Below are 144,179 nucleotides of genomic sequence, written 5' to 3' on the forward strand. Positions count from 1 at the left end.
CATAGAGTTAGGGATAGTGCACCAGGAATGTGGGGTACCGGCTGGGTCAGAAAGACTCGTGTCATTTGTCAGGGTTTAGATGACCTCTCTGCTCCCTGACCTGGCAGCCCCCAGCCTCACACTTCTAGAATTTGAGCCGCTGGCCTTTAATGGGGAAGTGGATGTGCTGAAAGCAGCCATTTTTACTGGCTGCTGGTTGACTGACGAGTCACTCCATATAGTATGAATACATTCCTATCATTTGGGTTTTCAGACATGAATTACGGGATAAGAAACAAAGCCTCCTATGACAGTTCTCTCAGTTGTTGGCAGGTCGGTAGGGAGAAGGCGGAGGGAATGGGATCCCTGATGTGTCCATTTTTAAGGGAGGCTTCAAAAGTCAACTTGAAGGGCGCCTGGCTGGCTAAGTTGGGGAAGCATCTGCCTTCGGCTCAGGTCATGATCCTGGGGTCCTGGGATCGAGTCCCCCATTGGTCTCCCTGCTCAGTGGGGAGCCTGCTCTCTCTCCCTCTGGCCCAGCTCATGCTCTCTTTCGCTCACTCTCCAATAAATAAAATCTTAAAAAAAAAAAGTCAACTTGATGGAGTCCTTTTTTGATAAAGCAGCTGAGGGGAGGGACATCTAGAGAGTCAGCCCTCTTCGGAGAACCTTCTGCTGCTTTGGGGGCAGGTGGGTGGCAGCTCCAGGACCTTACGGGAAAGCGGATTGTGGTGGGTGGGCGGTGGGTGGGCAGTGGGAGGTCCTGGCTTTTCTCCCGCCCGAGTCCAGGCTCACGCACCGGCTGGACCCATTCTGCTGTTCCCCTTCAAGACTACTGGTTTCCCCTCTGGGACAATTCTTTCTCTTGTTGCTGGAGGCTAAATCTGACATAGTCGCCGTCGTTTTGGTTGGGTATTTAAATATTCCTCAGATTGAAAAGTCCGTTTTCAGATATGCTGAGCAAATTCCTCTGTTATTTTTACCCCTTGTAACGATGTTTCCAAGAAGTTACTTTTGGACCGGTCAAGGGATTACTGTATTCAGCTGGGCCCCAGTGACTGGGGCAGAAGTAGAAAGGGTGAAGTCTACGTTGGACCAGTTTGAGAGCTACCATGTTTAGATTTTTTGTGTGTGTGTGTGTCTTGGTCTGCTCCTAAGATGCCAAATGATTTATCTGGGTCAGAAATTATCCTTGTAAAAAATTAAAAAAAAAAATTATCTTTGTAGATACAATAAGGATCTGGAGGTCAGCTAGGTGTCCATGGTGTCCTTTAATTTTATTTGTTCTACTCTTTCCTGGGAAAAGGCTTCCAAACCTTCCAAGCCCAACTCTTATCCAGATTTCCCATGGACTCAGGACATGGTCTGTAGCCTTGATGAAACAGTACTTTCTGGGAAAGAGGGAGCCAAGGAGGTCCACTAGAGAAGCCATGCACCAAGGAAGATAGTTCAGTGGCTCCCTCTTGCTCTTGTGGAATCATCCCAGTGCCCTACCTCTTCCAGAGCTCATGACCCAGCCCCTCCAGCCCTGACGGGGCTGCGAGGAAGCAGTGGTCCGCACCCGAGTACGTGGTTGGCTCCGGGGTAGTTCCTGAGGTCTGGCTTCATCCCGCCCTTAGCTTGTCAAGTTAGCCTGGCTAGAGTCTGGGGCGGACTGTTGTGCTGGGTCAGTGGCTATGACATTCTGCTCTCCGTGGGCCTCCACGCACCCCTCCACTGTCTGCAGGATGATTTGGAGTCTCCGGTCCAGGGCCAGGAGGTGGGGCTCTGTGAGGACGGGGCTGAGCTGGTCTTCTAGCAAAGACTCCCGCATCACGTCACTGAGTCTGTATTCGGCCTGGGCCAGCAGCTGCAGGTGCAAAAGCGTTTTCTTTTTTATCCTGGAAGGACAGAGCCATAGGAGGCAGATGAGTAAATGTGAACAGAAAAGCTCGCCTGAACTTCTTTCCCCACAAACAGCTGTCGTAGCTGATGTTCTGGGAGCCTTCTCCCCCCGTGTCTTCTCAAGCACATGTTATTGAAAACCAGGGTAAGGAAATAAGTGACAGTTAACGACATTGGAAGGAGATTTAAAGCCACCGAGAGAAGTTTCTCGTAGGCGAAATGATGAAAAGGTTTGCCATCTCAAAAGCCATAGGTACCCTCAGCCTAAGTTGTTTCTTGCCAGTTTTATATTCCCTGCATCAGACTCTTAGAGGGATGGGGATGGGGTGGAGCCAGTCTCGACTTTAGGATTTTGATTTCTTTTTTGAGAATCTGACTTGCACTCAGATCTGTAAGCAGCTTAAGTGTCCGACTTGTCATCAACAACCACTGCCTAGCCTACTTGTAGCGGGGGGCGCTGGAGGAAGGCACGTTTAAATGAACCAAAGAAGCGGATAAAGAACATGCTTGGCTCAGACTTTTCCAGCTGGAAATGAATGAGGCGGTTTTGCTAGGCGTGCATCCCATATTTCCAGTTAGCTCTGGAAACCGCAGCTGAGCAGGTGGACCCATTCACCAGCCTGACTCCCCACCAGAGAGGTGTGGAAGTGGGTTACACATTCTCAAGAGCATGGAGGCCATGTCCTTTCAATCTGACATGAGTTTATAGGGCTTTTTAAAGATTTTATTTTTATTTTATTAAAGATTTGCTTAATTTAGAGGGGGGAGGGGCAGAGGGAGAGAGTCTTAAGCAGACTGTGCACTGAGCCCAACGTGGGACTCGATCCCACAACCCTGAGATCACGATCTGAGCTAAAACCGAGAGTCAGACATTCAGCTGGCTCTGCCCCCCGGGGCGCCCCTAAGGATTTTATTTTTCAGGGATCTCTGTACCCAGCATGGGGCTTGAACCCATGACCCGTGGTCAAGAGTCGCCTGCTGTACTGACTGAGCCTGCCAGACGCCCCCAGTTTATGGGACTTTAATCAGGAGTTTACTTGGATGGTGAACAAGTGGCATTTACTTGGATGGTAAACAAGTGGTATTTACGAGTGCTGAGCGAGGCAGAGCTCTGATGAGTCGTGTCGGAGACAATCAGCCTCTGCAAGGGTGAGCCCTTCTCTGGGTGGGTTCGAGATAAAAGTTAGCGACTGAAGGGTTTAAAAGATGAGGTCCTCATTCATCCTGTGTGGCCAGATGGAAGAGGGAGGTGTTGCTGGGGGAAATTCTGTAGGTGGACAAGGAATGAAGTCATGCCTGACCCCCTACCCCCTGGGGTCCTAGACCAATGAACGCGAGGACCTCCGGAGCCTAGTTGCAAGTGGGATGAAGGGCACAGTTGCCACCTCCCCTGGCACTGGGAGCTCACCTGCAGCACTGGGACAGCGGCGACAGGATGGAGAGCTCGTCCTGGGAGTGTCGTCCAAACCTGGAAGGGGAGACGGGCTTTCAGGGTAATCAGCTCGCCCCTACACACCTTCCTCTGAATGGTTTCCTCTCTCCTCTACCTCAGCCTTGTTCTGACTCACAGCCGGGGGTAAAATGCCAGGAGTCAGACCCCTTGTCCTCAGTCAGCTCCCCAAAGCCGCTGTGCAAAGAGGCTACTGCCAAGCATCATTCGTTCAGGACTGAGCCACAGAGTGAAAATGTGGAAAACTGTCTGACTAGCAGTCTCAGGAGAATCCACCGTTACTTGGCAGAGATCCGGAAAAAAGGGAATGGGACTCGGAGGGCAGGGTGACTGGGAACGTGACCGTGGAAGGGCCTCATCCTCGCGGGCTTCCGGTTGGCCCTGAGTAGCCGCACCCGGGCCATGGCGGGGGACAGCGGTGTTGGGACACTTACCCTCTGGCATTGTCAAGGTGAATGAGGAACCCATCATCCCCGAATTTGGTGAACATCTCGTAATGGTGCCGGTCCATATTTCCTGCAAAGGAGGGCAGGTGCGTCTGACCTCTCCATCCTCCCCGGGCCCAGAGGCCTGTTCGCAGTTGAGTTGGGAGTCTGAACCCAGGGCCCCACGCCGTTTCCCACGGTTGTTATTAGTGATGGTGCAGCAGGAGAGGGGAGCTAAGCGAGCAGACAATCCCTTCTGTGGACGGGTTTCCCACCGCGTGCCCACCTTCTGAGGGAGGTCCTCTCTAGAGAGGGGAGCGTGTTAACCTCTGTCCCCTGGGACCCTCACCGCTTCCGAGGCTGTGGGCCGTGCAAGGTTGCACGGGCCTCACGGTCCAGGCTTGAGCTCATGGCCCAAGGTCAGGGCGAATCCCAGCCCCACAGCCGAGGCTGCTGCCGCCAAGCGCCCGAGCGTGGGGACCTACCTATGAGGAAGTCGAAGATGGCCATGTCGATGATGTTGAGGAGGCGGTTGCTGCTGTTGTACGGGTAGATCTGCTTCACAGTGTCGCAGTAGAGTGGATTGACCTCCCACCTGAGGGGGAGAAGAAGTCCTGGGGCTGGAAGAGCCAAGATGGCAAGGTGTTGGGGGCCCTCCTCACGCCTCCCTGCACCGCCCCGAAACCCTGCCTCCCTGATCCCGACTCGGGGGCCTGGGCTTCCCAGGGTTTACTCAGGAGGGGCCGGTGTCCCTCCTGCGGGCCCCCCACTGCTTCCCTGCATGACAGCAAGCGTGACGCCGTGTTTTCATGATTGGCCTGCTCGTCTGACCGTCCCCCTGGGCTGGGGAGAGCCTCTGTCGCTCGTCTCCGTAGCCCCAGCACGTAGGAGGCTCTGTGTAACTGAATGCGTGAACCAAAGGGGGAGAACAGACACCGCTGGCCCTAGGATCGGTGTGAGATCAGGAAATTGATTGGGGCTTGGGGGTCCACGAGCCAGGCTGGCAGCAAGGCCTCGGTGCAGGGCTGCGGCTCCTCTCCGGGACCATCGTGGCCAGGGGGGCCAACTCACTCCTCTTTCCCTGCCAGCGAGTAGGATCGGATCCAGGGGTTGGGCACAGACAGCCTGGGGGCCAGGTTGAGGGACGGCAGGAACGCGGAGAGGGAGCCCTCCAGCAGGTGTGGGTTGCCGCACACGGCATATTCGGTCTTGCACATGTACGGGCACTTGGCAAAGAAACACACGTTGCTGGCTGGAGAGCACGGGAGGAGAGAAAGAGCAGGAATAAGAGAAGGAGGCAATGCCACGTTCCTGTCCCCACCCCACACCCCGGGAAGGTCCTCCAGGAGGGAAGGGAAGGCCTCAACTCACAGCTCGGGCACAAGCAGCAAGGAGAAGACAATATTGCCCTCCCAGATGTCGGGGCTTGCTAGGGCTCTTAAACTGAGCATCCTGGGTACCGATTTTTCTAATGTCTCAGAGCAGAGAAAGTATGGGCCCCAGCCTCCCATCCAGATGATGAGAATGCTGTGCTCGCGTGGGTGACATCTGAGTCTGGGGGGGCCGGCCTTGTCCACGCCCACACAGGCTACGTGGCATCTCACCCGAGACCCTTTCCCATCCCCGGTTCATCGGGTGTGACGTCAGGTGGGCCGGGGTGGGAGAGTCTGACGGCAGCATAGACCCATCCCAACGAGGGCCGGCAGGGGCTCAGACCCCTGGGAAGGCATCGGTGGCCACCGGGGCCGACCCTCCTACACCCAGAACATCGCTCGGGCCGGTACTCTACCTGGAGACACGAAGAAAACACTCTGCAGGATTTCATTCTTGGTGACCTCTAGGATCTCCTTGGTGACATTGACTAGCCTCCCCACTGTGGGTGGCACCCGCCGGAAGTCCAGAATCCTGAAGGAGAGAGAGCCCTGTTCACGTCGGGGGATCTTTGGGGGGGGTGGATGGTGGATGGTCGCCCCTTAGAAATGGATGGGCGGTCCTGACCACCCCCAGCCTAGGGCACCCTGCAGTTCTGAGCTGACGGTGCCCGGGGCAAACCTGTGTCTAAGGGGCTGGGAGAAGGGGTGGCAGAGGAATCCCGATTCCAGCAAGCCTCCTGGACAAGCCTTCCTACAGTCCACGCTATGTTCTAGGTCAGAGCTCTTCATACGTCACTGGGCGTACGAGTGAGCTGGGCTCTCCTTCACATGCAGGCTCTGATTCAGACCGTCCAGGGTGAGCCCGAGCTTCTGGATTTCTGAAGAGTTCCTGGTGTGGGGCCCCGGCTGCCGGTCCTTAGAACACACCGCGAGGAGCCACGACGGGCAAATGGGAGGGGAGGAAGTTGAGGAATGTGCTTTCACCTTTGGGGGAAAGGGGATCTATGGGAGTGGAAGCATTCTCCCTGCTTCCAATCAGGAAACCAGAGCAAAGGGCAAGGTCAGGTCCGAGGTGGCAACCTGAGCAGCCTGGCAGGGTGGTTAGCTTTCTTCTGGGTCATTCTTTTCACTCCATTAGAGGCCTTGTGGTTTTCAAACATGGGGTTGAATGGGGGATTTGTTGAGTTCAAAGGCATCACTGAGGTTCGTGAGGAAGACAGGATGCGGGAAGGAAGAAATGCCAGGGAGGTCCCACCTGAGGTTCTGCCCGGCACCCGTCGGGCCTTCGGCCCTCGCCGTCAACGCCATGTCCCTGGGGCCCAACCCTACCTGTCCAGGTGGAAAGCTGCGATCTCGGCATTGTGTCTCTGAAAGTCGATGAAGTAGAAGAAGTCGGCGGGTGTCTCTTCATCTCGCTGCTGTCTGGAAGGAAGGGAGGACTCATGCCCTGGACCCAGACTTGGTCGGGAGCCTGAGCAGAGAGCTGAGAAGTATGACCGGAGGGAGAGGAAAACAGCCTTTCATGCTTTCAGCGTCCATGTGTGCCTGATGGAACGACCCGCCAGGGACAGCCCGTGGCTCCCACGGCTGGGAGAAGGTTCTCGGGGTTCCTGCGAGACCCGGTCCTGCAGACGCTCCCCGGACCACGTCTCCTATTTGAGCCACATTCGGGGACAGCGGCTGATCCTTTTAAAAGGTAGGTTAGTTGGGAAAATACACAGACATTCCTGGGCAGGTGTCAACAGAAGAGAGGCACCTTCTGACCAACCAAAGGGGCAGAGACCCAGACGTCCAGAGTTAGAGGTGGGGGAGGAGGCGGGCCTTTTCTAGAAGGAAAAGCTTCCCAGGGACGCAGTTTAATACAGCTGACATTTGAAGGCCAGAAATGGTCCAGGTCTTAGGGTGACGGGGTAAAAAAATGAGCCTGTCCCTTCGGAGAAGCCTCAGCCGGGTCGCGAGAATGAGCCCAGCCGGAGGCTCGAGGGAGGCTGGTTGAGAGGATATTGATTTATACACATTTTAAACTCGCTAAAGGATTCCTGAAAAGCACCAGGCCTGCCCGAGTGCGACGGGCCTGCTGGGTACGAATGTTCAGAAAGGTGCCTCCCAATTCTTCAGGGCAGCGTGGCCTCCGGTCCCGAGCTTGACTTGCTGTGAACACCCGTGCAAGAGAGATCGGCCTTGGGGGACAGCGTGAGGGCTGCAGAAGCAACTCAAGTGTAAATACACGTAATGTTGCCCAAAGCTGTAAACAGCTCCAGCGGTTGAAACAGTGACACGCACTTTGCCCAAAAACACGCGTCCTGGAAACCACGGCGAGGCGCTGCCAAAGCAGGTGTCCTGTTTTTAAAAGGTGCGGCCACATTGGAAAGGACAGGCCTCCGTGTGCCGGCGTGCCCCTCTTCTCCTCACCAGCGTCGCCGCCCGGCGCCGGGGCAGCAAGGAGCCTGTCCGCGGGGCCCCATCCGCACGTTTGAACTCCTGAATCCCATCCATGAATCCACCGTCTCTCCGGCACCTTTTAGAATTTTTCTAAAACATCGTTTCCCCGTTTCTGTATGGCCCACCTAGACAGGACTTCAAATTTGAAAATCATTTTGACATCAGGGCTTCTCAGCCTTTGACAAGGGCTGATGCATTTCTCAGTGTCTCCAGTCCATAGATTACATGAAAAATACGATCTTTAATTATGGCCATAGTTTATATTATCCAAAGATAAACTTGTACTTTCCCTTTTTAATAAGGGACACTTGTTTGTTTTTTGTTTTTGTTTTTACTTTAAATGATGTATAGAAAAAAATGCGTGCTTTTGCAAGAAAATACGTTTTAAAATGAGGCTGTTCGGCTTTGGATGAAATTTTATACAAATGCAGATCAAAGTTTGTGTTATGGCCCCAGGATAGACAAAAGGGCTTCTGTGACCCAATGCTGGAAATTTTTGCATTCTATCCAGGAAGAAAACCAGTTGGTTTGGACAGTCTCTGCAGGTTGTTTGTAAGTGACGAGGTAGAGGAGGAGGAGGGGCCGGGACTTCCGGTCGTCTCCCCCACATAAAACATGGCCAGTGTGAGTGGTTTTCCTGCCCACATATGAAAAATGACAGTATAGGTCCCCGCCGTATCATTAGCTCTAAGTTTTAATAAAAATCACTGCCATCCTAAGGAGCCAGATAAGAATGCTTCCCAGAGAATACAGCCCCCAGATCTAGCGAGGGGTGGTGAATGGGTGAATGTGCAGATTTATTATTGTTTTTATGCCCGAATATAACAGGAGATCCCCTCCCCAGCCCACCCGCATTCACTGATTTTTGGTCCGATTCCCTCACGGCTGCTGCCGCTGGACGCGGAGGTGAGGAAGGCGGTCACTTACCTCATGGGTTTGAACATGGCCTTCCCGAAGTCTGAGAACCTGAGAACCAGCTTGAGGTGGACCCCGCTGGGTTTCACAACTGTGAGGGGGAGAAGGGAGAGTGAACACTGTCTCTGAGTCTGATCTCAGGGCTGTGACCTTTTGGTCCTTCAAAAAAAAAAAAAAAAACAACACAAAATCCCATCGATTTCTTCTTTTTGTTCTTACGTGGTAAGATCCTGAAGACCAGCATTTGCTTTCGAAACCTGCAGGGTAAATTCTAGTGTGTCAGGACATGGAGAGCGTGTCTGGGGTGGGGTTCAAGACAATCCTGACGTCTGTTCTTACGGAAGAGGGTAAACGCTGCATGTTTCCCGAGATAGACCCTCACAGAAAACCCTAAACGATGTTTTCCTAAGAACTGGTATCGTCCCCTCTGTGCTTCCCAAGGACCCCTATGGATTCTGATTCTGCCACGTGTTACATGGCGTTGGACTCATTTATCTGCATCTCTCTCTAGTTCCTACCGCACGCCTGGGCCGGGACAGGGTTTGGGGACTGACACACCTGTGGTGCCCCTTCCTCACCCCGCACTCGGCCCTGCCTCCTGGCACCTTGCGTTCTGGCTGCTTCACTCGCTTTGCCCCGTCCTGGCCTTGCTGTGAGCCCCTCGAGGGTTGGGACAACACCTTACTCACCTTTGTGTTCTGTAAAATGGCAAATGGTGGGCAGGTGCTAAGCCAAAGCAAAGGGACGCCCTGGGCCCTACAAACGCTCTTTTGAAGCCTTACTATCATGGCACATACGGGAATTTCTATGTGTGATCCGTGTGTTGAAGTAAATGGATGAGGTTACTCATCACGGGCGGTGACTTGCCAGTGTGTGGCTTGGCCACTCTGGGGGCTGGGGAGCTCCGTGTCCAGGCACAACTGTACCCGACTCGTGGCACCCTGGGAGCTGCTCTATCTCCTGCCTGTCTTTCTGATTCTATTCTAGTCCTCGTTTACCCCAGTGGGTCTCAACTTCGGCTGCATCGGACTCACCTGGAGGGCTTCAAAATTCTGAAGCCTGGACCCATTGAGCCAAGACCTCCTGAGGTGGAGGACAGTCCTCACTACTTTCTAAAGATCTCCAGGTAATTCTAGAATGTGGCCAGCTTGGGAACTGCTGCCCAGGGCAACTGCTTCTGAAACCTACAAATGTCCTCCAACCCCTTGAGGATTTGGTTAAAATCCAGGTTCTGATTTGGAACATCGGAGTGGGGACCGAGATTTTTTCATTCCTAATAAGCTCCCTGATGATGCTGATGACGAAGGGGGGCACATGCTTTCCAGCAGGGCCCTAGGAATAGCCCCTCCTGAATGCCTTTTCTTCTGTGTGGGTGGCTATGTGGGCGGATGGGTGGAGAGAACTGTCCAGTTCTTAGAGACTGGGCACAGAGACGCATGCTCCTTCCGCTCCTGACCGGACCACCACAGAGTGAAGGGCGGCTTCCTCGTGTTGCTGCCAGGTCCCGGGGTTCGCGGGACTGTGGTGGTGAAGGGGCCCCACAGAGGCAGGGTTGGGCCACTTACTCTGGGTGCAGTCACATGCCCCAAGCAAGGCCTTCTCGTCCTGACTGTAATCTGTAAAGAAAGAGAAGGGAGTGAGAACATCTAGCGTTGCTCCTAGGAGAGCTCACCACACAGCACCCTTGACTCTGGTTTGGACCGCAGAAGGGGAGATGGTGAGGCAGCCTGGGGCCCTTCTCCCTTCAACAGGGGATGGCTGGGGGCCCCAGCTGGCTGCAGCCTCCACCCTGCTCCATACCAGGCCCCATGCCCTCTAGTCCTTCAGTAGAAGCTCCAGCAGCTCCTGGTGTGTGATCCAGGCTAGTCTGGTCCTTGCTAGTGACTAGGCTGTTGGAGTGCTTGAGAGCACAGACGTGGGACAGTAGGACTGTGTTTGAATCCCAGTACCACCACTGGGTCTCTGGCCAGGTTGCTTAACCTCTCTGAGCCTCAGTTTCCCCACCTATAAAATGGCCATGATAATATCTATGTCATATTGTCACTGTATAAAAGAGAGTTGCCAGGTTCCTGAGAAGCTCACAATAAATGGTAGCAACCACCATTCTTAATGTGTACAGAAACGTTTTCTTCTGGCTCTCTGATCCGGTGGTGATGAGATTAGAGTGACAAGATCTCATTCAAAGGGAAAAAGATCAGGGTCTGTTTTTCTTCTTATGGTCCTATCAGATGTCAGAGCCAACCCTTTAATATTTCACCCTAGAGCCCAGTCTGAGATGGTTTATGCAGCGTCTCCGGGAGAAAGTTAGTGCATCCCGCCTGACCCAGTGCATCTCACCAGCACTGATGGTGGGAAATCGCGTCATGTCCTGGAGAAGTTGGCTGACGACAGGACTGGACCGGGAGTACAGCCCATGGCGGCTGATCCCCAGGTGGAACTGGACCCAGCTGGCCTGGAGTCGGAGCTGCAGGGGAGCGTCATTGGAGGTGAGGTTGAGCTGCTCTTTGTACATCTTGTGTCGTCTGAAAGGGCAGGGAGAGTTTTGTTTTGTTTCCATTGGGGCTATAAGCAATGCAAAGGCTTGCCAAAGCCCCTTGTCTGGACTCTCTATTCATTCTTTCGTTCATTCAACAACAGCAGTCAGCACCTACTTTGCACCTGGCTTTATGCTGAGTTTAGGATACCGTGGGGGGCAAAACAGGCACATGTCTTCCTTGCCCTCAAAGGGCTTATAATCTAGGGAGTACAACAGACACCCAGTTTCACAATGCCATCCACAAATACATAAATACCTAACTACAAACCATGACCAATTCATCAGAAGAAAAGGGCAGATGGTTAAGAGTAAAATTAGGGACCTCATATAATCTGGCATCTGGGTCTCTTTGTGCACTTTTCCATGAAAATGTCTGTATGCTTACACTTCCCACTATTTTCTGACCTATGGAGTGAGGAGATGGGGGACAGAAAGGTACCGGGTGAGAAGGAAGTGGTTGGAGGGTGAGGATCCCTTCAGTAGTGCTGGAAGCCAAGTAGATTAAACAGTAAGTCATATAGGAAAAGAAAAATCCATTAGCCATTTACTGTGTGTCCTGCTCAAGAGCCTTTTCTGCCGGGGTACAAAGAAAAAAGTAAGAAAACAACACCAGGGCTGTATAGAGGCTAAGAGTCTAGTTTGGGAGACAAGTTGTAGGTCTCTGAAATCATCAGAGCAAAATATAAGGCGGTTGTAGCTGACTGCTAGATAGGTCATTCAGACTAAAACACCCCAACATTTTGGAGAAGGCAACGATGCCTACACGATGAAGTGGTCGCATGAAGACAACCGTAGAGGAAGTTGGGCTTCACCTGGGTCCTAAAGAATGGGTGGTGTTTCGACGGAATGGGGTGTTACGAGGGTACTCCTGGGTGGTGGATGGTACGAGCGCCAGGAGAGGCTGGCAGGGGACCGATGTACGTGAGGATCAGAGAGGCAGGTGGGGTAAGTAGGCGATTGAATAGAAACGTGGAGGCCTCCAGCTGGAAGGCAGAGCAAGCGAGCGTGATGTCATCTGGCGACGTAAAGCTGACTGTAGGGCAGGTGGGCTTGTGGGGGGAGGGAATGGGTGGGTGTTCCTATCCATCTGTGTTTCTCAAACTGGTACCGTACCTCTGAGGTCTGTGATGGGATTGAGGTGGTTTTTATTTGGCTATAATTTTTGAATTCTGAATCTATCATTTTGAATTCTGCTAAGCATAAAGTATCTCATAATACCATCGAGTCATTGTTGACTCATTGTTTTGTAAATGTTTAATTAGATATGAATTCGTTTGGCTTTTGGAGTTTTCGTTTTCGAGCCAATATGTTTTCTTTGTTCGGGTCTCGGAGCACTTTAAAAGCTCTTGTGTCTTTTCGGCACTGTGTCCACATTGCTAACGGATAAAGACTGTCTCCGTCGGCTCAGGACGCCCAAACCAAACACCACTTCCCCAGGGAGCTTCAACACCAGCCACTGATCTTCTCACCCTCCTGGAGGCTGATGGTCCAAGATCAAGGTGTGGCCGGGTTTGGTTTCTTCTGTGACCTCCCTCTCGGGCTCGCAGACAGCTGTCTTCTTTCTTGTCTCCTCACGTGGCCTTTTCTGGGGTGTCTCTTCCTCTTCTTGTAAAGATGCTAGTCCTGTTGGTTTCAGGCCCACTCTACGTAGGAATCTTGGGGGAACACTTGCTCACCCACAAGCTTTGCTGGTAATCACCAGGAAGGTCCACTCCAGAAGACTTTCCTCAACCCAGTCCAGGGAGTCAGGGGGGAGAAGAGCTGGGATGGCAAGGCCACTGTCCATCGCTGAGGTTTCCGACCTGAACACATTTCCACCCATATATGGAATTTGATGAGATTCATTGCTGTCAGGCAGGGCTGCATACTTCCATTCTCTCTCTCTCTCTCTCTCTTTTTTTTATTTGACAGACAGAGATCACAAGTAGGCAGAGAGGCAGGCAGAGAGAGAAGGAGAAGCAGGCTCCCCGCTGAGCAGAGAGCCCGATGTGGGGCTCGATCCCAGAACCCTGGGATCACGACCTGAGCCGAAGGCAGAGGCTGGAACTCACTGAGCCACCCAGGCGCTGCCCATTCTCTCTTTAATCAGCTTTTCTGGGGGTTCAGAGAAGTACTTGGTATTGGTCTGCTTGGGCTGCCTTAATAAAATACTACAGATCCGGTGGCTTAAACAACAGACATTGATTTCTTGCAGTGGTGCGGACTAGGGGTCCAAGATCAAGGTGTGAGCAGATTTGGTTCTAGGTAAGGGTTTGCTTCCTGGCCTGTGGATGGCCACCTTCTCACAGGGTCCTCACGTGGAGACAGAAGCAGCTCTCTCTCTTTTCTGATAAGGATACTAATCCCATCACGGATCCCTACCCTCCTGACCTCATCTAAACCTAATTATTTTCCAAAGACCCCACCTCTAAATACTATCACATTCTGAGATTAGGGTTTTGACATACGAATTTGGTGGTGGGAGCAGGGAGGAAAGGAACTCATAAGTATTCGGGCCATAAAAAGATGAGCCCGTTTTTCCACCCTTAACTCGTCTGTAGAGAACACTTACTTAACATGCGAGGGAGAACAGACTCCGCATCTAAAGCGGACAGCGGCTATTAAGTTTCAGCTAACAGTAGTCATGCCTTGTCAGTGCTCATTCATTTATTCATTCATCAAATATTTGTTGACTGCTAGACACTGATCTCCGTCCTGGAGCTAGGGCTGTGTACAAAACAAACTCTGTGTTGTCATGAAACTTACGTTTCCTGGGAAATCATTTATTCTGAGCGTTCAAGAGAAGCTGGAAATCCAGATCTTGGTCAGAATGTAGACTCTTCCTTTTTAAAGCACGTTGACTTAAATCTAAAAACATCCTGTATCAGCTGTGTATACACACAAAGGAAACGAAACCAGTATCTTGACGAGATTCCTACACTCCCACGTTCATTGCGGTATTATTCCCAACAGACGCGGAAGGGACTTACTTAGGTGTCTCCCAATGGATGAGTGGATAAAGGAAATGTGGTATATATACAAAGGAATATTATTCAGCCTTAACAAAGAAGAGAATCCTGCCATTTGCAACATTATGAATGAACCTGGAGGACATTATGCTAAGCGAAATAAGCCAGACACAGAAAGACAGACACAGCATGATCTCACTCACATATGGAATCTAAAACAGTCCAGGTCACAGCAGCAGAGAGTAGGATGGCGGTTGCCGGCGTGGGGGCTGAGAGGAAGGGGAGATGGGGAACCATTCATTGATCAAAGGGTACAAAGTTTCCATTACACAGCATGAATGCCTTCTGGAGATCTAACATACAGTAGTGTCACTACAATTAACAATACGGTATTATATGCTTGAAATATGTAAGAGAGTAGATTTTTAGTGTTCTCGGTACACGCACGGTAACTACGTAAAGTGATGGATAGGTTAATTAGCTCGATGGTAGTAAATTATTTCGCAATCAAAATGTTAAGTGTATCAAGATATTGAGTTGTACACCTTGCAAACAGACAGCTGTTGTCAATTGTACCCCCGTAAATCTGGAACAACCACAAAATAGCCACCCATTCGTGTTCCGGTCCCTGTGCTGTTAAGGCAGACTCAGATGTGATCTGACTCAATGCAGGGAAATAATTAAGACACACGTGGCTCTGAGGAAGTCCACGCGCAGAGGAGACAAGGCAAGGCAAGGGAACTCTCTCTTAAGTCTTTGGTCTCCAAGAGCAGAAGAGAGACAGATGGCGGAGACTTCCCTCTCCCAAGCCAGCAATTCCGCGGCAGCCATCCAGCTAGGGGTGGGGGAAGATTTGAGCTCTCGGTATCGTTCTTTAAAACAGCACACTGTTGAACTGCTTTTATGAAAATCAGGGGAAAGGACAACTTGTTGACCAGGTCTGTAGGGCCCCTGCCAACTTTTCCTTACGTTATTAACATTTATTTTTATTTTAACAGCGAGTCAGGCCAGGCTCTCGTTCCCAGGCCTACTTTGAGGTTAAAGCTAAGTGACGGCGAACCTCTCTTGGGAGTCTGGTGGAAAGATTGCACAGTCCCGAACTAAGCCAGTCACCCTGAACTAGAGCAGCGCCCAAAGCAAGTTAGGAGGAAAAAGAGACATTGGGGCGGAGCTGGCTTTTGGCAGAAGGGGTTGGGGGGGCGGGGGAGGTTTTCTTAAGTGGCGCTCTGAGCTGATGAATTCGAGCCACAGCGGCAGTCTGGGATACAGCATCCAAAGGAAAAAGACACGCGTGGCAAATTGAGTGTCGCTTCTGGATGAGGGCAACTTGCTCTTCAAGGCATTCGCGTTTACTGTGAGGCGGGGGACACATGGCTCTCTGGCTCGCTGTTCTGCTCTTGCAGAACAAGACAACCTTGGGGAGAGGGTGGGGAGAGGAGAGACAGGTATCAGGTACCCTTCCTACTGGCTTTTTTTTTTTTTTTTTTAATGGTTATGGTAGAGCTGTCAAGACTAATTTATTTCTGGTTAGAAACTTGGTGTGCCCTTGGTTCCTTGGGGACAACCAGCAGGGCGTGCTGCAGCTGGCTTGGACGAGGAGCTCAGAATTGGCAGTGGTGGGAGCTTTGACACCATGGCAATTGGCAGATGCGACCTACCAGGGTTTAAAAGTATAAAAGTGCTGAACACAGAATTTACCCACTTTCTTTCCTGTTTGCTATACTTAAAAAAAAAAAAAGTAGTTTTCTAAAAGAGCAGTTCAATAGGACAAAGGTAAATACCACTATGTTGGGGGCGCCTGGGTGGCTCATTTGCTGAAGTGTCTACCTTCAGCTCAGGTCGTGATCCCGGGGTCCTGGGATGGAGCCCCACATGGGGCTCCTTGCTCAACGGGGAGCCTGCTTCCCCCTCTCCTTCTGCCCCTCCTTCCTGCCTGTGTTCTCTCTCTCTCTTAAATAAATAAATACAATCTTAAGAAAAATACCACAATGTTGTTAAAAAGCTATGTGCATGTGTGTGTGTATACATACATATATACATGTATGTATATATGTATGTATATATATACTTGTCCCGATGAGATGATCCAAACATGGTGGCTGTACCCAGGCCTTCAAACTAGATACATATATACATGTATGTATACACACACACATATACATATATCTAGTTTGAGGGCCTGGGTACAGCTGCCATGTTTGGATCATCTCATTGGGACAAGTCCCCTTCCTCTCGAGGGTGTGGCTTGGGTTTCCACCACTTGCCCTTTGAAAGCCGCAGATCCCGCTCCCATGTGTTGCATGCTTGCTCTGGCTTTGGGAGATCGGGTCAGGTCCCCTGTATGTCACCCGCACGCACTACAAAGGGGTCGAGCCTGGTCACCAGGTTCCAGTCAGGACTCTGGAATTCATTCCCCATGCCCACAGTGATTAGGGACATTTTTTTTTTAAAACTGTAAACAAAACTGCTTCCCCAATTCCATCTTATATGTGGATGATCTGATAAGTGCCTTTTTCAGAACCTTTATTACTCAATGCCTAGTTAAACCCTTGCTTCATTTCCAGACTCCGTTCTTGGCTTGCTTGGTTGGTTGTTTTCTCGATAACCTTAAACCTCTTCCTAACAATGCTTCCCAGACTTTCAGCCCGCTGGGACAGAAACTTTCAGCCACAGAACTCCTTCAAGCACCATCTCCAATGCCCTCATCTCCAGAGTGAACATTTCCTTGACTTTCCCAAATAAACAATAAACACAAGAGCAAAACACGAGGCCCGTTCTGCTGGGTAATACTGACAATGGGAAAGTTCTCTCCCTGCTGGAGTGAGATGAGTGGGTCACTCAGACATCAGCACGGTGAAGTAGACCAGCAGCTAATCTGCAGTGCGGCAATAGAAAAGGACACAGACTTTTGTGTCACAAGGACCTGATCCTGCCTCTTACCTGCAGAGTGAGTGACCTTGAGCACAGGGCTATACCCACAGGACCCCCTATGAGCCTATGACCAGTGCATGAGAGACGTATTCTCATCCCCAATTCACAAATGAGAAGACTGAGAACAGGGCATGGCCTTAAAAAAAAAAAAAAAAGTAGTTTAAGCCCTCTGAGCCTCAGTTTACCTATTGTGGAAAATGGGCATGCTGACATCGAGCCTCACTGTGTTGTAAGAATGAAGTGTAGTACCATCCAGCCACAGAGAAGGCATCAAAGAATGGCTGCTTTTCTAAATTATTATTATTACTGTTTATAAAGACTGGAGATCAGGAGAGTAGGTTTTCAAAAATACAGCTGTAGTGGGTAAGCAGAAACAGCAGCTTTGCAAGCCAGAGCGAAGTCCTTGGAATGTCCTACGGGCAATGGAAGGACCTCCAAAGGAAGGTCACCTGTTGTATTAGATACCATCAGGGGCACGCTCTCGCCCATCTTTGAGGTCAGGGACCACCCACGGGACCTCAGAATTCCTCTGTAGTTTGCAGTCTCGGGGTACAAACGGAGCCCCAGCCGATGCACCTTGGAGGCATTAAGGCGATACGCTGTGTTCTGCCTTCTGAGTGTTCAGGCAGGTCTGGCCTTGGAACCTCGAGCTCAGTGGGAGCCTGGATCCGCCTTTGCTTGCTGGCTGGTGGGAGACGACAGCATGTGGAGGGTGCCAGCCTCCCCTGTTCGTTCTGAGATCCTGAGGGCACAGCCACCCGGGGCGGGGTGTGTGTGTGTTGGGGGGGGCGTGGCATTCATTAGCCAGGTGCTGAGGGTGCGTCAGGCAAGGGAGGGAGACAGCTGTGACTTAGAGGGCTCCGGGAAGGTCTGGAAGGTTCTCGGCGGCTTGGGTGAACTCCCCACGCTCCCAGTCACTGACCCCATGGCATCAGATCTGAAAAACCTTCCTGGTGCCTAAAGTTTCTTGTCCGGAGGAAATAGAAGAAATAGAATTCACCACCTCGGACCCGCCGAAAGGCATAGATGCCTCGATTATATTTACAGACACCCGGGGGGTTGGGGTCAAGTGCTTCTGGGATAATGTTGGCACCAGGCCATGCAAATGCAAATAATACTTTCTTTTGGCCGCTGCAGTGGAGAAGCCAGGGTGACACCAGAAGGGAAATTTGAGGCCCTTGTTTATTCTCCAAAAGCAAAGAGCAAGCTATTTGTCCTTAAATTTACCAGTGGCAAAGCCCAGGCTTCTGACTCCTTTCCCCTCCAACTCATTTCCAAAACCTATAATGTTCCCTCCACAACCTCTTAAAATTTCCCTTTTCTTCCTGCTGCCCGTGCCAGCGCAGCCCTCGCACCTCTTACCTAGACCCTGGGATGTCCTCTCCCCTGATACTCGTCACTCTGTCTCCCCCTCTGCCCTGCGTGGCGCCCTCACAGTCAGACGGACAGTAAAACACAGCTCCAAGTGGGCGTCTCTCTACAAAATCCTCCCCTCGGTCTTTACTGAATCCTTCCCAGCCTTCTGGGCCAACCCCCCCTGGAACTTCCTCTTTGAAGCTTTTCCAGTCCAGCCACCGGATATGATCTCTCTTTCTCGTGCCCACAAATTTCCACTCAACTCCCATTTCTTCTGCTTGCTCTTGCCATTTTCTGGGTAATGGTGATTTAGACACATTTCTCATGCCTTCTAGCACATCGCGGACAGGGGCAGTGTCTTGTTCGCCTTTGTGTCCCTCCCAAAACCCAACGTAGCCCCTTGCCCGTGGAGGACACTTCACGTTTATTATTGAAAGAAGTCAGAAGCTCTCCGCTACCACCAACACGGGCTATGACTTGAGTGTATTTCTGGTATTAACAGGCTGCGAAATATTTCAGCGATTCGATGGTCTCTAATTCGAAAGGAATCTGGTCTTCCCTAGATTATTTTACCCCAACTGTCCACAAAGGAAACTTTCTAACTAAGGCAACCGCATAGGAGTGGGGCAGTGACATCCAGGAGTTGGGGGGGGGTAACTAGCAGAAGGGTGAGTGAGGAGAAAAAAAAAGGAAAGAAAAGTAAAGAAAGTTGAGTGAGGAAGGGGCATCGCTTCCTGAGTTTAAACATCACAGCATCATTCGTAACTAAGACTCGGCATACGGAGATCTCTCTCTGTTTTTAGCTGCATTGGGCCGAACTAACTTCCAAACGATTTTTTAAAAATTATTTATTTATTTGAGAGAGAGAGAGAGAGAGAGAGAGAGTGCAAAGGGCAGAAGGAGACAGAGAAAATCTCAAGCCAACATCATGCTGAGCGCAGAGCTCAATCCCAGGACCCCGAGATCATAATCTGAGCTGAAATCAAGAGTCGGACGCTTAACCGACTGAGCCACTCAGGCACCCCTTCCAAAGAATTTAATGCAAAATCATTTTGAAAGTCCTGGAGAGAGCACATACATGTCTTTTGATGGAAGCTTCAAAAGGCTGATTCTCCAGAAGAAGTTCGATATCCCAAGACATAAAAATGAGTGGGTGGCACAAATGATGTTTTTCTGGTGTTTAGAATTTTAGGGAGCTCTCTGGGTTTTCTCCGACCTTTCTGGTCTCTTGGTCGGGTTCCCACTCAGCCTTCCTTGATCCATCATGAAGTGCTGGAATTCCAGAAGGCTCTGTTCTGGTTCTCTCCCTCTAGCCCCACCTTTGATATTCCTGTACCCACACCCATAGGTTTACTTGCCACTCATATGCCGAGGGCTTCCAAATTCCTACCTCCAGCCCTTTGAGCTGTTGGCCTCTACATCCAGCTGCGTATTTCTATAAAGGACCAGACAGCAGATATCTTGGGCTTGGCAGGCCATGCCGTCTCTGTCTCGATGATACAGCTCTGCCACTGTAGTGTGAAAGGAGCCTTGGACAAGGCAGAGATGAATGGGGGTAGCTGCATTCCAGCACTTACTCTATTGATGAAAACAGGTGGCCACGGGCCAGTTCGGGTCTGCGGGGTGGCGCTTGCCAAGGCTGGTTTTAAAAGCATCTACAGTCAACAAGTTCAAACCTAACTCGTGCTCTTCCCTCCAGCCCGGGGCCTCAGCTGTGGTTTCTACCCCAAAGGGCTGCCTTTCAGGGAGAAGCTGACTTCGGGCTTTGGGTTTCTGAGAGGACAATGGGCTAAGGAGACGCTCCCTGGAGAAGCAGGGGAAGGTGTGTGGGAAGCAGGACGGGGGAGGAAGAAGCCAGACAAAGCGGTGATGTTAGGGGAAGTCCCCTCCATCCGTCTGATCCTTTGGGAGGCTGGCATGGGCTCTGCAGCTTGTTATATTCTGGAAGTTTGTCCCACAGTGAAAGGCGAGGGAGCCAGGCTTTTGTGCTCTTACCCGGGTCAGTCACTGGCTCCGCTATTCCCAGGGCAAGAGCTTGTGGGGTAGTGAGGCAGCCAGAACAAAGCAACACAAACTGGGTTGCTGAAAACAACAGAAATGTATTCTTCCATATTCTGGAGGCCAGAAATCCAAAATCAAAATATCGGCACAGCAGGTGCCTGGGAGCGGCCAACTCTTGATTTAGGCTCAGGTCATGATCTCAGGGTCCTGAGAATGAGCCCCGCATTGGGCTCCAATCTCCGTGGGTGGGTGGGGGGGAGTTTGCTCGAGGTTCTCTTTCTCCTTCTCCCTCGACCATCCCCTGCCCTCTCTCTCTTTCTCTCTAAAGTAAATATTAAAAAAAAAAAATATTGGCAGGATTGCACTTCTTCTGAAGGCTCAAGGGATGAAGCCTTCCTGTCGGTTCCAGCTGTTGGTGGCTCCAGGCGCTCGCACCAGTCTCTGTGGTCACGTGGCCTCCTCCTCTTCTCTCTTCCAAGGACACTTGTGACAGCATGTTGGGCTCAATTCAGATAATCCAGGATTAGCTCCTCATCTCAGAATTCTTAACTTAATCACATCTTTGCAAAGATCTGTCTTCCAAATAAGGTAGCATTCAAAGATTCTAGGGATTTGGTGTGGATATCTTTTGGGAGCTATTTTTTTTTCTACTTAATGCAAAGAGTAAAACTCTCAGGGACTTCTGGCCCCTCCTAAGGGTGAGGCTGGTAGCAAAGCGTGCAGAAGCTGGAGGCTGGATGCAAAGCTGGAAGGGGCCCAGCCCTGTGGATTACAGCGCTGTCCGTCTGGATGAGCCAGAATCCTTGGAAACATTCTAGAAATTTCCCTCCCCCTCTCCACAATGTCTACTCCATCACTAAGTCGTACAGACTTGGGGTAAAATGCTGACATGTGTTTTTTAAATGTGGAAGGTAAGCATTTCTTATGGACTCACTATAATAAATGTGCTCATAAAACCCATTACCTAGAATGGGGCATTTCTGTCGTTCCTGAGTATCATGGCTTATTTTTTCTTTTTATAGATTTTATTTATTTGTTGAGAGAGAAAGAGAGAACAGGCGATGGGCAGGGGGGAGAGAGAGAGAGAGAGAGAATCCCAAGCAGACTCTGCGGCCGGCATGGAGTCCAATGCGGGGCTCGATCTCACGACCCTGAGATCATGCATGATCTGAGCTAAAATCAAGAGTCGGACACTTAACCAACTGTGCCACTCAGGGGCCTCATGGCTTCCTTTTTCATTGTTGTAGTTAGCAAAGCATCCTGAATTCTTAATAATTAAAAAGAAAAAAAAAGTCAATAGCTCTTGAAATCAAAATGATTGTTTTTCAGAATGCAAGCTCATGCCGTCAGCCTCCCGCCCAGAAGCATTCCGTGTTTCCCTACTGCTGTTTGATAAGCTTCTTTACCGTTGCTACAAACCTGTGTTGGCGCATGGGATAGCTACGAGCCACAGGAGGCTATTTTAATTTAAGTTAACTAAAATGAAGTAAAATTAAACGTGGTTCCTTGGCCACATTTCAACTGTTCAGTAGCCACACGTGACTAGTGGCTACTTCTGTGGACAGCACAGATCATAGAACATTTTCAACACCGTGGGAAGTTTTATCGGATGGCGTTGGTCTACAGCCATGCTTCTCCACTCCAACCACGAGGGTACTGATCCATTCCGCCACAGGGACTTGGAACATGCTATCTCCTCTATCCGGGGCACTCGTTCATCCCCTCTTTTCCCAAATCCTTCTCATCTGGCCTCGAGCTCAAGCCTTCCCTTCCTTGAAGGTCAGCATTGACCCACGTCCGGTCCCACGTCACTACCTCGGTGTTCCGTTGCATAATATCTTCTCCTTCGTTTATGTCACTCTTACAATTTCACCCTTGTTTCTGTTTATCAGACCCAAGCACTATAGGGGTAGAGTCTTTTTCTGTTTTCTTCTTGACACTGGATCCTGAGCATTTGGCGTGTAAGAGGGGCTTAAGAGATCTTTGTGGAGTGAGTGGAAGTACTCCATAGCTCACACGGAGTGGGTGCACAGCTCTAAAAGGAACTACTTACTGTATTTTTCTGGAAAGGCAGTTAACAGAAATCACAAGCTTATTCAAGGGAAGCTGATCTGCATGCTTCTTTTTGGATATCACATGTTTGCCAGAACATCAAAATCTCCAGCCATTCTACCTGCCCTCCTTCCTTCTTAATAACTGTGTCATCTTTTTTAAATTTCCTGCTTCTCCTGCATCAGGACAGACTGAGCTGATCTTGGGAAATAACCTCCGTCCTTTCTGCTGAAATCAGTCTCCCCTTGGCATCTGGACACAGAATCCCTTCCAGAAGCAGTACAACGATGCCAAGCCCTCTCAAGCGTAGCTATTTCATTTGTGCACCACCGAATTTATATTTGGGCTAAATTCAGTGGTTATGAAGCTGTTATGAGAAATGACACTCCCTCTGCCGTGAAAGCTCACACTGAGGTCCCCTGCAGAGGAATTTGGTGATAGCCCATTAATTATTTTCTAATGACTTGAATCCCTGTTCATTTCCTGGAGCTGTTCCTTCCTGAGCAATTCTAGAAGGTGCTGTACCAGGTGCAGAGGTGTAACGAGGTTCCCTCCCTGTCCCATCACCTATGCTAGGATGGATGGCATCCGAGCGTTCGTGAAGCCCTGGCCATCTGCATCAACATCTTGAACAGAGGGAAGGAGGTGGGAATGGGGTGTCGGGCCCCCAGGCAAAACTCTGTCTGTTGGAAACTCAGGGTAGTGGTCCCTTTGCCCCAGCTTCAGAAGAGAGACTGAGCAGGAGTGAAATATTTCAGAGTCACATTATTTTCTTCCCAACTAAGAAGCTCTACGTTTCTCAAGGGGAAGGATCCGCCTTGGATTTCTTTTGCTTCCGCCTCAGTATTTGGCAAAGTGCTGTGCACGCAGTAAATGCTCTATAAATAATGATTCCAAGACGTCTGAACAAGTTTCCTGCTGCAAAGACGCCGTCAGGCTCCAAAACACTAGGATCAAAACTTGGTAGGGGGATTTCTTGAACACGGGAATTGCACTGGATTTTGTTCTCTGTTAGAACGGAACTCAGAAGGCTGGTTCTCCTCGTTTTATGAATTTCCAAAAGCACTCCGTGAGGAAGAAAATTTAAAAAGCATTATTGTGAGCCTCGATGGGGCTTGGCTTTCCATTTAAATCTGTGCACCTGCTTGGTCCATATGTCTGTTTCAGTATTATCCTTGACACCGGCCTTAGAAAAACATTTATTCACAGTTGTTTATTGTGGTGGTCATGAGTTTGGAAAATGCTTCTTTGGATTGTTCCGTATCTCCGGTGACCAAGAGGGATCCAAGTTTCGAGGGGCCTGACATTTACATATTTGGAGGACCATTTTTTAAGAAAAAGAGTACAAAATTATGAATACAACATTAGGCACGAGAGTGGCTGTCTGTTTAAAATGAGAAGAGATATCAATGGATTAAGAGTGTCTTGAGGATTTAGAGCCCTTTCTTCTGAGATGCCATATTTACCTCGAAATACCTCTTGACTGGGACCAGGCTCCCTCCCTAACTGGCTTTCCTCCACACCCTATGGCTCCCAGCACCCACAGGGGAAGTCGGGGAGCCTGGGCTGACGCTTTATCAGCATCCTGGTAAATCTGCCCTGGACAGGCCGGTATGCAAATCACAACCCAGAAATAATTACTTAGCACGTAGCACGTCACTTTCAAGCACATTATGTTAGGGCAGTCTTTAGGGGGCTTTATCTAACTGGACCTTCTGGATCCCCTTGGCCAGGAGCTGAGTGTGAGAACGTCAGAACAATGGCATCGAGCAGAAGTGGCTGAGGCCAAGAAGGGCGTGGGCTTTTGGAAATGGCCTTTTCTGTTCACCACTCGAATGGACTTTATTCCCGAGACCCAAGCTTTGAGCTCCTGCTGGTAGCCTGTGCTCACCATAGAATTATGTAGAATGACCAGCCTTCAGCAGACTGCTTGACTCACCGTCCAAAGCCTATGGTTCATCATACACAGGTGATGGGCTGTTGACTGATGTCTCCCCACCACTGGGTCCCATGGGTTCAAAGAGGACATTTCCCATTTCTTCCCTTTCTACTCATCCTCCTCCTGATCCGTTCATTTCTGTGCCCTCGAGGCTAAGGGAAGCCTACGGGAACTGTGATGCAATAGTAGTGGTCGGGAGCCTCAGACCCCAAGGTGACTTCCCCACGTGCTCCTCATTTCCTCTTTTCACTTCCCAAGACAGACGAGCACTCACCCCCGGAGTCCGTCCTCCAGCTTGGAAAAAGTATCTGCTTCCATTAGCTCGTGGATCAAAGCTTGATTTTTAGGGGTAGGTGATGGGTGGTGATGCTGCTGTGTCTGTCCATTAAGAATGAGTTTGCAAATCCAGAGAGAGGGGACTGGAGAGGCAGGTCCCGGGTCCTGAGTCCTGGCTCTACCACTCACAGCTGTGTGACCTGTGTCACGTTACCTGACCTCTGTGGGCCTCCCTCCCTCTGAAAAGTAGGGATGGCAAATGTACCCACCTTATGTGATTTTAGTGAAGAGTAAATAAATTCATTGTTATTTATGTGAGTTATGATTACTGTGATTTCTGGGACTCCATTATCACAGGGCTCTGTATGCCTCATGCTGGTGGGGAAGGAGGCTGTGAAGAATTCTGCACAACAGCTGCTTAATTTCCCGGTTACCGGAGTTCCGCTCACGAGGGCGAAAGCAAGAACTTATTCTACAATCTCTAGGATGGCTCCTGCGGTAGGCTGAGCAATGGCTCCCCGCAAGGATACCCAGATCCTAATGCTGGAACCTGTGAACATTTCCCTCTATGACCAAAGGGACTTGCAGATGTGATTGAGTTGGGGATCCGGAGAGGGGGCGATGATCCTGGATTGCCTGCCTATCATCACAGTGTCCTTGTAAGACGGACACACAGGGGAAGAGATACAGAGAGGAGGCGGCGGCAATGGGACCACAGGGGCAGTGATCACAGTGAAGGGACCTGGGATTACCAGAAGCTGGAAGTGGCAGCAAATGAGTGCCCCCCTAGAGCCTTAGGAGAGAACATGACCTTGCCTACACTTTGACTTTGCACTTCTGGCCTCCCGGAAAGTAAGAAAATAAATTTCTGGTGTTTTAAGCCACCCAGTTTGCGGTCATCTGTTTTGGCAGCTCTAATAGAAGCGGCCACAGGCAGGTACAGCCAACGGAGCCAACAGAAACCACCAGCCACGGAGTGGTTCTTGGCCCCATGGTTCCTGAGAACAAGTCCAAAAGGCGTTCCCCTAAGGAAGCCCCTTTCCCACGCCCGAGAGCTGGCACTGGGGGAGGGGACCGCTAATAGGCTGGAGAAAGGTAATGCTTCTCCATTCCATCCCCGATTCTGAAACCCGGCTGCGTACTAAACTCCTTCAACAGATCTGGCCGGACAAGGAAACAAGCCCCCACAAAGACTGGGAAGCCCAGTGGCAGGCAACAAAGAGGTGTTCAGCCTGACCCAAACCCGGGCTGCTGCGCCCTTGCCCTGTGGCTCCCGAGAGCCAGCCCCTGACATCTGTCACCAGCGCCCTTCGGTCCCCCTGGTGCTCTCGCATACGGTGGTCCACGGTGAGCACAAGGAGGCTCTTGCTCTGGGCCGGGCACTCCCCAAGCCCTGGCTCATTTCTCGTCACAACTACCCGATTACCAATGAGGCAGGTCCACCGTTGGCCTCATTTCACAGGGGAGGAGACCGACCTGAGTTAGGGACCTGTGTGGAGTTGCCTCAAAGTCACCGGCCTGGTGAGCGTTCGCTGCAGAACAGGGACAGAAATCTCAGCGACGGCCTTCTGAGGACACCTCCTCACCACCACTCTGCATGTCTGTCATCTTCCGGGCCATTGACAACCCTCTCGCTCCTTGTACTGGGGCTCCGAGCAAGGATCGCTGATGACTCCCCAGGCTCTTCCCCAGGGAGAGGGATCCATAGGCCCATGCACACAACCAGGAGACCCATCCAAGGAGAGAGGACATCACTGTGCATAGCCTTCACAGTAAGGGGCGGGTAACCACGAAAGACATTAGCTACATGCAGCTGGGCACGTACGCATGAAATGACTTGCTTAACTGAGGTGGACATCTAAGCTAAAATAAGAAACTCTCGGTCCTCATGCTCCCAAGTGTGAAAAAAATAAAGATCTTATCAGAGTGGCTAGACGTATCTGTTTCGCGCAGACCCTGTTGATTTTGCTTGGCTTCACGGAATGGGCTGGACACCCGTGGCAATGAGAAGGAAACTTCCAGGAGCTGAGACAGTGACCTCAGTGGGAAACCCGCTTCTCGATCTTCATAACAACCTTCAGACCGATCGCCCAAGATGTGAGTAGACTGGACACTCTGGAGAGGAGAGCAAGAGCCATCCCCAATCTCCGGGATCCCCAGACTCGAGTCCGGGAACGCGCAGACCCCTTCCAACTGGGCTACGTTTCCCAGATTCTAAGTCTGGGTGCAGAGCTAAGCACCAGCATGACTCACAGACATCCCTGGTAGCACACAAAGAAATTTGGAAAGAGCCACACGCTGAAACCTCTCTGGGCAAGTCACAGTGGTGGGAGGACAGGAAAGGCTCTGGGAAGTCCCGCAGCCAGCCCTCCCGTCCCAAGAGCCCTTTCTGTTCACGGCACATGTCAGCACGCCCTGGACTCCATGGTGCACACGACACATTTGGGAAACATTAAAGATTCATACCGGACCAAGGAACCCCTCCACCCAACCATGATGTGATGATTCACAGAGCTGGGGTCCCACAGCTGTTTGTCCATTTTTTTCCATAGGACCGCTGCCTCTGGCGAAGACCAGAGCTTCCCAACAAGAGGCCGTTTCACTCCCCGGGGGTGGTGATACTCGGAGAACTTTTTGCAATAGAGGTGGTGGGGGAAGTGCTCAGGGATGCTGCTGGAACTCCCTTTGGTACATAGAAAAGCCGAGCACAACGGAAAATCGGCCCAAAAGGTCAGGAGTGCTGACGCGGAGCGACCCCGGGCTGCAGCCATGAAATCACGAGCAGACAAGATGCTTAATTCTCTGACGATGACCTGAAAATTGCCAGGATGTGTTCTGGACTCTGTGCCATTGGATATTTTCCATAGACGGCGTACAAGTCTTCCTCCGGGCCTCCCACAGTCCTCCAGTATCTTCTGCACAGCAAAAATTAAAAATGTTTCTTAATGGTTTAAAAAAAGAAACGCTGAATGGGAGTCAGCACGTACGGAGCTGTCAGACTTATCCCAGCCTCGCAAGCCTGTGGCTAAAATGCTAACACACCTGTCCCCCGCAAGAAATGTGGTACGGGTCTGTTGAAATGTCATCATTTTGGTTCTTCCCATCCTCCCCTTGTGCGGTCCCCAGATAAACAGAGAGATGCCTCAGGTACAACCACATAGGACGCGTGTGTAAGCGTTACACACACGCACACACATGCTGTGTGCTGTGGCACACAGGCAAGTGCATTTGAAGGAGAGAAAGGTCTGAATGTGGGGAGATCGAACTACAGAGGGTTGTAATCAGGGGTTAGGCGGGGTGGGGGGTACATAATTTCATGGTTTGTGGGCCAGTTTCCTTGTGGCTCAGCCACGGATAGAATTCTTTCCAGTCCTTGGCCTGGAGACCTAGCTTGAGCTAGGGCTCATTTGAATGGCATTCTTTTTTCCATCCGATTTACAAATTGAGAGAGTGATCGCCGACCTTGGCCTGTTTTCCTCCTCTGCACGAGCAATGACCCTGGTGGTAGGATAATTTATTGAGATATTTTTGTGTTTTTTTGTTCTTGTGGAATTTTCCCCACCTCTGTTCCGAGGAGGTAGCTGGGCTTTTGAGTTTCCCTGTCCCCGAGGGTGTTGATGACCGAGGACCAAGCAGGCAAACTTTAGACAGGCTACCCGACTCCTTCTCTGGCTTTTTTCATTTTTGGTTTTCGGAAAGCCTGAACTCCATGAAGGGATATGCCGGACAGGGGAGTTTGACAGACCGTGGGATGAGCCTACCGAAGCACAAACTATTGAGGGAAGTAGGCAGATTCCGCAAGCATCTTAGGAAAGGGAAGTTGGCTGGGGGTTGCGTGTCTGGTCTGTTTCCTGGGGGTGACCCAGGGTGGCAGAAAGTGACTGCATGGGGTGCCTGGGAAGGTGTGTTTCAGGTACCAGAAACCCACCCCAGCAAATAGTCCTATGCTTGTGTTTGAGCTTGGCACAGACCCAACAGAGTCCCCCCCCCCGCCCCCACTCCCCCCAGCCACCTGCACAAGCCCAGGTGACAAACACGGACTAGGGGGCCTCCTCACCCGTTCTGTCACCTGGGACCTTCAGCACGTCCGCCCAGCATGAAGGGGTTTGGGAAAAAGGGCTCCCGTGATGACTTCGAGTAAATGTCCAACCAACCGAACAGGAAAGGGGGCTTAGAGTTTCATCTGACTGGATTCCTCAGAAAAAGAAATCCATGTCCCGTTTCTTTCGCCCTTGTGTTGGTGGACTAGAGGCGGGTTCTGCTGGAGTCACAGGGTCATCCCGGGATCTCCGTGGCTTCCCACAACAGAGGCTCCTTTCTTACTCATGCTACTTGTTTCGTGAAGGTCACAGCGTGCTTCAGGGACCTGGCCTTGGGGATACGCCAAGATCCCAGCGGGTGGCCTTCCAAGGCCATCAGGGTCAGGAAAGAGACACCCTGGAGCGTTCACTACTGGCCAGGAAGTGACGTAGGTCCCGTCTGCTCTCCCGCTACTGGCTAGAACTGGTCCTGTGGCCCCGGCTGGCTGCCGGGGGCGGGGGGGGGGTGGTGGGTGTTGGGACACAAGGGGAGCACGTGGATGCTGGTGCCTCGCTCTCGTGGTATTAGCTCCCATAGGATGTGTCTTTATTGAGTGTCACTAGCTTGCGTTTGTGAAGAGCTTATTAGACATGTATTGTGGGGGTCCTTTGCATGGATTCTCTTATTCCAGTTCCCCCAAGCCTCCCATTCAAGGGATGAATCGATCATCCCTCCGGTCTCTGGACAGGGAAATGAAGGTCCACAAAGAGGCATAACAACGTGGTAAACGGAAAAGACGAAGGAACAGCCTGGGTGTCTGACCCAAGCCTTTTCTGCTCTTCCCCAGAGTCGGCAGGGAAAGTGATGCTTTGTCAAGGACTTACTTAGCCCACCGATGGCTAAGCCCCCATAAAGATCAGGGAGAGGGTGGCGAGAAGGCCAGCCACACGGGCTTATCTGTCCGCTATTGGGAAAGCAACGACGGTATCAAGATTTCAGTGAGACTTTGCCGAATGGGCTGATTTCTCAACACAAACTCATTTCTCTCTGGCTGAAACACCATCACTTCCCCCTCTCCGAGCCGGGTTCATGCTCTGTTGCAACAGACCGCTTGTTTTCACTCGGGGCTGACTGGTCCCCCACCCCATCCTGACCTCCTGGGGTCACTGCTCTGGCTCAGTGGTTGAGTAAGACCTACCCAGCATGACAGGGGCTTCTGAGCTGGAGGGGACCCGAAGCAGAGGAGGCCTGAACCACAAGAGGCAGATCGGCGACCGTCCCCGGTGCTGCTGCGATTAAACCTAAGCCTGGCATCAGAACATGGGGGAGGGATTCGACCATCACTGATTTTTTCCCCCCGATTATAAAAGCAAAACTTTTTTTGGTGGCGTAAAGATAACACAAACAGGTCTAGAGCGCATCGCAACGGATGAGTTGAGCTATCTTTACAGCTTTTGGTGCTTACCACCAACTCGCCCTCCGGGAAGCCCACACGATCTGCGTGTCCATGGCCGAGGGCTGGGAGCCTTTCGGCCTGGCCCACCCCAGACTGCGACGCAAGGGGTCACTCTGAGAACACAGCCCCCAGGCCTCCTGCTCTCGAATCTCATTTCAACTATGCTGCCAGGACCTGATCTCAGATAGGAGGCGAAGTTCAAGTCCGTGTTGAATTTCTGCCTTGGAAATCCGGTTTCTGGTGTAACCTCACCCCCCTGAGCCTTTCTCCCCCACCGAAGATGCGTACAATAATAGTACCTCTCTTACGGGGTTGTTGTGAGGATTAAGTGAGATGGTTTGGGAAGGAGGCAGCGCAGCTACCCCCCCCCCCCGTCCCCCAGCCGGAGTTAGGACGTCTTGGGTGTCAGCTAGGACCACTGTCACCGACCCGCAGGAGGCTTTGTTGCAAGGGAAAGGTCTGCAGTGAGCAGAGAGCAGCCTGTTTAACCGGCTTAAGAAATGCTTGTGGAAAGAGAAAAGAAGAGAAAAAATAAAGTCATTTCTGGAATCTGCAGGATTCCTGTCATTTCAAGTCATGTCTGGGCAAACATTAGCTGACCGGTTTTTACTCCGAAGCGTGTGGGGAGGGGGGCGGGAAGCGATGTGATCTCTGAAAGAGGTAGGCTAATGGCACAGGGACCCAGTTCCGTGTTCTGTCCGTCCGCAAGCACTAGGTGTCCGACGTCCGGGTGACCGTGGAGAAATCCACCCATGTGTTTTCTGTCTCCGGAAGCACCAGATGTGGCCAAGGCAAGCCAGGGCGCTGGCTGGGCTGGAGGCCCTGGTGTGCTTCCCGTGGCTATGGGACCTGGCCAAGGCTGCCGCTGCATCGTCAACTGAGAATCCCACATAACTGGATAAGGCTGGCGACGGACACGTGGCAAGTCACCCACATCAAACATAGAAGAATAACCAAGGAGCGGTCCTTCCCCTGCTGGCGACTCAGTGCCGTATGCACCAGGCACCACGCTCAAGGAGCTACATATGGGACCTCACTATGCCCTCTAATGCCCTCGGGGTGAGTATTCCGGGCCACACTGCTGACAAGGACACAGGGTCTCCAGAAGACAGGCCTCGGGCCTCTCGGCGACTCGTGGCAGAGCCAGGATTTCAACCCAGAACTGCCTGCTCACAGAGCCTCTGAAGTACTCTTTTTCTCATTCGTGCACCAAACATTTATTAAGCACCTACTGTGTACAAACCAGCCTTTTGGATACTGGCTTACATCGCCAAAGACGCAAGCAAGCCTCCATCCTTCTATTAGGCTCTGGGACGACCATAACAGATGACCACAAGTTTGGGGGCTTTCCAGAAATTGAGTGTTCTTGACATTCTGGAGTCCGGAGTTTGACAGTGAGGTGTCAGTAAGTCTCTGCTCCTTCGGGGGGTGGGGGTGCTGCAGGGGGAAAATCGGTTCTTTGCTTCTTCCAGCTTCTCGTGGTTGTTGGCGTTCCCTGCCTGGGAGCCCCACCATGCTCTCTGCTTTCTTGCTCACGCTGTCTCCTCTTCTGTGTCTACTCTCTCTCTGTTTTTCCTTAAAACGACACTTGTTTTATCCATTCATCTGTTGATGGGCATCTAGGTTCTTTCCATAGTTTGGCTACTGTGGACATTGCTGCTATAAACATTCGGGTGCACGTGCCCCTTTGGATTACTACGTTTGTATCTTTAGGGTAAATACCCAGTAGTGCGATAGCTGGGTCATAGGGTAGCTCTAGATGTGGTATATATATACAAGGGAATACTATGCAGTCATCAAAAGAAATGAAATCTTGCCATTTGCGATGACGTGGATGGAACTAGAGGGTATTATGCTTAGCAAAATAAGTCAATCGGAGAAAGACAACTATCATATGGTCTCCCTGATATGAGGAAGTGGAGATGCAACGTGGGGGGTTGGGGGGTAGGAAAAGAAAAAAATGAAACAAGATGGGATCGGGAGGGAGACAAACCATAAGAGACTCTTAATGTCACAAAACAGACTGAAGGTGGCCAGGGGGAGGGGGGTAGAGAGTTATAGGGGTGGGGTTATGGACATTGGGGAGGGTATGTGCTATGGTGAGTGCTGTGAAGTGTGTAAACCTGGTGATTCACAGACCTGTACCCCTGGGGCTAATAATACATTATATGTTTATAAAAAATAAAAAAAATTATATATAAAAAAAGGAAAATGTAAGAACATACACAAGTTCTAACAGATTGTTATCATTTGGATAAAGTAAAAAAGTGTAAGAATAAAAAAAAAAAAGGACACTTGTTTTAGGATTAGGATACACCCACATTACCCAGGATGATTTCCTCATCTCCAGATCCTTCACGTAATGGCATCTACAAAGACTTTTTTGTCTTTTCCAAGTAAGATAACCGTGACAGATTCAGGGGACGAGGACGTGAACGTATCCATTCAATTCAGTACAACCCTTAAAAACCTTGTGATCTAGTGAGGTTAAATGCTGAGTTTATCAATAAGCAAGAAGGTGTTAAGTCCTGTTGAGAGTCCGGATGAAAACGAGGCAGGAGCCAGCAAATGAGGCCCTGGGACCCCTTTAGGTCACTGGGACAGGAAAGCTCCTTGTGCGTGGGAAGCTCTGAACGGAGACCCAAAGGGCAAGAAGGAGCCAACTGGTTTTCTGGGATCCAATCGTTCTGGCCCACCTGCTTGATTTTTTTTTTTTTTTACACGTAATGAATAACTGATGTTTTTGGCTGAGTGGATCCTGCCAGGGAAGTCAGGAAGAAGCATTTTCATAGATGCAGATAAAATAGTTTTCTTAATCACAGATTACAAGTAACCTTAACAGATCACTGGCTCCATCATTGCCAGAAAGAAGGGCGGCAGCACGATTGTCATAAATCCAAGCTCATCCTTTCTGGCTGACCTCCTCAGACCTTTTAATGGATTTACAGCTCATAACAGAACAGAAGGCCACCTCGTTCGGTTACATTTTGCAATGAGTTTAACCCACAGGGGCCGCCACTAAATTCTACTGCTCCGATTAGGCGTTCCGTGGTGGCTTTGTTGATGGTTTTTTAATATCGAAGGTGGCCATTCGGTTATAATGTCTTTTAATATTTTTCCAGCCCCCAATTTTGCAGTCACATGCCACGGCACAAGGCTGGGTGGCATTGATTACCCTTTGACCCACCTGTCGTACCAGATCCAGAAGTATTGTGTGAGGAGGATCCAGCCTGCCCTTGGACCTTTGGCTCCTCACTGGACGGAGGTCGGTGTCTTTGAATCCACTCACCCATCCTGTTGGACCACGCGGCCTTGCCACAGAGCCTTCTGTTCCTACTTCCAGGTTTACCAACTGCCTAGTCTCCCTCTCTGCGCTGAATGATAACCCTGAGAAGCTCCCTTCACGAGCTCCCGGGCCATTTATCCTAAATATAATGCCCATCGACATCGATCAGAAGCTCCGCTGTGGGGCTCTGCTGGGTGGCTCGGCCGGTGAAGCGTCCGCCTTCCGCTCAGGTCATGATCCTGGGGTCATGGGATCGAGTCCCACTTCGGGCTCCCTGCTCAGCGGGGAGCCTGCTTCTCCCTCTCCCTCTGCCGCCACCCTCCACCCCGCTGGTGCTCTCTTGCTCACTCTCTCAAATCAATAAATATTTCCTTAAAAAAGCAGCTCTGCGAAAACAGCGAGCTTGTTGGGAGGCTGCCCAAAGGAGATGCCTTTTACTTGTTTCTCTGGAACCTCAATGCTGTCAATTTCCTCCTTCGATAAGACAGGCCAGCAGGCCTACGAGCCGGGCCTGGGCCGCACAGGGCCCGCGGGGTCATGACCATAGGGACTCGCTGCGGGACAGGGCGCCGCTCGTGCTGGGGAAGGTGGAGGCTCTGGTCCTTCTATCACACGGTGTCCTCTGAGGTGCAGGACGTGAGGGAGGAGGAGAACAGGGAATTTCCAGGAATCCCTGTGTCCTTCCTGGGCCATAGGCTAGCTCTTGCCCTAGAGACACGACTAGTGGTTCTCCTGAGCACAGCTAACTCGGGCGCGGGCAGGTCTTCACAGAGGTGTTCTGAGACGTTCCTCCCTCTAGGCCCCGTGGGTCTTATTTTCCCTTTGGCTTGTTTTGCTCAACTATTTTATATTTATTTTACCACGAGGCATATCATAATTGTCTTTATGATATATTTAAAAGATTATCTACTAGATGATGTTTTATTCTTAAACATTTTTTTACAGGGGCGCCTGGGTGGCTCAGTGGGTTAAAGCCTCTGCCTTCGGCTCTGGTCATGATCCCAGGGTCCTGGGATCGAGCCCTGCGTCGGGCTCTCTGCTCGGCAGGGAGCCTGCTTCCTCCTCTCTCTCTGCCTGCCTCTCTGCCTACTTGTGATCTCTGTCTGTCCAATAAATAGAATCTTTAAAAAATTTTTTTACAATAAAACCATGGTCACTCACAGCCTTTGTATTCATAACAGAACGGGACTGCAGTGGCCGGCAGGGTGGTCTCCCCAAAGACCTCATGTCCACGACCTAATCCCTGGGACCTGTGAACGTGACCTTATTTGGAAATAGAGTCTGTGCAGATGTAACAAAGTTAAGGATTTTGAGATGAGATGGTCTTGGATTATCCATGGGCGCCCCAGATCCAATGGCACGTGTCCTTCCCGGAGAGAGACGCAGGAAGCAGAGAAGACCCACGCGCACAGAGACAGAAGAGGAGGTGATGGGACCATGGAGGCGGGGTTGAGAGTGATGTGGCCACAAATCAGAGAACGCTGGCGGCCACGACGAGCTGAAAGAGACAAAGAACTGGTTCTTCCCCAGAGCCTCTGGACAGAGCACTGTGCCCTCTGCCAAGTGACCCCTGCGTTTCAGAGTCAGCCTCCAGAATTGCGAAAGAACGCATTTGTTACAGGACACGAATGCCAGTGACTGAATTCCCTTCTCAGAACTTGCTCAGGAAACGCTACATCCAGTGGCTTAGCGATGTGACTTCCCGAGGAGTGGGAGATCGATCTCTCCAAGTGTTCTCTGCCAAGGGGCCCGGGCCACTGAGCGACACGGTGTGTGGCATGAAAACCCGTCCTTGATGGTCTATTTCATTTCCTGACAGCAAATTATCCTAGACGATCCTATCCTTTCTCACTCTGACATTATAATGACACAATGATCGTGATGATGATAAACACAGCACAGACATTTTTCCCTGTGTTGCTTTGATGCCATTGCACTGAGGGAGTTTTTGCGAATTTCAGCGGAGGGTTTTCCAGAAGGCTTGGCCTCTGAGGGTCGTGGTATGAGACAGCACTTTTCTTCCCAGGGGTCCTACATGGAGTCTGCTGCCCGAGGCTGGTGCCACGGATACTGCTTTATATCCAAAGACAGGGGGCGCCTGGGTGGCTCAGTGGGTTAAGCCGCTGCCTTCGGCTCAGGTCATGATCTCAGGGTCCTGGGATCGAGTCCCGCATCGGGCTCTCTGCTCGGCAGGGAGCCTGCTTCCCTCTCTCTCCGCCTGCCTCTCTGTCTACTTGTGATCTCTGTCTGTCAAATAAATAAATAAAATCTTTAATTAAAAAAAAAAAAAAAAAAAAAAAACAAAGACAGACTGCCTGGGTGTCTTTCCATGGGGACACTTGGTCAGCCTCTTACTGGCTGTAAAGACCCACCCTTTTCTACGGTGAACTAATACAGACTGTTGAAAAGAGCTTCAAGAAGGGGCACCTGGGTGGGTCAGTTGGTTAAGTGTTTGCCTTCGGCTCAGGTCATGACCCCAGGGTCCTGAGATCGAGCCCCGCATCGGGCTCTCTGCTCAGTTTGGAGCCTCTTCTCCCTCTCGCTCTGCCGCTCCCCCTGCTTATTTGCTCCTGCTCTCTCTCTGTCAAATAAATAAATAAAATCTTAAAAAATAAATAAATAAAAAGAGCTTCAAGAACTAGAAAGGATTCTACACATTCATGCCACTAATCATATTAACAGTTATTATCAGAAATGCCCTAGAGATAAATGAACGGATAATGGTCTTTGGAAATTTCCTTATAAAACACAGGCTCTTGATACACCTAAGTGAAAGCAAATTTTCATCATTGTTCTAAATATTACGTTGGTTCATAGGAAAGGAAGCGTTTAAAAATTTGCAAAGCAAGGAACACCAGGGTGGCTCAGTCGGTGAAGCGGCTGCCTTCAGCTCAGGTCACGATCCCAGGGTCCTGGGATAGAACCCCGAGTCGGGCTCTCTGCTCGGCAAGGAGCCTGTTTCTCCCTCTCCCCCTCCCCCTCCCCCACTTGTGCGCGCTCTTTTTCTCTCTCTCTGACAAATAAATAAATAAAATCTTAAAAAAAATTTACGAAACAAGTTTTAAACACCCGGTGAGATGATGCTGTGGCCTCGATCCATTCAGTCAGAGTGTCCATGGTCTTGGGGACGATTAGGACCATCGTGGAGGGTTGCAGGGAGACAGAGAGCCCAGGATCCGCTTCGGACCTCAAGAACGGTCTCCAGAATAAGGAGAGCTTCAAGTCTGTCCGGGAACAGGTCTGAATGAAGAGCCAAACACGCCCTTGACCGTAAGCGGGGATGGAGGCTGTGTCGTCTGCTCAGGCTGCTGTAACAAAACACCTCAGACTGGTGTGGCTTAAGCAATAGACGTTTATTTCTCACAGTTCTGGAGGCTAGAAGTCCAAGATCAAGGTGTCAGCGGACGTGGTTTCTCCCAAGGCCTGTCTCCATGGCTTGAAGGTGGCCGCCTTCTCCTTGGGTCCTCACAGCGCCTTCCTCTGTGCATAGGTATCCCTCCTGTCGCTCTGTCTTCCTTCAAGGACACCAGGCATAGTGGCTTAAGGCCCCACCCGTGTGACCTCATTTAACCTTAATCTTAATTATCCAGTCTCCCCAAAACAGTCACGTCCTGAGGTGTACTGCAGGTTGGAACTTGAACGTATGACTTTTGCGGGAACATGATTCAGTCCATAGCGGCGCCATTCGATTTTGGGGGGTTACGTTAGACATCTTTCTCACTGACATACGGGGCAGGCTCTTGCCACTTAGAGCCACAGGCTTACTGCCTGACAACTCACCAGCAAAGGGGACCTGCTCTGAGCCTTGCTTAGGGGAACAGTACTAAGTTCTTAGACTACCTCTTCTCCGATGGCCGGGAGACCTGAGTCTCCCCAAATGGCCTTTGATGTATCTAGCAGAAGTGACACTTAGGAAGCTCTAGCCAGGACTTCCAGGGGCCGTGCACATGTCTCCTCTCTCTTGAGGTAGCAGGTGCTACCACCATGTGATGGAGCCTGGACTAGCTGACGGGGGGATGACAGGCCACGGACAGCCACAGTCATCTCAGCCAAGGTCCCAGACAGGGAACCCAAGGAAGAGGACAGGCACGCCCAGGATCAGTAGAACATACACAGCAGCGGACCACAGATGTCTCAGGGAGCCCAGTAGAGGCCAGAAGAAGGCTTAGCTGAGCCCAGCCCAAACTGTTGACTTGCAGAATCATGAGCTAATAAATGGTTCTTGTGATTGTTCTTTTTTTTAAAAAAAAAGGTTCTTTTTTTAAGTCACTGCATTTTGGAATGATTTGTTGTGCAGCAAAGTAAGCAGTGTACAAGCCCTAAAAGATGCTCTCTTATGCTCAACTAATCAGAAGCATTGGCAAAGCTGTGGTCCTTAGCAAGTGTCATGCTCTCATTACTGACAACAGCTGGGGGGTGGGGGCAGGGGTAGGGGGCGTGGGTTCTAGGCACATCAATTTGAGAGAAAAGAAGAAAAGACATTTACTCTCTTTCCACACATTCCAGATCAGTGGTTTTCAAAAATTTTCTAGAAGTGGAACCTTCCTTACAAAAGAAATCGTACCCAGTATCGCCAAAAAAGAAACAATATTTATAATTTATCATTATAAATCTAATAGGGTAAAATATGTAAACTCATTTTTTAAAAAGCTGATCAATAAAAATGAGAGGGATAACAGGATTATGAACTCAAGCATTCAAACTTGGGGGGTAATGGAAGACAGACATCATCTTATTTCAGAACCTGATTAATTTCTAACACCTTGTTTTGGTAACAGCACAAAAAATCCTGATACACACACAGATTTTAGCAGCGCACCTTGCAATCTCAGAATACTCCTCAATTGAACAAAGATAGAAGAAGCCATCTGTCCCCACGAACCACCTACCACAGGCTCAGTGGGCTGCCATATGCAAAACACAATCGGTGTGAGTTTTCTCATCTTAAGATCATCTTGAAGTACGCTCTTTCAAGATGAAAATTAATCAATCATTTGCAGAACCCGAGAAACGCCTCCCCAAACCCTAGAAGTTCATGGAGCGCACTTGGAAAATGCCCCATATTTTCGCTCAGACAGACTTTGAAGAAGAAATCGTGGTCAAAGATGCACCATGCTTGGAAAACAGAGCAGCAAGGAGCCTTCAGGGACCACAACTCAACCCTCTTCGTTTCTGAAGGAAGGCAGGATCGACACACAACCCTCTTCGTTTCTGAAGGAAGGCAGGATCGACACACTGGTGTCTTGGCTTTAAGTGGAATGTCTTGTCGGGAGACAGAGAATGAACCCATGAATGAACGGGGCCCACATCAGTTTCTTCCTCTGGCTCCCGTGAAGGGAGTAAGGTTGATTTAAGCCCAAATACAAAGATGCCTCATTTCTTGGGAGGATTTTAATGGTTGGTATAAAAAGTCTGCACGTGTTGGGAATTTGTTACGAATGAAATTGGTTTTATTTTTTATTATGATTTTTAAAAGATGTATTTATTTATTTGAGAGAGAGAGAGACAGCAGAGCACGAGAGAGCAAACACCAGCTGGGGTGGAGGGGGTTGAAGAGCAGGAGAGGCAGAGGGGGAGGGAGAAGCAGACTCCCCGCTGAGCAGGGAGCCCCCATGCGGGACTCCATCCCAGGACCCTGGGATCATGAACTGAGCCAAAGGCAGACAGATGCCTGACCAACTGAGCCACCGAGGAGCCCCGAATTTGATTTTAAAAAGCCTTCATTACAACTCCAGAACAGTGTGTACAGAAGGCAGAAAGTGCCCTAAGCTTGAGCTGAGACACCTTCCAGCATCACTGGTCAGGGCAGTTCACCCAGGACCCCTGCCCCCTGTCCACCCAGTGTCACTCTGGGGACTGCTCTTCCCCACACTGAGCCACCTGGCTGACAGGTGTTTCCAATAGCTCCGCCTCCCTGACGTCAGTGATTGGTTGAGGCGTGGGCAGCCCCCTCAAAGGTGGGCCCATTACAGCCTTCCTCAGCCGGACTGTTTTCTCCGAACCGGCCAATCGGCATCTCTGCTCAGACTCTTTCTTTTTGGAAATCGAAGAAACCCTTTTCCGTCTGGTCCTAGGACGGACTGTCGGGATGCGAAGCTGCAGGAGGGGATTCAAACGAGGGAGACAGAAAGGACAGCTGCCCTCGCTGAGTTTTGGTTACTGGAGTCTCAACATTTTCTTTTCCAGCTCGCATTACTTTGAGTTGGGTCTCTGTCACTTGAAACCAACGTGTACTTTCCAAAAATAATAATAAGTATTTGCACAGAATGCCAATTCGGTGTCAAATTTAAGGGAAACACAGACTTCATCACTTGAACTCAGTGGGGTCCAGTGACCCCGTTAAAAATCCCCTGCAGCGGAACAGCGGTTAATAAAGGGGCTTGATTTGATGGCGGAGCTGCCGCTGGTCCTTCTTCAGCATCTCTGACGGCTCCGAGGGGCGCGGGATGCGTAAAAAGCAGCTACAGGTTGTACATCATCTTAACTCAGAGCAAAAGCCACGAGCTGAGCTGTTACATGCAGATAAATACACGATTGCTACAGAATTTGCAACTGTTCAGCCACGGAAGAAAATGAGTCAGAAAGAGAAAACTCCCCATTTGAACTGATGACACGGAGACCCCGTGGGCCACTTGGATCGGCCAGGAGAGACCACCTGTCCCCGCGTTTACACTCTTTGCTGCCCTCAGCATCTGATGACCCTCAAAGCTTGCCCAGGTACCGACAGCACGTTTGCTCTCTGAGCTCCGTGCATGGCTTCCGGGGCCCAGAAGGCACTGATGTTCTCCTGCCAGAAGAGATCTTCTCTAACCCACCAACGTCTTCCAAGTTTTCTAAAATCCCACCTCTTCCCCGGGCCAGCCTTTTTTAACAGCCCCACTTCTCGGTCCACGGCCCCCGTGCCAACCCTCCTTAAGCTTCTCTTTCACTCTCCATATTTTGCTGAGTTTTATTACAGGTTCTTGGCTGATTCTCCGCTCTTCTCGATTCCCTGTGGCTTCCCAAATGGAACGGGTCTGTTACTAGGGGATCCAATAAATTAGACATTTTTCTGACTCTTAACTTTGCCTCTTGCCCAAGCCAAATTCTACTGGCCGCCCCCAGGGCTTGGCCTCCGAAGTCCTGGACGCCGGCATCTCCCCAGCTCTCAAACTCAGTCTGTCCTGATTTCACATTTCAACCCCAGGACATTCTGCCAAGGGACAGGGCACGAAAAGAGGGACGTCTTTCTTGTTATTTTCTCCTCGCTGTGGCTTCCATGAGGCGTGTCTATGTGTGCGCCTCTAACGACAGGCTCACAGTTGCTCCACGGCCTCGAAAATTCTGTCCCACTCAAGCGGCGGCCGTTGAGAATGGTACCCCCACCCGGCTTTCTGCCGCGTGCAAGCCTGCTTCAGCGGAACCCACGGGCTCTTGTCAGCCTCGCGCTTAACGAATAATCACAAGAAAAACACGCGTCAGCATCTGCCAAGGGGCAGCGCCAGGAACGCGTTGGCGAAGTCAGGGTCTCGGTGCTTCCCACGTGCTTTCATGCAAGACTTCTTGGCTGCTCTTCCTCAGAGAACAGGAAGCTAAGGAAATTCCCTCTTCCTGGCACCTGACGCCTTCTCAACTTTCCTTCAGGGCTTTTTTTTTTTTTTTTTTTAAGATTTTTATTTGTTTATTTGACACAGAGAGAGAGATCACAAGTAGGCAGAGAGGCAGGCAGAGAGGGGGAGGGAAGCAGGCTCCCGGCTAAGCAGAGAGCCCGATGCGGGGCTTGATCCCAGGACCCTGAGATCATGACCTGAGCCGAAGGCAGAGGCTTAACCCACTGAGCCACCAGGTGTCCCCCCCTCCTTTTAAATTGACTTTATTTAAGGTATTGCAATGAAGAGAACACCCAGCCCGGATCCAAATTTTAGGATCTCTCAGTAGGGTGGTTTTGTCTTAGACCTCTATAGGGAGGGGTAGGAAGTTACAGGTGGGGTGATTTTGCAGCCAGTGCTGTTTTGGTTCGAGGCCTTTTCTTTATGGGATGCAACAGCCCCCAAATACTGATGTTGTCTGTTCCCAATTATTTGCTCCGCTGTATTTCCTCCGACTCTGCCCTCCCCTGGGGTCCCCCATGGGATCCCATGGGAAACCAGAAGACCACGCGCAAACTGGGGGCTTTTCATGCCAGGAGCAACAGAAGCATGCTGTTCACTCTCACAGGCAGCTACAGTCATAAAAAATAATATGGTGCTCTAAGGGGAGGGTGTGTATAGTCACGGAGGGACCAGAGCGGCTGGAGGTAGTCGGAAAAGCCTTTCCAGGAGAGGGAAAGTGAGGGCCTGTGGACGTCAAAGGATGCATAGCAGAGGAGCCGATGGTTGGGGCCCGCATTCTGGATCCAGAATGATCCACCCGAGGTTTGCTGGCGGCGTGACTTTGGAAGGCAAGGTAAGCGATCTTCTTGTCCCCAGTTTCTTCTATGAAACGGAACAAGCAGCCCTACTGTATTTGTTTGCTACAGCTGCGTAACAAACTATCATGAACCCTACTGGCTTAAAGTCGCGCCCATCTGTTAGCTCACGGAGTTGGACGTCAGCTGTGTTCTCTGTGCCGGCTTTGCAAGGCTGGTGTTCAGCTGTCGACCAGGCTGAGTTCTTGTCCGGAGTCTCCGGGGCAATATCTGCTTCTGAGCTCGTTCTTGCTGTTGGCAGAATTCATTTCCTTGTGGTTTGGGGCCTGATGGCCCTGTTTCCCTGCAGGCCATCGCCTGAGGACCAATCTTAACCCCTAAGTGTCCCCTGCCATGGGGTCCCCTCCATCATCAAGTTGGCAATGGTCCATCAGACCCATATCATACTCTGAATCTCTGACTTTCTTTTCTTCCATCAGCTGGAGAAAACTCCCTCCTTTTTTTATCTTTTTTAATAAATTCATTTATTTGAGAGAGAGTGTGTGTGTGTGTGCACCAGCTTGGGGAGGGGCAGAGGGAGAGGGAGAGAGAATCCTCAAGCAGACTCCATGCCGAGCAGAGAGCCCGATGCGGGCTCGGTCCCAGGACCCTGAGATCATGACCTGAGCCGAACCCTCAACTGACTGAGCCACTCAGGAGCTCCAAAGCTCCCCCGCTTTAGAGGGCTGCTGTGATTAGGCCAGACATACTTGGATAATCTATCTCAAGGTCAACGCATCGGGGACCCTTAATTACATCTGTAAAATTCTTTAAAGTAGTTCCCAGGTTAGCACTTGGTTGAATAATGAAGACAAGCGTGTGTACACCAGGGCTGGGGACCTAACGGGGCCGTCTTGCAATTCTGTCCACCGTATGCACTTCCTTCTAAGCCCAAGTAAAGCCCAAGTTAGCAAGTTTCCACAAAGTACCGGGGCCAGATAAGCATGTTTCAGGTAAGGGGTTTACGTGCAAATAGTTAGGCAGTTGAGTTCCCAGGACGGATGAGAACTTCGCACGGTGAAAAGAGAGTGTTAGGGGCTGGGAACAAAGGAACAGCTGACAAACGTCCTCCCGTGGTTGGTCAAGGGGCTTCATTTTGATACACTCGGACACAGGAAGTGCCCGTACTCCTCGGACGAACACCACATAAGTCTTTGCTGCAGTCATGGCGGTAAAGACCGGGCTCTGGAAGGAGGAAGAAGGGACCCGAAAACGGCCTCTGGATCAGCCCTCTCAGAAACCATCTGTTTGGAGTTTGTGGCTCTGCAAAGAGTGGAGAGGTTTCCTCCAGCTACAAGTCCAGGGATGCCGAAACCGCTAAAATAATAGGTCTTCCCAAATCAGTCAAGCAAAGCCCTAATTGGAAAAGAGAGTTGGAAGTCAGGGTCCCCACTCCCTCTGCTAACCACACACAGGTCTGGTGGAGGTCCGTGTGCTGCCCGAAGGAGGCTGTTTCCTTTCTTAGCCGGGCGGGTATCACTGATGGAAGAATCGGACAAGGGTCCAAGATCCTGGTGATTCTGGGAGAAAGGCAAGCGGCCACCATCCAGAAGGAAAGAGCTGGACATGTAGCTGCTTTGCAAGTTGAGTTGCCCGCTCCCGATCTATGTTCCATATGGTCTGGGGCCGGCCTGAGACCAGCAGGAAGGAGACAAAGGGGCAGGTGAGGGGAGAAACCGAGGGGGTGAGAATGAAGAGATTATATTTTTCATTCCGCAGATGCCCTGGTGGGAAGAAGCTTGGCCTTCAAACCCCCCTAGACCAACCGGTTCTCATTTCCAGCTGACTTCTTCTTCATCACCCCTGGCTCCTTCTCCCCTCCCTTCCCCTCCCCCACCCCGCCACCCCTCCTCTATCTGCCCTGCCTGCTGGATCTTCTCAAAGCTTCCCCGGAAAGACTTGAGCCAATTTACTCCCCTTAAACAACTGTCATCTTTGAAAAGCTGCCCAGTCTCTTTGCTGTGATTTTCAAAGGGAAACTCAGGGCTAGGCTTGCTTTTCGGTGACAGCAAGGAGGTAGGAGGAGAGGGAAAGACAGGTGCTTCCTGTCCCTGGGCTGGTGGGAAAAACACAGATACACACATCCAGGCTTCGGAGAAATGCTGACGCTGTAATTGTAGGAAAAGACAGCCTTCCCCATACCTGAGCGTCAAGGAAGGAAAACAGAGAGTAGGGATTTGTATTTGTGTGCTAGCTGATGGAGTTTCGACACCGGTGGGGTTGGAGGGGGATGACCCTGTTTGACCTTGCCTGTCAAGACCAGAGGGTTATGGAGGGACCAACGTGGGCAAAGGGTCAGGCCAAGCTGGCCACTTGTGACATGTCAAAGGACGGGTGTTTTCTGGCTTGGGCAGCCTGTTGGCAGAGAAGAAACCCAGCCCACCAGCCCAGGAAGCCGCATTTCTAGGAGGTAGAGGAGAGCAACAAGGTGAGTGGTTACCTGTGCCCCAGGTAAGCCCTGCCTTCCAGCCTCTTCTGGCTGGTTGGTGTCTGGCCTGAAGTCCTGCAGACTACGCTCCCCTCGCTCCTCGCACACTCTTGGCTTTTCGCTATTCAAGACAGGTGCCAAAGGTGTCATCGTGCCTGTGAGAGCCTGGAGTTGCCTCCCTCATTGTGATTAGCAACCAACGACCCGACAGAAACACTTTCCCTGATTGCATTTTTGGCTTGGATTGTGCCACACTTAGTTCTGTTTTGAGGGGGGGGGGACAGGAGGGAGGAACAGTGGGTTGGGGAAGTTTGCAGAACACCCTGAATGTCAGCCCAGGAGACTCTACCGGACACACAGTGTATCTTTTGCATTTCAACTTCACCTGATCTTGACATGCAATTAACAAAGACTGATGGAAAACCTGAAACATTCAAAATGATGTCTAAACTCCACCTTCCACCAAAATAAAAAAGGAATGTGCTGGGGGGGGGAACCCAGGTCATTCCCTACCTTCTGTTGGTAATGAGCTCACGTTGTTAGAAAGATACCTTCCAAATTCATACCATGACTTATTAGCGTGGTGGTTAAGAAAAAAATATATTACTCAGACTAACGATCGCTTCTGGGCAAGGGGTGAAGAATGCTGATTTGGCTTCTCTCACTACCTGAAACCCTCCTGGTGTGGCAGATGGCTTGCTGCTACAATTATTGTGGATATCAGTTAATGGTAGGTAATTATTGGCATGGTGGCATCCGTATAGGTCTATAACTCTCTAGTTTTTAAATACTGGCTGGGTTGCGACTGTAAACAAGGAGGGCTTGTCCGTGCAAGAGAGACACAACTAGTAAGGTCATTCACTGTTTCTTCCTTTGCTGTCTGTTCTAAGTATTTGCTTGCACAGAACTCTCGAGCCTTCCTTGGCCCGGGGTAGCCAGAGGAGCACACAGCAGCATGGGTGCGGGCTTCATTGAAACTTCCACATGCTTTCTACTCATCAGCCCACTCCCTGGCTTCAGGTAATGAGTTACTCCCTCTGACAACAGAACTCTGGGCGTGCTTCAAATTCACACTGGCCACCGAGTCCTCCACGTTCGTTCTTAACCTTGACGTACATGTAATAGGGCATAGGCTTATGAGAATCCTCCCGCTGATGTTTGCCATACAGGTCTGGTGAAGGCAGGTGTTCTTTGCAACCCGAGGTCAAGTTTCAACCCTCGAGAATGCAGCTTCCTCTCCTGCTTCAGCCCACAAACCTCGCCTGAGGTCTGGAGATAGGAAAAGGAAGAGGAAAAGAAATATCCCAGCTGTCAGATTTCAACCAACCACTCGAAACCACCCTGTTAGCTCCGGAGACAGCAAGGTCGGCAGCCCCCATGGGTCGACCCTCTGTTAAATGACCAAAATCATTTCTGTCCAGGAAATGTGTTTTTGTGACACACGATGGCGTAGAAATCAAGCCCAAACATCGATGGTGGGAAACGTCGGTGAGAAAGATTTTTGTGTTTCTGCCAAAAATATTCTCCCGGACTTTCCTTCAAGATCCGGAGGAACATAAGGAAGTGCAGGACCACGGAAATGAGAATACATGAATGCTGATTATGAAAGCAGACGACTTCGCCCACAGTCCCCTCGTTCTGGAACCTTCCACAGATATGTAGACAATTTTCTAAGGGCAAAATTTCCTAGTCCATTGATCCCGACGCCCACATTATTGATGAAATCAAGGTAATGTTGAACGTGACAGTGTCTGAGAAACACTCTCAAATTGTCTTTTTATTACACCCAATTAGCAATGAAACGGAGAACCAGCTCTTTTCTAATCTAAAGTCATCAGCCACGGAGCTGCAAAATTCACCACGGCGATTTCAGCCAGAGGCTCCCCATTTCACCCCCTTTTGCTTTCTGAAAGTCCTCCCTCCCTCAAGCCTCAGCCGGCCTTAGCGCTGCAGAACAACACGCAAACAGTTAAATTGGGCTAGCCCCGGGCAGCCACCGAGATTTATGGTCTACCCATCCTCCGCAGGGACTATAAAACCCTCTGATGACATCTCATTTTGAAATCTCTTGTAGTAAGAAAAGTAATGGGTGTGGTTCAAAATGAACTCTGGATGCCAGTGATATTTAGACAAGTCTGTACTTCGAAACAGAGTTCTAGCTCATGTGAAGGTCTCTGTCAGTCCCCCGATCTCAGGATTGACTCTTCCTCCCACTCCAAACCACCCCCCTTCCTGCCCTTTTACAAATACATCTTCTTAAGTGGATCCTAAATAGGTTTGGGCTCCCCACCCCTCAACCCCCAGCTACATTTTGCTTTGGATTTTTAAAAATTCCCAGGTAACTTTCTACCTCCTCTGTGAAAGCATCAAGTCTCAGATCCATGTCAGCCCAAATGACCCCAATGCTAAAACCACCTTCAAGTTAGAGCACCGGACAGAGGGACAAGCCGGGTTTTAAATAGAACAGGTCGGTGACCAGGTCAGGGAACTAACCGTTTACTTTCCGCCCCAGCTGACCTCTTGTAATCTCTGACCCGGGCAGAGGAATAAGTTAAGAGAAAGAGCTGGGTTTTCAGGAAGGAGCATTGCTTTCTGGAAGGCGCCCAGGTCCAAAGCGGAGTGCGGAATTCGAACCAGCTCTGGAGTTGCTCTATTTGGGAACCTATTCCGGAACACCCGAGTCCAGCAGCGGCTTCCCACATCAGGACAAGGAGAAAGAGGGGGACAACGACCCAGGACAGTGCAGCGGGGCTAAGGGGTGAACAGGGAGCTGGAGGGGAGAGGCTGAGAGCATTTCTCCGCTGCACTGAAACTTTCTCCCCCTGAGATGCACTCGGGGCTGGACTCTGCCGTCCGCCAACAGCTGGTGGGGTCCGGGCGGGGAACACTAGCCGCGCCGGGCGCCCAGCGGGAGCTCCGGGCCGGGGCGGCGGGGCGGGGCAGCGCGCGCGGGGGGTGCCCGGCGCCCGGGGTCCTCACCTGTTCCAGCGGGCCACCTTCCTCCGGTAGTACCGCAGCGCCTCCTGGCTGGCCAGGAGCGAGTCCTCGGGCCCGAGGAGCGGCGGCTCCTCCGGGACGCGGTACAGCGGGTGGGCGAAGAGGGCCTGCAGCTTGGAGCCGCGGCCGCCGTGCCGCTCAGCGCCGGGCCGGGCTCGGGAAAAGTTGCGCGCGGCCGCGCGGGGGTTCGGGGAGGCGGCGGCGGAGTCCGGGGCCGGGGACGAGGCGCGCCGGGCGCACGGGCAGCCCCGCGGGTCCTCCCGGGGCCGCAGCTGGCGCCGCACCTGGGGCCAGAGGTGGAAGTAGAGGTCGGCGGAGAGCAGCGCGCCCAGCAGCAGCAGGGTCAGCAGGCGGTCCCGGCGCAGCCCGGGCATGGCCCCGCCGGGGCGCGCGAGCGTCTCCGGGGACCCGGGCGGGCGCTGGGCGCCGAGGGCCGGCCGGGGTCGACGGGGCCGGCGTGCTCACTGCGGGGGATCGCCCCCCCCCTTGGAGGGGTGTCGCCCCTGAACTTGGGGACCCGAGGCGTAGGGGCTCGCGGTGCTGGCGGGCGTCCCTGCTCCGCGCGGAGTGGAGACCCGAGGATGGTGCCTCTGGGCCCCTGTCTCTGGCACCTTCTCTCCCCGCGCCGCCCGCCCGGGAGCCCGCTGCAGGGAAGGGCTGCCTGCAGGGGCGCGGGTGCCTGCTGTCCCCCGCGGGCGCACGGGCGGCGGGGCCGGGGGCGGCGGCGAGCGGGAGCTCGGGGAGCTGGTGGCGGCGCTCGCCTCCCGGCGGAGGAAGGCGGCTGCGGAGCCTGGGGCGTTTCTCCAGAGATGCTGTCCCTGGGCGGCTGCGGCGACCGTTCCCGCGGCTCCTTCCGCGGATGGCGGGGACGCCCGTGCCCCCGGCTGCTCGGGGCGAGCTCGTCTGCGCGCCCGAGTCCTCGAGGCAGAGGTGACGCCGGGCCTCCCCCGCCTGGCCCCGCGCCCGCCCCTCCGCCCACTCGCAGCTGGCACCTACTTCTGGCGCAAGCTCGCCAGCCAACCCCGGGCCTCTGCCGGCTCTGCCCTAGCACCTTGTCACCCAGCCGGCACCTCGCGCCCATCCCCCTCGCCCCAGGCCGCCCACTTGCCCTGCTCGGGGCTCAGTCCCGGCACTTTCGGGGACTCAGGGTGTGTGTGTGTGTGTGTGTGCGCGCAACCTTTTATTTTCATTTTCCTTTTTTAGAAAAAAGACAATTCCCCGAAAGTGTTTCTTCAGTAAGATTTGTCATATAGGTGTGCGCGGGCGTGTGTGTTGTCCGGTCCCTCTTCCTATCTCCCCACCCCCCCCCACCCCGGGCACACACTAGGTCCACAACACCTACGTGTCCCGCGCCTGGCACCTAGTAGGCCCTCGGGAAACACCCACTTAAGGAATAAAAAAGTTTGTCCTTTAAAAATAAGGCACCGATTTTACCTAGAATCTTGGTGATTTCCTGTTTGGAAGGCGTTTGATTCCAACTGTGCCTGCTCTTTACAAAGAGGAAATTTCTCCGGCACTCAAGGAGGGAGGGGCCTCCCGCTGACCCCACTCTGAACTTTTGCATTTAGCTTGGTGTGAAAGTAGTCCACCCAAATGAATCACTGGACGACACATGTTAGACTTTCCCCTGATAGCTCGAGACGTCATTTATACTCCCCCACCTCATTTCCCTTTTGAGGAAGAGGGAGGGGGAGGGGGCAGGCCAGGCCTGGACTCCTGGCTCCTCTCTTTAATGGGGGAGGGCGGAGTGGGGAGGAATCGAAGTGCAAGTCTGTTGGGGGAGGCAGCCCCACTGAGCTGAATGTTCCGGAAAACTCATGTTTGCCTTAGGACCGACCCAGGAGGGTTATTGTGTGCATGGAACACTCCCGAGCACAAGCACGTGGTAAATAAGTATGTGATATGTGTTTGCTAGAAATATTATGACTTCTCAGTTCCTGTAGCACACTGGGTTAAGTTAGGTACTGTTTATGAGCGGGACAAGAGTGATAAAGCGTGGGAAAGGAGGATGCTGGACAGGACCTCTTTTAGGAGCATATCATGGCCTAAAAACTCAGTCCAAGTGAGAAACCCCACATTGATACTCTTGCCACCTACTTTCCTCTCCTGGGTGTTGATGTGGGAAACAAAAGCAGAAGAAAAATTATTAAATTTCCTCATTACCTACAGCCCATTGGCAAGTGCTTGAAACAGGCAGAGTGACCTTCCTCTAAGGACTCAACAGCCTTGATGTTAATACTTTGCTAAGGGCAAAAAGCAATCTTAGCCCGGCTCCCAGGATCTTGATAGTCTACTTTAACGTATCAAAATTCCTTTAGAAATTTCTAAACCCCCCAAGATACATGTTGGCAATCATTCCCCAAGCATGGGACAGACTGATGTACATCATGACTAAGGTTTTATTAGATGGTAATAAATGACCTTTTTGCAACAATAGCTAGCCCCCTAAAGGTCCTGCAAACCTTGCTTCCAAAATTCCTTAGAGACTTATACTACCCCAGACCCCCTTCCAACTTGAAAGTATATAATGGGCCACTCCTCGTGACCCCAGGGCAGCTCTTTCTGCCTATAGGTCCTGTCCCTATGCTTTAATAAAATCACCTTTTTGCACGAAAGATTTCTCAAGAATCCTTTCTTGGCCGTTGGCTTTGAACCCTAGTGTTCTTTCCTACATCAGGTATGGTGATGGGCATTTATCCGTCTTGTTGTGTGATCCCCTTCTTTTTATCTGGAATCAAATTTCAACTGCTTCCCAGTTTCTGAGAAACTTTGCAACTCCTGATGGTGTAATTAGGCATCACGGCGAGAGGATGAAGAAGTCAGGCACTGACCAGGGTCACAGCTGCACTGGCTCTGTGGCAAGCTGGTGTGCATTTTTCTGGGCTGGCAAAGGACACGGGTAGGAAGCCATCCCCATCGCATGACTCCAGTCCTCCCCTACTCAGGGGGTCATGCTCCCTTAGTGGACTCTGTTGTCTGGCCTCAGCTCAGGAAACAGTATTTCTAACTTGATTAGAAATTATCTTAAGCACTTTTCCTCTGCTCTATCAAGGTCAAGGGCAAAACTGCACGTGGAAGTCAGATGTTAAGTGTGAGTGAGGTTGGGGCGGCAGAGGGGAAATCCTAGGGGCAGGTTTGGCCAGTCGGATGCGGGTGGCCTCAGTGTCCTCTTCCGTCTCTCAGAAATGGGTCTTGCCCTTCTGCTCCTGCTCCGTCTCTCCTCATCTTGGCCCCTGGCTTCCTCATTTACATCCCTTCAATCCACATCCAAGTTATCCCCAACCGCTGTTGACCAGAGCCTGACATTCCGCGTCAAGCCTCCCCTCGTCGTAAATCCACCCCCACCTTTCCATTCCCACGGGACTCGAATGCAGTCAGAGTCTCCTCATTTCTTGCTCAGACTCTCGCAAGCAGGTTCCTAACTGGTCGCCCAGATTCCCATATGGCCCCGTCGCAGTGCCCACCTGTGTGACGATAGAACCAAAACGTTTGCCAGAGTGAGGTTTCTGGCACGCGGGTACAACCACGATGTCCTGTTGAAAAGCCCGCGTGGCTTCTCATCGCGCCTGGGTTAGGCTACTCACTGCGACGTGGTTCTTCGTGGTTTGGCTTCTGCCTCCCCTTCCTGCTTCATCTCTCAGCTCTCCTACGTCTTTCCGGTTTCACCCCTTAATACTTTCGGCATTTCCCTCAGTGCTTCATGCGCTAGTAGCCGTGCCTTCATTCAAAAGTTCTTTTGCATTTCCCCACCTGGAGAATGTCTATTGTCTGTCCAAGCTTTGGCCACGTGTCCCACTTTCTTTGATGCTTTTCCTCATGCCTGTTAAGTTCAGTACCGTGCGCTTTCAGGTACCCCCTCAGCTCTTTCATTCACTCCTATTAAAGTGACCAGGTTGTGTTTAGCTGTTTGCATGCGTTAGAAGTTGAATGACACCCTCCTACCCCATCCCTGCCAATTTATATGTTGAAATCCTAACCCTTACTACCTCAGAATGTGATCTTATGTGGAAACAGGGTCGTTGCAGATATAATTAGTTAAGATGAGGTCATACCAGATCAGAGCAGGCCCTTAAACCAATATAACTGGTATCCCTGCAAAGAAGGGAAATTTGGACATGGAGCTAGGCACACCAGGGGTTCTCCATGAGAAAATGAGGACAGAGGTCAGAGTCATGCTTCTACGAGCCAAGGAACACTGGAGAGAGCCAGCAGACCACCAGAAACTAGGTAAGAGGCAAGCAGCTTGTTCTCTTATAGTCCTTGGTAGAGATTATCCCCGTCAACATCTTGATCTCAGACTTGTGGCCTCCAGAACCAGGAGACAATACACTTCTGTTTTTTTTTTTCTTTTTTTAAAGATTTTTATTTATTTATTTGACAGACAGAGATCACAAGTGGGCAGAGAGGCAGGCAGAGAGAGAGGGGGAAACAGGCTCCCTGCTGAGCAGAGAGCCAGACGGCTCGATCCCAGGACCCCAGGATCATGACCTGAGCTGAAGGCAGAGTCTTTAACCCACTGAGCCACACAAGCACCCCTGCACTTCTGTTTTTTAAGCCCCCCAGTTTGTGGTCCTTTGTGACAGCAACCCTAGACACTGACACGGTACCCGTGTCTGCCTTCCTCACTCGAGCACAGAGAGAGGCTTCCTTATCTCTGGGCCCGAAGCTCTGAGGACAGGGCCTACCACTTATGGGAGAAGTTCGAGCTCAACGAATGCAGGGAAATCTTTGAGGTCAGGGACCTCAGGCTGTCTCTGCAACTGTCGGGTATCACCTAGAACCTGGGACATGGGAGGGGCTTCATTATGGGTGACAATAAAATAAAACATGGTTCCTGCCTTCAAACACCTTTTATGATTATTAGAGGAAAGAGATCTGACCGTACCTACAAGACAATTGAGAAAAAGTCCGAGGCTGTACGCCGGCCTGATGAGGGAATCCGTGCCTTTGCAGGCATTAAGGGAGCAAATGGAAAGGGCACTTGTGTTTCCTTTCAGTCTAGCTAAATATCAAGCTCGTTACTTCCAGGAATTAAATCATAAGAACAACAGAGTCAATATTTAAACACAAGAGTTCCTCAATCTGTGAAGGTTACGCTCTGTTTTTATCTTGCACATGTCCGCATGTTGCTGAACACACAACTAGTTGTTTCTTGTTTGTGTGGTTGGTTTTCCAGGCCGGATTTCTTCTTATTCCTGCTTCGATGGGATCTCGTGCGTAGCATGGCAACCGGCTGAGAATGAACCCATTCCTATGGGATCAGTGCTGTTTGTGTGTGTGGGTCTAGGTGTGTTCATGTGGGGGGGGGGGCGATGATTATGAACTGTATTTAAAGTAAAAATCTGGACTTATAAAATCTGGCCCTAGATATAGGTTGGCTGTTACATTTAACTGGAATAGTTAAGTTTTAGGAATCTTAACGGACCTATTGAAAAGGCGATAGGTAAGAGACAAGAAATAAACTGTGCTGACTGCCACTGTCTGTGTCTCTAAGAGTTATTGTTACCATACAGATGTGTGAGGGCTGTGTTGCTGTTAACTTCTAGCTGTCCCAGCTATCCCTGAGAGAGGAGGACGGCCACTCGAGTACTGTGAATGGCGGATCCGGAATGCAGTGAGAATAAGAAATGATTTGGGGTCATACCCAGTTTCTTTGAGCTAGAAAGAACAGAACTTTCTTTACGTGACCAAGACATAATGTTTCAGTGTAGGCCAGACATTTCTCCCAGTGCAGCCTATGCATCAGAATCACCTGGGTGGGGGAGGGGGGGTTTACAAAAATGCAAATTCTAGGGTCACACGCTAGATCTAGTGAATCAGAATCTTTGGAAGAGGGCCCAGGAATGTACAATTTCGACAAGCTGATTCTTAACAGCTTATAATTTTCTGTGTACCCTGAGGTCCAATTCTGATAGACACTGAAGTTGGGGAATCATCGGTTAAGAGGATAATGCTAATGAGAACAGGACATCATAGATGTCATTCCACATGACCATCCGACCTGGGTCATAAGGTCATGGGGAAGCTTCTGGAGAGAGTGTGTTTGGCCCAAGACGAACTAGCTCAGCTACTGCTGCTGGAGAAAACAAATAAACAACCCCAGTACCAAATGATGGATATGTACCGTGATCTTACTCTAAGTGTTATGTCTTTGCTTATTAGTACATTTCCTTTGGGAAACTGAATTACCTTCTCTGGCCTTGGTTTTCTCATCTGAAACATGAAACACAGAAATGAATGATCTATGAGGCCCCATTCAGTTCTAAAAAAATGATAATTTTACCACGTTTTCTTGTATTAAGCATATAATAATCAAGCTCCCCCCCCCCAGCCTATTCTCACTATATGCCAAATAATTGAGATAGCAAGCCAGCACATTGTGCAGGAAACACTGAACTGAGAATCAAGCTTAGATTTTGGTCCTGGATCAATGACATAAGGGCAAAGTATTTGCTGTCTCTGGGCTTCATTTTCCTCACATGTGCGATGAATATTTTAAGTTAGACAATTTCAAAATCTCTTTCCAGAATTAATTTCCTCCAGGAACGATGATGAAATGTCAATGAAAACCGAGAGAATCCATTGCCAGCAGACCTGTTCCAACAGAAACACGAAAAGCAACTTTTTTCAGACGGATGGCAAATGCTACCAGAGGGAAACTTAGAGCATCCAGAGTGAAGAAAGAGTAACAGAAATGATAAAAGTCTGAGTAAATAGAATAGCAACTTTGTTGCGACTACAAAGGAGCAGCCTGAAGGTGTCGCTTTCAGTGATGGAACAGTTCTGTGTTCCTATTGTGATGGGGGTCCGGTCAATGTGCACCTGTGTTAAAATTCAGAGTTACACATTTGTAAAAGGTCAACTTTTTAAAAAATTTAATTTATTATTTTTTATTAACATATAATGTATGATTAGCCCCTGGGGTACATATCTGTGAATCGCCAGGTCTACACACTTCACAGCACTCACCATAGCACATACCTTCCCCAATGTCCATAACCCCACCCCCCTCTTCCTAGAAAAAGTTCAACTTTATCGGTCATTTTATTCTTCTAACTCTGTATTAAAAATAAAATTAAATTGAAAAAAAAAAGCTTGTATGCATTTATTCAAAAGAATTTTCCCCACAGTCTGACTTACAATAACAAAGAATGGCAAATAGTTAATGGTCTATCCATAGGAATACGTAAGTAAGTTGTGGTATGCTTATACAATGGGAAACAGCAGTTAACATGAAGGAACTACAACTATATTTTCTGTGCAGGGACACACCTTAAAGTTGTAAAAGGATACGGATACCTTCATATGATATACATATGTGTGTATACAGTGTATCTGTGTGTGTGCCTGCAGTAGTAGGATACTATTTAGATAAGCTTCAAAACTGGTAGAGTAATTCTTGATATTACTTATGGATAAATATATACGTAAAATGATAAAAACACGCGTGAGAATGATGAACACAAAATCAGGTTTGTGGTTACTGGTTATATATGGGATTGAAGTGGGGAGGGGGATTATTGCCAGTTGTATGTGAGGCTTTGAGAGTATCCATAATGATTTATTTCTCAGAAAAAAGAGCCAAAGGATATTTTACAACCTTAAAATTTGAAAAAGTTGGGTGCCGCGTACATGGATGCTAGTCGTATTGTTCCTTCTACTTCTCCGTATACTTAGAGTATTTCTTTAAAAACGTGATGTGCCTTGTGGCTTCCTATCCTAGGTCAGTCTATCTTCTTAAAGAGACCCTTGAGCTAAACTGTTGGGCTTTGATATTGAGGTCAGGCAGGTTAATAAAGGTCAGCAGTCAAGAAATTTGCACTGTTTTCTTTTCAAAGGAGATACATGATAGAGGTCAAAGAATATGTAGAAGGACAGTCTTGACTTAAATGAGCTGTGTGAATCTTGAATTGGAAGAAATCTGTACCCTCGTGTGTGTAGCTGCCTTCAGATGAGGTCATTCTTCTAGGCGGCACCCTTGTGTCTGCTCTGTGAGCCTCATCCACCAGACTGAATAACAACAGCTGTGTATTCTCTGTTTCAGTTTTTACAATACAACTATTTTCAGAAGGCAGGATGTTGGGATTTTTTTTTGGGGGGGGAGTGATTTTTAGACAATCATGTCTTAAAGTATTTTAATTTTTTCTAATCCACTCCTAATCCACCCCATGAATTCACATCCAGTGGGTGAGACAAACATGAAACAAATGAAACCCACATAAATATCTTGTTTTGGCTCTAAGTTTAGTCTCAGACCATCGGTAAGCTAAAACAAGTAGAAATGACTCCAAAAGGCTTTGAAAATTAACACTGGTCTTAACTCAATAACTTTCGAGGGAGTGGAGTAGTGAGAATCTGGTTACTGAGCTCCATGATGGTTGCGTATCTTTCTAAATATCCCGAATGCATGTATCTCTCTTCACAAAGGCCACAGTTCGTGGTCTCATCTTCTCCCTTTCTTCCCGTCCATCTCACACCCCGCAAATTCAAGCCCATTATGCCCGTTCTCTGCTCTTTATTCCATCCACCCTAGTCTACCGATGGAAAGGGAAGTTCTTGCTGGCTGCCATTTTCCTAGACACTTGCTACACAATTCAGCCCAACAGAGGTCTGCTGGCTGACTGGGTCATTAAGGACTCCTCCCTTCCTCAAAGGAGGATTTCAAATTTTTGTAGCACAATACTGTACTATTGTAGTCCTGTCAGACAAAGAAGGATAAAATTGTCAATTGTGAGAAGTACCATTGCATTATCTCAACTCTCTTCGTGCTTTAAAAAAAAATGTGGAAGCAAAGATGAAAAGTGGAAAAGATGATTAATCACTTTGGAAGCAGGTGGATGACTATAGCCCATCTCTGTGCTGACCTGGTCATGCAGTCTTCTCTCTGGGTCAAAGTCCCACGTGTCACAAGCTTCTACCGCGTTCCCCTGCTGGTAAGGAAAAGGCAAATGGACCCTATGGTCTTTGCACCCTACCTCTCTTTCTTCCCAACTTTTATGAACTGAAAATTGGAAACTGAGGGTCCAGCTCATGGTTTTACACATGCTCTCACAATGAGACAGGGTGTAGAAAGACATGGTTCTCCTATCCTTGAAGATACAGGAACTACAGTGGTCATGGCCGGGCACACGTGCTGAGCACTCATTTCTTTTCGGTGTTCTAGGTGCAGCCTTAATGAGATGAGCCTATGGCCAGGACTGGGGCCTGGGCTTACAGATAGATAAGCCCTCTCCAAAGCTGGTTGCTCAGCTGTGTTAAAGAAGGCATCAACTCTGACTAGCAGCAGTCATGCGTAGTCAGAGGGAGGGCTCAAAGCACCTTAGTTTCATGATGTATGTATATTTAATCACATAAATAATGCATGAATGCTTTCCCTTTGTAAAATATGTGGACAATGTGCAAGATTTTAGAGCAAGAAGGGAAAGTCCCCCTTCCTTCTCCCTCTTCTCCTCTTATTTCCTCCCCTGGAAGGTAACCATTGTCGCTCCGACATGACTCTTTCCAACACAACATATACTCACATGGTGTTTCCTCTACCTTACCAGTCATCAAAGAAATGCAAATGAAAACAATTGATGAGGGATACTTTCTTTCCTATTTTATTTTCTTTGGTGAAAGTGAATGGAAATATTAGAGTCGGTTAGGGCTTGGGGAAGGGATTGTAAATCAGAGCAATTGTTCTGGAAGTTAATTTGGTCACGTAAAGGCGTCTAGACTTCGTTTCATTTAGGGTCAGGGTCAGGTAGGAGATTGAAAGTGCGCAGGTTATTTAAACAGAGAGATTTAATCCAAAGAAGTTGTTAACTAGCAAAAGTGGCGAGATGCCTCTAAAGGTTCCAGAAGTAGCCTGTGCAGGAGCCATTACACCCTGGCTAAGGAAGGACTAGGAGGCTGCTCCCATCTATAACTCAAGGTTGAGATTTAAATCTCTTTGAAGGGGGTGCCTGGATGGCTCAGTCCATTAACCATCTGCCTTCAGCTTAGGTCGTGATCCCAGCCCTGCGTCGGGCTCCCTGCTCAGCAGGGAGTCTGCTTCTCCCTCTGCCTCTCCCCCTTCCCCCCCGCTTGTGTGCTCTCTCTCTTTCTCTCTCTCAAACAAATAAGTAAAATCTTAAAAAAAAAAAAAAAAAAAAAAAGTAAATCTCTTCAAAGACCATGTGTCTATCACTGGAAAACTTGGCCATGGGTGGTGAAGAAAATTTCATATCGCAGGCCATATTGATGCGTAGACATGCCCATGGGATGAAGAGGAAGTGCTGAGGCCACGCCCGAACTGCTTAGAAACCACTGCTGGTGGGTTGTGTGTGTGTGCGTGTGTGTCCTGAGGTTGTGGTCGGAGCTGGGGCTCCCATGCTGCATTAAAAAATTGAGGACTGGCAGCCAAAAAGGGAGTGTCTTCCTGCCACTACTGTCTTGCCCAGTGCCTTCCACTGACAAAGCCTATCATGGGCCAACCCACAGCAGAGAAAGTTTTGCAGGATCCAGCTCCAGGGTCACAAAGCAGGGGAAAGAAGGGTCAGTTTGGAACCAAGAGACAAGAACGGGCAGATTTTGACCTCTGAATTCCATTTTTTAAAATTTAAGGGGGATAATTAAAAATGCGCTCAAGTATTTAGTTGAAGAATGATTATTGCAGTATAGGAAAAAAAAGGGAAAGCAGCTCAGTCTTCAAATACTGAGAATGGCTTGAGTAAAATAGTGGTTCATCTATAAGATGAAGACATATTCATTTATAACCATGAAAGATGTTTATATTATTAGGTTAAAAAGTGCATTAATAATGACTTTTATATTGTGGCCCATTAAAATATTTATACATATATTTCCATGTATTCGTAAAAAATCTTGGAAACATTTGGTATCTTATTCGTCAACTCTTTGGTATGATATCTGGCTCATAGTTGTTTAGTAAATCTTCACTGAACAGATGTATTGTTTTAGTTTCCTGGGGCAGCTATAATGAATTGCCACATGCTTGGTAGCTTAAAATATCAGAAGTTCATCCCCACAATTCTGGATACCAGATAGCTGAAGTAAAAGGCTATACTCCCTCCAAGGCTCTAGAAAAGGCTTCCTTGTCTGTTCCAGATTCTGGAGGCTCCAGTACTCCTTGGTCTGTGGTGGTATCTCCCTGCTCTCTGCCTCTGCCTTCACATGCTCTTCTCCTTTGTCTACGGGTTTCCTCTCCTGTTGGAACCATCATCTTTTGAGTTAGAGCCTAACAGATAATCCGGCATGATTTCATTTTGATGTCCTTAATGTAATTACATTGGTGAAGAACCTCCCCCCACCTTTTCACAGAAGGTCGCTTTCCCAGGCTCTGGGCAGATTTCTATTCTGGAGGGTTGGTGAACCAGCAGCATCCAACCCATTACGTGTATGAATGAATATATGATGTTTTATAGTGGTTTCCTTGGGTGGTGGGGTTTATGAATGATCTGAATTTTCTTTTCTACTTCTCCTCCTTCTCCTCTCCTCCTCCCCCACCTCTTCCTCCTCCTCCTCCTCCTCCTTCTCCTCCTCCTCCTCCACCTCTTCCTCCTCCTCCACCTCTTCCTCCTCCTCCTCCTCCTCCTCCTCCTCCTCCTCCTCCTCCTTCTTCTTCTTCTTCTTCTTCTTCTTCTTCTTCTTCTTCTTCTTCCTCTTCTTCTTCTCCTCCTCCTCCTCCTCCTCCTCCTCCTCCTCCTTCTCCTCCTCCTCCTCCTCCTCCTTCTTCTCCTCCTCCTCCTCCTCCTTCTTCTTCTCCTTCTCTTCCTCCTGCTTCTTCTTCTCCTCATCCTCCTCCTCCTTCTTCTTCTCCTTCTCCTCCTCCTCCTCCTCCTCCTCCTTCTTCTTCTTCTCCTCCTCCTCCGTCTCCTCCTCCTTCTTCTTTTTCTCCTTCTTCTTCTTTTTCTCCTTCTTCTTCTTCTCCTCCCCCTCCTCCTCCCCCCTCCTCCTCCTTCTTCTTCTCCTCCTTCTCCTTCTCCCCTTCTCCCCTTCTCCCTCCTCTCCTCTTCCTCCTCCTCCTCTTCTCCTTCTCCTCCTCCTCTTCTTCTTCCTCCTCCTCCTCCTCCTCCTTCTCCTTCCTCTTCCCCTCCTTCTCCTTCTTTTTGCTCACCAGTACTTTTATGACTTTGATGCAAAGCTCTTTATGTTACTTTTGAAATAAAAAGAAAGTGAAAAAGCACTTGGCATATGAAAAGTGAAGAAATACACGGAGAAGTCCTGATTTCATCATCTTAAATATATGGTTGAACCCATAGTTCACAAACTCCCAAACAGCTATACCCACTTAGTGAAGGAAACAGTAGGAGAAAATAAGCTCTGGAGGAGGGGCAAATTCATCACAGGAGACCTTTGTTCATTGATGCTCGGGGCAAGGCTCAAGAGTTCCTAGCTGAAATCCTTCTGGGCATTTGAGTTGAGCAAACCTGTGGTCTGTGCAGCACTCACCCTCTCTAGCCACAGACCAAGTCTGGAGTCTCCATGCATTGTTCTATTTCTGTGCAGACCTCCCCCTCCTCCTTTTCCTCCTTGTTCTCATGCTCTGATTCATTGATGAATTCCTAGGAAGATGTTGCTCCATTAAAATAGGAAGGTCTATGACGTCAAAAGGTATTTTAAAAAAAGCTCTCATCTTCTTTTACTGACAGAGGCAATCTTTCCAAAAGGGAAGCAAGGAAAACAAGCGGGTTTGGGTGTAATTTACCTTTTTATTTCTCTTAAAGTTGTAGATGTTTTATTTCCAGCCTCTTTTGAAAAACTCATCTTTAAAAAAATTTTTTTTTTAAATCTTAAGCATAAAAGTTTAAAGCTAGCCTAAAAAATGGTTGAAAAACAAGGGCTGAACTCAAGATCTGAAGTGTCTCCTGGGTAGGAGATTACTTTTTAAAATTCAGGTTAATGAAAAATAAGTCGCCAATTCTGTAAAGAAAAGGAGAGCCTTTACTGTAACCTTAAAGTCTTAACATGTTGAGATGTCAGTTAACGTATTATGAATGAATAATAATGAATGCATAAATATCCGAAATGTAAGAATGGATCGTTTTTATTTCTTCATTATTGAAATATTTTTGTTTTATGTACAAAGAGTTAACGTGAAGGTAGGTATTTTGGAGATCCACAGAAAGGCATAGATCTTGGATGACCCACTCAAGGAAGTTCACTTAATCCAACTTAATGAACCTGTTTCCTTCACCTACCAGTGAAAACACTGACAGCTCACATTGGGACCATATTTCCGGGTTAGACTGTGCTGGTTTGAGCAGATGTGACAAGAGTGAGAAACTCGGCTGAATTTTCTTGACTCCAGTAGAGCTGCTGGTGACCCATCTTGCTTTCTTGGGAGCAATGAGACAAAAAGATGGTAGGAGCCTAGATTCTAAGAAAAACTAGAATCATTTTTCTGTTAAAGGCCAGATAGTAAATATTTTAGGCTTTGTAAGCGAAATTGTCTCTGATGCTATGATCCAACTCTATCATGGTAGTAGGGAAGCAGTCACTGATAATACATAAACGAAGGTGCATGCTGCATTCATTGAAACATTCCAATAAAACTTTATTTACAAAACCAAGATGTGGGCCAGATATACTTCATGGGTGGTAGCTTGCTGATCTCTGAAAGAGGACCTCAGAGAGTTGCAGTAATATACCCATAATAGTTGCTTTCCAGAACTGGAGAAAGCAGATTTTTATCTGGTCTGTTCTTTCCTTGTAAGAAGGAAACACCAGTATATTGGCAGACCTATGTGCTTTTTGGGAAGATTAATTTGGGTCAAGTGGTGATTGACACAAAAGGAAGAATGGGAAAATGAGCCTCTGTATTTGTGAAATAAATGGTTTGATTCTCAGAAACAAGAATCTTTTCAGTTAATTCTATTGGCAATAGTTTTGGCCATTAAACTCTGGGAACACATTTACTATTTGCCTTATAAGTTCATCTTATTATTACTTAAAACATTTTTTTTCAAGTAGGCTCCACACCCATCATGGAACCCAATGTGGGGCTTGAACTCACAATCCTGAGATTGAGACCTGAGCTGAGATCGAGTTGGATGCTCAACCAATTGCACCATCCAAATGCCCCATAAGTTCATCTTATTAAATAAAGCTTTTGCCATAAAGAGTTATGTGTTGAATGATTGTGGTTTATGTCATAATATAGCTGAGTTGGGAAAATAATCAGTAATCACGTACACAAGGGATTTAAAAGGGAATCACTTTACCTATGATTTATTCATTCGTGTTCATTGTTTCCTACATAATATTTGATTGCAAGATAAAATTGAAAAGGAGAGTAAGACAGTAGAAATGAGTGATATCTTGGAGGGATTGTTGATGGAATATGGTTACATTCTGGATTAAAAGTGTTTTAAAAAAAAAGAAAAACAAAACAAAACAAAACCCAGGGAGGACTGAGCACATTATTTGGAAAGTGAATTGCTCTGAGTACAAATACTTGTATTTGGTGGCATTAGTTAGTTGAGAAATCCCTAACTTCCTCCATCTTCACTTTGAAATTGGATGATTTAATGCTCATACAACCAAATCAAATAATGTACGTTAACTCATGTAGCCTCTTAATATCCTTTGTACCAGTTGGGTTCTCTTTGATGCAGAAATGCAGAGATAGGTGTGCAAAAGATTTACTGCCCAGAGGGAGCCATCTGACTGCAGTGCGGATCTGACAGTTTCTATGAGTCGGGTGAGGAGTTCTGTAGCAAAAAGTGCTCGTTAAGGGAGTTCTGTGTTGGTGGGGATTTGGGGCCATGCATTGCTCAGTCACTGGCAGGAAGTGGTCTTGGCTACCGTTGTTGCCTCACTCAGTTAATGGCTTTAGAGGCTGAGGTGGAGCCAACAGCTGGAGGCTGTCAACTAGCCATACAGTTAGGCAGTGAGTCCTTTCTTTCTTTCTTTCTTTTTTTTTTTAAGATTTTATTTATCTATTTACAGACAGAGATCACAAGCAGGCAGAGAAGCAGGCAGAGAGAGAGAGAGGGGGAAGCAGGCTCCCTGTTGAGCAGAGAGCCCGATGCGGGGCTCGATCCCAGGACCCTGAGATCGTGACCTGAGCCGAAGGCAGAGGCTTAACCCACGGAGCCACCCAGGCGTCCCAGTGAGTCCTTTCTTGAAGGGGGGGAGGGTCTGAGTGGGCACATCTCTAGGTTTGACACATTCTTTTAACTTTTAACTTTCTCTTCCCTTCAAGTCTCATTAGCTGATTTGTCTTTTTCTGCCCTTTGAAGTGAGGTTCCCAGAAATCTCTGCTCGTTCCTTCTCTCTCTCTATGCTATAGACCCTTTCTAAAATATTTCTTCCACTTACCTGACTCTGATAAAGCTTGTTATTCTCACCCATGCCAGGGATTACCTATACATTTATAATAAGTTACAGTTGGGGGCATAAAACAGAAAGGTCAAACAACAATGGTTTAAATGTAAAATGAATTTGGATATTCTCAGTCCAGTGGTGGATGGCGGCTCCCTGTCCAGAAACCCAGGACCCTTCTATCATTCTACCCTGAAATCCTAGTGTATGGCTTCCATATTCAAGATCACATCATCGTCACAATGGCCGTTGAGGCTCCAGCTATCTATCACATCCTTGATGGGAGAGAGGAAGAGCAGAGTGAGCCTACCTCCAGTCTGAGTCATCCAAATTTAAGTGGTTTTTCTGGAAGTCCCTTACAAGATTACTATTTAATCTTTGGTTACACCATAGTCACATGTCTATATCTAGCTACCAGGGAAGGTAGAAATGTATGGTTTTTGTTTGTTTGTTTGTTGTTGTTCTTTAAATTCTAGCCTCTGTAGGAGAGAAAAGAATGCAAGAAGAGGACAGAAATGGATTTTGAGGACCTATTTCCATAGAGTCTTTCACACTTCCAAATAGGTGTTTCCTGATCATAAGTTTCTTCCGAGTTGAAAACATGTGTTCTTCTGTCTTTTAGACATTTCCACTTGGATGTCCCAAAAGCAACTCAATCTGAACATGCGTTAAACTGAACTCCATTGTATTGACCCACAATAACGGTTATGTTTCCTCCCATATAATTATGCCGCTGACTATCTGGTCATCCAAAATCTCTCATTTCATACTCTCCTTTTCTTCTCACTTTCCATATTCAATCTGTTTCATAGTCTTGTGAAAGCTTTCCCAGTTATTTTTCAAATATGTCTTTTCTTCCCCATTGCCATTGCCAGGATCTTGGTTTAGGACCTCATTATTTTTTGGCCAGAGGACTTCTATACTGCTTTATTCATCTCCATCTTGAATCTTCCGATCCATTCTTCATGCTGTGGCTGAAGTTGTTTTTGCAAAATGTAAATCTGATCTCATTGTTCCACAGCTTAAAATCTTACACAGTCTACACACAAAAGCCAAACGCTTTAGGAAGGCAGATCTCCTGGTCGGATGACTGCTTTCATTTTGGCTTTATCTCTGGCCACTTCCTGTTATATGTCCTGTGTTTCATCCATGTTGTTTTATACCTATACACCATTGCAAAGTAGCTAAGATAGCCAGACAGCCATAAGCCCCCTTAAGACCGAAATCTTAAGTTCTGTCTTTCCTTTTCCTAATGCCCCACCCTTCCCTGGGAGCTGTAAGTTAAAACTCATAGTCTTCTGATGATGTTCAAAGGGGGTTTTTAATCTTTAGAAAGATTACAAAAGGCTGGCTGATTTTAGGGGAAAGATGATGAGTTTGGATTTCAACATGTTGCATTAAGCTGCTTATCTGAAACCCAAATGGAAACATCTAGAGTTAGGAGATTCTGGGACTGGGAGAGACGTTTGGAGATAAGAATTTTGATGAGGTCAGCATAGACTTCACAATTTGTTCTGTGAGTGTGGCTGAGGTAGAGTTCTGAAGGAATGCTTCAAATTCTTCAAATGCTCCAAATGATGTATCTGGCTGCAAAAAATACAAATATAGCCAATAGTTGTTCACATACACCTAGATCTGTTGTTATTCAGGCGTCTGGATATTTATTTGCTGGATTGGCTTGGCAGTTCCTTGATGTTAGGGTGGAGTCTTGGCTTCTGTAGTCTTGTCTCGACCTGTCGTCATGGAGGCAAGGTGACATTGCTCAATGGCTCGTGGTCTTATGTGGCAATATCCCAAGAAAGAAGGGATGGCCAGGAAGAAGTGGTTTTCTCCTTATATGTCTCTTTTATAGGAAATACAAGATTTCCCAGAACACCTCAGAGGTCTTTCCATTGTCACTGATGAGACATAGGCCATGTGCCCAACCCTCCACCAATCACTGTTAAATGGGAACAGTTTGCCATGATTGGACTGAGCTTAGTGGGATAGCAAGTGAGAATGGCAACCACAAGTGCTTACCACAGAGTCTATCAAGACCCAGGACTCGATCACAGTTTTGAGAGGATGAACATGAAACTAAGACAGGAAAAAGACAGGTCAATAGGCTGGTGGTGTTGGTCAGGTAGCCCTCTTAACATAGAAAGAGGGGACAGAAAATGGTCAATGGTGTCAAATGTAGTGATGACATCAAGAAGAATGAGTGAACAGAGACTGAAGAATGTGACACGCAGAAATTGTTGGTGAACTTTAGGAGCAACTCCTTCTGTTGGATGCTTGGGTGGGAAGGAGAAAGTCATGGAGTAAATGGAGGAAACCAGTGATGTGGACATACGGGTAGAACGTGTACAATGATGTCAGGTTTTTGATGGCGAATGGAAGGCAGGTGAGAAGGCACGGCAGCCAGCGATGGGCAGCCAACACAGTGAAGAGTGAGAGGTATTTCACAACAGGAAGATCCAGGTTTGTGGGTAGGTGGGTGGGAGGGAGTCAGTGGGGAAAAGAAAATAGAAAGCATGGAAGAAATGGAAAGCAAGTGATGTCCCAGATGCTACGGAGGATAGAGGTGACAAGTTCACTTTTTAGAGGAAGAGAAGCACATAATCAGAGGGTGGAGGGAAGGATGACAAAAGCTAGTGGATATTTTGAGATGCTGACAAAAGAAATACGAAAGCTTAAAATGGATCTTAGAGAAGCAGGAGGTTTGGTCATCTCTGGAACTTACTGAGGACTAAAAGTGGGGGGTAGATAGAGGGAAGAAATGGGTTGAAAGTGATGGATTGAAGAGAGAAGACGAGGAGATCTGGAACATCAAGAACTGGGAACAGTTTACAAGTCTAGAACAGAAATTAAAATAGGAAGAAAAAAAAAAAAAACAACTCCTGGGAAATTAAATTTGATGACCAAAGGGAAAAGGAAGCCAGAAACCTATAAATTTCCCTGAGAAGGGAAGGATTTATAGATGAAGAAAAATTTGATGTGAAAAATCCATTTTTGGCTTTCCCCAGCCCCCTGCTGTTTGTGAAACAACAAATAACGTTTCTCAAAACCCAAATGTTTCAATTTCCTCAGCTGAAAGATGCCATGTTACGGTGATACTATTTATAAAGTGAAGCTTTGTTTGTTCAATCTTACTCAGGATGACAAAGCTGAAAATAAGTCTCTGGGACAGAATTCAAGTCAGCTAAATCAAGGACACATCTAAGGTACACATCGTCTGTACCAGACATGAGGCTTTGAGATGACCTAAAATATAATACCCTTTAACCCGCCTTAATTGGAAAGAGTTAAAAAATAAACATAAGAATCAGACAGACGGAGATGAAAATATCACCTTTTTTCCTCAAAAACCGAGGGTAGGGGTTCATCTGCTCTGTAGGCTTGTCTATGGTCCCCTGGATCAAACTTGCATCCCTCTCCCAAGCTGGAGGCCTTCTTTTCTGGAATGGTCCGGCCTCAGTAAGCCTCCTGCACGGCCAAGAAGACGTGAGGATTCTGGGAGAATACAGGTAAACAGCAGGTGACTGTTCTCTCAAACGGAAAATGAGCCAACTCAGATCCTTTTGCCAAACTCATGAATCAAGGAAGTTATCTTCTGCCTCCCTGGAAGGGGGAGTCATTGAGGGGGAAAGAGAGAGCCCTGAGTCTAATTAATGTCTCTCCCACAGAATGCATATTAAGTATCCCCGTCCAAACAAGGCACTGTGTCCGGCCCAGGGGTATGACGGGATAGAGAGGTAAGTAAGACATGCCCCAGGATTCAAGAACTTACAATCTAGCATGAGAGAGAAGAAATAACCTGGTGGACAGACAGAAACACAGAGACTCGGGAGCTTAGGGCAGGTGGCATTTGGTGTGGGGGAAGGGAAGAAGGGAAAATTGGAGTTGAAAGGACCCAGAAGGTAAAAGCCCTTATTACTAAGGAGTTTCACTAAGGAGTTTGGTCTTTATGAGATAGGTCATAAGAAGGCATGGGACGCTTCTGAGCCGAGGAGTGAAGAAGTGGGGAGGAGAGTGTATGGTGGTTGAGAATGGAGGACAGGCTCAGGGTGAGAGGCAATGAGAACTTAAATGAGGTATTAATCAAGAGAAATGGTGGAGATAGAAACCACAGTGGAGGGTTGGATATAGGGTATCGATAAACATGGGGCAGTTAAAGCATCTTCCAAGCCAACGCAGGGAAATGGGGAGACGACAGAGAGTTTGGTTTTGTGTATGTTGAGTTGGATAGGTTGGAAAGGTCTGCACTTTTTTAGAAGGGAGTTAGAAATAAACAAAGAAACACACATGGACAACAATAAATAAATGAGCGTTTACTATGTGGTGAGCCCTGTCCTGATTACCGGAGACACAGCAGTAAACATGTCAGATCTTGTCCTCGTCCTCTTAGGGCTTATGGTTGGTCCACACCATTTCCATCTGTGAGTGGCCACCCCTCCAACCTCCTCTGCACTGTTTGCCAGGATATTGGGGACTCTCTAAGCGGATGGGCCCAGAAACCATCCTATGCCCTGCAACTGTCACAACGCCCTGTCCGGCTCACAGTCCCCTGCTCCAGACCACTTGTTCATGCTATCCCTGTGGCCCCAAACCCTGTGCTCCTGAGGGCATCCGTGTCACAGGCAAGGGTACGACTCTGCACCGGGTTTTGTCTGTACACTCTGTCTCCCGGGCTTGCCAAGTTCCACGTTTTCCATCTGGATTTTCACAACTCATGGTTTCCCTGCACCCCCACCCCCATGGAGTTCCAAGGAACCCAGTGCAGGGGGGGCAGGCAGTCCCAGACCTTGTTACAGTCTCCTTGAGGCTTTCTTTAGCATCTCTTTTTGGTTCATTTGCAAAATTTCCTCTTTCAAACGCCTGCTACAAATAGAGGAAGCTCCCATGCCTATGAAGGGAGACAATAATGGGGTATGTTTGCATGTATGTTATGTGTGCACGTGTGTATGTGCATATGTGTGTATATACGTGCGTGTGTGCAGGTGTGTATGTATGTGTGTCTGTGCATGTGTGTCCACACTTATGTGTGTGCAAGTGTGTATATGCGTACATATGTATGTATATGCGTGTGCACGTGAATATCTGTATGTGTGTATATGTGCATGTGTGTGCGTGCGTGTGTACGTGTGCGCTCCTGTGTTCATGTCTATCCTAGCAGCAGGTAGATCAAAATACTTGGCTACTCAAGCAATTGCAACAAAGTAGCATGAGTGTGGTGTGCTGGGAGGTAGGGGAGCTGCGGAGGCCGCCAAGGAAAGGGGCTTTACAAGACTCTAGGACAGAGATTCCCAAGCTTTGTGGGTTCACAAAGTTCTCAGTGTCTTAGTAACTCTTTCCTAGCAACATGGGACAAAACAAATACCTAGGAGTTCTGTTTATTTAATGGTCAGGTCCAAAACACTAAGAATTCAGGTCCTAATGATTTGGTAGCTGTTTTTTTTTTTTTTAAATACACATACCTAGAAAACATTTTTATTTTATTCTTAAAAACTATTATAATTGATCCTTGAGCAACATGGGTTTGAACTGCATGGGTCCATTTATATGCAGTTTTCCCCCCAATAAATTTAAGACTGTAAATGTTTTCTTTCTTACGATTTTCTTAAATTTTCTTTTCTCTAGCTTACTTTATTTTAATAAGACAGTATTAACATATAAAATACGTGCTAATCGTTTATGTTCTTGGTAAGGCTTCTAGTCAACAGTAGGTTACTGGTAGTTAAGTTTTTGGAGAATCAGAAGTTAGAGGGAGATTTTTGACTGCGCAGGGGTAAGTGTCCCTGACCCCCATGTATTCAAGGGTCAGTTGTTCTTGCTCATGACATATGTGTGCCTGTTGAGCTGCTCAGCTACTTGAACCTTGGAATCAGATTGGACACCGCCACTCTCATGAGCCCTTTCCACGCTAATCTCCCTGTGGTGGTACTTGCCTGTTTATATCACATCAACTGCCCAAATCTAACTTCTCTCAAATGATGTCACCGAAAGGAATGTAGTGACCTAATGTTGAAACTGCAAAGTATCTTTAACTAGGAACTCTCAAGGTGTCCAATACATGTCAACTATCATTGGATTTCCCTTGAAATGTAAAGATCCCCCAGAGTTCTCCCTGTGAGTTCATTACAGAGCCCTGGGGCACCTTGACCCATTAGTGTAGGGGGGATCAAGGAAAGCCTCTTGGGACCAAAGGAGGTTTGAACCAAGACACTAACCATGAGAAGGAATAGTCCAGGCAAAGTGGTGCTGGTGACAACCTCGCAAGGAGGGCGATGTTTTGTGAGAAAGTCTCATTCATGAAAGAATGTGATGACCTTGAGCAACTTATCTGCATTTTATTGTACTTATCCTATCTGATTTTTTAAAAAGATTTTATTTATTTATTTGATAATGAGAGAGGGAACACAAGCAGGGAGAGTGGGAGAGGGAGAAGCAGGCTCTCCGCCGAGCAGGGAGCCCAATGCAGGACTCGATCCCAGGACCCTGGGATCATGACCTGAGCTAAAGGGAGACACTTAAAGACTGAGCCTCCCAGGCGCCCCATCCTGTCTGATTTCATACAAAAATACACATTCTTTGTAATATATATTATAATTATATTGTAATATGATAGACATTATTTGTTTTATATATTATATATGTAGTGTAACATATATAGATGCACATATATAACTGCAGTATACATATAAATATATACTCATAGGCAGTTGTTTTCTCACTGCTGTGGGAGACAAGTAAGGTTGCTCACTGGGCATGAGCCATAGAGGGTGTTCAGCGGAGGCTGCGAATCTTGGATTTGTAGCAGAACTGATTGGCGTAGTTTTAGAATTTCCTCCAGCCGTATTTGGCAGTCTGGGAACAGGAATAGAAAAAAAAATAAATGGTTGGCTTTATTTAGTGCGAGGAATTGGCAAAAGAGATGTGGCAGAGAGTCAAGGGGTCTGAGGATGTGAAGATTTAGAGCGCTCACTGTCTTAACCTCAAAACCTGATTTCCACGATGCTTTGGGGAAGATATTGTTGGCAGGGAGGCCCTCTGTGGCTCTTTATCCCTGATTTGTAAAATCCTGTGATGATGTGCCTGGATGTAGGTCTCTTTTTGCTTCTGATGCCGTGCCCTAGTATGGTCTTTCACATGAGAGGCTCTTTTTGCTCTTGTAAATATATATTTTTCTACTTGCTGTTTTCCGTTTGGAACTAGAACTCATGTTCACATTATTTGGCTGTTGAACCTTCTGGACTGATCTTTTCTCTCACGTCGCTTCCCTCTCCACCCAATATTTTTCAACTCCTTACTTCTGTTTTTGTTTTTTCTGGAAAAGAAATTATGATGAACTTTATCTTCAAGTTCATTCATGGAAATTTTTATTTGAGGTACTTGATATTTACTTTTTTGTTCTCTGATAAATAAATTCTTGTTTTATGGGTACATTATCTTCTCATAGTTCTCCAAGGATGTTATTTAACATTTAAAAAATCCTGAACTCTCTGTTTGCCTTTCTTTTTTCCTCCCTCCCTTCCTTCCTTCCCTCTCTCTCTCCTTTTCCCATCCTTTCTCCATTCCTTCTGTCTCTGTTTCTTTGTCTCTATCTCTGTCCTCCTTCTCTGTTCTTTTTTTTTTTTTTCCATAATTAGCCCAACTTCTCGGCACATTGAGAAATAAGGCAAAAAAGTAAAGTAGACGTGAGATCAAAATACCACTTTTGTTAAACTATTGCTTAGGTAGGGATATGGCTTAGAATGAGAGCCAAGTGGACCTGACCGAACCCCAGAATTGTAGACCTCTGTACGCAATCATGGGCAATGCTGGACTGACACAGGCCACCTCTCACGGTAAGACTTACATCGGGGAAGAGCAGGAGAAGACACTGTCTCTGTTGGACAGACTCTCCTTCAAAAGGGAAGAGTGATGCTGAACAAAGCCTGGCCAGTTCTTCTTCCTCAATGTACCCTTCCTGCTCTGTAGGAGGATCAAGTGAGAGATTGGGAGAGGCCAAGCGTGTGTCACATTTTCAATTGGAAGGAGACACCAGAGCTTGGTAAGTTTCCCTGCTAATATCTCCTTGGAGCAGAGGGTCATTGCCTGGCTTCTGTCCTTCTGTACCCAGGAGAAGGTGGAGCAGGTGAAGGTGTTGACTGTTATGAATATTGTCTTCCATCTCATCTCCAGGATTGCTCCTTGTGTCCCCCTCCCACCCTCTGTGACATCATGTACCCCCGGCTTCTGAGTCTCTCTGAGGTTCTCCCCCCAGTCCTCTGTTTTTGTTCACGGCCGCTGTGCCCTGTTAAAGAAGTTACTCCTGCTTGCTTTCCATTCTGTACAACTTTGTTGCTCATGGGTATTCCTTCTCCTGGAGTCTCTGCCCTGGAGAAGTTATGTTTTTATTCTTTTTTTGTGTAAAGAGGTACACAAAAGCAGAAGTTCTGGATTCTTATTCTCACTGTGCCACGAACTAACTATATGATTTTGGACACTTGTTATAAGGTCTAAACATTATAATATGTGTAAAATTCTCAGATCCATGACTGATACAGTGATAAAGATTAGTTTCATCATCATAACTCCATTTTTTTCTTAGTGGAGTTTTGGGAAGGGGAGGGTGTAAATGTGAGTGTTCCCTCGCCATCTTTGTATGTGGTCTTCGTAATTCTCACTTTTATTGGTGTTTTGTCAAGATTGTCATTTCTGTGAAGGTGGGGGTCCATGTTTCTCTTATCCTTTACTGTATCATTGCACTGGGCACACCACAGAGCATGGAGTATTGTGTTCAGACAATATTTGTGAGCGAATTACTGAAAACAGATAATGCTCTTATTAATGCATTCATAACGCTCTTGTAGGAGGCAATATTGTGCAGGGCATAAGAACACGAGCTTTTGAATCAGCCTTGTTGAGCCTGAATTATTGCTGAGTCATTCACTGGTTGTATAATCTTGGACACGTTCTTAATTCGTCCCATTCTCAATCTCTTCACCTGTAACATGAGGATAAAAATAGTGTGGACCTCCTACAGCTAATATGAGGACCAAAAGAAATATATTGTGTGAAGCGCTTAGCATAATGCCTAACACACAGTCATCACTCAATAAATACGGGCTGCTGTTATTGTTGTTATTCTAATTGTTTCTTTTCTACATGCCATCGTGGGGCTGGGCACATGTAGGCACATCATTTATTGAGTGTCTAGAGTTTGGTGTTTCCTGTACTTAATCCCATAGTAGTGATGAGTGTGGTTTCTAGAGTCCGATGGCCTGGGTTTGAATTCAGGACTCAGCTGAATAATTCTGAGTGAGTTACTTAAGCTTCACTACCAATGTTTGGAGAATGAGGGTAGGCGTGAGGCAAACCCCATAAAGCCCTTAGCACATAGCAAGCTCTTAGCACGTAGTAAGTACATGCTCGTAAATGCTAGTGATGATGATGACAGAGAAGGTGGTGATGATGGTGACAGTGATGATGGTGATGGTGACGACTCTGATAATGATGAGGATGACAAGAGTGGTGGTGATGACAACAATGATGTCAATGACCATGTTGACCATGATGCCAGTGATGAGGATGCTTATCCTGTTTTGGGAAGTACTAGAAGGCAGAGGGGTTGAATATCCATCTGTCTTCCTGATTGTGTGACCTTGGACAAGCTACCTTCTCTCAAATTTTAGCACCCTCATTTGTAAAAATAACAACTAGTCCATGCGGCCATTGGGAAGTTCAGGTGGGACACTATATATCATTAATTCCGGGATGCATATGTTTCTGCAACCAGGGATGCACCTTGCGGTTTCTGCCAGATAAGTGAGTGTAAGTTTGATATTTTATTCAGCAAGTATTCATCAGTGGAGAAATGACCACAGCGCCATATTTTTTTCTTGCAAAACAATGACTGGTTCATGAGATCTAAGAAAGATATTCAGGAATAGATAAAGGCATGTTATTTATTTATGTTTTCCTCAACTACGTGCAGGAGGCTTTCTTATCCCATGCCAAGCAACGCAATTGAAAGCAGGAAAACTTGTGAAATTCCACAGACATGGATGAAAGCCATGTCAAAGCCATGAGAAGCTGTTGTGATTGATTTAGCAAGATCAAGGCAGCATCAACATCAAAACTTGCAGAACGGGTATCAGTGTAAAAAGAATAGCCCAGAGGGAGAATCGCTGATAGCGTGAAGGGTGTTTTTGTGTGGGGAAAAACGTGGACATTGATGACTCTAATTGGAAAACCAATTTAAAACATTCATACTCCGAATGTTTGATTTCTCTCATATTTTTTTCTCATTAAGACGCACAATATATAGTAAACAGTCGCTAAATTCTAAGTCTAAAGCAGCTTTTTCAGTAGGTAGACAGTAAAAATTCATCTCCTGAATTTGTCGATGTCTTATTTATTTTAACAGGTGTGGAAAATAACGGTATGCCCTTTGGTCGATGGCATTTTAGATTTGATGAAGAACAGAACAGTAAAACGTGGATAATTCTCTGCACCGTGCCGTAGTTACTGTATTTTTGTCCCATTTTACCCCAATAGGATTTACAAAAACTCAGAAAAAAGACATACCGGTGGTAGCCAGCATTCAAGAGGGTTCCCAGGGATTCCTGCCTCCTGGCTTTCATGCCCTTACGTGCGTCCCCTCCACACTGAATAGGGCTCGCTTGTGTGGCTAAGAGGACGCCTCAGCAACGACAGGGCGTGGCTTCTTAGGGTAGGTCATTCAAGCATCGCTGAGTCCGTCCTGTTGGCTTGGATCACTCACTCTGGGGGAAACCAGCTATGGTGTCATTAGGCAGTCCTAAGCAGCGGGTATAACGAGGAGGAAATGAGCCCTTTTGCCAACAGCCTTAGCAGTTATCAATATTTATGTAAATAGTATCATTCTCTTTGTGTGGGTTTCTCTAACCTACTTTTGGATACAATAACCTTGTGGATCACTTTCCATGTGAATAAATAGAGACCATCATTGACAATGAATGCAAAGTACTCCTTTGTGTGTACCTGCCATATTTTGCTTATCTAATCCCCTACTAATGGACTTTTAAGTGACTTCTAATCTTTCTCTCCTGTAAAGGAGGCAGCAATAAACAGTCTCCTATAATTGCTAGACATGTGACTGCTGATTGAAAGGTATGCTCATCCACATTTTGATACGTGTTGGCAAGGCACCTTCCAGAGGTCTTGCCCATCACTGTTTCATTTTTGTGTAATAAAATTGATCTCTTTACTTTTTGAGTCCTGTTACCTTAAAACCTAGTAGCCATTTGTTTCAAAGACTTGGCATCGCTTTGTGTCCTTTGTCTATAATTTGACTAAAAAGATAAAACTTTAACTGGAACACACAGGTTTTTTTATTTCCTTCTTTATTAAGAATAAAGTGACATCTTTTCTTCAGGGGTCAGGTGGTTGAGGCAGGGCTTATTTTGGAAAAAAATCTGTATTTACTACTCTTATTCCTACAAGTTATTCATGACTCATTCTTGGAATAAATGCAAAAACAAGCACACAGAAAGAGATAAATTAAAAACAAAACAAAACAAAACAACTCAAGTTCTTCAATGGTTTCTCTACCATCAGTTCCACCCCAGGATTGTTTGGATTTATGACTTTGGTGTGTACCCTTTCGTTCATTTTCTTTTGTATTTACCTATATGACATGTGCATAGACAGACACGTAGTTCTGTTGTGTGTTGGCTTTAATAGAAACGTGATCCTCATATATACTTTGCAGAGTACTTTTTCCACCCAGTACTATGACATGGTGGCCTCTGACAGTTTCTTTCTTCTTCCAGGCTTAACCTCATTCCCCTTAACGGATATGGAGTATCTCGTAACATGGGTGTACCATAGCTTATTGAACCGTTTCCAGCTGATGGACAGTTAGGTTGTTTAACTAGTAAAAAAGATAACACAGTCAGCAACTTTGTATACATGTCTCTTTTGGGGACTCTTTCCCTAGGAAAGACAATAGAAGTGGAATTATTCCATCAAAGGAGAAACGTATTTGAAATATAGTTGCATTGATATCAGTGTTTCTCCACCATTTTTTCATTATTACCCTCCGCTAAGAGGAAATTAATTTAAACAAAATTAGTAAATTTAGGATGCCTGGGTGGTTCAGTTGGTTAAGCATCTGCCTTCAGTTCAGGTCACGATCCCGTGGTTCTGGGATCCAGTCCCACGTCCGGTTCCTTGCTCAGTGGGAAGCCTGCTTCTCCCTCTCCCTCTGCAGCTCCCCCTGCTTGTGCTCTCTCTCTCTCTCTTTCTACGAAATGAATAAATAAGTCTTCAAAAAAACTCCCTAAATTAACAAATTAATGGACTTGGATGAATTAAAATCAAAATAAATTAAACTTCTTCCCGATGAGACAAATCAAGAGCCAAAGAATAAGATGTTGTGGGGGTAGAGTTGAACACTGTAGCATCTAAGATATTTTTTGCCTCCAAGAACCACTTTTGCCCTCTTAAGGGCAGGATCGCCCCCGCTGAGAATGCACGATTTGGATAAACACAAGCGGACAACTTTTTGGTTGGCTGAACCTATCCAGAGACGTCTCTTTTTTGAGGGGGCTGTGAGATGCCACATTTAGGTCTTAAACTCTTGCGGCAGTTAGCACTTGGGGCTTGCTGGAACTCTTAAAAAATATTTACCGAATTGAGCCAACTGTTGACAACACAACGTCTAAGAGCTCATCGTCTTTACCATGAAGCACCGCAGAGAGACGCTACTTAATTTGTTCTCCTTCTTCAGCCACTAATTGATATTGTCAAGAATCACTAGAAGATAGAGGGAAAACACACGGAAAAGAAATAATTGGGCTCCAGGCTGTGACTCCTGGGACCTTGCTCACGCATTCCTTTTGTAGTCGCTTTGCATGTTTAAGGAGAATGGAATCTGGCCCAGGAGGCTCGTCCTTTGAAATACGCTTTGCCGCAAGTAGGATGGCAGGAAAGCCAAGTCCTCACTTTGGTTATGTGAGAAAAACCTTGATGGCTTTGAAAGAGATCGGGGCCCTTCAACATTGGGAAGCTGCAACACGAGAGCCATGACATTTAGAAATAATTACTCCTAGCTCCGTAGTGTGAACCTGACAATCATACCGATGTGACAGGAAGGGGGGCTTTAAACCATCACAGGGAGAAGACTGAAGTCATTAGCAGGGAGGCTTGGAAGAGGGGGCACAGACACAGCTGCTATGTGTGTGTGTGTGTGTGTGTGTGTGTGTGTGTGTGTGCCTGTGCCTGTGTGTGTGTGTGTGTGTGTGTGAGAGTGGGGTGGTGGCGGGAAGGGAGAGAAAGGAGGCTTATGCCTCTGTGAGAAAAGCTGTATTCTCATCTCTCTGCCCTACACCGGCTGTGTTATCTTGGGCAAACTGCTTGGGGACTCTGGTCCCCAGCTGAGCTGGAGGAGCTGGGAGCCAAAAGGTTTTGCTCAAATCACTTGGGTGGAGAGATTTAATGTCAAAACATTTAGAACTGCAGCTGAGAGCTAATAAAATGCTAATGTCGGAATGAGGAGGCTTCCTGGAGTTGTAAGGAACGTTTTTATGCATCTGTGAATGTTTTTATTTCCATAGTTATGGTTTCACTTTAGTGTGGATTAGAAAAAAAATACAAGCACATCAAACTACTGATTTCACAGACAGTATTTATTGCTTAGGATGTAGCTTTTAAAAAACAAATTTGTTGTAAATTGATTTAAGTAAAAATAATATGTAAGGGTTGTATATGTTTTTTTTTTTTTTTTTTTTTTTTGAAGAGTGAAGATGCTTCTGGAATGAATAAAGTTTGGGAGCAGTGATTTATGCCGTTCCTCTCTGCCACTGGCTACACTAGCCACCTTTCAGCGTACACCTGTCAGAAGCGGTTAAAATCATTCACTGTGTCTTCTGTAGGTGAAAAGGAAGAACATGGAAGGAAATTTCCAAGATGAATTTCAGCGCCCTTGTTAGAAACCCAAAACGCAAAAACACTTCTTAAAAATAGTAAAAGCTACCATCTGAGGGTGCACCAGGCCGAGCGCTATTCTAAATGTTTTATGTATGTGGTTTCATTGAATCCTTAAAACCACCCTGGGAACTAAATTCCATTTTGATTATCATTGTCCCCATTTTGCAGATGAGGAAATTGAGGCCCAGAGAGCTCTTTGCTTAAGGGTCTGGAGCTAATAAGGAAAGAGGGCAAGATGTGAACTCAGGCAGATGAACCCCGTGTTCTCCAGGCTCATTATGTGATTCTACACAACTCCCACCATGAGACATCCCTCCTACTGGAGCAGTTGGGACCTCATTTTTTTTTTTAAGACTTCATATTTTTAGAGAAATTTTGGGTTTAAAGCAAACTGAGAGGAAGGCGCAGAGATTTCTCATAACCCCCATAACTCCCCTCCCCCCGACCCCACCACTTCCCCAAAGCATGCCCTCTCATCACCTCCCTTAAGGGGTCCGTTCGTTACACCTGAAATATCCACAGTGACGCATCATCGTCACCCAGAATCCATAATTTACCTTCGGGTTCATTCTTGGTGGGGTGCGTTCATGGGTTTGGCCAAATGTCTAATGACACATAGTCCTCATGATAATATCACACAGACTACTCTCATGGTCCTCGAGATCGTCTCCGGCATTTTTGCCCCGCCTTGAGGTGGGGCCCAAGATCCAGCATCTCTAACAAGCTCCGGGTGACATCGTTCCGGCAGTCCTTGGACCACACTTGGAATAGAAAGAACCTTCTGTTTTTGCAGGAGGCATGGTTCCTGTCCTTTCTTCACTTACGCTGTCTCCGTGGCATCAGCTGAGCTCAGCCTGTGCACGAAGCTGGATACAAATTCATGGCAGGGAAACATGATATTTGGCAATCGGTGGGGATCCAGATTCAGCACATATGCGTCTATGGATTTCTCCCTTCCTTCGTTCGTTGGCTAAAAAGGGATCATTTTTAGCGTCTCTCCAAGAGAAAAGCCAACAACGGCCTCAGATCCACAGGGCACAGAGGCGTAGCCCTCTCTTTTTAGGGAAAGAGGGTTCCTAAGGCACTTGGAGAGGGTTCAGCATTGGTCTTGGGCTGCAAACTGGGTTTTTAACTTTATATAACACTTTGGCCCTTTTCCTAAGTGGAAGTGTTTCGAAATTGTTTGACGTCCCTGCTCTGGGATGTCTATAAAGAGACACATTGTCCTTTCATATGAGCTGACTTGGCAGGAGAGTGTGGCCTGTCCCTCTTGCTGTCCAGAAATCGCCTAAACTTGTGGCCTAAACCTGTAACCTCTTCCTTTTTGATCTTTTCCCAGGGTCCACTTTGAGACCAGAGTCTGCCAGTAATGCTCCCTCGGTTTGCCTTCAACTGCAGGAAATTGTCGTAGGTGTAACTGTCAGCCCAGGATCCTCAGTGTACGAGAAGAACAACTTATATTTTTGAAATTCAGTCTCATTTCCATTTCAAGCCCCCATGTCACTAGAGTGGAAAACATTTAATTGCAGTTTTCTTCCTATTTCTTCCTATTCTGGGATTGGATTTAAATGTGGGGGAGCTAGATGTCTGATGATCTTAGCTACTCTTTAATGTGCTCTTTATATATATATATTTTAAAGATTTTTATTTATTTACTTGAGAGAGTGAGAGAGAGGACACAGTGGGGGAGAGGAGCAGAAGGAGAGGGACAAGCAGACTCCTCTTGGAGCAAGGACCAGGACGTGGGGCTCAGTCCCAGGATCCCAGGACCATGATCTGAGCTGAAGGCAGACATTTAACCGGCTGAGCCACCAAGACACACCAGTGTACTCTTTTTATAAGGGTGTTAGATGAGACATCTGCCACCCATTCTGGTCCACCCTCATTGGCCCGAGCATGTCACCATAGAGACTTCCTTGTTTCCATTCGTATGCTTCCTACGTGGCTTTACTTGCGTTCAAGATTTCCAACAAATATTTTATCTAAGCTGAGAGTCCTTTCTAGGCCTAGACTTTTAAAACATTAGAGCCAGGAAAATATTATTTTTCCCTGCTTTTGAAATTCAGTCTCATTTCCCTCTCAAGCCCCCAAGTCACTAGAGTGGAAAACATTTTTTTTTAAATTTTTAAAAAAAATTTATTTATTTATTTGACAGACAGATCACAAGTAAGCAGAGAGGCAGGCAGAGAGAGAGAGGAGGAAGCAGGCTCCCCGCTGAGTGGAGATCCCGATGCGGGGCTCAATCCCAGGACCCTGAGATCATGACCTGAGCCGAAGGCAGAGGCTTTAACCCACTGAGCCACCCAGGCACCCCTAGAGTGGAAAACATTTAATTGCAGTTTTCTTCCAATTTCTTATTCCTATTTCTTCATTTACATCATCCCCTGAACCAAGAAGCATGGAAGAAGGGCCATCAAAGAGAAAACATGGGTTCAATTTGAAACAGATGAACTTGCTACAAAATCTTATGCCCTAGATGAATGACGTGAATCTAGGTGTGGTTTTTTGACTCTTTTCCCACCCTGAACATATTTTAATGATGCCACCATTCCCCTAAAAGCGAATCTTCATATTTGTTCTTCTCTATTCTGGTTCACACAGTGTTTGCCTAAAGAAGTGTGGAGTCCCAAGAGGAGGGAGATCTGGAGCTGGAGAAGGAAGGAGGGTAGCAGAGCACACCTGAGAACTTTGTAGGGTCATGGCTTGGAAAATGCAGTTGATCCTGATTGGCCCAGCTATGGGAGTTTGCAGCAAGGGTGATGAACTAGTGGTCATTAACCAGTGATTGAGATAATACCAGTAGCAATTTTGCCTCGCTGTGTGTTATAGGGCGGTGATTAAGGTATTGACTTTGGAGTGAAAAAACCTACATTTGATTTCTGGTCCTGGCACTTCTTATAAAGTTGACTTTGAACAAGGTACTCTACCTTGCCGGTTTTTAAAATGCGGATAATAGGAATATGTGGTAGGACTGTTTGAGTGTTTGAATGAGATACCGTAATGCATGCTTGGAGCTTGGTATAATGAGTGCCTGGCCTTTTGCAAGCACAGAATAAATGGTAACATAATAGAATTGTACACATTGGGTTGGTTTTCTGAAAATTTCCTCCGTTTAGTTATCTTCTAGAGCTCCTTTGTGTGGTCCTTATTTATGAAGATGGAAAAAAAACCTAAGAGGGACAAAGATCTGTATCGAACTATGCTTAAGATCTTTAAGTAGGCATAGCCACTGGTGCAGATTTGCCATCGTTCCCTCTACCATAGAAATTATGGTGCTAACACACTTTATTTTGAACACGTTGATTTAGAAAACCTAAGCCCCTGGTTTTAATACACAAGACTTGATGCAACTTGTGAAATATTCCCAAATGCTGGTTGTGGGAAGACTAGGTTAGGCCATACTTGTGGAATCATAACCAAAAAGTAAGACACATGGTTTGTAGTTGGCAAAGGAAAGGATATTTTTCACCCGAAACATGCAGCTCATTTACATGAATTGAGGCTGGATGTTTACAAACTGCCAAGTTATAGACAGTTTTCCAAAAGTCCATGAGCAGGGACTGGTAAATTTTCTAGTGCTCTAACCTGAGTCTTATCATTACAAAGTTCCTGTATATGGTCGAGTCTCAGTCTGTTGTCACTAGCATGGTTTTGGGGCCTCTGTTCCAAATTTCTGGACTCCTTTTATCCAGAAACCTAAGCTTGACAATGACAAACATATACCAGCCTCTGAGTTCCAACAGATTGGTTGCTATTATGTCACCCAGCTAATCTCTTGGGATGTCTCCACGGAGGCCCTCTTCCAATGTATAGACCCTCCTCCACTTTTTATATGTTCTACCTTTGCTTTTTTCTTTCTAGCCTACTCTCAGAAAAAAACAAAATAAACACCATAGAGATTGACCAGTATCATCTGGTATGGCAGAAGATACATCTTTATGTAGAAGTATAATAAAATTTACCTCTTTCCAAACTTCTTGATTTTTTTTTCTAAGATTTTATTCATCCATTTGAAAGAGAGAGAGAGAGCACAAGCAGGTAGAGGGGCAGAGGGAGAAGGAGAAGCAGGTGATATAAGAATTCTAAGTTTGGGGGCGCTTGGGTAGCTCAGTGGGTTAAGCCTCTGCCTTTGGCTCAGGTCATGATCTCAGGGTTCTGGGATCGAGTCCCACATGGGCTCTCTGCTCAGCGGGCTCTCTGCTCAGTGGGTAGCTGCTTTATTTATTTGACAGAGAGAGAGATCACAAGTAGGCAGAGAGGCAGGCAGAGAGAGAGGAGGGGAAGCAGGCTCCCCGCTGAGCAGAGAGCCCGATGTGGGATTTGATCCCAGGACCCCGGGATCATGACCTGAGCCGAAGGCAGAGGCTTCACCCATTGAGCCACCCAGGAGCCCAATAAATAAAATCTTAAAAAAAAAAAGAATTCTAAGTTTGTATGCAGTCAATAATATGTCACCAAAATATATAAGGCAGTACAATTTTCATGATAAAAAATAAAATACAATGCAGTTGAAAACTATATGTATAAGGCAAATATGGACAGAACTACAACTGTATTGGAAGATTTTAGCATATCTGTCTCAGTGGCTGATAAAATAAGTGAATAAAGAAAACCAGCATCCATATACAAAATTTGAAAAACACAATTAATAAACTTATGTATGTACAGATCTAAGGACCTGTACATAACATGTAGTCAACAACTAAAGAATACAAATTTATTTCAAGTGCACAATAAAGATTGTATGTGGAAACATAGAGGAAGTCTCATCAAATTTAAGAGTGCAAATCAATGTTTGACTTCTAAACAAAATGCAGAAAAGTTAAAAATCAAGAACAACCAATGATGCTGAAATAACTAGACAGGCATATCCAAGAAGTGAACCCCACCCTGCACATCACATCATATATAAAAATTAATTCAAACTAAATCTTAGACCTATCGGTAAGAGCTAAAGCTATAAAATTCTAGAAGAATCCACAGAAGAAAATCTTCGTGGTCTTAGGGTAAGCAAAGATTTCTTAGGATAAAAAATGTGCTAATCATAAAATAAATGAATATATTAGACTTCATCAAAACTAAAAATTTTAATTCAAAAGACGATGTTAAGAAAATGAAGAGCAGAACATAGGCTCAGAGAAAATATTGACAATGCTTACGTATGACAAATGATTTATGTCAAGAATAAAGGACTCTATATAGCTCAATGATAAAAGGGCAATAACAAAATGAAATTGGGCGAAAGATTTGAAGGGATACTTTATAAAAGATACTGTAATTGTAAAAAAGCAATGAAATGATGTTAAACATCCTTAGTCATAGATAAATGCAAATTAAGACCACTAGGATGGCTCAAATTAAAAAGGTTAACACCAGCAAATGTTGGTGGGGATGTGGAAAATTTAGAACCTAATTTATCACTGCTGGGAATGTAAACTTGTAGAAACTCTTTCAAAAAAAAAGTTGGACAGTTTCCTTTCTCTCTTTTTCTTTTCTTTTTCAATTGAATTTTTTCCCTTTGTCTTTTTCACTCCTCCCCCCATCCTCCTCCCTTCTGGCAACCAACAATTTGTTCTCTGTATTAAAGGGTCTGTTTGATTGTTTCTTTTTTCTTTGTTCATTTGTTTTGTGTCTTAAATTCCACATATGAGTGAAATCATATGGTATTTTTCTTTCTCTGATTTTACTTGGCATTATACCCTCTACGCCTACCCATGTTGTCGCAAATGGCAAGATCTCATTCTTTTTTTATAGTTGAGTAATAACCCTCTTTATATATATCACATCTTCTATATTCATTCTTCCATGGTGGATACTTGGGGTGCTTTCATATCTTGGCTATTATAAACAATGTTACAATAAACATAGGGGTGCATATATCTTTCTGAATTAGTGTTATTGTTTTTTGGGTATAAATATCCAGTAGTAGAATTACTGGATCATAGAGTAATTCTATTTTTAATATTTCGAGGAGCGTCCATATTGTCTTGCATAGTGGCTACACCAATTTGCATCCCTACCAAAGAGTCCACAGGATTCCTTTTTTCTCCGCATCCTTGCTAATCCTTATTTCTTGTGTTTTCGATGTTAGCCATTCTGACAGATATAAAGTGACATCTCATTGTGGTTTTGATTTGCATCTCTCTGATGATTAGGGATGTTGAATATCTTTACAGGTATCTGTTGGCCATCTCTATGTCTTCTTTGGAAAAATGTCTATGTAGGACCTCTGCCCATTTTTTAAACAGATTTTTTTTTTTTTGGTGTTGAGTTGTATAAGTTCTTTATATATTTTAGATATTAAGTTTCTTATAAAGTTTATACATTTTCCATAAGAATCAGAAGTTTCATTCCTAGGTATGTTCATAAAATAAATGAAAACATACATCCACAAAAAGGACTGGACTGGAGATCTTCCCTGACTTATGATGGAGTTATATCCCAATAAAGTCATTGTAAGTTGAAAATATCATTAAGTCGAGAAAGATACCTAACTTACTGAATATCATAGTTTAGCCTAGCCTAATAAACGTGCTCAGAACACTTGCTGGGCGAAGTCATCTAACATAAAACCTATTTTAGCTCATGTCACTTACTGAATACTGTACCGAGAATGAAAAACAGAATGGTCATGGGGGATAGAATGGTTGTCCATGTATCAGTTGTTTGCGTTTCTGATTGCTGGGTTGATAGGTTGCCGCAGCTCACTGTCCCCGCTCAGTATCATAGAGTAGATCAGACCTTATATTGCCAACCTGGGAAAAGACCCAAATTCAAAATCCAAAGTACAGTTTCTCTTGCATACGTATCACTTTTGCATCATGGTAAAGTCTAAAAACCGTAAGTCGAACCATCATAAGTCTGGGACCCTCTGTACGGAGAGATGTTTATTGTAATTTTATTTATAAGAACAAAAACATGTATGCGACCTAGATGTTCATCGGTGAATGGGCAGATTGTGACATGTCCATTCAATAAAATACTCCTTCAGCGATAAAAAGAAACAAGCTACTGATCCATGTAACAACATGCCTGTGTCTTGAGAACATTATGATGCATGACAGAAGGTCAAGGGTGTATGACTTTATTCATGTGAAATCCTCTGGCGGATGACACTAGTCTTGTAGTGACTGAAAGCAGTTTAGCAGTTGTCTGGGGCTGAGGGTAGAGACAGAGAATATTTTCGAGTGAAGAAAATGGTCTCTATCTTAATTGTGGTGGAGAGTATGTAAGTGTTTACATTTTTCAAAACTCGCTAAACTGTATATTAAAATGTGTCCATTATATGGGAGGCAACTATACCTAAATAAAATTGATTTTAAAAGAAAAAAAATCAATAACAAAAATATTCAGAAATGTGCTTCTAAGTAAACCATGGGAAGAAGAGGCTACAGAGATAGAGTAGTAGGAATCATTAAAAAAAAAAAAATCAGGGGCGCCTGGGTGGCTCAGTGAGTTAAAGCCTCTGCCTTCGGCTCAGGTCATGATCCCAGGGTCCTGGGATCGAGCCCCGCGTCAGGCTCTCTGCTCAGCAGGGAGCCTGCTTCCTCCTCTCTCTCTGCCTGCCTCTCTGCCTACTTGTGATCTCTGTATGTCAAATAAATAAATAAAATAAAATAAATCACTGTTCATATGGAACCGAATTTTTCATGGAGTTCTAGTGTAAACTAGTGTAAATTTAGTGGGAAATAAGATTGTTTCCAAATTATCACTGTTGTTGTTAAGGTGGGACAAAACTTACAGCGATGTAAATAATTGGAGAGAGGTGCTTATAGAGTTCTAAATGGTTGAACCACGCATCAGCCGTAGTCTGGGCTGAAGAGCCCATATCACCTCTCCTTGTTCTAAGCTGTATACGCCTCTCACTGAGATTATAGCTCTATCAGAACAGGCACGTTATAGATCCTCTATAATGCTTTGCATTTTGCTCACGGGGTGTACAACGTTGTGTGCTGTTCCCATTCCCTGGCTTCCAGGAAGCGGGGGGAGGGAATATTTGACTCAACTCCAAATGATGGGCAATACTGACCTTTGGAGAGAAGAAAGCTACATTCAAGGTATCAAAGAACTCCCTGCAAAGGTTTGCCCTAGTGATGCTACATCCATAAAATTTGCCGCTCCTTAAATTCATGTTTCTAAAAAACATGCAACAACAGAGAAAATGCCTGTGAAAGAATGCTAAGTAAAAAAAAAAAAAAAAAAAAAAAAAAAAAGCAGGTTATGAAATTCGATAGACACCTTCATTAACAACTATATAAAGCAGATGGATAAGAAAAAGGATGGGAAAAATGTAGTAAATTCTTAACCCTGGTAGAGCTGGGATGGTAGGATTCAGGGAGAAATATATTTTCGTTCTCTGATTTTTTACCAAAACAAAGGAAATTTGAATGCATCAATTTGTTCAATGGCAGGGCCCACTTCCTCCATTTCAGAAATGCCTGTTTGCGAGGCAAGGTGGGAGGGAAGATTGAGTGTGTTGACTTTTGACAGACGGGAAGGACTGAAATTCACCATTTTTCTTTTCAATCTTTAAGGACACAATCAAATTATACAAAGGTAAACAGCAGGCATCCTTTCCAGCTTTGAGTCTCAGAAGAGAGGTACCAAAAGCTCTCCTTCCCAAATTCCCTCTCTCACTGACCCGCCATGACCTAGAGGTTTCAGGGCCATGGCCGGGAACAGGATTCTGGTCCGGAGCAGAAGGAAATGGGAAAGCACATAAACCCTCAGGGAGCATAGGAGCAGGGAATGAGTGGGATTGTCTCATGAGATAACTTCTTGCCCAGAACCAAGGAGGAAATCAGCAAGACCATACACCCTGATAATTCAGTCTGCCATGAGCTTGGACACATCCTGTCCACAACAGCCCAAAGGAAGGAACTTGGAACTTCAGACTTAGATGAATGTGGGAGGAGAACCATTTGACCTTGGACAAGTTACTTACCTTTGCTGACCCTCAGCGTGCCCCTTGAAAAAGGTGGGGAGTAAGAGCTATCAATATTATCCAGACTTTTTTTTTTTTTTTTTTTTTCTGATGTCTTAAACATCAGAATCTCACTCAGGTCAACTTGAGCACAACAATGGAGAATTTATTTGATGGCTGCTGGAGTGTCCTCTAACTGAAGAAGAGAAAGGAGGAGGAGTAGAAAGCCGCCAGCAAACCAGAAAACGATGATGTCTCCTTTCTTTTCTTACTTTTCTCCTTATCCTGTCTTCATGCTTCCTCCCTACCCTCCAGGCCGGCTTCTGAGCTAATTATGGGGGCGGGTGAGTGGGAGGATTGCTATATAAACTTGGCTGTGAAAGTAGTTATTTTAAAAATACTTGCTTGGGGACTTTCCGTGTTGGTGACACAGGTCCTCAGAATTGTTTCTTGTATTGACTAAAGTGCTACAGTTTCTGCTTCTTATCTTGGCTGCTACGAAAGGCTGCCTGTAGGGCCCAGAAACAGCCACGCCGTGTTTTCCACTGCATCGAAGTGGGCTGTTGGCCTAGGATGTGATGTGTCCGTGTCCCTCTTCCGCACACTATTTTGTCCTCCACAAGCTGGTTTTGTTGGGTTGTAAAATTTCAACAGCTGGTGGAGAGTGAGGGGAGTGGATGAGAAAGCCCCCTCCACTTTATTTTTTTTTTAAAACTTGCACAACAGTGGAGGAAATTGTTCATGACGAGGACTAATGTTTTGTGAATTAATATACCCCATTCTTCCTAGGCATGATTGCAAAGAGATTGACCCGAGTGGAGAGGGAGGGAGAGAGACTAAAGCCAGAACTACTAACAGATTGATTTTCATCTTACCTCTATGGATAAATTCTACCCCGTGAGTCAGGACATGCATCCGTGAAATATAAAATTCCCACTTTTAATAACTATAAAGAAGGTCATTCTACTGTTTCATAGTTAAAATCGACAGCCTTGATCCACAGAGTGGCTGGCCTTTTCCAAGAAGAGACACTGACTGGACTAGCTTGGGCAAGTTGCCCCTTTCTAGACCCATTATCTGGGGCCACATCATGCAAAATGGCTTCCAAGGGTTCCCTACTCTGGATAAGGGGTACAGCAACAGGGGCATGGGAGGCTGGACCTCCCCTTTGTGAAGCATCTGCCCCACATCCTTAGGAGGTGAAGACTGGATTTATGTTAAAACCCCAGCGCCATATTGGAGATGAAACAAAATGAGTATTTGTTTCCTTTCCTGAAGCATGGCCCTGTTTCCTGAGAGCTCAGAATGACGAACCGGCTCTTGGTTCTGCTGATGTCTCTGTGCCGGGGCGGGGGTAAAATGGTACGTGTTTCTAAGAACCCAAAGAAACTGTTGAAGCAAGCAAACAGCTGTCAGGGGTATCTTTTAATTTTCATTTTATTCACGAAATACTCACTCCTGGTACTATTTCAGGTCTACACAGAGCTGAAGCTCGACCTCCCCAGGTTATTCGAGAATCCTCATGGTGGTCCTTTGGAAAGGGGGGACGTCATAATCCCCATTTTGCAAACATGTTCAGTGACACTCAGGGGAGGTCACCTTGGAAACTTGTCCAAGGTGACGTGAATTAGGGGTGCAATTTCACTCAGGTCCCGGCATTCCTAGCCTAATGTCATGTTTCCTAGACAAGACAGGGTCCTTTTTGGAGTTTCACACTCGTCAATAGCTCCAGACATTTATTTCAGCAGAACTTGGTGTCTGTTCAAGCTTGGCAAGGTTTGTTCAGTCCATAATAACTGTTGGGTGTGGGCTAGGCGTATGGGTCCTGCCCTGAGTAAGCTTAGGGGGCAGCTTCAGGATTATAATATTGTTGAACAAATAGTTCTAGGGCTGTTTAATTTATTTTATCCTAAATGCTACTTAGAAAATGTATAGAGTATTTTGAATTAGATCAGAGAGAAGGGAAACTTGAAAACTTTCCTACCCTTTGACCAAGCATTTCACCAGTATAAACAACTTTGTAGTGAACCTTTTTATCCCCTTCTTCTTCCTACACACATCTTTGTAGTACTGTTTCTGGTATTTTCTGAGGATAGATTCTTAGAAATGGAATTTTGGGGGCGCCTGGGTGGCTGAGAGGATTAAGCCTCTGCCTTCGGCTTAGGTCATGATCTCAGGATCCTGGGATCAAGCCCCGCATCAGGCTCTCTGCTCAGTGGGGAGCCTGCTTCCCCGCCCCCCCTCTGCCTGCCTCTCTGCCTACTTGTGATCTCTGTCAAATAAATAAATAAAATCTTAAAAAAGAAGAAGAAATGGAATTTTGGATTCCAGGTATATGGGATAATTAATTAACTAATTAATTGATTGACTAATTAATTAATTTACCAATTAATTACTATTTAAGGGTTTACAACCGTACCAGCAGTATGAGAGTGTGTTTGGTCTTGCTTTCTTACTAACAGTGCATGTTATCAACATCTGTTAAATATTTGCTGTAATAATTTTGATCTCTTTAGACTTTAAATGAGGTGTAGCGTATTTTCATGTTTGTTCATGATTTGTGTTTCTTTTCCTGTAGTCTGTTTTTATCCTTCACCTAGTTTTGTTTGTTTCCTGTTGAGATGTTTGCCCATTTCTTATTGATTTGCAGTAACTCTAAATTTGATATTATTTCTTCATCCATTGTAATAGCCGAAAATATTTTCTTCCGGCCACTATCTGTCTGTTTGTTTTTAACCTTGTTTTTGGTGCCGTTTGTAGTATAGGTTTTCTATTGTTGTGTTGTCAAATCTATCAGATCTGTTCATTTATACCTTCTCAGTCTTATATCTTGCTTAGGCAGACTTTCTTAGCCACAAATCAATAAAAATATCTTTCTGGTTTTTTTTTTTTCCTAATGCTTTTGTAGTTTTGTGGTTTATATTTCGGTATGTAATCTATCTGGAATTTGTTTTTGTGTACGGCATGAGGGAGGGATCTAACTGGTTTTTTCACAACAGAAAATCTCGACACAATTATTAAATACTGTTTCTTTTTCTCCTCACTTTAAAAAATGCTACATCATCTACAATATGCTCACATATTCGTGCTTCTGTTTCTGGGCCAAGAATAATTGATTCTAATATGTAACTGTCACCCAGTCAGGATTAGGCAGATTTGCAGTTTCCGAATATCAAAACCAAACTACTTTTCTTGAAAGGAATAGTCCTATCTCAACTCTGCTAATGCTTTTGCCACTCAGATCTTCAGCATGTATGGCTGATTTTCTTTCTTCTGTTGCACGCTGTTCTGTGTTACTCCTGAAACATCTTACCGCGTGAATAGGCCTGATTTCTCCAATAGGTGGTGGCAGGTCTTGTAGCTTTACCTCTTGCATATTCCCCACGACTCTTCGGTTTTATGGGGGGCCCTGAACTTAGCCAGTTTCAACAGACTTTGCCTTTGGATTATTCTTTAGGCCTTGTTTTTGTTTGCTTCCAGGAGAAATCACAATATTCCGGGTTCTTAGAAGTGGGAAGGAGTCATAAGTCCTTGGAAGCACATAAAAATTCCCAATCCTAACACTTTTGACTTTTTGGTTTGAGGGTTAGCCCTAGAATCTGAATTTTTTTTTTAAGATTTTATTTATTTATTTGACAGATAGAGATCACAAGTAGGCAGAGAGGCAGGCAGAGAGAGAGAGAGAGGAGGGACGCAGGCTCCCTGCTGAGCAGAGAGCCCCATCTGGGGCTTGATCCCAGGACCCTGGGATCATGACCCGAGCTGAAGGCAGAGGCTTTCACCCACCAAGCCACCCAGGTGCCCCTAGAATCTGAATTTTTTAAACACTAGGCCTTTGCTTTTCCTGTTAGCTAGTCTCTCATTTGTAAATAAGGTGATAATTGGACAACCAGAGCTGTGAGAACAAAACCTCTGGTGTGGCAAATGATTCTCCAGTGCCGCTGTTTCTAGTTTCTAACAAGAGACGCTACAAATAAACTCCTGGGTCTTACTATTCCAAAGACTCCTTGGACATTTCCTTCAATGCAATAAACTGGAGATCTCCTAACAAAACAGAACCAGCAAAGCCAAGAAAAGAAAGAAAAGAAAAATCTCAAAGCACTAGATTGTGAAACTTCTCTGTTGAGTGTCTTATATCCTTTCAGAATAAAGGAGGATTAGGCACGACACCTTCACAAGTCTCCTCTGAAAGCGCCATCAGAAGAAAGATTCCAACGCTAACACCAGTCCATTGCCGTGGAAGCCGACCCAGAATGAACCACTGCTTCCTTTTTCACCACCACCTCTTCTGGAAATTATTAAGAGATGGATGCCAGAGACAAGAATTTGAGAAAATGCCAGCAGTTTGCTTGATCTGGTTCTTTAGAGATGCAAATGTGCAAAAGGAATTACGAACACGATGGATGGAATGATAATATTTTATCCTGTCATCTCTACATCAAGGCTTAATTGGGTCTTGCTTAAAAAAAAAAAAAAAGACAAATGGGTGCTCTGTTTTTTAAGAGGAGAGGAGATGTCTAAATCTTTTACTTCTGATAATTCAAGTCCAGACTCTACAAATTAGTTCATTTATAAAGGATTCCATTTCTCAATGACAATGTATAGACAGTCCCCTACTCAATGATGGTTCAACTTAATGACCATTTTTTTGGACTTTACAATAGTGTAAAAGGAGAATACATTCAGTAGAAACTGTCCTTCACATTTTGAATTTTGATCTTTTCCCAGGCTAGTGATAAGTGATACCAAAAGTGATCTCGAGTTTTTTCCTTTGGCTCTTTTAAAGAGAGGTGCCTGCTGTAGGTTGAATTGTGTCCTCCCCATCCACAAAATTCAAATATCGAAGTCCTAACCTTCAGAACCTCAGAACGTGACCTTATTTAGAAGTAGGGTCATTGCAGGTATAGTTACTTAGGATGAGGTTAGACTGGAGTGGGACCCACACACACGGAGAAGGTCACGTGAAAATGAAGGCTGAGATCAGGGTGATGCATGGAAACAAAGAATTGGCAAAAATCTCCAGCAGACCACCAGAGGCTAAGAGGGAGGCATAGTACAGAGTCTCCTTCCCAGCCCTCAGAAGAAACCAACTCTTCCAAACTTGATCTTACTCTTCTGTCTTCTAGAACTGTGAAAGAATACATTTCCTTTATTTTAAGCCCCCCTGTGTTTGGTGCTTTCTCATGGCAACCCCAGGAAACTAATACAGGGTTAAATTTACTTTCTTGAAAAGTAGTTGATTTTTCAGGTATGGGAGGTTGAACCAGAGGAATCAGCTTTGAGGCCGGGTCATTGGAGACAAGCGATAAAGACTGATTTACAATCTGATTTAATTAAAAGCAAACTTTTATTCAACACTTCCTCTGGAAGCATCCATACCGGATGCTCAAGGGGGCTTTAAAGGTAAGACACGGATCACCTCCTTAAGGAACAGTCTAAGAAGGGAGAGGAAAGCATAAGAAAAGCAGGCATAGCTCCATAAAATCGTCCTGTAAGATAGGTCCAAATGCCCCTGGACTCAAGCATAACAAATTATGTTGGGACGATTAAGACAAGTTTTTCTTTTTTTCTTTTTTAGAAGGGCTCATATTTGAACTAGTCCTTAAACACCGGTAAAATTTTGACGGGTAGAAATTATTGGGAGAAGAAGGGGAGAAAGTACTGGGAGAAAATTTCAATGTTGTTTTATTCTGTTGTGAACCCGAATTGAGGGGATTTGAAAATATGATGTTTATAAATTCCCATTTATGGCACAAAATTTGGAATTATTCTTATTCCTCAAGTTACAAACACAGCTTGTTGTATAATTTCTAAATGGGTAGGACTGAATGGATAGTAAACTGTGTTCAAATTGTTACTAAATATAGATGCCTCTTTTACCAGTAAAGCCAATTATTCACTCTTCCATGTCGTTACTGTAATTATTCCAGAAACCAATCTGTTGTTTGTACGGTTTGGAAATTCTATGATCGTAGCAATTATTACGCTATTACTTTAACACTTACAATTATTAATAATGTACGACCTTTATGTGTTATGTAACAATATTATCTAAACTTTTATTATGTGCTGGTGCTAAGCCCAATACGGAAAAATGTGCCTAAAAAAAGATCGATAAATTTGCAGCTATGTCAGATGTGGGAAAATGCTCCGAAGGCAACAGCACAGGGGTTATCATACACAATTAGGGTAATTTAGAAGAATTCTCTCTGCAAAACATGAGAGCTAATGTTGGGGAAAAAAAAAAAAACAAGTGGGTACACCTTAGGTTCACAAAAACTCTGTAATTGGACAAAATAATGAGGGAACACGGAACAACGGATAGCTCCACATCTGGAAGAACAGTTTTGCTTGTGGCTTTAGGTGCTCAGAGAATATATACTACAAACTTTGTAGATGTTCCCACAGGATAATTGCTCCTGAGATAATATGAATTGAAGAAACACACTCCTTGTGCAAAATAGGACTGCCTCTAGCCGAGAAGGTCCACCAGGGCGGGAGGCAGTAAGGGTGGAAAAGCTCAATGAGCTAGAGAAAAGATGAGTGGTTTAGCTTGGTAGGAGCATGCAGGAGCAGGAATTGGACTGGAAAAGGGTCTGAGGGGTACCCACGGACTGCCCCATCTCCTAGGTAAAGCAGGCAGTAGGGCAACGACTGAAGGTTTTGAGCAGGGCAGTTGGGTTATATCTGAGAAGGTGGATGCTCGCCAAAGCTGAACATTAAGTGAATGATTCCTCAGAGGCATCCTGTAGAACGTTATCACTACCTACACGGGGCAGACGTCATGTGAGATATACCCAGGTCCTGAGATCCAACACAGGTGTGCTCATCACATTCCTTTCCCGCCAAGATAGAGTATGTCATGTCCCCCACCCCTGCCTTTGGCAGAAGGAGACATGATGGGTACTTACTTGCTCCTGATTCCCGGAGTCTCCGAATTCTAGGGAATCGGGGAAAGCAGCTCTGAAATGCTTTGGGTTCATATAAATGGCAGCTCTTTTTCTTTCCCTTTTTTAGGGTACATTGCTGGCAGAATCACACAGCTGTTCCCTGAATCAAAGATCAACTTGTGAGATTAGTTTTTACTGGTGGTGTAGGGTTAATTGTTTCTGTAAAACATCTGCTCCATAATTAGAAAACAAAGATTCCTTTGCCCCGACTGAGTGTAATTACTTTTGGCTACCAGAGGGAAAGTTTTGGGATCATCATCAAAATGCAATGAGGATTGTTTGCAGGGGGATTTTTCTTCTCTATTTTATTCTTTCTAGAAAAGTAGCGAGGAGACTGTAGGAAGATCTGTGTTTATTACTGCTTTATAGGCTGTAAAAGAATAAAGCAAAACTCCCCAATTGGGGTAGGCTTAGTAATACAGTTGAAGCAGACCCCAGTGAATTAAACTCAGTCAATTCAAAGGAATTTCATTTTGGAAGGAAGTGAGGGCACATCAGAGTTAGGGGTTTTTCCAACCAAGTCCATAAATAGTGGCAATTCTAGGGCATCATTCACCCCTTTGAGTTTAAGATCTGCTCTGGCAAAACATGATTATTTTGGATGCCTCGGGCTTGCTCTCATCTGCAGTTCAGGTCCGTATCCTACGGTTGGAGCCTGGCTACGATTCCATCTCCCTAACAGAGGGCTACTGTCATGTTTGATTGTCCGCCGTCTCTCTCCTTTTCCATGTGTCACTTCCACCGTACTCACCACCACATGCCTCTGCCTCCTGAACTCTCCATTCTTCCTACAGTTCTCCCTACATCATAACCAGGCCCTGACCTGACTCTCTTCATTCAGTCTTGTGAGCTTCTCAGTCTCAACCCTACTCTGCTTCCCCTAGTTTCCTAAATGCATCTCCTTCAGGTTTTTCATTTCTGCCTTGCAAGTTTCCCAAAGCAGATTCCTTCCTGGAGCTAGTGTAATAAGTTGAAGGACATTTGTTCCCCTCTCTTTACTCTTCCAAAGTCCTTGTCCTATGCTGGCCACTCTTCCCCTGACCAGGAATGCTGGTCAATACATATTCCTTCCCAGGGGATTTCATCCTTTTCCTTCCATTACCTTCTATTTGTGGGAATTTGCAGGGCATATCCTAGTCTTCTGAGCTCCAGATCCATGTAGTCAACCAACTGAATAGCTCCTCTTTGATGCTGTATTTTTTCTTAGGGCTTCTATACAAATTCCAGGCCAAATGGCTGAAAACAATAGAATTTGCTAGATAACATAGTGATGTTAGAATTGCTCTTATTGGTAAAAACAATAGCTTTTCAGCTAGCGTGAGGATTGTTATGAATGAGCTCTCACTGGAGAAAGGAAAGTATTTGGGTTGTGTGTGTTGGCCAACATGGTTTGGAGGCACCACTTACCATGAGCAAGGTATGAGAAGCTTGCAAGCTGGTAGCCCATTCTCCTAGAGTGAGCATCTGAGGCCGGGTCCTTGAATGATCTTGTGTTCAGCCTCTGACTCTTGGACGGTTCTGGGTTCCTGAATCCAACTGAGAGTAGTCGAGTGGTGCTTCTGGAAGGTTGTAGTGATTGTCTTGGCCAAAACTTTTCTAATTAAGGTGGTGTTCATAGCTCCCAAAAGGCAGAGAGCTGGGACTTCATTTAAATCTACAACACAGATTGCATGACCTGTTTTGTCTCTGCTTGCCAATAAGTGTTGAATAAATGTCCATGCAGAAGGGAGAATTTGGTCTGACATTTTATTTCCTTATGACCTAATAGGAAGGTTGGAAAAGAATAGCTAAACCTTCCCCACTCTAAATTTTAGCATCTCTTATTACCTACGAAGGAACTTAGAAGTTGTGTGAGACCCTTAGGTCAGCTCACAGCATAAGTTTATGTAAAATATATGTAAAAATAATAGACAACTTCAGCCATCAAATTATGAATTGAAACAGACTTCAAACAGACAAGTATGAAGTTCTTTATGTGGACAACTTAGAGTTGTTGCTTTAAAGGAAAATGTCTTTTAAGCTCCAGGAAATATCTAGTGGAAGGTGGAAAGGGAGGAATTCAAAGATTAGCTGACGGCCACATTAAAAGCCAAGAGGGCAAGGATACAGACGCCCACTCTGGGGAGACAGCTGTGGTTGAACTGGAGCCCTTTTGAATCCAAGGGTCATGATGAGAAGACTGGTTGGGAAAAACATGTTCCATCGCAATTATCTTTGCCCATAAGGATTTGTGACTTATTTGCTTTCCTCTCTTTAAAAAATTTTATGTAAATTCAATTTAGTTAACATGTAGTGTATTATTAGGTTCAAGGTAGAATTTAGTGATTCATCAGTTGCATATAACACCCAGAGGTCATTATATCCAGTGCTCTCCTTAATGCCCATCACCCAGTTATCCCATTCCCCTGCCCACCCCCCCTCCAGCAATGCTTGGTTTGTTTCCTATGATTAATTCTCTTATGGTTTGCCTCCCTCTCTGTTTGTTTGTTTGTTTGTTTTTTTTAAGATTTTCATTTATTTGAAAGAGAGAGAGAGCACAAGGAGGTGGGGGGAGAGGTACAGGCAGAGGGAAAGGGAGACGCAGACTCCTCACTGAGCAGGGAGCCTGACATGGGGCTTGATCCCAGGACCTTGGGATCATGACTTGAGCTGAAGGCAGCCACTTAACCGACTGAGCCACCCAGGTGACCCTCCCTCTCTGTTTTTATCTTATTTAGTTTTTCTTTCCCTTTCTACGTTCATCTGTCTTGTTTCTTAAAGTCCACATATAAGTGAAATCATATGGTATTTGTCTTTCTCTGATTGACTTATTTCACTTAGCGTATTACCCTCTAGTTCTATCTATGTCATTGCAAATGGCAAGATTTCTTTCTTTTTGATGGCTGCATAATATTCTACATATATGGAAAATATATATATATACACACATACATATACACACACACACACACACACACACACACACATATATATATATATATATATATATATATATATATATATATATATATATATATAACATTTGCTTCTCTTAAATCAAGACCAGACAAGAGCCAGATACCAGCAAGGCCATGACAGCAGTGACCTACCAAATAGTAGGACAGTGTGGTTAAGGACAGACCCCTCTGGTGTGAGGACAGAGCAGTCAGGGTTCAAGCCCTGCCTTGTCATTATCTTCCTATCATTATCTTGTCATTATCTCCTGTTTCCTCTGGTTTGAGATGCAAGGTTGGCATCTTGGGGACCAAAAAGCAAACAGTAAACAACTCCCAAGAAGAGATTTTATTCTTGGGTGAACATTGTCTCAACTAACCAAATATTTCACTCTGTATTTTAGTCTCTGGACAGGACCGTGGTAAGAATGAAAAGTGGATCAATGAGGGAAGGAGATGCCTTCCACTCCTCCTTCCCTACTTTCATTTTTAAATGTTGTTAAACGGATCCCACACTGACTTCCTTTCATGCCAAGGCAAACGGCTTTCTTTCTTATTCAGTCATCACAGCATACTGATCTGTTCCTTGGCTTCTGGATGGATGGTGTTTGCAACCCCAGCAGGGACATGAAGAAAGAGAAAGAAAGAAAGAAAGAAAGACAGACCGATTGGCTAGTCCAGAAAGGAAAGGGCTAGGGACAATATGCTTTTGAAATACTGAAAGGAACAGCTGGTAAACCTTCCTGAAGGCTATGGCTCTTCGTTTTCCAGATGCTAACTTCTCTACCTGAAGAAGAGGCACAGAAAGAAATATCCCATCTGGGAGGTAAACCAGCTGGCTGACAAAATAGCAATGATGTATGCATTGGCTCGTCTCCTTTCCTGCTCTGTGGCAGGGCCTGAACTCTTTATACACGGCACAATGGCTCTGGAAACCCAGAGCACCTTTCTGTGAAATGCTCGCAGGCCATGCCAATATTTCCAGAGTTTGGAGATCCAGGACTACTTTTTAAAAATGAATTAATTCTCTACTTCCTTATTTATTTTATTGAGGTATAGTGGCCATAGAACATGACTTTCAGATGTACAACATGTGTTCGATATTTGTACATATTATGAAGGGATCACCACAATCATTCTAGCCAACATCTGTCACCATAGAGAGTTATAATTTTTTTCTTGTGATGATGACTTTTGAGATCTGCTCTCTTAGCAACTTTAAAATATGCAATACGATATTAACGATGGTCATTATGCTGTATGTTAGATCCCCATAACTTAATTATTTTATACCTGGAAGCTTGTGTGTTTTTACTTCCTTCATCTATTTCTTTCATCCCTCATCCCTTGCCTCTGGAAACCACCAATCTGTTCTCTGTATCTACAGACTTGGGTTATTTTTGCTGGTGGTGGTGTTTTTGAAATTCCACATGTAAGTGAGATCATATGGTATTTTTCTCTGTGTGACATTTCCCTTAGCAAAATGCCCTCAAGGTTCTTGCATGTTGTTGCAGTAGCAATATTTCATTCTTTTCTCTCTCTCTCTCTCTCTCTTTTTTAGAGAGAAAGATTGAGAGTGTGCAAGTGGGGTGGGGATAGGAATAGAGGGAGAGGGAGAGGGAGAGAATCTCAAGCAGACTCCATGCATGGCACAGAGCCCAACGTGGGGCTCATCTCACAACCCTGAGATCATGACCTGAGCTGAAATCAAGAGTCGGATGCTTAACTGACTGAACCACCCAGGTGCCCCAAGATTTCATTCTTTTTTGTCGCTAAATAGTATTCCATTATGTGTATATGTTTATCCATTTGTCCATCAATGGACACTTGGTTGTTTCCATAGCTTGGCTATCGTGAATAACTGCAATGAACATAGAGGTACATATATCTTCCTAAATTAGTGTTTTCATTTTCTTAGATAAATACCCAGAAGTGAAATTGGTGTCTTATCTGGTAGTTCTAATTTTTTTAAATTAAAGTATAATTAACATAGAGTGTTATATTAGTTTCAGGTGTACAGTATAACAATTCAGTATTTCTGCACATTACTCAGTGCTCATCATGGTAAGCATGCTTGTGATCCCCTTTGTCTGTTTCACTCATGGTTAGTTCTATTTTTAATTTGTTGAAGAACCCCCCTACTGTTTCCACAGTGGCTGGATCATTTTACATTCCTTCCAAAAATGCACGAAATTTCCAGTTTCTTTACATCTTCATCCACACCACTTGCTATCTTCTGGGTTCTTTCTTTCTTTCTTTCTTTCTTTCTTTCTTTCTTTCTTTCTTTTTTAAATAGTAGCTGAACTAATGGGTGTGAGGTGGAGAGAGAATACATTTGAAAGTAGTTTTGTTCTCTACTGGACACCCTGATGATGGTATCTTTTTTACCTGTGTGAGTATGAATAAGGATACTTCTCCAATCTACCCTTTTGTGTCTGACTCTGATGCTGTTGTTACATGAAGACTAGGCAGGCGGATCCAAGCAAAAAGGCACCGTCAGGTGCCTGTGGCGTGAGAAAATGGGAAAGAATCAAGCAGGGCACATCTTATGGGAACAAGGGAAGTTCAGTGCAAGTGTGGACAGGGCCCAGCTGAGCCGGTGAATGCTTCGTGGTAGACTGGCCAAATTATATCCCTTGGACTGAGATCCTCATTAAAGGCCTACACCTCAGAGACATTTTGGCCGATCGAGGCACATCATTATGAAGACCGGGCATGATAACAGTAATTTAAATGAAGTTAAAAGAACGGTCTAAATGAGTACAGGTACTCATGTTTCAACCACTCTCAAGAAGTCTCCATGGGATGAAAAAAATTCACTGGAGGAATAATGAGCAAAATCATCTTTTGAAGGTGACTTTTACCAGCCATGGTGAGCAAGGTTGAGAAACAGGGAGCTCATTCTACATCTTGAAGGGTTCTGTTGTTTTCTTTCAAGTCATGCCAGTACAGAACCATTTTTGGCAGCAGCCTGGTCTACCCTGTGACTTGGTCATGTTCTGTCAGAGCTTTGCATCCAACGCTTACCTTGTCTTTGTGAGCGTAACTAAGTGGCCGCCTAGTCCCCCACGAGGGGAGCTGCAGAACCACTCTCTCGGGGAATCCTCGATGGAGAATATGGCATATTTCCCTGCACCAGTCCCTAACTGTGCCTCACTGCTGTCTTTCATACCCTCTGTACCCATCAGGGTGACGGTAAGCTTCTTGGGAGAAAGGGAGGGGTCATTTTCTTGCGGCACTTTATGACACCCAACAGAGGAAATGCACAGCATAGGTGTGGGAGTTTGGCTGACTTGTGGTAAAAAATAAACATGGTTTCCTGTTTGCCTCTTATTTTCATTCCTAAGTGATGAGGAGTTGCTGGTACTTCCTGCCAGGACGAGCATTTTTTGCAAGCAAAGAAGGTGTCATTTGGGGACCAAAAAGTATCCATAGGAGCAACCTTGCAAAAATCTTCACCTCTCACTCACCAGTATCATTGCTTAGAGTAATACTGAGTATCTTAAACTGGGCAAAATCATTGTGTTACTTGGAGGGTTTGGAAGGGTGACACCTGGGAGCATTATAATTTTCTCATGCATCGGATTAGCTTGAAGCTATCCCAAGCCAAGAAAATAATCAGCTGTCCGTTCGTCCATCTCCATCCACCCATCCACCTAACCTCCATCCATCTTTCAGTTGCCTTTTTACTCCCAACTAATTTTACACAATCTGAGACGGATCTCACACAGTCTTGTGACTTTTTAATAGTTCCAGGTGGACATACTAGCTTTCCCGGTGAGACCGCAAGCTCCTGAGTGAAGGGAGACCATCTAATACTTGAAAATGTTCTCATCAGCATGTAAAGCAAAAGGCCAGGTACCTAACAGGTGTACAACATACCGTGTTAAGACTGAACGAGACCCCAGAGCTGATCGCCCCCCTACCTCCCCTGGCAGGAGAAAGACCTCCAAACCAAGCCCTCCTCCTCCTTCTCTGAAAGACCGCTGCGGCACGGCTGTTTTCAGACTGATTTACAAGATGGGCAAGACGGCCTCAATTACTCAAAACACACGATGCTCCCTCAGGGAAACGCCTGCCGATTGCAGGAGAGCCTGCTGACATCCACTTTTCGTTCTTGGAGCTTTCAAACCTCCTGTCTGCCCTCTGCCACGAACACATTCGCCTCTGAGTCACCTGGAGGGCTCGCTAGCATCATCAGTGGTCCCTGGTGACAGCTGCCGCGTCGGTGCAAAACCACGCTTGGTGTCCAGAGCCTGGGTGCCATGTTTCATTTTCATTCCTCCAGTTCTTAGCCATTCAATGAGTAGCCTTTGAGTACCAGGCATTGGACTGGGTATGGGGGAATACAGAGGGACATTAACCCGTAATCACCACTTTTTAGGAGAGCAGAGCCCTCAAGGTGGACAACAGATGGCCACAATTCATTATGATAAACATCGTAACAGTGGAGCAAAATGGAAAGGGCTAATTCCACTGGCAAGCCAAGTGGAGGCTTCGCCAAGGAGGTAACCTTCCAGTTGAGTCCTGACGATAAGTGGGAGGCCCCCAGGGGAGAAGGAGAGGCAGGGCAGCGGTGGCCGAGGGGATCTGTGCACACAGAAGCAGACGAGTGGAAGAGTCCAGGATACCCGGCGGGAAGACGCAGTTGGGCGTGAGTAGAGGAGTGTGGGTGTGAGGAGGTGGAGCTCAAAGGAGGTGGAGGGGGGAGCCACGGGAGGGGAGGCTGGAACAGGTTCAGAAGGGCTGTGAGTGGGTGGCATGCTGAGCATCTGGGCTGTTGTTGATAGACAATGGGGAGTCATGGATGGAGTGGGGAGATAGAATCACAATCGTGCCCAGAAAAATCTAATGAGAGAATGGCTAGAGAGCTATTGTAAGTGTAGAGAAGGAATGATGAGCGTAAATGTAAGATAGAAGAGGGAGGCTGGAGATGAGGGGCATACTTAGTCTGAAAGATGCTTAGGGGGTTGGAGCCATCGGTGGGGGACACACACACACACACACACACGGTAAGATCGACTCCAAGATCCCAGTTCCAACATCTTGGCAGCTTTATTAAATGAGATGGGGGAATGTGGGAGAGATTGAAGATGTCGGAGGGAGTGTAATGTTTTGGGCTGGACGTGCTGAACTAGACACACCCAGGCAAGCCTGGAACTCATAGCGGGAGGGACAAACGTACAAAGGGTGTCCTTTTGGGGCCATAGAGCTCTGCCCTTGGCTCACAGATCACAACTTTAAGGTACCATGGGAAGCTTTTTCTTCTTGGGCATTGGATCGGCTTGGGTACGAGTGTGTCACTGAAGTGTTCTAACGGCCTGACCGTATGCAAGCTGAACCACAGGTCCCAGGCTGCTCATCCGAAAGATGGAGGATTTTTACACCCATCCGTGGTGTTGATGCGTGGATCCACAGTGTTGTGGTGATGTGCTGAGACCCCGGAGACCCTCCGCAAACACTGTAATCAGCACGGGGCAGAGTTCTGAAAAGACCGTACTAAGCACTCGAGTGGGCTCCGTGCAAATCTAGTTATACCCAAATTCTCAATAGTTAAAACAACAACAACAAAAAAATCCAGAAGATCCTTCTGGCTCCTCAGCTAGGTGCAGGGTTTCATTATGCTTCCCAAAGCCCTATTTCCTCACCTTAAATTATTCCTTGAGAAAGGTCGCTGCTTCTGAAGGACACCGGGCCCTGACATTCAGCTCGCGGGTTCCCTTTCCTGGCATTCCAGAAAAACAAATGATGGAAAAAAAAAAAAAAAAAAAACCCAAAGCCTACTGTCCACACAGCAGTCCTCAGCGTCTTCTGCAATTGCTCCGTTACATGGCTATTCACGACACGCAGATTATAGGGTTATTTAGCTAAAGGCTCTGTGGCTCGACCAGATAAAACTAAATAAAAAAGAAACATGCAAACGTTGGACGTTTTCGGAGCATATGGCAGCAGTTAACTTCTAGTCAGCAAGAAATAGGAACAAAACAAAACAAAACCGTGAGGGTTTTTTTTTTTTTTCCCCCTGTTTTGTTTTGCTTCTCAAGGATGTGGATTATCTGGGACCCAGGAGTGCTCAGAAGGAACAGCCTTGTTTGGAAATACCTTGTATGAATAAGAGGGATAGAAGGGCGGGATTCCTGCAGTGTTTACGTGGGTCTTGTTTGGGTGGCTGTTGTCAGGCCCGTGTTCTGGAACTTATGTCGGGTGGTGGTCTAAATAAAGATCTTGAGGCCAACCTGGACAAGTAAACCTATTCCAACAAGTGGCCACCATGTACTCGGTTGCCAAAGCCAGAGACCTACAAGCTATTTTGGAAACTTTTTTCTCCCTCACCGGTGGCATCTACTCAAACATCAAGTGTTGCCAGGGTACCCCAGACCGGGCTTCTGACCCATGGCTGTCTCTCCACATCTTCTGCCTCCCCCCCTGGGCTGGGACATCATATCCCTAGCCTGGACCATGGCACTGGTCCCCCAGTTAGGGTCTCTTGTCTCTGATTCTCTGATTCTCTCCATATGGTAACTGGGGTCATCCTTTTAATAGGCAAAAACCACGTGGGTCTCTTGTGGTTGAAACCTTCACTGGATTCCCACTGCCCTGGAGGTGTGGTTGAGGCTTTGCTGTAGCTTCTGAGTCCCCTCCCAACACCGGACCCCTCTTCCCATTCGCCTGGCCTCATGCTTCCCCCTTTGCTGTCTCCCACTCCAGCCACATGGATCCCCGTCTCAGTTTCCTGGACGCATTGTGCTCACTCACCATCCGAACTCCCTAAGAACCGTTCCCATGCCCGGAAGATGCCTCTGTTGTGGCCGACTCATCTTGACCTCAGTTTAAATGTCACTTCTTCAGAGAAGCCTTCCCTGATTTTCCCAGGGAAGTCTAGTCCCCCTGCCAGTATGCCACAGAGAATCCTGCATTTCCTGGTGGCGATCCCTCATGGAGCATACTAGATTGCCACTCCTTGCTGGTCTGTCCTTCCCACTACCCGTCAGGCCCTTTTGTGTGAGGAAAGGAGACCACATCTGTCTCGCTCCCTGGGGTAGCCATGGACGGTGCCTGGGACACTGTAGGGACTCACTCAAACATTTGCCAAATGAATGAATGGGCCGGAGATACAGGTACTTGCCAGCCGATGTGAAGGCATCCCTGGGGAAGAGGCTCTCGGAGCTCCCTCCCCACATGCACCAGGGAGGGCCCATCCCCACAGCCAGCTTTGAGCAGGGGACAGTCAGAGGAGAGACTGCATCAGACCTAGCGCAGTGATGACTGCCATGTTCTGGACCTCAGAGCTCGTGGGTGGGGGTGGGATGTGCAGGCAATGGGTGCTGGAGGGGCGATAGGCAGGTAGACTGAGGGCTCCGTGCAAACAGGGATTGTCATGCTCACGGTCAATGCCCAGGCTCCGAGCTCAGAGGGCCTCGTCTCCGCTCTTGCTCACTCCCTATCCCCCTGCCTCCCTCCCCCATTTGTCACCCTTAGGATCCAGAATCCCGTGCAAATGTAAACCCCCAGGGATGGGAAAGGACCTCTCTCCGGATTACCAACTGTGACCACACATTCTCCCTAGCCCAGGCAAGCCCAGTCCTTCCTACGAGCTTCGCGGATTTCCTCCTCTTCCTGCCACCTCGAAGCACGCGGGAGGGCTTCCGAAGGCCCCCATCTCCTACTCTACCCAGTGACGTGGTGGAGGTCATGATGACAAAGCAGATGGACGATAGAAAACGACAATGGCTAGAGTCTCAAATGAAAGGTGCCCCCGGAACGCAAAACTGGAACGAATCCCATTTATGTGGGATTCCCAGGCCGGCTTCCTCCTTGTAAATTGCCAACTGCGGCAGCTGTCCTCCCCCGGGCAGTGCCTCCCAGACCAGGCTCCGGACACCTGGTGGTGCTGTGGTGCGGCCTGGGGGCACCGCTCCCCATAGCAGAAGACTTTTTTTCACGTTCAGGGAGAAACGTAAGGTGTCAGAGAGAAAGGCGGGGTTCCCAGGTGGCCGTGAGGGTGCGTTTGTTGGCTAAGGGGTTGCTATGGTGGAGTTTGCTGCCCCAGTCCTATCCCTCATCCTTCCTCTCGAATTCACTGCACATGAGCACGCGCACACGTCTGTGCACATGCAGAACCCCCCACCCAGGAGCACCTGCACACACACCCGCACACACCTGTGGGCACATGCACTCACCCACACACACATGTACACACACATGCACACGAGCCTGGATTTGAGACTTAGCATCAAGCTTCGGAGAAGATAAGGAAAAAACAGAGCTCCCACCTCGTTCTCACTATGTGCCAGACCCTTCCTCCACCTCGCCTTGGTGAGAGGCTCACCCTCGTCTCCCTTCTTCGCCTGAGAAGGGCCGAGGGTACGTCAGGTGGGGAGCTCAGCGAGCTGTGGGGCTCCAGCACCCCATTCTATAACAAGGCAAAAATCGAGCGAGTAAGCATTTCCTGGCTGCGATGGTAGAAGCAGGAGTCAGTCCCAAACCAGAGAAAACGCTGACCCCCAATTCTCTTCCCCCCAGGGAACAGAGATGGGCAGGCAGGCTCACTGTGGAAGGAACTCCAACCAAAGGCCCCTCGGTTTTATGGACCCTGAGTCAGAGGGGAGGGGAGGGGGGCTGGGAGCGGGAAAGTACTGGGGACTGAGGCTGGTGGGGAAATGTCAAGGTTTTACCCCTCGCTCTGCCCAGCAGAGGCTCTAAGGAAGGGCCCTGTCTCTGCAAGTCCCCCGGCAAAGAGACACAGGAATGAAGGCGGCCGGCTAGGGCCCCAACTGTGAGACAAGCATGGGGCCACAGGTCCTGAGTCTGACTGCGATTCCCTGTCTGTGTCAGGGCCTGAAAAGTCACACCGAGGTTCCAGACTGCTCAGCATCCCACGCCTCTTGCCCCGGTCCCAGTGGTGAGGGGCAGAGCTTGTCCTCAAACCAACCTTAAGCTTCTCACCATCCCAGGAGCCTGCTCCCCATCCCCCTGCCTTCCTCCTAACTCCCCCAATTCTGGAACCTCCGACCGCCAAAGGTCCAGCAGCTCCTTGCGGGGTTCTCCCCGTGGAACCCCCCCACCCGCCCCCCTCACCTGCCGGGAGGTGGGGGCCCTCACTTGTATGTCAGAGCCTCAGAAGGCAGCAGCCAAAATGGAAAGACGTTATCTCCAAGCAGTGGCAGATGAATCCACTGGCGTTTGTCAGAGAGGCCTGGGTGACGTTATCAAGACAGCTCAGAAAAGAGCAAAGATCCCAGAAACCGCAGGGCAGAATGGGTAAGAATGCGTGTGCTGCTCTGAGCAAGTGTGGCATGGAGACGGCTGCTCCTCCCGGCTGTTGGGCAGAGGACAAGCCTGGGAAGGCATGTCCAGGCTCTAGAGGGTGCTGGTCTCTGCCTGTACAGAGAGAAGGCAGGTATGTGATGGCACCGTTAGACTTTCCTGGGTCTTAATAATAGGGGTTTATCCGGGTGGAACAATAGTGTGGATTAAATGAGCTAACTCCACAAAAGCTTTGAACACAGGGCCTGGAACGAAGTGATTACACAGCATACGCTGGCCAGTGCGATCATTATTACTTCTCACTTATGAATCTTTCCTTGCTCGAAGCTGAGAGTGGAAGAAAGCTTTGTCTATGTAAATCTTGCTTTGTGTATTAATGGGTTCCTGCAAAGCTATATATGAATTGGATACATTGCTGGTTGTGAATTAAATTGATGGTTCTTCCTTTTAATGCTGGAGCACATGGCTCAGCGTAGGAAATGCTCTCTCTGGGTTTCCAGCTTTCAGTGGCTTCCATTGTGATTGTACAGAGCTCTTCTCTGCTTCAGTCTGGGTGGAAGGCGACACCACGTTTAAAAGAAGACATGCCCAGGTTGGATAGTGCTGATGTTAAGCCCTCACTGGCACCCCTAACAGAGCTTGGCCTTTGGGACGGAATCCTCTCCCTGAAAGTGGCAGCAGGTGGGAAGGAGTGGCTCACAGAATAAAAGGAGAGAAAGCCAGAAACTTAGACACAAACTGCCAGGTTAGGCACAAGATATGCAGGAGGGTTTCTTTTTCTTTTATAATATTAACTTTGTTTTTAAAAGATTTTATTTATTTATTTGAGAGAGAGAGAGAGACAGTGAGAGAGAGCATGAGAGGGGAGAAGGTCAGAGGGAGAAGCAGACTCCCCATGGAGCTGGGATCCCGATGCGGGACTCGATCCCTGCACACCGGGATCATGACCTGAGCTGAAGGGAGTCGCTTAAGCAACTGAACTACCAGGCGCCCCTGCAGGAGGGTTTCTTAACACAGATGGCCAATTAGCCTGCAGGCAGGTAGTGATGGGGGCAACATTAGACAGCTCTCTACCACAGATCCTTCTAGAAAAGGAACTGAATAAGTTCCTGACTCCATATGTAGTCCAAGGACTGTGCTAAGGACTTTGCATTTTCTTTGCATTTTCTCATTTCACCCCCCTGATGAGAGCCAGTACTTTCAACATTAAGGCCGTTTTACAGAAGAGAAAGTCAAGGCTCAGGGAAGTTAAGCCCCAGTTCCCTTGGCCAATGGATGATGGAACCGTGACTCAAATGCTACAGGATTCCAAAACCCACATACCCAGCACGAGATCCCCAGAACCCCGTCCGTGCGGAGGAGGCAGAACAAGGACCCTGCCCCGCCGGACTTCCTTTGCTGGTAATTTCATCTCCAAGAAGGTAGATGAAACCCACAGAGAGGTCTTCCACTTGGGACTTAAACCAGAGACTGGCTGGGAACACAAGAGTGAGGGCAGCTTTGGGGGACAGTGACCACTGGGTAAGGATACCACAATGGTGAGAGCGTAGGTTCTGGAGCACTATCTTCTGGGTCCAAATTCTGCTTCTGTGACTTATTAGCTCTGTTCCTTTACCTTGCCTTGGCTCTGTTTTCCTCTTTGGAAGGTGGGGATAATAGTAGTATCCACTTTAGAGTGAGCTTGCAGAAAGCTGATGAATCGATACACTTAGTCTACAGTAAGTATTAGTATGCAAAAAATTTTGACCGTTAGTGTTATTGTTACTTGAGTTCATTTTTGTAATGGAAGATTTAGATGGACATAATCATCGACTCAAGACCTTAGAGAAAAAAATTTAAAAGCCTGAGGTCAGCAAAGCAGGTACCTTTGCCAGAAATTATAAAGGGGAATCTGGATTAAGACAACTCAGCAAACTTTTTCTGTAAAGGGCCAGATAGTAAATATTTTCAGCTTTGGGTCTCTGTTGCAACTAGTCAACTCTGCTATTGTAACAATAAAGCAGCAGTAGACAATATGTAAACAAATGGGCATGTCTGTTTTCCAATAAAACTTTATTTATAGAAACATGAGGAAAGCCAGATTTGGCTGGAGAAGCACAATTTGTGGATCCCTGGCTCAAGCAAAATGGGAAACACTAAAATATAAAATTCTGCCTGTGTAATTGTAAATGATGTCAGTAAGATGAAAAGCAAGCAGGCAGTTAATCAACATAGGTACAAAGGGAGTTGTTTGCCTCAGATTGAAAAAGGACATGTTTGCAAATGACATATCTGATAAAAGGTTAGTATCCAAAGTATGTAAAGAACTTATACAACTCAACACCCCCAAAACATATAATCTGATTAAAAATGGGCAGAAGAAATGAACAGACATTTCTCCAAAGAAGACATCCAGATTGCCAACAGATAAGAAAAGATGCTTAGCATCACTCAGCATCAGGGAAAAAGCAAATCAAAACTACAAGGAGATGTCCTCTCACACCTGTCAGAATGGCTAAAATCAAAAACATAAGAAACAAGTGTTGACGAGGATGTGGAAAAAAGGAACCCTCATGTACTGTTGGTGGGAATGCAAACTGGTGCAGCCACTGTGGAAAACAGTGTGGAGGTTCCTCAAAAAATTAAGACTAGAACTACCCTATTATCCAGTAATCACACTACTGGGTGTTTACCCCCAAAATACAAAAACACTAATTCAAAGGGATACATGAACCACTATGTTTATAGTATTAGATACAATAGCCAAATTAGGGAAGCAGCCCAAGTGCCCATCCATAGATGAATGGATAAAGAGGAGATATGTGTACATATCCACCTGGATATTATCTTTGGAGAAATGGAATATTACACAGCCATCAAAAAGAATGAAATCTTGCCATTTGTAATGGCATGGATGGAGCTAGAGAGTATAATGCTAAGCAAAATAAGTTAGAGAAAAATAAGTACCATATGACTTCACTCATATATGGAATTTAAGTAGCAAAAAAAAAAAATTGAGCAAAGTGTGGGGGAGAAAGAGAGAGACAAACTGAGAAGCAGACTCTTAACTATAGCGAAGAAACTGATGGTTACCAGAGGAGAGTGTGGTGGGGGGATGGGTGAAACAGGGATGGGGGTGAAGGAGTGAGGACCAGGTGTTGAACGGAAGTGTTGAATCACTCTATTGTACACCAGAAACAAACATAACCCTATGTATTAACTACACTAGAATTTAAAATGAAATTAAATTTAAAAAGAAATTCCAAGAAAAAAAAAAAAAGGTGAAAAAAAGAGGGCCTGTGCCCCAAGGAGGAAAGGCCATGTCTTCTGAAAGGCATGTGTGTGCATGCATGCGCATATGTATATGTGTATGTGTGTACACATGTGCATGTATCTGTAGAATGAGGAGAAGCTTTGGCTTTCCAGTGTTTGATGTGTTCATGTGAGGATTTGGTGTTTGGTGCGGTGGCGACCACTTTGTCACCACATGGAGTGAATCCCAAGGTTGCCATTCAACACTCTGGTGATGGTAGACCAGGAAATGGAGAGAGTGGGGTTCTTTATTCATTGTACTATAGCCATCCTTTCCCCCATCTTTAGATTTCTGAGAAAAACCTATTGAAGATTCAGTTCTAGTTAAGTACTGCAATTCCTAATTGTCTCACTCTCAGAATATTCACACAGAGGCATGTTGGTGGCTCTCAAGCTATCTAAAGGTAAAGCCAGGTTTGAGAACGTCTCAGCATTCCTGAGGCTCTGGGCTCTCACTGTTGTAATGTAAAGCCTTGCAGTAAGGTGCCAGAACGCAGTTTTAAAATTTTTATTATTTCATGTCATTAGATTTTGTTGCTTTAACTATTGGGGGGAATAAAGGGATCTTAATGTGACTCGATGGCTTCTCTTTCTTATGGCCGCTGTCATCTTTTTCCATGCCCAACTCTGTGGAAGACAAGGATAAATCCTGGAGATTCGCTTCGGTGGTGCATGGAATGCCCATTTTCTGTAGGCGTGGACTCATGGGCAGGTCTTGGGGAAATACCAGTCTTCGCATTTCCTACAAAGTGGAGAATAATGGCAATGGCATATAGCTTAGCAGGTTCATATCCTGGCTCTGCACTGAGCATTGATAATCTTGGGCAAGTTACTTAACATGTCTCAGCTTTTCTTGCTTCACCAATAACATGAAGGTGTTGATGTGGCAGAGGTCATGAAGATTAAGGTTTGGTAAGATCTTTAGTGCTATATCCGGTACATGGTACAAACCCAGCACATGGATACTGTTGTTCCCAATCCATGGGAAAACAAGGGTGAGTTGGTCACCCTGCCAACTGGTGAAGGGAACAAAGTTGGGAAGGAGCACCCAAGTGACAATGAATGAAGGTGGTAGACGGAGAATTTGTTAACAAAGGAGATTCCAAGACCCTACCCAAACCCTCTGAACTAAAATCACTATATGCCCAGGAATTTACATTTGAATTAGGCTTCCGCAGTGATTCATATGCACACTCATGTTACAAATCGTAAGAGTGTATATTTAGAAAGATATCACAGTAATGGTTTTAAGTTTTAAGGGAATGCATTTTGGAATGGTCCCACTTGAACTGACCTGAGTCCAGAAGGTTACAGGTAGGACAGAAGGGTAGGAGCAAGAACCATCTTCCCTTATTACAAAAACTTCCCTTTCCCCCAGAACTTTGTCTCCTCTTGAAATGGTCTTATTTCAGAACACCAAGCTTGCAAACATTTGCCTTCAGATCTCCCCCTAAACCGAAGGTAACTATCCATTAGGCACCAGGCTACCTTGAGTCTCTTGTGGTAGATGGGATTATTGCTCTCAGTTCTTCATTCCCTCCTACCTACGAACTTGCAGTCAACAGAAATGGAACGAGTGTATTTCTCTGCAGGCTAGCAAGTGAGAAACATGGGTGGTTGAATGGTCAGTCAGTAAATTTGGGGGTTGCTTGTTACGCAGCATTCTTGTGGCCAGAACTAACTAACACCTTTCTTAAAATGGGAAATAACTGGGGTTTGCCAGTGTTCTCACTGAAAGACTTAACAACCCTTTTCCATGGGGAAGCTTGCTTACCGTTGTAGCGAGGGCCTGGAAAGGAGAAAAGATTTGTCCAAACTGATAGCACTTGTGCACGTTGATGTCTCCAAAGCGACTGCGGCGCTCCTTCCGGCCAGCCAGTCTCTTCTCTGCCTTCATGTCCATGAAGTGCCGGAAGGGGCCCTGCTGGGGCAGATGGGCCACATGCACCTGTAGTGAGGAGCCGAGGTAGCACGTGGTTCCCAAGTTCCACATGCTCACACCGAGACAAGGCGTGTTTTTGATAACAGTCAGCTCTTGTCCCTGCCTTTTGACTATCAGTTAGATTTTCCACTGACCTTTCTAAATTTTCTGTGACCTTGGGAAATGGATCAAAGGGGCATCCTTTCTGTTTGTTGCTGGGAGTCCGGCATGCTAGGTTGGGGGTCAGGGCACTGAGCTCTAGTTATGAGCCCGCCAATCGCTATAGGACCTTGGCTCAGCACCCACCTATATCGTAGATTCTTTACAAGGTCCTTTTCCAGCCTTGAAACGGCACGGATTATATGAAACTGGAATGTCAAGAATGCCATGGGTTGAAAGCTATCCTTTGTGGGGGCAAGGAGCAGGAGGCACGGCACGATGTGTGTTGAAGGGTCCTAACTTGCGATTCTAATCTCGCTTCTATTAGAAACTGAGGAGCAAAGGAGCCCTGCCTGCATTCCACCAGGAGAAACACCACCGTAAGGTGCACAGTGAATTTCCCCAGCCAGAGAGTTCCCTTTCACCGCACCCTCTGCCCAGACCCAGCTCTCTGCTGGAGGTGGTCCTGCTGGGTGCCCATTGCTGGGCAGGGCCAGTCCCTGCCTTCTGACTGCCATGATGCTTGTTTTCACGGGGTCGTCCCAGTTCCTGACGATCTCGCCCTCACTCAGCTCCCTCTCCTGCCCCAGCCTCTTTGTGCAGACAAGAGAGCATCAGATGCTGCCTGCACATTGGTTTCTTCAAGGAGCTGCTACCCCTCTGGCTTGGCCCATGTGTGGCCAGTGAGAGAGTGGTGCCCAGTTTCAATTCTGACCAGGGGGGCCACCCCAGGCACGTCCTGCCCTCCCTGTCTGCAGAGGAGGCTTAACAAACATTATCCCTATTCACATGGTAATACTTTTACACCCCACAGGGCTGGGAACATAGGCAGGGGACGCACTCCTGTGGCTGATGGCCCGACATGCCCTCTTCCTGGCCGACACACCTGCACGGGTGGGGGTTACTTAGGAGTGGGCGGCCGGACACGCTGTAGGAACCTCATCCCAGTTAGGGGCTTGGGCCATTTCCTGCCTCCCACACAGCAGGAAACATGGATGTCTGTTGTTTTCCTTCTTTCCAGGATTGCCCATAAGGAGCCCGGAGGACACAACACGAGTAGCTCTGGGGGCGGGCAGAGGGGCTGACCAAAACCCGGGGCCCCGAGGAATGCCAGAGATCCAGCATCCCACTTCCTGGATGGAGAAACTGGGACCCAGCCAGGTGGGAGGGCTTTGCTGAGGTCTCTCTGTGACCTTCTCTTGCATCAAGTATAAATTCACTGCACTGCTTCGGGGTTGGTGACTCTGTTCCAAGGAAGGCGCTATTCAGAGCCCACCTTGGAGAGCGAGGGCATGAAGCAAGCCACGGGAGTGTAGATGGGGCATGGGGTGCCCTGAGCATTCTGGACTGGGCTAGAGCCCCCCGGAGGGTCCCAACGAGAGGCCTCCCATTGGGGCTCCTCCCGCCCTCCTCCTTTCCCTGGTTTGCCACGTTGCCCTTCTCGGGCAGAGCCAGCATTTCCAGCAGCAGCATCACCTCCTTAACACAATTAACACGGGCCTCCGTTTCTGCCTGGGTCTCCTCCCCCTCCACCCCTGCCCTGTCTTACCCACCCCCCCCCAACTCCCCGCCTCACTCCTCCTATTCCTCTTTTAGGGCTCTGATTTTGGCTCCCAGTGAAGGGCCTCCCCCAGCCAGAATAGGCTCCTTCCCCTCTGGGCTCCCAGACTATTGACCCCAGGGGGGTCTGTGTGCCCCACTTGACGTCCTGTGAGTGTCTCACTCCCCTGACTCCTGCTCTTGTGGTCTTTGTCAGGGCTTCTCTTGCTGAGTGTGCTCCGTGGGGGGCACACCCTCAGTCCTCAGCGTGCAAAAGATAGGGGGAAAGAGGGATTTGGGGAAGACTCACGTCATGTATTCGTAAGCTCTTTGCTATTGGAAGAGAAAAGTCCCAGCTTCGTCCCACCGCTTTGGTGGTGCTCAGACTCGAGATTAAGGGTGGATAAACAGGTCCCAGCGGGATCGGAAGCTTCCAGTCTGTTCCAGGGATGTGAGGAGAGAAATGCCACGCTCTTAGGATCCATGCACAGCGCTAGACCTAGCGTTCGTGTTTTGGGGTTTGACCCCCACCCGCAGAATAACAAGGGAGGTTTGCGCCACAGAGAAGGAAGCAGACCCTCAACCCAGAGCCAAGAAGGGAAGCCCTCGTTAGGAAAGACACATGGAACCTGTAGGACATTCTGATTTGCTTTCTGGAATATGATCAGCACGGTGGGCAGCTCTCTTTGCTAGGTGGATTATTGGCAAACTGTTTTGCTGATGCCCCATGAGTTGATTGTTGCTCTGGGGAGTTAACTGAGTAGAGAAGCTCATTACGGGGTCCAAGACAGTCATTTAATCAGGTTAATTGAATAACGAATTAGGTGACCCTCTCGATTTTTTGGATTTGCGAAGAATTATTTTTTCATATTCACGCAGAAGTCTGCCAGCTTTCTCGGGCGGGGCCAGACGGTGAATAGGCTGGTCTTGGTGGCCATACCCGCTCTGTTGCAGCCACACGACACGGTTGTCGCGACACAAAAATAGCCACAGATGACACGTAAATAAGGAGGTGTGGCTGTGGTTCAATAAAACTTTATTGCTGGGCACCAAATGTCACTTTCATAGGATTTTCATGTATCACCAAATATCATTCTTTTGATTTTCTTTTTTTCCAGCCATTTAAAAATGGCAAAACCGTTCTTAGTTTTCAAGTCATCGAAGACAGATGGCAGGACAAATTTGGCCTAATGGGCTGCCGTTTGCCAACCCCTGCATTAGTGGATGCTTCAATACACCCCCTGTCGCAAGGAGACAAGTGCTAATTTCCAAAATAGAAATGAGGATTCTGAAGTTTTCTCAGCAGTTTCAAAATCGCTGCGCAAGATAGACAACTGGCCCGTCACCAAGCCTTAAGCAAACCAAGCCAAGGCTGGCTGGCCTAATTCAGTGACAAAATCTAGGGTTCCGGGGCACCTGGGTGGTTCAATGGGTTAAGCCTCTGCCTTTGGCTCAAGTCATGATCTCAGGGTCCTGGGATCGAGCCCTGCATCGCATCAGGCTCTCTCTGCTTGGCAGGAAGCCTTCCTCCCCCTCTGCCTGCCTCTCTGCCTACTTGTGATCTCTGTCAAATAAATAAATAAAATCTTAAAAAAAAAAAAAAGCTAGGGTTCCCAGGGACCTTGAAACCGTACAGTTCATCTTCTAGACATGATGTGTGACCACATTTAAACCAGTTAGGGACACCAGGCTCATTTAGAGATACAAGGCTCTGGAGTCCTGGAGTAAATGAGCTCATCACCGCGACCCTCAACCACTGATTTTCACCCTGGCGACTTTGAAGCATGTGATGCAGTTCTGCTTCGTGTAACCCAGCTTCGTAAGGATGTTGGGCAGAATTGCTAACCCCACCCCACCCCACCCCACCTCCATGCACCAGACACGTAACTGAAGGCAGGACTCCACCTCTAGGCTTTCCTCTACCAAGCCAGCCGTGACCTTCAGAGCTGCTCGCCAGACCTGGGTCTGGGTGGTACTTGCTCGTGTGGCTCCTGAAAGCGTTCAGCGACCCCGGCGAAAGCACCGCACTTGAACAGAATTTCAAACTAGAGAATGAAGTAGGCTTGACTGCAGTTTCCCCAGGATGCCAGAGTAGGTAGAAAAAAAAAAATAACTCAAAGCGATTCTTTCTGGCGTCTGCCAGGATATTTAAGTTTTGAGTCCATAGTAAGGTTCTGATATTTTCCAAAACCTTCGTGGGGAAGGAGGGTTGTGGAGGGCTAGCAGAGCCGAGCCCAGGGTCTTGTACACAGCGGATTCTCAGGAAGTGTTTATAAGACAAATGAGAGGGGGAAGGCATTGCGGGGGCGGGGGGGTGGTGGCACTGGACTGCCAGTTGAAATCCCTCTCAGGGCTCTACGGACATGTGTTATTCTGGGGGGAAAGGTCCCCTCTAGAGCCAGACAGACCAAATCCTGTCCTAATTTTACACCACCAGCTCTGTCTCAAACAGCTGTCTCTGGCTCCGAGTTATCTTCAAAGAGGAATCCAGGGGCGCCTGGGGGGCTCAGTTGGTGGAGCGTCTGACTCTTGATTTTGGCTCGGGTCATGATCTCAGGGTCGTGGGATGGAGCCCCGCTTTGGGCTCTGAGCTGGGCCTGGGGCCTGCTTAAGAGACTCTTTCTTCCTCTGCCCCGCCCTCTCCCTCTTTAAAAAAAAAAAAAAAAAAAAAAAAAAAAAGGAATGCAGCTTCTCTGAGCTTTGCCAAAGTCTCCTCGGTCAGTGTCTGCCTTCGGCTGCACTGGCTGTCGGTCCCGCTGGACGCCAGCGCTGTTGGGCAAGTGGAAGGAGCCAGCCCCCCGCCCCCCCCAGCTCAGGATGTGGTCCTGGGTTGTGGAGTATGCCCCTCTGTATGGGAGAAAAACTCCAGAGGGTTAGAAGGGTTGGGCAGGGAGGAGGCTAGGGCTTCACGTGGTTCTTCTTCCTTACAGAATAATTATGACATTTCGGCAGTTTTTATGTTGTTCTCTTTGGTAATTTTTTCTCGGGGTGGGATGCAGGAAAAGAATGGTTGCCAGGGAGATGGAAGGGAAATTGGAAAGAGGCTGCCCTCTGGGAGTGATTAAACCCCGGAGAGAGAGACACGTAGTCCTAGAAGACAGAGAAGGTTTTTTAAAAGATTATTTACAACCACAAAACTAGCTTCCTGTCCTCCGTCCAGAAATCACTTCTCGTCTGGTCCAGGAAGGGCATCTTTACATCTTGGCATTAGACTCTGAGCTCTTGAAGGCACAGTTTGGGTCCTGGTGGTCTTTGAAGCCCCAGCACCCATGCTGAAGTCTGGCATATAGTAGGTGCTCAATACGTGCAGGTGACAGAGTACATGAAGACTGAACGAGCGAGCGGAAGACATGCTGAGCTCCAGCAGCTCTCTGGGCAATGGATTCTGTGCTCAGCACGATCCCAGCTACTCCCCCCCCGCAAAAAGGAACAGCGGTCCAGACCTGGGAGAGTGGCTTGAAAAGGTGTGAACTGTGTTGAATTTCAGTCTCTATGCTGCAAATACATGGAAAAATCCTTTATCGCTGCTCACGTGTCTGGCCCGTCCTGTCTTCAACAGTTTCTCTTTAAGGGGAATTTGGCTTTCAGACGGTGGGAAACTATCAGACTTTGGCTCCCGCAGAAATTCTCTTCTCTGGTGGTGTGTTGGAGCCTTCGGGGGCGGGGTGGGGGGGGGTGGAGGACGGGGCTTTAAAAATTCCAAAGCAAGATTGCACCCCAGGCCAAATGCACCTGCGTTTCGGCAGGTGGGACCCCGGACAAGCCCTCCAGGGGATTCGACCAAGAGCAGCCGAGGCTAAGAACCACCCAGAGAGAGTTGAGTTCACCTGTGTCAACACGATATTACCAGACAGCTGCTCCTCTGACTGCAAGTTCATGGCCAAACCGGGGTGGGGGGGAGTGAGGGGGACGTTTAAGGGTGGAAATAATAATCCTATGGATTATAGTCTTGGATTGGAGTCAGCACTTTTTATTTTTGACAGTGGCTTCAATAAGTGAAAAAATAAAACCCTGAGACTTTGTATCAAAAAGTCATTTAGTTGGATTTTAAAGCTTTATTGCTTTTTGGCAGCTTTTGAACGGGGTTGGGGTGGCGACGAACATTTAGTGTTAAGAGACATGTCTTGATTTTTTAGAGCGAGGTTGACATTATTATTTCCTGAATCCCCAGCTCCTAACATGGGGTCTGCCATGCAGCAGATACTTAGAAATGCTGGAATGATTACAGTAGTTACTGCTTGCTGGATGCTTCCTGCTATCTTCACCGTCTCATTTCATCCTTAGAGTAACCATGTACAATAGGTCCTATTTGAATCTTCGTTTTACAGGGTGTGGTGGCCGACTTCGAAGATGGCCTGAGATTCTACCCCCTATTATGGATGCCCTCTATAGTCCCCCTCCCCTTGAGTGTGGGAATATGATGGGATATAGCTCATAAGTATGTTACATTGTGGCAAAGGTGAAGGGATTTTGCAGATGTGATTAGGGCCCCTGATCAGTTGACTATACAAATTAATTAAAAGGGAGTTGATCTTGGGTGGGCCTGACCTAATCAGGTGAGCCCTTTAAAAGAAATTCAGGGGGCTTTAGACTCAAGTCATGCTGGGCATGCAGAAGGATGCCACCATGATTTTTTTCTTTTTCTTTTTCTTTCTTTTTTTTTTTAAGATTTATTTATTTATTTGGTGAGGCGAGAGAGAGGGCACACATGAGCAGGAAAGGCAGAAGGAGAGGGAGAGAATCCCAAGCAGACTCTGCACTGAGCAGGGAGCCTGGCATGGGGTTCAATATCATGACCTCAAGATCATGACCCTGCGATCATGACCCCAGTTGAAACCAAGAGTCTGATCCTTAACCGACTGTGTCACCCAAGCACCCCAATATGCCACCAAGATTTCTAAAGCTGCAAGCGAATGGACTCTGGTGACAACCCTGAGTCTCAGATAAGAGCTGAGCAGAGGACCCAACTAAGCTGTGCCTGGACTAACCCACAGAAACAGAGATAATGAGCAGGCGTTGCTGTGACCTGCTAAGCTCGTGGTAATTTGTTACACGGCAATAGAAAACAAATAGACTAGTGAAGGAATAGTGATGCAGAGAAGTCACAGGACTTGGCCAAGGTTGCACATCAGGAACGGTGGAGCTGTGAGTGGAACCCTGCTGTTTCTGACCCCTTACTGTTTGACATTGACACGAGCTTTGGTTTGTGAAATAAGGCTCCTCCGCTTCCGCTCACCGATGTTCCATAAACATAAATGGAACAAAACCAAGGCTGATACCAAACCTGTTGCTTGGTGGAACAAAATGGAATCAGAAGCAGGAAGTGTCAGCATACGTCACACGTGGTTTCTACACATGGCGGGTGTCAGAGCTACAGGCACGGAAAGGGTGTCTTTTCGGACTCTTGCTCCCAGCTGTCCCCACACGTGGACACATTTGGAAGTCATTCACAGGAGAAGGGCTGAGGAAAACCCTTCTAAGAAGGACCAGGAGCACAAAAGCCAATTTACGGAACATCAAAGAAACCTCAAGGAGAAAAGAGACATGGCCAGTGGTCACGTAGTGACACCCATCTGTTTTGCTCCCGTTGAGAAGATGCCAACCGACTTTTCTGATTTCCAGAGTATAGATCATCGTGATTATTAGAGTTGCCCTTCCTTAAAGAAAAGCTAATCTTTACTGCTAGTAGTGGTAATGTACATTTTTAAAATTTTTTTTTCATTTTATTTATTTGACAGAGAGAAATCACAACTAGGCAGAGAGGCAGGCAGAGAGAGAGGAAGCAGGCTCCCTGCAGAGCAGTTAGCCTGATGCAGGGCTCGATCTCAGGACCCTGAGATCATGACCTGAGCCGAAGGCAGAGGCTTTAACCCACTGAGCCACCCAGGCGCCCCGGTAATGTACATTTTTAATCTAGCTTTTCCTGTGTGTGTGGGGGGGGGAGGGGTGTCTTGGAAAGTTACTGTTTTCTTCCAGCCAGCTTGAATGTATCTTTCTCTTTTCTCCTCACTCGCCTGTCCTCTTTCTGCCTGGGAGGTAGATGTGATGCATAGAGGTAAGCAGCCATTTTGTGAGCATGAGGACTTAGCCTCACGATAAGAAGAAGGCTATGAATGGCTTGGGTCTCTGATGTCATCATAGAGCTCCCGCCAGCCTTGCACTGCCTTCCTCTGGATATCTTGTCATATGGGGGACATATACTCCTCTTTCTGTTGGTGAAACTTTTTTTTTCTTCTCCCTTCAGGGCACATGTCATTCTGTCTGATATAAAACTCTAAAAAATAATGTACACTCCCCAAGTATTTGAAACATACTTGGTAAACTGTCCAGTGTTAACATGTGCAAGGAATAATCATTATAATTTAAGGATCCTTTTCTAGAGTATAATCAGGATGAGGGGAAATTCAGGGACGCCTCTCTCCTTCATTACTGACTCATGGGAAGGGTGCATAATGGTGTGAGATGAGGAATAGGGTGGCTGAAATAGATTTTAACCACAATAATGAATCACTCATTGGCCCTGATGTGTTTAATTTTGTCTAAGGCACAGAAGACCCAAGAAGGAGCTGTTCTTTGTCTTAGAGCAACTCTGAAGTGAGCATCTGTTTGGGATCTGAGAAGTACATTCCGATTCGGGGTGAGATGAGTGGGGTTGCCCACTGCGCACGTCATTGAGGTGATTGCCTGCATCATTGGATACGGGATCTATAACAAGAAGGGGACAGACCCACTTTCCCCTCCCTGGTTCAATCACAGCTGAATCACTGAATTCAGCTCAGGGACATCTAGGTATATTGTCCCTCATTCATTGCGATTTGGGGCATGGCTGAAGGAGGTGGGAACAATTAGACCGAAGGAGAGAGAAGCCAATGGGGGACACGGCATCCAGGAAAGACTGCTTCATGGGAGAATGGTCAAGCCCATCTCACCCCACCATCTCACCCTGCCCCAACAGGTGGAACGGGATCCAGCGATGGAATCTTCCGGGAGGCAGTTCTGGATGGGGATTTGGATTTGCTTACGATGCTCACAGCTGCAGCTGCCAAAGACAGAGTGGCCCAGCTCAGTAGATGGTCGTGTCATTGCCGGCACTTTAGATGGAATGACTGTTAGCAGAGATGGCGTACAGGGAACCCCGCGGGTCACGTGTTCGCTCCTTCACTCAAGGGTTAGAATTACGTAGTGTCTACTATGTGTCAGGCTCTTAATGGCCAGACTACGACCTTGAAGATCTCTCCCATCCTGGCGATTCTCCGATGCTCTGAGTGCGACGAGCTCGGTTTTGCACAAGGCAGAACCGAAGCACCCAAATCTGGGACCAGTTGCACCAAGTCACGCGGCCTGTCAATGGTGGACCCATCCCTGTCTCTGAGCCTTTGCTCTGTCTCCTCTCCTTTCTTTTTCAATCATCTGCTGCTTTCAGAGAAAACCAAGTCATGCTCTGCTAAGCCATCAAGGCTTGGGGAGCGTGTTTAGACAGGATGTGCAGTTACCCAATACCGCTCTGAGTGATGTGTTTTCCTGACTCCGACAAATTGAAGCAAGCTCTCCTTTTGATCTACAATCTTCCAAATCACCCCAGATTCCCCCTCTCCCCCGAGCGGAGGCGGGTCACCGGCAAGGGATGTGGTTCCGATTTCATACAACACATGGCTTTTCTGACTAGGGAGTGGCTGAAGATTCCTGGTGCATTCACCCCTGCTCCGCTCAGCCTTGAGATTCCAAAGATTGCTGTGCAAACCGCACACTTCCCAGGGAGCCCATTTCCCCCAGTCCTTAAACATGTGTGAAACTCCCTCCCTCCCTTTTTCTATTCTCTCTCTTTCTTTCTCCCTCTCCCTTGCACGTGTGCACACACGCACACACACACACACACTCTCTCTCTCTCTCTCTCTCTCTCTCTTTCCTTAGCACTCCACTGTCAATCTTTACATCTTACAACCCTATGGACGTTTCCGGCCAGGATCGCTAGCCTGGCAGACCCTCTGGGGTTGGGAGTGCCTCTCAGGCAGCGAAAGGCAGCCTCGCCTTTGCAGCTGGTCATTCCACAAGCAAGGGGCCCCTTCAGCCGAGGCCTCTCTGAGCTTCTGAATGCATCAGGCTTGCAAGACGGAGGGAGAGCAAATTGGCAGCTGTGTTGGACCGCCTGACGCTGGGAAAAACATCTGTTGGAAAACTTGCTTTGTAATTTCCTGAGCCTTGCGGGGTCAGAAGTGGGTAGAAACCCCCAAATGGAAGAAAAGCCTAATTACTTTCAAGTGGGAGGAAAATGAGAACCAGAAGGGCTCACATGGGGGCAGCCGGTGGATTCCCAACCTCAGACTCCCAGGATAAATGCTTCCAAAGCTTCCCCAGGCACTACTGTCTTCTGGAGCGAGCACGGGCGTTCTCCTGAGATAATTCACTTGGCCCAATCTGGACCGTAGCGGGTGGGAACACCGCTCGCATCCACCCTCCACCAATATTGCTCTGCAAGGCTGGGGGTGAGCTGGAGAACAGCTCGGGGCCCCTTCTGCCTTCACTGCAGGCGAGTCTTTGATCGCCGGGCTCCTTCACCAGGGTCGTTTCAGCACTGGAACGGAGCCTGACGCAGAGCGGGTGCTCCCTGGAGATGAACGGAGTGAGGGAATGCATCCGTCTTTGCATCCCACGCACTCCCCAAAGTTCTCGTTGCTTAGATGACTTGTGTGAATGGCTGCTCTGGGAAGCTAAGGTCAAAAAGCAAGGGGGGCTCTGATCACTGAACAGAACTGGAAAGGAATACAAATCGGGCAGGTCGGAAGAGTGGGGGAAGGGCATACTGCCCTGGGGAGGTATCTGGAAAAGCCCTGGGCTTCCGGGCGTGCCCTGAGCAAGCCTCTGAGCTCGGAGACAGCACACCAGAGATGTTCCCCCACAGGCCTTCAAAGTTCACGGGTCATCTTCAACTGGGTCTGCAACAAAGATTTTGCACTTGCTTGGCTTCAAGGCCGAGGTCTTTATCCCACAATAAAGGGTCTCCCCTCTCTCTCCTACACTGCTTGGTTACATCTCTTCTCTTACCCTGCAATTCTCCTTAAATACTAGTTTCAGTCCCAGGGAATAAGACCGAGATTTGCAAAAAAACAAAACAAGACAAAAAACAAACAAACAACACCCCCCCCCCCCTTTTCAAGCTCTCCTTTATCTGGTTTGGTCGTCGTGGTTTTCCTTGGCCCAAATATGCCTAAAGCTGAAAAGGTTTTTAGGGAAGTGAAACTCTGATTTTCAAGAACTGAGCTCTGGTTGCATAATGAAAGCCCTTTCTGATTCCCCCCGCACATAGGTCTCTGGGGGTAATTAGAATTTATGTATCCCCTTCTGGCAACGATGCTTTGTCACTGTGTTTAGCATGTGGAGTAAGTGATAGGTCCATGTTAATGATCGGAAAGGGTTGTATCTTCCAGGTAGCAAATGAGGCTTAAAGGTAACTTTTCATCTTAAAAATACCCCTTTGCTCTTCCCTCCCCTGTCCCGGGGGACCCACTTAGTGGAAATGCCACGTAGATGTATTTGCAGAAGGTCTGACTTCTTTAGCTAGAGGAAGGTGGAGATGCAGAGAGGACTCGCCCCAGCCCTCCGGGCACAGACAGGAGAATTTACAAAAGGAGAAGCAAGAAGACATGCCTCCAGCTGGCTTAGCTGCCCTCGCATGGATCAGCTCCGTGGCCGCTGCCCCCTCCTCTGAAGACACCTGCCCCCGACACTAAGCGATTCGTTCCGCAAACTAGAAGGGAGACAGCATTGGCAAGGCTGTTTCCTGCCTTGATGGGACATGGATGGGGCTCAGGTCTGTGCTTTGCTGGGCTAACAGGCAGCCCAGCACGGAAGAACCGAACTCCGCCGAAGCAAGGGTGATCGATGGGGAAAAGCACTGGGGTCCCTTGGCCAGAACAAAGCCACCTCCCCCCACCCCCCCACCCCCGGAATGGTGCGCTCTGCTTTTCCTCCCAAGTATCAGTTTCCGTCAGTGAGAAGATGAGACCACCTCCCGGGCCCGTGGCACAGAACGTGGCCACTGAGCTAATGCGCTTGCACGGCCTTTCATTCCACTGCTCTGGGCCTTTCTGGCCCAGCCCCAGATCCTACCTAAGTATGGAAACTAGAGCTCTGGAGCCAGAAGCTCGGTCATGAACAGCAGGAGCTCTGCGGACTTGCTGGTTTGCAACCACAGTGTTTTCCTACCCCGGCAGCTCTGCGCCTGCATGAGAAGCTCCCGCTCCAGGACACCGTTGTATAAACCCAAAGGGAGCCTGCAAATGCACGGGAGTGGGGTCTGTCCCCAGCCCCGGGCTGGCCTTACCCTTGGCGTCTCTTCGCGGTTCTGTTTTGCCAAGAGATGGGCCTTCCTTAGTAGCCTTGTCCCCTCCTTTGTCTTTGGCTTTGTCCTTAGAGATCTGGGCACCTTGCCCCTTCTGCAGCATCTGCCCGTCGGGCAAGGGCTGGCCTTCGGGCAGACCCTCTTGCTTCTTGTTCTCTTTCTTCCTCTCCTGGGGAGCTCTAAAGGATACAAAACCCACCATCAGCTGTGATGTTCTGAGGGACTCAACAGCCCCCAAGTGAGTGGCCTGAAGAGGAAGTTGCGGGACCGGAACTTCCAACTTCATGAAATATGATTTAATCTGGGAAGAAAATAAATGGATGCTGTCAGCTTCTTCTTGTGTATTTGCACAGCGCAGTCACCAGAGAAGGGTGGGACTATCCCCCAAGTAGCAGAACAATTGGAGAACAGGTTGTCCCACGGCTAATGCTTCCAGCGGGGCCACGAAGGAATTCCATGCACACGCACACGGATATATCACAAAGAAACAGGTCTTACGGGGATGAGACACAGGAGGTCAGGAAACATCTAAGAGCTGGTGTGTGTGTATATATAGAAAAATATATATTTACATAAAATAGGTATATGTATATTGAAGATTTTATTTCTTTATTTGAGAGTGAAAGAGAGAGAGAGAGAGAGCACGAGTGAGGGGAGAAGCAGAGAGAGAAGCAGACCCCCCGCTGAGCAGGGAGCCCGGTGTGGGGCTCGATCCCAGGACCCTGAGTTGAAAGCAGATGCTTAACCCACTGAGCCACCCAGGCACCCCCTGCCGTGTGTATTTTTACTATCAAACAAATTTCTTTTTAATTATTTTTTATTTGAGTATAGTTGACACACCGTGTTACTTTAGTTTCAGGTTTACACAGCACAGTGATTTGACTTTTCTACATTTCAAGCTGTGCTCTCCACGATGCAGCTACCATCTGTCTCCGTGGTATTTCTTTTTTACAGGGTAGGGTTAATCTACTGCTCATCCAACTGTGTTTTCTGTTTCTCTTCCCTCCCCATTTCCCATTATATCAATTATTTGTGTTTGGGAAGAATATTAAGCAGTTCTTCAGTGATTTTCTTTTCTTTCTTTCTTTCTTTTTTTTTTTTTTTAAGATTTTATTTTAGAAAGGGAGAGAGAGAAACGGCATGAGCAGGAGGGGAAGAGGGAGAGGAAAAGAGAATCGCAAGCAGACTCCAAGCTTAGCACAGAGCCCAAGGCGGGGTCGATCCCAGGACCCTGAGATCATGACCGGAATTGAAACCAAGAATGAGACGTTTAACCGACTGTGCCACCCAGCACCCCCTTCAGTGATTTTCCAACATCCAAGTCACCGCACTGGACAAGACCCACAGGGAAGAGGATCCTTCCTGATCTGCTCCTTTCTCCATCTCTCTTCTACTTCACCTCCCCGCCCTCCAACCTAGTGCTCCTTCAACAGGAGAACCATCCCAGTGCCCCGGAAATGCTGCTGGCTCTCAGGCTTCTGGGATCGGCATGTCTCTCTCCCTCTGCCTGGAATGTAACACTTTCCCTCCTTCCCTTCCCTAAACGCTCATCCTCCTGGGGAACTCCTACTCATTACTTCCTCCATGGTGTTGTTCATGACGCCCCCCCTGCCCCAGTTCTCACCCTGAGATATAGACTTGTCCTCCCTCTGGTCTCCATTATCTTTTTTTTCAAAGATTTTATTTATTTGTTTGAGAATGAGAGAATGCACACTTGAGAGTACGATCAGGGGGAGGGGCAGGGGGAGAGAGAGAAGCAGGCTCCCCGTTGAGCCAGGAGCCCGGCACAGGACTCGATCCCAGGACCCTGGGATCATGACCTGATCACTTGACCAACTGAGGGACCCAGGTACCTCTCTGGCATCTTTCAAGTATCTCCATTTTAGTAATGACGAGTTGTGCAATAAATGGTCTGTTTTCGTACTTACTTTCACTGTTAGATTTTATGTTCTATGAAGTCACAGGCTCTATCTCATCCTCCTTAACACATAGCACTATATCTAGCAAGAGGCAGATCCTCAATCCATATTGGATGGGTGGATGGATGGATGGATGGGTGGATGGGTGGATGGGTGGGAAGATGGATGGGTGGATGGGTGGATGGGTGGGAGGATGGATGGATGGATGGATGGATGGATGGGTGGATAGGAGGATGGATGGATGGATGGGTGGGAGGATGGATAGATGGACAGATGACAAAGTATTGGGTAAATGTAGAGAAGAACAAAAGACAGTAGATTCGAAATATGAACAATGTGGAAGGGAATGTCAGAGGGGCACGTGTAATCAACCTCTGATCTGCAGTGGTGACCAGAGTTAGGTGGGAGCAGAAAGCAAGGCAGGGACTTCTGTACCCGTGAAGGTTGCATCTGGGATTCATCTAGAATGTCCGACTACAGTAAGATGCTCAGAAAGCAGGACGTGATTTTTGCTTTGGAATTCTGTGGTTAGCGCTAAGTGGCACCATCTCTGGTGGATTTAACTTTTTTCCCTGAAACCCAAAGAAATGTAATCTGAAAACTGGCATCCTAGAGGTGATAATTAGAAGTGAATGGTTAAGGATATAGAAACATCAGAGTCTCTGTGTGGAGCCTCACGTTAGGACCTGTCATTGGAATACCCTCACTGATATTGGACAGAAACCTAAACATTTCTCCATGCCATGCAAATGTTTGAAAAGTGCATCATTTTTCTTTTATGAGTCTAAACTTGGTTTCTGAAGTTGTTGTTCCTGAAACTTCGCTTCCCTTAGGATCCCTCTCTTGCTCCTCTCAAAAGATCCACTAAGCAGTTTGTAAGCTGCATAGTTGCAAGTAGGTGGGAAGTTTTTTTTTTAGGAAAACAAAATTTTTTAGCTTAAAAGAACATCTGTTCTGTGTCTGATCACTAGATGCCTCCAACTTTTCTAGCAAGTTGTAACATTTGTACTGACAACCCTAAGGCATATTTTGGCACATTATGAAAATCTACACTCAATAGATGTGTTATTATACATGTCTCTAGTGCCCTATTCGAGGACCCTAACGTGCCTCCCTCACTTTGGATTGCTTGTTTATAAAGTTGTAGCTGTGCCTTACTGTCAACCAGACCCGGGCAGATAACGCCAATGAACGTGGGTCCACAGGACTCAATTAAGCCTTGCCTTGCCATCTGGGGACCTTCGGGGAGCTGGGGATGTCCTCCATAAGAGCACATCCTGGCACTTCAAAAATTATACTCACACAGTGTTGAAGGGAAGAGAATAGTTTTTCAAGGGGCCCACGTCAAGCAACCAGTGACCAGATTGCCATCTGTTTCAAATTAAATGTGTTTATTATCTTTGCATCTCGTTCCGCAGCTCCACATCTCAGTTAGAAAATATCTTTTGGGATCTGAACTTACGCTTCAAGGCATGTGTTTATACGTTTAACTGGCTGTTTGCTTTCACACGCAGGCAGCGATCTCTTCCTTCACTTTGACTCTGGGCTTTGTCGAAGCCATGGGAGAGGGCCTGTGGGTTCTAGTCATTTGATACTCAGGTCTTGTTGTCCTCGTTCTGTTTCTGTTTTCCTTTGTTTCGTGAAGTCCCAAACTCTACGTTAATTGTTCAAAGTAGAGTGGACATCAGATAAAGCCAAAGCTTCTCTGGCCAAAAGAATGAGGAGCCGAGACCTGAAGGTAAGAAGCAACTGTACAAAGAGACACTAAGGAATGAGCATCTGGACAGAGAAGACGGTCCCAGGAAAGGCTTTGAGACAGTCCAGGACTAGAATATTTGAGGAAGAGAAAGCAAGCCATTGTGGCTGGAGAGGGCAGGGAGAGGGAAAGTGGTGTGAGAGGCAGCTGCAGGGAGGCCAGCGTCAGGTCAGGCAGGGCCCCATGGGAAATGTTCAGGATTTTAGATCTATTCCAGAAGCAAGCAGAAAGCCAGGAGGAACCCATGACATGCCTGGATTTGCATCTCATGAGGATGAGGCTGGCCAATCTATGAAGAAGAGGTTGGAGAGGAGGAAGAGGGGCGGGGAGGTTGGGGGCGGGGGAGGGGGTTGTATCAGTCTCGGTGGAGGTGGTGGTGGGGAGGGTGCGATGGAGAAGTTTGGGGAGTAGACTTGGCAAGCACCCCCCCTCCGCCCCCGGCTAGAGGCGACAAGGGACAGGAAGACCCAGAGACCCGCTGGTGTTCTGACCCGAGCAACAGGTGGAAACTGGTGCTACTTAGAGAGAAGGGGCAGTCCTAGGGGCACAATGGCTGTTGTGTGGAAAGGCGGGGGACCGGAAATCCATCCTGAAGTATGAACTGGGACACCTGTGTCTAAGCTCTAGGTAGAAATGAAACAGTCTCTTGGTACTAAGTCTCTTGAAAGGGTAAAGTTTACCATTTATTGGTGTAACTTTAGAAGTAATGACAAAAACCTCTGGAAAACCGCGTCGTGGAGCTCGTGACAACTCAGGTTGGGGAAATCAGGGATGGCTCAGGGGTCAGCAATAAATCTGGGGAGCGGCAGAGCGGGTAGAAATACGTAACATTGGATTTTCTCCTCTGCAACTTCTCGTTTGATCAGACTTTATTCCTGCACCGGAGTAAATACGCTGGGCGAGGAGTGGGGGCGGGGAGTCCGGGAACTGCTTGGCGGGGAGAGGGATGGGAGAAACATCCAGAAAGGATGAGAAGCATGACGTGGAGAGAGAAAGAAGGACTCGGAGCTGGGAAGACACGTCTCGGGGATGATACAATGTATTGACTTAATATTGTCCTTTGAGTTTCAGTGAGTGGAACTCATTTGTTTTTTTAAGCTCCGCTACAAATGACATTTTGCTCTGTAAAGCAGGTCTGGAAAAGCTTGCACCGAGGGACCTCGTAGCATTTCTTCAGCTGCGTCCCTGACTTTCTATTCACTCTCAGCAGATTCTGTTTGTTTTTCCACCCGCCTGCCCGCTTCGGAGTACACGCTGTCCCACTCTTTACTTTGCTTATCTCCTTTTCTTTTCTGGATGGTGCTTTTAGAAAGCACAATATTTGGACGGCAGAGGAGCAGCCTGCAGTGCAAAATGCATTATCCGGAGGTTCTCACTGGCACCTGACTTGGAAGAATAAGATGGTCCCTCTCGATTTCTCATTGCCTATCTACGGTCTCAGAGTCGTACAGGGGAAAGTCTTTGTCTTAGGGTAGATGAAGCCTAAGTTTGGGCGACAGAGAGGCCTGAATCGGTCCCTTAGCTCTGCCATTTTCTATTTTGTGACTGCACGCTTGTGACCTCATGTGTCCAAACCCAATGTTTCCATCTGTAAAATGGGTATAATGATGTATATGCAAATTGTGGGGTTGGTGTGGAGTTTAAGTGATATGACACAGGTGAAGGTCTTAGCATAGTACCTAATTCATGCTGGTAATCACAAATAGCCCATCACATCATTCCTATAAAACTTACCAACGTAATGGCTGTCAGTTGGACTGGAAACAAACACCGTTGGTGGTCTCTAAGGCCTTCGGCAAGCATTATGTTGTGGGTGGAGGGGTGCCGGTGTGCTGGGTGGGGTTTCTCTGTCACAGTCTAGCAAAGTCTGCGAACAGGGTGTTTAATTCACCCATTTGTGAAATTAGATAAACAAGTGTAATTGAACAATTAAATTTAAAAATGGGGGACTTTCCTACGAAGTGTGGATAACAAGCTGCTCTTGAGAACACAGAGCTGGTGACATGAGGCCCCCAATGTTCCTGATGGTGACTCTCAGCCGTGACTTAGAAACAGCTGATGGTATGGTTGGAGGTGTCCTTTCCCAGCTCCCCACTGTCCCTTCCCAGCTCCCTGCCCCTCTTAGACAGCCTGGTCTTAGATCTTGTATGTACTCTTGACGAGCTTGTATGACTTTGGACAAATTATCTTAAGATTTATTTATTTGAGAGAAAGAGAGAGAGAGAGAGAGAGAAGAGCGAAAGCATGAGCAGGAGGGAAAGAGGGAGAGAAAATCTCAAGCAGACTCCCTGGTGAGCACAGAGCCCTACCCGGGGCTCCATTTCATGACCCTGAGATCACGACCTGAGCCGAAACCAAGAGTCAGACCCTTAACTGACCGTACCACCCAGACACTCCTTGGACAAATTATTTAACTCTTTTAGTCTCAGTTTCCCCATCTGTACACTGGACATGATAGTAATGCTTATCCCAGAAGGTTCCTTTAAGCATTAAATCACATCAACAAAAAGCTTCCCACGGTGCCGGGCTTACAGAAAGCACTGGGGGCTAGCTATTATCATCAGAACACTTCTTGAATTTTGGGGCGTCTAATGGAAACACAAACTTAGATGAATACTGGCAGAAGTCAAACTGGGTAAGACAGATGTATGTTACAGGGATATAATATTTTTTTAAAAATACCAATGAGATTTTGTTTTTCATACACCCTTGTACTTGATTCATTTCCCACTCTCTTTTCAGGGAAAAGGTTTGGGGGTAGATATCCTCTGTTGTCTGTCATACCCACCCTTTGCTTGTTCCCAACCTGGAGCTCACCGGCTGGGTTATATCAATGGACTGTCTTGCCTCTGCTGTCCAGTTAGGTGTGACCAATGGATGCTCCAATAGGGGATCAAAAGAGGGGAGGATAACGATGCCAATATTTATTCCTCTGGCTGACTCCTTCCCTGAGGATTTGCCTTGACCTGCTAGGACCCTTCCTGAGGGCTACAGGTTTTCTCTCCATGCTCTATCCTTCTGGGTTTGGTAGCCCTTCCCCTCAGGTCATCAGGTCTTAAGTCCAGAGGTGGTAATTGTTACACTGTTCCCTACAGTTCCCTTGTCCCTCTCCCATATCTTTGCAAAACTACTTTGATCTATTCTACACTCTAAGTCATTGGTTGATGGAGCGTCCACTCTCTTGGAGATAATCAGAATTCTTACAGCAGAGAGCAGAGAAAACGGAGTCAATGCCGAGATCCAGATTTTGAGGTGGCATTTTGAGCCCACAGCAATAGAGAAATCAAGCTTTGTGAAGAAAGAGTTTTCTGCGTTTCTCGTGGTTTCCCTTACCAGGGAAAGAATGAGGCTAGATCAAAAGAAAACCATAGTGCAGAACGGCAGAGGAAATGACTTAGGGGAAATTTCCACCAGACAGGAAGAGGAAGTAGAAAGCGTTGCCACGAGAGGCAGGAAGGCAGCTCTGAGAGGGTGAAACCTGGATGTGTGCCACAGCTTGGTCACTGAGAAGTGGTTGCCTCTCCCCTCCCAGGCTCCCCCTTGCCCCAGCCCACTAGGCTTCAGCAAAATTGGGGTGATGAGGTGTTAGAAACTCTCACAGAAACCCCAAATGGTTTGAGGGAGCCTGAGCACATCTTGGCTCACCCACCACAACCCCCTGCTCTGCACTTTCCTACCGGGTCCACCGTGGTCTGGAGGAGGGGTCCTTGAGGCCCAGGGTTTCTGTCTGCCCTGATGAGAGGATGCCCAAGAGTGAGAGTGGCTGTGTCCTGGCATCAGCCTATCATCAGAGCAAGGAAGTGAGAGTCCATAAAGCACCCACACCGGGTGATCTGAGGGACCCGCAGGGACCTGCGGGGTCAGCAGTAGGTGCAAGATGGACACCCACGAAGGACAGCGAGATGAGCCACACCTAACTAAACACCAGACCAGGACATCCAAGGACAAGACCAGCTGGTAGCTGAGAACACCGAGGATCCCTACAAGGGGGTGTCAGCTTCCTCCTGTACCCAGATGCCGTGTTGGAGGGAGGAAGAGTGGGACAAGTGACTTCTAGAGAGAGGGAAGGAACCACATTTGAGTTGATGTAGCATTTACCCATAGGAGGCTGAGTTCATCTCAAAGCAAAACGTTTCACATTTATTCAAATAGAATAAGTTATCTTCATTGGCAGTTTTCTCCCCTCTGCCATCAAGGAGGCATGGCGGCTCCAGAGTGAGAGTGATGGAGAGTGATGACCGACAATGAGCTTCGTTTGCTCAATACCTCTGAGCGTTCTGTGTCAATGTTGACTTCCTCACGAGACTGACCCTTTACAGTGGACCTTTGCCCCAGAGCCGCTGAGTCATGTTAGGCGTGGTGAATGCGTTTACTTTAACACGGTCATTACCTTTACTTATTAAATCATCTTAATATAATAATGTTGAAGGAAATTCATACAGAAAAATATCCACATCCCCTCTACCTTATCAAAAAGTCATTTGCTTTTTTTTTTTTTTTTTAAATGGCTTCTTGTTAAAATACTGGGTGACAGACGGGCCAAACCCTGGGCTTAGGGAAGGCTGTGCTCCCCGTAGCAGAACTTGCCCTGGTGCCGTAAAGGGAGAGAGAGAGGAGCTGGTTACCTGATGTTGTCACGCGGCATCCAGCATTTGCTTACTCGGGAGACCTTCCAATCAGTGAAGTGGGACATTCTTAGGATGGCGCCCAGAGTCAACGGCGTTGATAGGATTTCACACTTTATTTCCTACTCCTTAGCCTTTGCCCTTATACAAAATCCCAGAATTCATGGGGATCCCTCTCCATCCTTTCTCTGGCATCCTAGACCCTGCTTCGGTGGGTTCTAGCTTCCTTTGGAATGTTGACATTATGATGTTCCTGGAAGAATTTTGCAGATGAAATTCCTGGGCCTGTTTTAAAGGGGGGAGGGGGTGGAGGAAGAGAATTTGACTTTGCTTTCTTCTGCATGTTTTCTCCCCTTTATGTTCTAATGATCGTGATGTTTTGTTTTGTTTTTTTTTTTTAAGATTTTATTTATTTATCTGACAGAGAGATCACAAGTAGGCAGAGAGGCAGGCAGAGAGAGAGGAGAAAGCAGGCTTCTCATGGAGCAGAGAGCCCGATGCAGGGCTCGATCCCAGGACCCTGGGATCATGACCTGAGCCGAAGGCAGAGGCTTTAACCCACGGAGCCACCCAGGTGCCCCAATCGTGATGTTTTTAAGGAAGGGTTTTACTTGGGCTGGAAAATGTGTTCTGAAGAAAAAAAAAGAAAAAAGAAAAAAAAAAAGCATTCTCATGGGCATCACTCTGATTTGGAAGCCTATGCTGTCCTAAGCAGTTCCCTGTTCATGTGCCTCCCTGAGCTTGGATCACTAAAGAAACACAGTCATATCTGCCCACATCCATGAGTAGGGGAGATGCGTACTGATTTCAACAAGATGGCGGACCGGGGGGTATCCAGAAGTGACATTAGGGATTGGGAAGTCGATCTGTGATGGGTGAGAGCAGGTGGTTTTTGAGATGTCATTTTGTGGTCTGTATAAATAGTCCCAAGGGTGTTTTCTCAGCAATCCCTACAGTTCTTAGAAGGGCCTTGGGCGATGACAGCCTTGGGGTCCTGTGACAACCACTGGACACCTGTGGGCTTTTCAACTGTGAACATGGAGGGAGGTGGGTGGTTCTTAGAGAAATCCCAGGGAAGAAAATGGGGGAAACACTAAATAAAACCTAGACACAAAATCTGTAGACAAATGAGCGAAATAAGCCATTTAAGACTTCATAGTTTTTTCCCACTAAAAACCAGGGTCTTGGTACTAGAGGCCTACTGTATTAGTTTTACTGGCATCACCAGATATGAAATCACACCAGCTTAATAAAATGGGAAAAATCAGGATGCCTGGATGGCTCAGGTCATGATCCCGGGGTCCTGGGATTGAGTCCCACATAGGGATCCATGTTCACTGGGGAGTTGGCTTCTCCCTCTGCCACTTCCCTTCTGCTTGTACTCTCTCTCTCTCTTTCTCTCTCTCCCTCTCTTTCACAAAAATAAATAAATAAAATCTTAAAATAAAATAAAATGGGAAAAGTCAGACCATGATAAACCAGCTTGGCACTAGTCCTAGCTTCTGTCAGGATTTTCTTCTTGACCCATGAAGAACTGAGAATCACTATTTAGTTTCCAAACATACCGGGGTAGTTTGGGCTGGGTTTATTTTCTTATTTTTGTATTTTATTTTTGGGGGAGAAAAAAATATTTTATTATTATTTTATTATTTTTGATCACTTGATTCATTTGGAACAGATGATGTTAAAAACATATGTTAAGAAGTTCAAATTTTCCTAATTCTGTTTTCTTTTATGAAATCACTGCTTTTATAGGTCAGTCAAATATAGACAGTTTCATGTGGCTCTACTGTATATTTTGAGGCTATGTTACTGATGTTCACTGTCCCTACTTTCTTATACTTTTCTGGTTTATTATGTGATAACCTTCCTTGTCCTTAAGTACTATCTTTTCAAGGCTTTCCAACTGACATTTCTGTGGTTAGAGCATCTTTATTTTGACCAGTACTTCTCTAGGGTAATCCATGTGTCTTTATTCTGATTAAGCTCGGTTTGGCCTAATGTCTGGTATACCTTTTTTTTTTCTTCTATTTATTATACTTTTTATTTGATCTCTGCCTTTTCCCCTTGCCTTATTTTTGACCCTTTAGTCCAGTAACTTTTCATTAATCTTTAATAATCATTAATTATTCCCTGCCTTGAAGTCTTTGGAAGTTGTATTTTCTGTTTCTATGATAATCTTACCAACAGACTCAACTCTGATGACTTCATTTTTTTTCCCCCCTAGGTCAACCCTTGAGCTCCAGGGCATGTTCAGGATTAAAACACACCACATGTGGATAAATCCACCAGTTTCTCCAGAAACCAGGATGCTTTTATCTGTTCACTTATCAGCCTCACGGATATAACCAATGGAAAGGAACATAACATATCCCTGAGTTTAGGGGAGAGCCAAGAGCCCTAAGGCACATCTCTGGTGATGGAATTTAATAAACTGAGTTCCATGAAGTTGCCAGTGTTCATTTGGTTTTGACTCAGAAAAATGGCAATTTAATGGAGTCCAGTTCAATATTTCACTTCACCACCTTGTTATTTATTATTATTATTGCCTTTCTTACATTGCTTCTTCTTTGTACCCTTTTTCTCTTTCCCACTACAAATCTCTGTGTCTCTCTCTCACACCCTCCTCCTTGGCTCTCGCTTTGTCTCTCTTCTGTGTCTCCAAAACTCTGGGAGAGGAAAGGGGAGACCTTGAGTCCTGAGTCAGCTACAATGTGCAGTTACAGGCATGATTCTGTTGCTGGATGGCATGGCGTTAATCTTCTCCCTCTGAGTGACTCTGTAATTTACTTACGCTTTCTGTGCCTTGGTTTCTCATCTACGAGATCAGGCTCATAATGGTTCCTGCCTCGTGTTGTTGTGAAGTTTAAATCAGCTAATGTAGCTAAAGGATACAGAAGAACGCAAGTTGGATGCTCAGTAACTCTGAGCTAACATCCCTGGATTAAAGTCTCCTTTTCTTTAGTTTGACAGGATGATACATTGAAAGACGCTCATCATATGTTATTGAGTGAAAAGAGGTCAAGAAACAATAATTGCAATTTCATGTTGTAAGAACAGTATCTATATTTATACATGCAAAAGAGATACAGAGAATTTCCTAGATTGTGGTTTATGTATCTCTTTGTGCTTTCTAATTTTTCTAAAGTGAACATATATTTTGTGTAATAAACTACACTTTAAAAAAATGCCTTGACTCTGGCTTATTTATATTTTTGGTCTATGCAGTGTTTCAATTACTGAGTTAGGACACAGAGACTGTGTCTATAAGCCAGAGGACCGTAGGTTGATGTGGCCATTTTGATGGGGTTTAGACTGTTGGCAGACAGCTCAATTCGATGGGTAAACTCCGAGAGATTGAGAACTTGGAAACAGAAGCACAGAACCTAAAGCCATGAGCCATGGTGTGGGGAAGAGGACGGTCACGTGCTGCAGCTCATAGGTCAGTCACGGGTGCCCTGAGTGAATGAATGAGCTCAGAAGTTGGAGCCAGCATCCAACACAGACAATGAGGGGGACACGCAGCTGAGATAAGAAAACCTGCAGCCCCAGAGAGACGGGTGCGGAGAGAAGCTGCCTGAGCTCCTGATGACCCTCCAGCCTTTAGTTCCAGGGCCCCCAAGAGTGGGGACTTATGTGTAATCCGTTGCAAGCAACGTTTTCCGTGCAACCTCAAAATCCATTTCTCTGCTTGGGAAGTGAGCTGGAGTGTTTTTGTTTCTTGCCCACAGATGCCCAGGGAATTTCCACCGGCTGCTTACCATGACCCCGCCGCACCCATTCTTACCAGCCACCCCTCAAATATATCTGATTGCTTCTGTCTGCTGGATTTTGTTCTGTTTTACAGTTGCAGAATGGGGCAGAAGAGCCTTGCTTGCGGTGGTAGCTGGAGGGTCAGCTCCGGCTTCCCGCCGTTACCAAGAACCGTTGGCTCCCATCCATCAACATAATTACCGAATCTGAAAGCACTGGAGATGGGAGCAAACGTCTCACCGGGAATCGCAGTTTTGCAGAAAGAAGCAAAGTCAGGACATGTCCCTCCGAGGCAGGGCGCGAGGGCTCCAAGCAGTGAAATAATGAGGCCAGGCCTGGCTCATGTCATTTTCCTTCATCTCTAACTGTCAGTGTCAGAGTATTAAAACAGGAGATTTCAACCCAAGAAACCTAAGCCGATTGCACGAGGCCGTGGTGATTCCCTCTGAGTCAGACAAAATGACACTTGAGGTCACTGAAAACCCTGAGGTTAGAAGATTTTCTTTCTTTCTTTCTTTTTTTTTTTTAATATAGAGGATGAAGATTTTGCTAGAGACCTAGCATTTTGGTCTCTTAATTCCAAATTCACCATTCCAGCTACGAACTGGCTACCCATGTCCTCTTCCCGCCATCCCAGGGCTCTCTTGTGACTTGGGGTCGTGCTTATCTTGAACCGTACCCCTTTTCCCCACCAAAGGTATCCCGGCAGTGGGGAGACCCTGAATTGGAGCTTTGTAGGACTGACTGCAGCGTTCTTCAGGCAGACGGATGCTGGAGAAGCGTCGCTTTTCCACGGGACGCCGTGCTGCGAGACTACAGAAGGATGCCCGGGAAGAGGTTCAAGGAACACTCATTGTTCAATGAAGAACGCAGTTGAGAGCTCGATGTACGGGAGCCTGCATGTCATCCTGCAAGGTGACGCACTTTGCCCGTGACCTGGCCTTCTAAGTGAAAGCTGGGGATCATCTGTTCTTCTTATCTTGGCTCCTTATCTGGGTACGGAAATGGGTTCCAGTTTAAACATAAAGCATTAGACACAGCACAGCCTTATGTCATTCACTAACCCAGAGTTATAATTATGCACATGGAGAAAGGCTGATGTTTGCCTTCATACCCTTTATTTATTTTTTTTTTGAAGATTTTATTTATTTTTTTGACAGACAGAGATCACAAGTAGGCAGAGAGAGGGGGAGAAGCAGGATCCCTGCTGAGCAGAGAGCCCGATGCGGGGCTCGATCCCAGTGTCCTGGGATCACAACCTGAGCCGAAGGCATAGGCTTTAACCCACTGAGCCACCCAGGTGTCCCATACCCTTTATTTTTAAAAAGAGAGAATAAAGAGAATGAGAGTCACTTAAATTAAAACAGTAGATTTTTCTTTTACTTAAAAAATGCCTACTTTATAAGGTGATGATGTACGGATTCACTATTATTACTCTCTGTGCATTAAAATGGGTTTCCAAAGTATTAGTACTTGAAAAAACTATTAGCTCCAGTGGAAATGACTTCACATATGTATGGAAAAGAATCCTCACAGATTTCTTGAAATTGTAATAATTCCTCGCTTGATGCTTAGAATATCTTATTTACTCATTTAGCCATGCATCAAAGATACATTGAATGCAAGCTCTATACCAGGCATTGTGCCAGGTCCAAAGTAGGGAAGTTTTATTATGTAATGGAACAAGTCTAGAACATTCTCCATGTGAGGGGGCCACAGAGAACCAGAGAAGTAAATAATTTGGGGGAAGAATAAAAGCATCCAGGGACTCTGGTGAGTGTCTTCATGCTGGAAAGGTTTGGGGAGATGTGGAAGTCCTGCAGGCGACTCCTGAGTTATCAGGGGACCCTTTGTTCTGATCACTCCTATCTAGGAGGGGCAAAGGGTACTTACATTTAATGGGCACCTGCTACGGGATAGTCACAGTGTTGGATCACACACGCACACACACACACACGCATGCACACACACTTCCATACGTGTATATATTGTTTACATGCAAACATACTAGATGACATGCATTATGTATATGCTTATAACATTTTGAATAATAAAATAATTAAGTGTAATCATTTTAAATGTAATTAATAATGTAATTAATTAAAATGTAAATGATTGCAATCAGCCTGCAGTGGAAGTCTTACTTGCCCATTTGAATGAGGAGGGGTTGAACCTCAGAGTCCCCTGTGTAGGGTCATACATAAGAGGAAGAATGAAGATGTGTACTGAAATCTACCGAATTCCAGAATTCACTGTTTTTCCACTTATACTGATATCCAGAGAATAAATCAATCAAAAATCTTAAAACTCAAATTTTATCTTGATATATGACATCACTTATGAGGTGTGTAAACTTGGGCAGGTTCTTTAAGCTCTCTGGGCTTCATCGGACCATCTTTTAGATGGAATCATAGCACACTCTCACTGCCCATCTTAAACGGTTGCTGAAAAATTCAATCAAATAAGTCCAGGTACTCAACTGTACCAAGTAATACACACAATGGCGCCATGAAAGTACAGTGCAAAAACAAAGACCCACTATCTTACCTTTTTGATGGTGCAAGAAAACCAAAGGCAATTACTTAAATTCAGCCAATGAGGTAAACAAGATCAAGAAGAATGAGAGCTTTTTTTTTTTTTTATTACAACTTCAGGAAAATACAAATTAAGAAGTCTTTTTGTTTGGAACAGTGGAATGTTGATAATTGTTTAAGTTGAGTGCTTGGGTACAAGGGATTCTTACTACTTTTATGGATAAAATTTCCATTGTAACAGAAGTGTAACAAATAGTTTCTTGCTTGACCACTATAGATTAGATAGGATGGTGGTTAAGAACAAGGATTCAGTAACTAGAATGCCTGGCTTCGAATCCTGTCTCTGCCGCTAACTAGCTGTGTGACCTTGAGCAAGTTACTTGACCTCTCTGTGCCTTGATGGCTTCATCTATGAAATGAAGTGAATCTAGTGCCAAAACCATGGATTTGTTCAGAGAATTAAATAAGTTGATATTTGTTAAGTACTTAGTAAAGTACGTATAAGTACTTGATAAAATAAAAATCTTTGGGTTCTGAATAACAAGGAAAATGAGGCTCAGAAAGATCAAGGAACCTACTCAGAGTCCCAGAATTAGTAAGTGGCTGTGCCTGGGTTTGATTCTGGGTCAGTCTGACTCCAAACCTTGAGTCTGTGTGCTGTGCTGTCTCTCAGCAGGGACCTCCTGTAATTCACCCAGGTCCTAATTTGGCAAATGATACTGTATTTACCATAGTGTTGGAGGGTGTTTCTGAAGTCTGGAGGGCTGCTGGATGAGTCGGTTTGGAGGAAGCCTGAGAAACATGCCCTTTAGAGGCCAAGAGACTGCACACAGAGGTGTGCAGCAGGAGACCCTCTCTGAGGAGCCCTAGGCTTTCTGGAAGGCTTTGCAAGTCAGATTCCTGGGGCACTGGTTATGTGTCCCTCCTTCCACGCAGATCACATAAAAGCTACCCACGTCCACGATGCTTCCTCTGTTCCAGATATTGTCCTAAGTGCTTCAGACATCGTGCAACTGGTGCACAGTTATTAATCTGGATTCTCTCGGACGACCCCCACAAGCTCGAGAAGACTGAGTCTTCCTGCAGGTTTACTACCATTATTTGCCATTGAACTGATTGTGTTAGCTCTTGAGTGAAATGAAAAACAGAACTAGGCAGATTGTGTGGGCTGCTCAGTCCTATATAAGGGTGAGAACATGACAGCGTTACCGTCCTCTCTTCAGAGTGATGTTCTCATTCTTTCTGAATCAAGTCCACTGAGCCCATCCTACCTGTGTGACCAAGTGCCAATCTCACATGATGTCAGAAGGAGAAATAAACATGGGAGGGGATGACAACTTGGCCTTATTCCTTAAGGAAGAATTTGTTTTAAAAGCGTAGCTACTTCAATAGAGGGAAATACTCATAAAAAGTACTGGTGGCATGTATATTATCCAAGAATCTTTCATCCTTTTTGGTTTGACCAAAGTATATTTCTGAGGTTCAAAGCTCCGCGGTCAAATGCCACACTCGGATGTTTTGGTGTCAGTGGTGGGATTTTATTAAAGCCTAGATCTGGATTTTATGACCCTCTCCAATCCAGTGGCCAGTCCCCTTTGATCACAGGGAGGATAGAAACACGAGCAGCAGTGCTCTGCTGAACATCGATATATCGCTTTCATCACAAGAGATGGTGGGCATTTTCCCGTTAGACCTCTTCAGTGATTCTGTGTGGGAACTGTATTTACCTCCCTTCCAAAAGTGGGAGAAACTGAAATCCGGGAGCTGATGAGACTCGTGTCCCACTGCATACCCAGCTAGTGGTGGGTCCAGGATCTCTATGTAAATTATTGGCGACACTTCTATTGTTGCTGATCAAACTGTAACAAATCTCTGCTGGAAAAGTTTGATGATCTTTGGTCATTGGGCTGCTCTAACAGAATACCTGAGACGGGGTGGCTTATAAACAAAAAACTATTTCTCCCAGTGCTGGAAGTTGGCAAGTCCAAGATCAAGGATGGCACTGGCAGATTCAGTGACAAATGAGGACCCCTTTCCCAATCATGGACGGTTGTCTTTTTGCTGTGTCCTTGCATGACAGAGGGGGCAAGAGAACACTCTGGGGTTTTTTTGTTTTTGTTTTTTGTTTTTTTGTGTTTTTTTTTTTGTTTGTTTTTAACAGAGTATAATCTCATTCACGAGGGATCTATCCTCATGTCCTCATCACTTCCCAAAGGCCCCACTTCCTAATACCATTACATTGAGCCTTAGGATCTAACGTGTGAATTTGGACATGGGGCTCCAACATTCGTTCTACAGACCTGATATTCATAAAAACAGACATAGCACATATGAACTTACATGAAAATATGAACTTACATGTCAATGCCCCCCAACACTTTAATTCATGAAAGTAATTTAAAAACAGTCACCCTAGATCCGTAGGGAATTATACATAGCTTTTGCAAAGCTGCTCAGTGGAATGGTTTAATGCTTTAAGAACAGATTTTCCAGTTTTTTGGGGCCATGATGAAACGTTGCCAAGTTGTATCATCTGCAAATTCTTGGGATACTCAAATATAGAAGGGGAAACCTGCTGATATGCCCAGTCCATTAGGATGACATTGCAAGAAGAAGTTAATAAGAATCTTATATAAAAATGACATTTCCTGAGATTTATGTAAAAATAGTGAATATAAATGATTATGGGGAAGACAGCTTATTAGCAGAAAGGTTCCTTTTTCACCTAATCACCAATTATTGTAACTTGGAGGGAAGCCAGCATGGCAACTGCTAACCTTACTTTGTCATTGAGTGTCTCTCTCTGAGAGGGATACCCACCAACTTTGTGAAGTAGCAACCGGCCAGCTGGGTCTCTGTGTTCCACACACAGGAAAGAGTTCAGGAGATGGACAGTCGTCCACACCTAAGATGTATTCTGTGTGGAACTGTCCTTCCTTCCGAGAAGAACAGGCAACCACGTGAATATTCTAGAAAGAACTATAGAGGGAGCCCTGCGTGGGTTCTCAGAGAGGCTAGACCACCTTCGTGTGGTAGATGCGGCTATTGACATCCCCGCGTTCCAGAGAGAGCTCTAACAAGTCCGGAGCCTGGCTCTGCTGACCCCAGCCCTTCCCAACAGCAGGCAATGTTGCTCCGAGGTCCACTCCAGACAGCTCGCTGAGATTTTCTTCTCCGGGTAGTAATAACTAGGTGAAGCAGAGAGACCCAACAACCATGTCTTCTCTCCCAGTGATCTTGTGGTTCGTTTCTCCCACCTAACCCATTCATTCCTCCCCCTCAACATACTCTGGGAATTACTGTATTTTTCTCTGCGTGTTTGGGCTGATTACATATTTGTTGGTCTTGTCTCTCGTACACCCTCTTTAAAGGGTGGGGACGGGGCCCTTCTCCACTATCCATTACTCTACTGGAGTGTCTACTCTCAGGACTTCATGCCCGGTGGTGGGGTTGGGGGGCAGGGACGGGGTAAAGACTTGTTTACTAGCTGTTCAGTGTCTCCCTGGGTTCTGTCTTCTATCCCGGGAGCTCGTCCGACCAAGCCTTTGTGGAGTCTGGTCAAGGCAGTCCAGGTCAATGCCATGCACAGATAATAAGTTACTCCTGTGAGTGGAGCACAGGGCGAGGCTCTTTCTGTCAATAAGACGTAGTCTGTGCCTTCCAGAGCCTTCCACAGAGCCTTCCAGAGCCCTTTGCAGCCTTTTAAGCCAGAAGAGGCGTTAGTGCAACACTTTGCATCTTTGTTCTTAACACGGTCTGCCGGGTGTGATTCGTTGTAAAAGGAGTCATCAGTGAGCTGTTACCACTGATGAAGTATTGAATGGAGAAGAGTTATTTTTAAAAGTAAATTTCAGTGGATTCAGATTCATTTTTCTCATAATCCTTCACAATTTTTCTAACATTAGTGATGAATGTGAAACTTTGGGATTTACATCCCCCCCCCCACCCCGCCCTGAGGAACATGCCTCACATACCCCAGTGGACCGATAGAAAGATTGGCTGCTTCTGGCAGAAACATAAGGAAGACGGGTGGTGAAGCCTGTAGAGCAAGCAGCTTACCAGCTCTGACCAACCCCCAACCCCCATGCCTTTCTCACCTGTCCGAGAAAGCTCATCTGAATGCAAGTCGTGATGGTCATGTTATCACAGATGCCATCCAATGACGGGGAGAGGGATGTAAATTCTGATGGGGAAGCAAAGACAGTAGGTGAATCTCTTGGATAGAAGTTGGGTCTTATAAGGCAGTCCCAACTTGGACAGAGAGCTCTGGGGCATGGGGCCGTCCAACAGTAAGATTTAGGCAAAGTTGCCAGAGGGCAAAGTTTGGCAAATGTTCAGGGTCCTATGAGTAGTCCAGCGTGGGCGAAAAGATGGTAAGGAGGGATCTAGACTAAGCTGGGGAAAGTCTTGAAGGATTCTCCGTGGAAGACAGAGGTGTCTAGACTTTACACGGTATGTAGTAAGTACCATTCACATTTTTCAAATGTGGCCCATTAGCGTGTACATTTCTGTGTGCTGGGCACATAGAATAGTTCTTAAAGTGTCCTGGAAGGGTTTAGACACATTTGTCTGCTTTGGGGGGCAAGGCTTTTTTCTAAACAGAGCATAGTGGTTAAGAGTCCTGGCTCTAGAGCCAGCTAATTTGGGTTCAAAAACTGGCTCTATCATGTATGAACCTTGGTTTGCCATGCCTCAGATTCTTTATCTGTAAAATGAGCAAGGGTTCTTTCATGGGTTTGTTACAAAGTAAGTGTTACTAATACTAACTTGTTAGTATTTGTTACTAATGTATTAAAATGTAAGTGCTTAGTATTAAGTGGGTTAAAATAGATCCTAGCCCAGAATAAGGGGTGAGTACCTGCTAACTGCTAAGATGATTATTATTACTATTATCTCTCCTGAGGGGCAGCTGGGTGGCTCAGTCGATTAAGCATCTGCCTTTGGCTTAGATCATGATCCCAGGGTCCCTGGGATGGAGTCCAGCATTGGGCTCCCTGCTCAGTGGGAAGACTGCTTCTCCCTCTCTCTTCTCTGCTCATGCTCTCTCTCTCTATCTCTGTCTCACTCTCTCAAATTAAAAAAAAAAATCTTAAAAAAAAACCCAAACTATTATCTTTCCTGAGTAAGTAGGTGGGTGTTCTCTGGTTATTTCCTGATGATGTGGGCGAAATAAGACACACCCATCTTAAGGATTGAGGAGGAATCTGATCTGGGGATTTTAAGTTTGAGTAGGAATTAGATATCCGGGCAAGAGGAGGAGGTGTGTCTGGCGCCTTTTTGGGTGTTTATTTGCCACTTTTCACACTCTTTCAGTCATACATTGGTTGGTGGGTTAAGGTGTTCTTTAAATTTTCTCAAGTTCCACGTGTCTATGCTCCTCATGCCTTCTTCAGGGCATCTTCCCAGTCCCTACTATTTAATACTGTATAATACTGCCTTCAAGAAATGATCCTTCTCCAGTTTTAGAAACTGTAATTGTGGCCATAAGATTTATCTCTTAGAGAGCAATTAGTCTGCACAGACAGATCTTTGCATGTTTTCTAGTTTTGAGAAACACTTTTCCCTCTGCCCCAAATCCCTTTTTCCTGTTAATTGGTCAGTAGCCACTGGTGAGCAAATCCCCATTTACTCCACCATCTGCTTTAAAAAATGCCTGAAAATCTTTGCATAAGAGGCTTTCCTGACTTGGCCAAAAGAGGGGGAGGAGAAGAGGGAAAGCGACCAAGAGGAATACCATTGTTCAATTTTCTTGGTAACAGAGACCAGGAAACCATATATAGGAGAAATGGAACTCAGGAATATTTGAAATGGGTGATGGTCAAGAAAATGGTACATTCAATCTTTGCTATTTGTTGCTTATGAATATTCTTATTTGTACGCATCCTAATGTCCCCTGAAGGGACTAAACGCTGTGGAGGGAGGGACTGTACGTAATGTGAGACAGATGGCCTTAAAATGGACATAAATGTCTGCTGGGTGCCTAGGCCAGCAGAAGCAGGAGGGGCAGAGCTCAGTGAAGGACAGAGGGTCATTGGGACATGATGAGCGAGCATCTCTGGGAGATGCTCTTCATTCAGCAGTGCAGTGTCTTTCAATGACGAGAGGGCCCTGGCAGAGAAAAAGGAGGGAGGTTATTTGGGAGAAATAACAGTTATGGGTTCAAGAATCAGGGAAATGAGTGGAGAGAACTCTGAATAAAGCAGGTCGCCCTCTGTGATGTGGGTGGGCCTCGTCTAATCAGGTGAATGGCAGAAGGGAATCAAAGGCTGACCTCCTTGGAGCAAGAGGGAACTCTGCCAGCAGATGGCCTTCGGACTTCACCTGCAACACTGGCTCCTCGTGGTTCACCAGCAACTGCCTTCGGATGTGAATGGGACTCATCAAGCATCGTACAGATGTGGGAGCCCATTCTTTAAAATAAATAAGTCTGTGTTGGGAGATTCCCGATGAGTTCAGTGGTGCAATAGGTATTTCACGTGTATCTCATTTCATTCTCTTCTCCCCCCCACCACTTTGTTCTTAACACTATTCAACTTCATTATTCAAGGTCACATAGCTACTTGGTGGCAGAGACAATATTCAAATCAACTTCTGTCTGACTTCATTCTTTTTTTTTTTTCCCTCCAAATATATTCCTTTTTTTTTTTTTTTTTTAATTTCTGTCTGACTTCAAATCCTCTATTCTGCTCACCAAAATATGCTCTTTAAGACCCAGGGAGGGGCTTAAAAAAACAACAACAACAACTAAAACTTGAATCCCCGCCTTTTGGTTGGTGTGAAGATTCAAATAGAACCTAACAGGAGACTTAACTGAGGCTCAATTAACGGGCTCCCTGACTCACTGCGTTGGGCTGGGCTGGACAAAACACAGCCTCGGGTCCTTGCCAGCTTGGATTGGCTGGAATCAGGGTGACCCGATCCTTCTGAGCCTTTCAGCTTTAGTGGAAGGGGAGGTGATGTTTCTTTCCATCCCAGGTGCCTGGAAGTTCAGCTGGGAAGTCCATTATCCCACCAACAACCTGCCAAGGAGATGCTCTGCTTTTCGGGTCCTTCTCAATATTTCCTGGCGGCAGACTCCCCCTTAATCCCTGTCCCTCTCCTTTGAAATGGGGGGCCTGGACCGCACAGGGGGGAAGGAAGTGAATTCAGGGTCTGAGGCCCAGGAGAGGGGCTATTGGTCAGAGGCATGACAATTCTCTCCCTTGTTAATCTCCCCTACTTAGGACCGAGAAGCCAAAGTCCTGAGATAAGGAGGCAATTTTCCCGTGATTACTTTCTGACTGTTGGCAGCTTGAGTGGCAGGGACTATAAAACCAGAGGAGGTTTTCCCAATTGCTTTGGGCAGCAGTGTGAGTCCCCCGTTGTCACATGCCTGAATTCTCCACTTCTGGAAATTAGGGCCAGCTGTTCGCCAGCCAGCGGCTGAGAAATATGGGGGAGCCCCTTGGCATTTGGGAAGCATGCAATCCCACCGCTCTAACTCACTCTGGGCTCCTTTGAACGTTGGGAAAAGAAAGGAGGAAGGCAAGCATAACTTTTTTCTCCCGTGGTTTTCTTGAAGGGGATCCTGTGATGTACCTGCGAATAAATACTCAGTATTCTTTTGTTTTGTTTTTGTTTTATTTTATTTCATTTTTTCTGTGTTCCTAGATTCATTGTTCATGCACTGCACCCAGTGCTCCATGAACGTTATACACTCCAAGGAGTGTTACATACATTAAACCCTACCAATGCAGCCATCTTGACATCTTGGCTATGTGCTCGTTCTAAATCTTTGCGGGAGTGTGTGTTTCTTCTGTAGGTGAGTCCTTGTCTCCAGAAACTCAGACTTTGATCATCACCGAGGAAGCAGATTAATTATATCTCACACTGTCAAGAACCGTAAATGGGCTACATATCAAGATGATAAG

General features: G+C 46.9%; 1 protein-coding gene across 2 annotated transcripts; it reads right to left on the minus strand.

The window, feature by feature from the left end:
• Nucleotides 1-1,231: 1,231 nt before the first annotated feature.
• FAM20A (FAM20A golgi associated secretory pathway pseudokinase) lies at nt 1,232-48,048 on the minus strand. Of its 2 annotated transcripts, none has more exons than XR_013968075.1 (11): nt 47,102-47,640; nt 10,806-10,990; nt 10,034-10,084; nt 8,481-8,559; nt 6,441-6,533; nt 5,528-5,643; nt 4,810-4,990; nt 4,224-4,682; nt 3,748-3,829; nt 3,272-3,331; nt 1,232-1,859 (listed from the first exon to the last, which is right to left on the minus strand). XR_013968075.1 is itself a non-coding variant. In XM_080825368.1 (11 exons), the coding sequence occupies exons 1-11, from the start codon at nt 47,491-47,493 to the stop codon at nt 1,595-1,597; spliced, it is 1,614 nt and encodes a 537-aa protein (XP_080681494.1). In that variant the 5' UTR covers nt 47,494-48,048; the 3' UTR covers nt 1,232-1,594. The 2 variants fall into 2 exon arrangements, 1 of the variants encoding a protein (XP_080681494.1); XM_080825368.1 differs by having other exon boundaries at nt 4,224-4,333; nt 47,102-48,048.
• Nucleotides 48,049-144,179: the final 96,131 nt, after the last annotated feature.

Source organism: Martes martes (assembly GCF_963455335.1).
Source record: "Martes martes genome assembly, chromosome: 16".
NCBI classification, from domain to species: domain Eukaryota; kingdom Metazoa; phylum Chordata; class Mammalia; order Carnivora; family Mustelidae; genus Martes; species Martes martes.

What these genes read in the sequence shown, in the direction of transcription:
- FAM20A (XM_080825368.1), bottom strand. Translation starts at nt 47,493, where the DNA reads ATGCCCGGGCTGCGCCGGGACCGCCTGCTGACCCTGCTGCTGCTGGGC. An exon ending in ATTTCCCACCATCAGTGCTG is followed by an intron (nt 10,085 to 10,805) that starts GTGAGATGCACT and finishes CTTTCTTTACAG; the next exon opens with ATTACAGTCAGGACGAGAAG. An exon ending in TCGCTGGCAGGGAAAGAGGA is followed by an intron (nt 4,334 to 4,809) that starts GTGAGTTGGCCC and finishes TCTCCCCCTCAG; the next exon opens with GTGGGAGGTCAATCCACTCT.